General features: G+C 41.6%; 2 protein-coding genes across 6 annotated transcripts; one reads left to right on the top strand and one right to left on the bottom strand.

Annotated features, from left to right (window-relative positions):
* The first annotated feature begins 9,481 nt into the window (after positions 1 to 9,481).
* Positions 9,482 to 111,532, top strand: LOC6614172 (homeotic protein antennapedia). Of its 5 annotated transcripts, none has more exons than XM_032721237.1 (7): positions 9,482 to 10,517; positions 37,929 to 38,016; positions 97,461 to 97,711; positions 97,871 to 98,647; positions 99,012 to 99,050; positions 99,185 to 99,410; positions 109,332 to 111,532. In XM_032721237.1, the coding sequence occupies exons 4-7, from the start codon at positions 98,027 to 98,029 to the stop codon at positions 109,580 to 109,582; spliced, it is 1,137 nt and encodes a 378-aa protein (XP_032577128.1). In that variant the 5' UTR covers positions 9,482 to 10,517; positions 37,929 to 38,016; positions 97,461 to 97,711; positions 97,871 to 98,026; the 3' UTR covers positions 109,583 to 111,532. The 5 variants fall into 5 exon arrangements, with proteins under 5 accessions (XP_032577128.1, XP_032577130.1, XP_002038619.1 ...); XM_002038583.2 differs by having other exon boundaries at positions 9,483 to 10,517; positions 99,185 to 99,398; positions 109,332 to 111,530; XM_032721239.1 differs by lacking the exon at positions 99,012 to 99,050 and having other exon boundaries at positions 109,332 to 111,531.
* Positions 24,253 to 33,643, bottom strand: LOC116801467. The gene is made up of 2 exons (XM_032721241.1): positions 33,510 to 33,643; positions 24,253 to 24,876 (listed from the first exon to the last, which is right to left on the bottom strand). The coding sequence occupies exons 1-2, from the start codon at positions 33,577 to 33,579 to the stop codon at positions 24,368 to 24,370; spliced, it is 579 nt and encodes a 192-aa protein (XP_032577132.1). The 5' UTR covers positions 33,580 to 33,643; the 3' UTR covers positions 24,253 to 24,367.
* Positions 111,533 to 112,433: the final 901 nt, after the last annotated feature.

Genomic DNA, 112,433 nt, shown 5'->3' with positions numbered 1-112,433 from the left:
ACATAACGTTGTGTAAATAATGCGGATCAAGTTGAGCATTCTAAATCCGTAGATATTATGGCTATCTGTATTTCTATATACTTGCTACTCCAGGCACAGCAAACTCAAATCACAATTTCTAAGAAAATGTTCGATTCATGTTCTATTTATTTGATTTTCCTGCGAATAAGGCATTTCCTGCTGGGATTTATTTTAACTGCATCAAATGCAATTCAAATGCCCCGTCTAAACGGAATACAAAGCATTCCCTTTTAATTGAGGAACCCCAAACAGAAACTTCAGGGCTGCAATTGAGTATTTGTTCCGGGTTTTTCCAGGGGATTGGGCGAAATCAAAGTGGCAATCAGTTACAACTGCAGATTGACATCTGGCCGATTTGCATCTAGGAATACAGATAGCGAAGGAAAGGCAGGGCCAAATCCACTTGGAGAACGATTCCCGGTTGGCTCTTCAGCTCGACGCCATAAGCGATTAGGTTTTGTTGATCTCCCGGGAGGACGGGCACAACTTTTCCGTATTTCTTGGCCACTTGTTCGAGGGTGTTGTGCTATTTTCGAAATTGAGTGAAACCGATTTCCCCCAGGAAAACCACTCCCATCCATGTTTGTTTTGCCTTATCTTGCCTTGAAACTCATCGAGTCGGACTCGAAATCGAAATCAGGCAACCGAAAACCAAAACCACGCCGGAAAAGGAGCCAAACTAGAGGACCCAGACCAACCCACAATCGCTGAAACGGAGAAAATGTGGTTTCGGTTACGGTTTTTCTCTGTTCCATTCTACGTCTCACCGCCCGCTAATCCGCAGAAAACTTGTTTTCCTCGCTGCCTATTTGGGCTTTCTTGTTTTTGTGTTTTTATGAATGCGGAAAGAAAACTTTTCGTAGGCATTTCGTTGATTTGAGTTGGGAAAATCGACAAAGAAGGATACAAGTTCCAGTGCTGCCCAGGCTGTTCTTCCTCTTCTTCTTCTACCAGTGCTTCCGGCCGAGTTTGTTGTTGTTGTTTATTTTATCATTATCATTGGCAATTTCTTTTAAGTGGTGCCAATCTTTTTTCACTTGTCCTGCCCCCGGTTCGTTGGGGATTACCCAAGGCTCTCTGCCTTTTCCTCGGTCTTTGAGACTGTGTGTGCAAATTTATTGTAGTAATTTTATTCAATCGACAAATCGGAAGTGATTTTGAATTCATTATAGTGTTGTGTCGGGGGAGGATGGACGCTCACTTAAGCCTTGAAGACCAATGATCTAAGTTGCTTCCGTACTTTTTGCGTATGTATGAACATGGGACTTGGGATTGGTTAGAAAAAGGATATGCTGATTTCATTAGCGAGGGTAAATAGTCGAAAAAATATGGCATAAATATACATATGTAAGCATATATTTGACGGAACTGGAAATAAGTAAAATTTCTTGGATGCTTCTTCAGTAAATACTGGTGAGCAGCAACTAATAGATTTATATTTTAAATTTTTGTTTAGATTTTTCTAACATTTCATCACAGTCTATTATGTAGTTTTTAACTTACATTACATTTGAGTGTGACCAATTCTATTAGCTGGTATGCAGATATTGAGTAAAGCATTTTTGATATGTCCGGGACGTTTGCCACTTGGCCCAAACCGCTCAAAGGCTAAGTCGAGACCCCGATATGAGCGCAACGACCTCATAAATTACACACCCTTGAACGCACACACTCGCACATACAGGGTCAATGCAGTTCGGTTAAGTTGCAATGGCAATTTCGATGGTGGTGGTGGTGGCATTTCCCAGACACTTGCACTTTCTCCCGCCTTAATGGACAATTAACCTTGATTCCTCGTTACGACGGCTTTTCGTTCCGTTCCGTTCCATACAGTTTCCGCTACGACCGCCGTGACCTTGCATCACTAAATTCGGGCCAAAACACCCGGCCAAGGACACTGGCAAGTGCAGTTGTGATTACAATTGCCACAATTATTGCATTTTATTGGTGCCAACTGCAGCACAGCTCCTTACGCATTATTACGTACACACGACGGCAATCGGCGGTGGGGTAATTAGCCCGTCCCTGACTTTGCACCACCTGATGATTTCCAGACACTCGCATTGTACTCTTGATTTATTCTCGATCCATTGTTATTGTTGTTGGTGCGGTCTTAATGGATCACTCACTTTCGCTTTTCATGGTCGGCAGACGGCCCACTTCAAGGTCTTGATGATCTCAAGACACATTCAGAAATGCCATCCAATGAAAAATCCATAAATCCATGTTTGTATTTTGCACGAATATGTTAGTAATGGGTAAAAGGGTTCGTCTTACACCGTTGTACTATATGTATAAATATTCTGTATACTGCGAATTGAACAATAATATCCAATGTATCTACTAAGCAGTAACTTGGCCAAATTAATTGTATTCTAGCGCAATTGAGCATTTTGTCCCTAATGTTTCCGCGAAGAATGAGCAGAAGATTGAGTGCCAGCCAAGAATGAGAACTTTTCACAATGCCTGTGATAAATGGATCGCCATAATGAAAAGTGTAATGACGGGCATTTATCAAACATCGTTTGTTACCCGCAAGATGTTCGCATATGTATCTTGTATCTGTGAATCTGCAGCGGCACAATAAAAGTATGTATATGCGGTGTGTGCAAGTATTTGATAATTTTGTGCTGTATCTTGGTCATGAACATGAATCTTTTTCAACGGCAAAACACAAAAAATAAAAAAGAAAAGACGAAGAAAAAAGTCCAGCCACGTTTGAGCCTCTTCGGTGGTTGTGGCGATTTTGGGGTACTGGGGGATCATCTTCAAGTTCGCCATAAATCTTATGGTATATTGGACTTTGGGCGATATCAATGAAATTGTATCTCTTTATCCGCATTATTATAATATACGGATACGAATGCCTGGTGCTCGTTTTTTATCTGCGCCCTCCGCCCAGATACTTCCTTCACCTTGCTCTCTTCGGTTTCTATTCCTTGGCAGATACTTCACGACATTATGAGATATTATTTATATTTCGCCGCATTCTCGCCGTCTCTTCCCTGTTTAAATTCTCGCTTATGTATATTTCATTATGACTCGAATGCGGCCTGGACAATTTTCAGTTTCTGGCCTGTTTTTTTTTTTGTCTGTTGAACAAAAGAATTTCACGTGCGGGTGGCGCAAGATAGATTGTCTTGACTCTCAAATTTATGTGCGAAATATCTTTGATACAAGCTTGTGTTTTGAGCGGAGTAGTCCTTCTTGGCCGGGCGTCCTTAGCAGTTCCTTCGAGCAGAGTTCCACTGGGGTGGAAGCTGCCCCGCCCACTGACCCACTCGCCCACTCATTGTCGGGTGCAGCAACAACCACAGGGGCAACAACAATTGACGACACCCAGAATCACAAATCATATAGATAAGAGCACACAAAGGAATTTATTTGGTCATTTTTTTTGGGGCGCTTATTTTGCTTACAATTTTTTCTCAGTTTTTATACACTAGGAAATGATTTGTTTTTTTTAGAAATGTATTGCAGATGCGGCTTAAGTATTATATATTGATATTATCTTAAATTACATTTTATAAAAATGCTATTAAAATTAATAAAAAATATATATAATTGAGACTTTTAAATATAATAAATGTTCAAGATCGCACGCTTTTATAGAGCCCTTTAAATTATTTTACATAATTTAGTTATATAATATTTTTAGTATATATCCTCTTTCCTCACAGAGACTTTCCTATTCGGATTATTCACAAGTTGTCTATTGTTCTCCCACCGCCGTTGTGTCCTCCTCCATCGATATTTTCGGCTATTTTCACCCCAAAGTTATTGCGATTTAGATTCTTATTTTCCTCGGCTACTTCTTGCTCCCCAGCTATTTGTGTCGCTCTTTCGGCTTCTTGAGTCGCCTTGGGCTTGCCTGCCACGCCTTCTGGAAAACCTCAAAGGAGGCGGGGAGGGCGGTGTTCGGGGTGGGGTGGGCGGCAGTTGAGGGGTTGGGCCGATGGGGACGCACGCACCGGAAGCGCCGATAGCGCCATGTGTCGAGTGCGTGCGTGCTAGGCACCAGAAAAGAACAGAAAGGAAAAATAAAATAAAAGTTGGGGGAAAAGTGTGGGTGCTCCGGAGTGTGCATGCGTATCTGTGAGTGTGTGCATGTTAGTGGCGCCGCTGGGTGTTGCCACATCGTATTTCACCACCCCCAAACACAGCACCTCCCACCCGCTGCCCCCGTTTTTGCACCCAGCTTGTAGGCGTTCCGCCTTCTTTCATTTTAATGGCGAACACGCATTTGCTTTCGATCCCGTAGATACATAAATATATCTGCATGGCCCCTATACATATGTGTGTGTATCTAGCCGTATTTTGTCCATCTCTCTCTCTCTCTCTCCTTTGGGCCTTTGGTATTTTTCATAATCATATCATTAGATGAGCCCGAGATGGGCCTAGTTCCTTGGGTCGGTGGATTTATTTGCTGATACTATCTAAATAAATATAAATAGGAGACCAGATTAAAGTGGCAGAGTAAAGTAGAGTAACTCTTTAAATTTAATATTAAGCCCGAACTTAAGCTAAAACTATGATAAAACTACAAATAGTATTCTACATTATTCTACATTAAATTAAAAAGTTATATATTTTAATCTAAATGTTCAATAGATACTTAAAAAATGAAAAAGTATACCTATTAGTGCCGACATATGTCCATAAAGACAGTTTAATCAACATATCCTTGACGTACAAACACCACTGTGTCAAGGATCGCAAACAACACCCTCAACAATGTCAGCAATTGATGTTAGCATTAGCTTCAGCCCGCAGACAAATTATGATAAACGAGCAGTAAAATGTTGTCATATGTACACATGTCTCACCTCTGCCGACTGTCTAGAGACTCGCATTGCTGTTGGTCTGTCAATTCCGTGACTTCTGTGGACTACAGACTACAGACTGCAGAACAAGCCAACTGATGGGTGGAGCGGCAGCGGTGAAGGGGCGTAGTGTAAGCCGACTTTATTTATTGACTCACCTGATCGATTTGACTGATTATCCACTTGCATGCCAGCCAACGGAAAATGCCTTCAAAATGCTAATTCAACGACATTGACTTCTGACATAAGTAGCATTGAAAAAATTGCAGTGAGAAAGGAGCGCTTGTTTCATAGGTTCGGAATTCAATCCATCATTCTGATTATCACATTAGCAATATATGAACATTTAAATAAGTCTTTTTAAGTTAGACAGTATATTAAAATCGTATTACAATTTAATGTCGCATTAGATGCTTTTACAACTAAAGAGATAGTCCAAATAAGTCTCGATAGTTGTAATTTATATGAGTTCAGTTTAGATAAGCTACACTTTCTCATAATCTATACAGTTTCAGCTATCAATTTCAGCTTTAAAGATCCACAAGCTTACGTTCTGCTAATCTATTAACAAATATTCAACATTTTGTTAAGAACAAGTATGATTGTGATAATAGCTGATGCTTAGATAGATACATATATATCAAATAAAATGCTTTCCATTAATAGGCATATTTATAATTGAAAATATTAGGATCCATACAATATATATCTTATTACGCAGGACAAACCAAGTTTGGCTGGTAAGCTGGTTAATGTTAAAATGCAAAAAAAGGTAAACTGAAGGTTCGCTTTTGTTTTTTCTTGGCTTCGGTTTGATGGTAGAGGAAGGGTGTTGCAGGGGTATAGGTATCGGGGTAGGGAAGTGCCTCTTGGCAGATGGCAAAATCGAAGCGACATGCGAAACAATTCAAAGTTTCACGTCGTAAATTTGGCGGGCAACTTCATCGATCACTTTTGGGGACCGCTCTTGTTGTTGCCGGCACAGGTTGACTTATTTGCTGGAATTGCTGGAGGGCGAGGACCAGGAACCGGGAACAGGGCGGAGGAGGTATCGCGGAAGGTATCTGGGACCTCGTTATTGAAGTCTTCCATCCAGCTGAACGGCACGCGCGCTGTGCTCCGCCAGTTGTTGCTGAAGGGGAGTGTACCCCTTAGAAGGGTTTTTTAAAGGTGGCTTAGCACTTGGGTATTATAACTTCACAAAAAATGTTTTTATTTATAATTGATATTAACAAGTATTGAGAACTATAAATTTATTTATCTAAAGAGAAATATAAATGTTCCTTATGTTTTTTTAAATAATACAAAGTTTCTGGGTCATGTCAAGAAAAATATCAAGAAGAAAATAAAGGGTAATAGAAATTAATTTGCTTTCTCAGCGTATTTCTAAATTTATTTTTTAAATGAAAAAAAAAAAGAACGATTTTTTGTGCTCGCAAGTATATTAAAGATGACCCTTGTTTAGATGGACTGGTGTACATGGCATAGGACTACTAGGAGTCGATAGGTCCCCTTTTTTAGTTCTTGCTGCAGTTTGCTGGAGCGGAAACGCAGGCTGTGGAGCGAGTTGTCTGTGGCGGCGGCATGTGAAAATATTTCCCAAGGTGAACGCCACACACAAACACGACGCCGACCCACGGGGACGGAAAAAGGACCCAAACGCAAGGAGGCACTCGATTCCAGCTGAGACCGGGTCTGGTTTTGGGCCTGATCCTGGACCCGAATTGAATGATTTAGAGTCGCACAGTTGTCAAAGAGCAGCGATGCGTACGGGCAGCATCCATGGGACCTTTCTTTCTGTGGGGAGGGGAAGGAGCGAAAGCGGGACTGTTGCCCAACCCAATTGGAATGGGTGGTGCCGGAGTGGGGCGCCAAGTATGCTTTTAAAACCGATTCATCCGTTTTCATGATATTTATTGCCGGTACATAATTGAGTGTAAAATTTTTTGGGGGTCGGCTTAACTTTGAAATATTAAAGGTACGTCCACAAAGTAATTTTATTTATGTAAATACGTGTGGTTGATGCATTTACATTTTTATATTTAATTTATAAATATTGAATTTATAATTAAATAGTTGACATGTTTTTAAATGTTCATGAAACCGCATGCCTAATCTCAACTTTCTAGCTTTTATAGTTACCGAAATCACGATGTTCATACGGACAGTTGGATAGATGGACGGACTTGGTCAGCTCGACTCAGCTCATACTTTTCAACGAATCTAATAGACCCTTTTACTCTACGAGAACCGGGAACTATTATAAAAAATGCATTATGTTATTTTTACATTTTCCATTTCTGATTATTATTTAATAGCTTTATGCTTAAAATAAAATAGCTTTGATAAACGAAAATCGCTTTCTTATGGTTGAAAACTCACAAAAATTCAATTAAGTGATGACAACAATTTAAGGCATTTTAAATATTTTGTTTCAGTAAAAAATAAATTGAAATATTAACAAAGAACGTCATAAACCCATAAAGGAGACTCCAAGCAAGTACGACTTTTCAAAAATTGCATCAACATCCGGTAGCATTTTTGCCGCTGGCAAACTTGCAGTTCCAATTGGAATTCTCAGCACCACTGCTAGACCAAAAGAATTCTCCGTACTCAGAAAGGCAAAAATTCTCAACTGGAGCTCACTGGCAGCGCCGTCAGCAGAGCAGCCGACGACTGCGTAAATTTATGTGAGAAATGGCAATTGAAAAAAGAGCAGTGCGGCCCGCTCACGACACACATAAAGCAAAATAATGGCACATTCGTCACACTTAACGCGGCCGCATCTGGCCGTCTCGCTCGCACCCGCGTCTGGCCCTCTCGCTCGCACTCTCGCTCTCTGCCTGCGCCGCCATCCATCTTGTGCGTTGTGTGCCGCTTCTGTGTGTGTGCGGTCTCTGAGAATGCTTTATGAGTGTGCGTCTGTGGCGGACTCCTCCCTGTTTACGACGCTGGCAGCGCCGCAAGCAGAGGCAGCGGCTGCAAAAACTCGGCCAACTTGTGTTGTTGTTCTTTTGGCCGCTCCACAACAGCTGTGGGAGAGCGAGAGCGAAGGAGAGAGAGAGAGAGTGAGAGCGATGCTGAATTGTGATTGTGTGCGTGTGAGTGATGGCCCGCATGTGTGCGTGCATGTGATTTGTTGTTGCCGCGCTTCGATATAAACTCGGCCATGATGGTTTTGCCGTCGGCACGTGGATGTTTGGATGCCATACTCCCCGGTTCCAAGTATCGTATTCCGGGTTCCATATTTCACGGCGGCCATCATTCTCCCGATTATCGAATGTTAGACGATAATGAGATGTCAGAACGACTAGATATGACTTCATCGGTTATGTATGGTTGTGGTACATTTATAAAAATAATTATTTGATAAATAAATAAATTTTACCTTTTTAATCATAACATATATCATAAGATATATATCAATACCCTATAATTACATAATATTTTATTTAATGTAAGCGTTTATAAAAAGTTAAAAAAAGCAAGGCAATCGAAATTAAAAAGATTTATACTCATATAAGAACTTAATAAACATAACCGGATCAATTATGTCGTCCACAATATACAAATGGTTTACGTAATAGGCAAACAGAAACTTCGTCCTTTCCATTGCCAAACGCCTATTGCAGATTATTTTTAGTATTAAAAGAAATGAGTTTGTAAATTAATGTAAATTAAGCCTAAAGAACTAAGAAGAACTAAGAAGTCGACACAATAACTTTAGAGAACCATATTTCTACATCTTACAATTCTTTTAATTGATTTTACAAAGTTGGTGGTCTCCCACAAAAAAGGGAGAGACCGAAAGTATTTAAACTAAAGATGTATACATTTTTCACATCGTTAAATTTTTTTTAAGAAATGAGTAACAAATTGATTGACCATATAGTATAGACGATTGGTTAAATAGTTGTATGAATATAGTAATTGCTCTTCGAAATAAAAGGAAAAGGAAAATAGTAGGAAGTACTAGATAATACCCAAACAATCGATTTTTAAATAGATTCGATTTAAAATACCCTGCTAAAAAACTTAAAAAAGATCACTCAAGAGAAAGGTACTTAAAATTAAACCTTACAAAATATTTTATTTAATAAACCAAAATGAATGTAATTAGAAATTTCTTGAAAACCTAATAAAAAAGTGAAATTAAACATACCAACCAAACTCAATCTGGGAACTGAAAAAACGAAAATAACTGGATGTACCTCATGAGATCTTCTTTTGAAGACTGACTACAGTTTGCAGCTCAGCGAGCTCAGACCGGCAACTCAAGCCGGTCAACTCAAGTCAGGCCCCAATTCGCTGCTCCCACTCGCTCAGCTCTCTCAGTCACTCAAAATGGCAACGAGAGCAGAACGGTTCTTTTGCAAAATACTTTATGACCGGAGCAGAAGCAGAATCGGACCTCTGTCGCGGTCGCAGTCGCTGCCTCTGCTGGCGGCGCAGTTGCCGCCGACACTGACGCACATAAATAAAACGCTCTCTTTCGCTCACGAGTTTCTTATAAGACTTTATTTATATACTGCGCTGCCACCGCCGACTGCGCGCCGCCGCCGCCGACTGCGCTGGATTAATAAGGAGTTCTCGCTGGGATTTTCACATGTATATGCTTTGAATTGAATGCTTTATGGGTTTAGTTTGATAGGAGTCGTAAAGAAATCAACATCACACAACAAAGCACTCGAGGACCCGTCCGTGTTCCGTTGACTTAACCCACGTGCGACTGTATGTGTGTGTGTGCGAGAGGGATCCCAGCAGCATAACGGTATTCGGTGCCCCGTATTCCGTAGTCGCTATAGCGGCCAATATCTTGGGGCTGGGCTCTCGGAGCTGAACAGAACTGAACAAAACTGAACTGAACTATTCGCATTCGTATTCGTTCGCTCTCCGCCGTCGCGACCGCTCTCTTATCCCAATTGTCAGCCCGCTAAGATCATAAAGGCCGTAAAAATAATCATAACAATAATCGTAAAAAATTAGAACCGCAATCAGTCGCACACTGTCCATCGCACGGCGCAGATCGTCATAAACCCATTATTATAATAATAACCGTAATCGTAACCGTAATCGTAATTGTAATCGCAGGCGCCATCGCATAAACAGCAAACAAAAACACCGTCAGAGAAATTGAAATTGAACTTCGCGCGCGTTTCTTTTTATGATGTTCGAGTGTCTGGCAGGTGTCTGGATTCAAATTCAAATTCACCCACATATTGTGCAATACTACTAATGGATCTGGGCTGACTGTGCTGCAAATGAAGAGCTAGAGTTCAAATTTATCAAGCCAAATCCTACTACCTAAGTGTTTATCTATTCTTAAAAAAGCATCGTGCACCGAAAACTCGAATCTGTACAACAACGTTTTCTAGTCCCCCGTAAATCGAGCAATATCTACACACTAGCAACAAACAAAAGTTGAAGCTTTCAACTCAAACCGCAACAAATTCAACAGAAATAAAACGTAGACAGCCAAAACAACCCGCAAAAACAAAAAATAAAAAAAAAAAAAAACGAAATACATAAAACGGAAAAGAATAAGGAGCGGAAAAAGTTTCGATTCCACTGCGGGCAAAGTTTTTATTTTGGCGCACGTGCAAGCTACCGTTAGCTGAGAATTCGAAAAGCCAGCAGGATTGAAGGATAAGCGCACGTTATTGGATTTAAAAGGTAAGTGCCAGGGCTCGACTTTTCAATTTCCTCACCTTCTTCACTGAAATCAAAATGGTTAAGAAACTTATTCGTTTTTAGGGATATTTAATGGCCCAATTGGGATTATGTCTTTATTATTAACTATACCAAACGCTTTTTAAATATATAAAATACATTCTGAAGGTTGCATTTTCAGATTGAAAACAATTTTCAAGACTGCACAAACCAAGTCATTTACACAATGCTAAAAATTTATTATAAATATTTCTTACTACAATATTATATATATTACTTCTGACTATACAAACTATTTTAAAATTTCAATTCAATTCAAATTTAATAATAGTTCTAACGAAAAGTGAAGGAAAAATCTTTACTTTTACTTTTTATTAAAAAACACACTTTGTTAAATACTTGCATAAGTAATTGTACATGCATACAGTCAACGAATTATTCGATCTTTGAAGCAATCATTGTGCGGTTGTTTTAACTTCATTTTGTAAAAAATTGTTTGTCATAAGTACATACATTATAATACTATTAGCTGTTCATTAAACGCTTGACTAAAATATAAAGATACCTAAATAATATTAAAATATAGGTTCCATGGGTTAGAATATTAGTTTATGTATATGCCGACGGAAACTTCATACTTTTCAAAATACCTGTTTAAATAGTTGGAAGTTTAGACATTAATGACTCTGAACAAAGAATAGCACATCTGTTTCTCGATGTGCAGTGGGCAAGGTATAAGTTTTTTGCCCGAACTCAGATTCAACACTTCATAACTCAAAGGGCGTTTTTCGGAAGCTACAGCCAGGTCATCACTCATTTGGCCTGCAAACTGCAAACTGTTGACAGGCTTATTAGCCATTTGCATAAATTTGCAAAGTGGGAGGCGGGGTGGTGGGATGCTTTCAGGAATCCCGGGAGTTGAAGCTGGAAAACTGAAAACGGAGCTCCGAACTTAACTGGCCACGAGTAATGGGCTCTTTGAACTTGGAATTCGTTTTTGAATTATTGCGCATATCCTGGGCAACATAGTTTCACTTCCGAATGGTGGGAAAGGGCAGTCATTTCTCTCTCAGACACACACACGCAAACACATGCACACACACACACGCACACAGTTGCACCAACAGGACACTCACGGGTTCTCCGCATAGAAAATTTATGCGGCCATTGTTGCAGTGCATTGTCCTTGTTGTTGCTGATTTTGTTGTTGTCCTAGTTGTCTGGCCTTTGCATATTTGTCGTCCTCTCTGTCTGTCGCTCGCTACCTTTCTCTCATTCTCCATTCCCGCTCTCTCATTGCACTTGCGCCCCACAGAAGTGCGGAATTTATTCGTAATTTAATAAACATTTAAAAATCTGTTCCACAATTTGGCAAGTATCTCTGTCGATCTGTCCAAAAGGGCTTTAATGAACTTATCCTGGCTTTTACTTGCAGCCTGCTTATTGTTAACACATTTTCATTTTCAATTGCATTTTTGCTAGCTTCGATTTTTGCGCAATCAAATAGTTGGCATCAAATGAAATTATTTTCTCATAATTTATCGATTTAATCAGCTGGAAATGTTACACAGCTGACAAAATCATAAACTCCGTTCTGTTTGCCCGGCAAAAACTTTTATGATTTATGGTCGAGTGTCGGACGACAGAAAAATACACTGATGCAATTGGGAGAAATTGGGGAAAACATTCAAATTTGTATGGTAAATTCCCAATTTCATCAGATGTGGTATTTTCACTTATTCAAACACACACATTTCCCTAGAATAGTTTTATTCAAGTCCTACATATTTAGACCCATATCCATGAGCAACCACTTCCTTTTAAACGGATTCTTAATCAAGTTCACACTCATGGCAAAGCAGCAAAAAGATTTATACATCAGCACACCAATGGCGACAACTCTTTTGTAAAAACATTAATCACGACCTCTGCGATTCGGCCGAAAGCCCAAAACTAAGCAACAAAAGTAAACGAAATTGTTGTTAATAAAACAGATCCAACAAAAAGCTTCACCGAAAACAGCCGACCACAAAGAAAACTTGTTTAACTTGCCTTTGAAATTAAAATTATATTTAAGCCCCCATTGATAGATGGCGACATGAGTTGGCTAATTAATCATATGCAAGCTCAGTAAATTTAAATAAAACAAAAACCGCTCAAATAAAAACCTAAATTTCACACAATAAAGTCTCTAGACAAACAAAGGAACAGAAACGGCAAAAACAGCGTTTTTTTATTTATTTTCAAATCAAAAAATATTTTCGACTTCGTTGGCTACACAACATTTTAAGGCCCTCGAGAACTGAACTTTGATAAGCCGCCGGAAATGATGAACCTTGGGTAATTTGTTTATCGTGTTACCAATGGGACCACAAACTTGGCTTTAATTGCTTTCTCTGAAAAGTATTTTACAAGACTGTGTTTACGTTATTACTTAAATTTTACTTTTATTTAACAATTCTTCTTAAATGGGGATTGTAAAAGTTTCTTGCGACACATGTACATATATAATTAACAGAGCCAATATACTTCAAAACCAATAATATAACATAACATTATAAAAAAAAAGTAACCAACTGTTTGTTAATTCATTAAATTATTTAAAATATTTTTATATTTTTGGAATTTAAATACACTGGCTGTGAAAATTTATTCTCGAAAAAGGGAAATAGATTTAGCTGCTGAAAATCGGACAACATCGGCGTTCAAAGCCGACTAAAACTCAATCCAATTTGGTTGGGTGGCAATTTGCAGTGACTGCAATTCGTTTTGGCCATGGAAAAAAGGGAACAAATGGGAGAAAGTCTTACTATTTTATTTTTTAGCCCAAAAGCAGTCAGCGCCTCGAACTGTTTTATATATACTTGTTTTTGTAGGTTCGTGGTAGGAAAACAGGGCCGAAATCGGGGTGAGGAGCAGGGAACCGCGGAGGGTCCAGGGTCGGGGGCCAGAAACCCAGCGGGAAGCGCTCGCAGTGACATTGCGCCGAAGCGGGTGACAATGATTTATGGCCAAGAGATACGCGACAAGGAACGCAAAAACTCAAAACTCGAAAACTAAAAAACACCAATCGCACACCAAAAACGCAAAACGGCAGGAAGCGGAATGAAAACTCACGAAACTATGGGAAATTCCCGAAAAGCGAACTACCTAAACTCGCAACACCTTCCAGAAATTCGCAAAAGAATCTTATTTTTTAATGCCCAAAGTGTCCTTGAAAACGCAACAACAACTAGGAACTCACATCTCAGAAACCGAAAGTGAAAACCTGCTGATTTTTATGACCGTTTTCCTTTTTGTCACTTGTCACGAGGTCGTAAAATCGAGGATTTTCCAGCAGAAATCATACGGCCATTAGGAAGTCGAAGTCACCTGGCTCCGGGTTATGCAATCGTCATTTTGTACGGTCATAAAAATTAATATGCGTCCTTCGCTGTGGCAATTTGGTGCGCATATCTCGGCAAACGCATCTCCATAGTTCGTTTATCTGACTTTGAACTCGAGACGCTAAGCCGCTGGAGTCGCAGTACATGACTTTTGGCTTTAGCCACGTCTCGATGTCTGCAACCATTGTATCTGTGCCTTGAAGGTTACCTGTTTTTACAGTTTAGACCGGGTCGACTCGGCTTGGCTTGGCTCGGCACGGCCTTCTTCAACATCGTTCTGCTCGGCACTCTCTCAAATTATTATTTATGAGCTCGCATTGTTGTCGTCGATCTGGAATCGAACCGTCCTGCGATTCCTATATAGGCTTACCTCGCCTCTCAGCCCCGAATGCAGTTCAAGATTTTTACTTTCAGCTTGAAAACGAAATTCATAATAAATCAAATCATTTTTGTGTGCTCGAGATGCAGTTCCATGTTTGCCTTCTTGTTTGTGTGGATATAAATCAAAGCCGATTCTGCTTAGATTTCGGTGCAATGAGCCAAGGGATTAGGAGGTGCGGGAATGGCGGATGGCGGGAACAGGTTTCCACAAGTGGAAACTCATGAATTTTCCTAATTATGTAAGTACTATCGTTAACTGAATATCAGTTAATGTTGTTAAGAGTTGGTCAGCGCTTTAGCATGTTGTTATCAGTTTAAAATGAGCAAATAATAGGTTGAATAACTGAACAACTGAATATAAGAATCATACGTCTACCTACCCTTGGTGACCTCCGCTATTTATCAGGTCACCCGCAATATCCCATTTTCATTTTATGCTTTATTTTCCCTCTAGTTCAATTATGCCCACCGTGAGAATTGTTCCACCACGTGTGCACTTCCACCATAAATCACATTCACTTCCAATATTTTCACAAACACATCACAATGGAGAAAATTTTGTGATTTATCTGTGTGAAGAAGTCAATAAGTCATAAAAAATCGAAATAAATCTTGATTTTTTGAGCAGATTCCCTAGGCTGAGAACTCGGCGAGAGGCAGGGAATATAATAGAAAAGTCGGGCGGAACGTCCTGTGACCTAAGGAAGTGGGAGGGGAACATGCATACATATGTGGAAAATATTTGCATATTTCAGCTGCGGGTGGCGGCGCCGCCGGTAGTCGAAGATGTCCAAACAAATATGACAAATATGAGTTTTGGAAAATTGTGTGTGTTTCCTGCATTTTTTACCCAACAATTAGCAACGCTCCAGATTTTTCGGATTTCGCTCAAGCTGTTCTTTCGAGTCCGCTGTATTTCAATCTGCTTTCAGATCTGCATCTTGAATTTCAAACGCTTTATGCCGCACATACACGACTTATTGTTCAAAGCAGCACGAGCTGTCGGACGGAATACAGAAAAATGAGTCAAGAAAAGGCCAAGAAAAAAACGGAGAACTGCGATATGTTGTCCAAAACCTGGGCGGCAAATTCGAGTCAAACAAAGCTGGAACTCACATCTACCCATACGCGTATCTCTATTTACGAGTATGTATCTAAACTAACTAGCCATGGGCAAATGTCTGCCTCATTTTCGCACACAAAAAACTCTAAAAGCCCCGAGCAAAAAAGCCAGATAAAATACATGAAATAATTCGTTTTGTTGTTTGCTGCAAGCCGCAAAGCAAATTCGACAAACAACACGAAAATGTCACAAAAAAAAAAAAAAACGAAATATATTTAGGAAACGAATGTAGCGAAAGAGCCGAGGAAAAAACAATGTCACACATGTCAAAGTTGTCGCAAATGACACAAATGCGGTCCGGATTGCTCACTGACCCAAACCGCAACCCCGATCTCGGTCTTGCCACTTGGACCCCTGAAAAAGTCCAAGTCCAAATCCGAGTTCCACCTCAACTCCAACCCAACTCCACGTCGCCGGGTCGTCTTTTGGCGGAATCGTGTCAGCCTCGAATAACACGAATCAACTCACTGAAAGTCGCTTCGCAAAATTTCGTGGAAATTTCACAATTAAAAGGGCAGACAAACAAAAAAAAGAAACAAAACCAAATAAAACAATCTTAGAAAAGACTTAACTGGAATATCAAGCCAAACATACAGAGTTGGCTCAAAATCCGTTTGCAATATTTGTGTTCTCGTTTCGAAAAAAGTTTCAATCAAAGAAAAGATGAAAAGAAAGAATCAGAGCTTCAAAAGTGATATTATATGTACCTGAAGCATTTGTCCTTCTAATAATGTATTATACAATATTATGTATACAACATTAACAATACTTAAAGGGTAACCTAGTAGATCTAATCTATGTATTATAATTTTCAATTTAAATTTTTATTAAATTCGGGTACTTATAAGAGCTACACAATTACAATTGTGGTGTTTGTATTCCGCTAATATTCTTATCACTTGTTAAAATATTAGGCATGAAGTATTGTACGTTTATAAATAGCACAACATAGGTTGGCAGATAGTTTTCAGTGGGATAGATATTTTCGTATCTGCAGATGCATTCTGAAACCCACGGAATGATAGACGCCATGCATCCCCTTTCTGGATCTGAGTAATCGGCATCAAAAGGTGGCGGCGGCAGAAACAGCAGCCATAATCCCAATTCCATTTCGAATCCCATTCCCAAAATCCGACAGCATGCATGGCCGTCTTTCAAGGGGTGTGAGCGAGATGGAAGAGGGGTGTGAAAGAGATGAGGTATCCGCACAGCTGGTGCGTAAGAAAGGGACGGGAATGGCGGGGATGGTTGCAAACAACAAAAAATGATGCATTAACCTTTCGAAACTATTTCGGATAGCCGAAAACTAAACCTCCGGGCGGTGGTGACTTTGGGGGAAAGGAGATAGGAATGAAAAGGGAAAGAGAGGGCAAATGCGATGCCCATACAAATGCATGTGCCAAAGAAAGGAGAAGAGAACAGCAACAGAAACAAAAATTAAGACCCATTAATCATTTTGACTTATTTCTTTCCTTTTTTCTCGTCTAAAATTAATCTTGATGCCAAAGCGTTGCCTGGCAACGCGAGACCCTCACACAGATACTCTTCACCGTCGCGTGTGAGCGTGTGTGCGGGAGACGGAGAAGGCAAGTGTTTGGCGTGACAAAGACAGCGAGCATTGTTGGGCAGGGCACTCCAACCAAAATTGATCGAGACCAGATGCCCAAAAATTTGGGCACCCCAGAATCTTTCATTCCTTACTAAAGTCGCATTTTACACTGAGAAATTGCCAAGATGCAATTAAACAACTATCCTATAGCTACAAAAGTTATTCCAAATAAACTTTAATATTTCCCATAAATAATACTTTTGAATTCAAAACATAAAGTAAAGTATGTACATATGTTAATCATATTTTTTATACATGGAGTTTACTATATAGTTCTAAGTTTTTGTATTCTGTGCTAATCCGATTAGTGATTGTATTTTTTCACCTCTCCCTTCTCGACGAAAATCTCCAAATTTGCGAAAGGGAAATTAATTTAAAACAGATTAATCCGTTACGGCTGCCATTTGCACCCCACGCAGAGGAACTGGGAAACTCGGACAGAGGGGTGATTCGGAAGCCCCCACACATGCCCAAATATATTTGAATTCTGACCAAATGTCTTGCGAAACCGAAATGTCCATTGTCCTTATCATCCGTGCATATGCTGCAATTTGCCAAAGTCCCAAGTGGTCGAAATCGGTCGCCATTCGGGTGGTTGAGTGTTTGGGTGAGTGGGTGGTTTTTAAGGGGTTCTTCTGGGGCTCTGCGCCCTGTGAGTGGCATACTTAAGGGCGCGTCGTGGTCGTCGACATTCAGACAGACAGACAGACCAACCGAAAGGGAGTCCTGAGACATGGAGTGAAAACAACAGGACGGGCCATAAAACCGTTTAAATCAAACGGCAGAACAAATTGGTTTCCTTCGAGTCGAAAGCTTTATGAGGTCCTCTGGCCAAGGGTCGATACTCGGTGGATGGGATGTCTGAGCTTTAAGCAAAAGGGATGAGAAATGTTGAACGAAATTGAAGTTGATTGGCCACGGGATGGCTGGCGGAAAAATCAGGAATCGAGCTGAGATTGAGAGATTGCGAAATATTTATTGCTTACTGCAAGCTACCGATGATAGAATAAATTTAAAGTTTTTAAGCTTGCAGGAATAATATTACCTAAAATAACTTATTAAAATATATTTAATATTTGTACTGACTAAAAGATATATTCCTTTAAATCACATTGACTTGTTGCAAGCTGTGAATTATCTTGCAGAAGGTAGATAAAGTGGTTACAAATTATGTCTGTCATATATTCTTCAATACAAAATTCCCTTTTGAGGACTTAATTACGAAACTCTGGGCCTCATTTTTACCCCGAGGCTTGGTTGTATTCAGAAGTGAGCCAGCGCTTGATTAGCATGTAAATTGTCAAAGGAAGTGATAAACGGTGTGCCACAGACACACAACGACTGGCTGGCTGGCTGGCTGGCCTGTCTATAAAGTAGGGTTTCCATGAAAATCTAATAAAAATTAACCTGCACACACACACCCCAAACACCACCACCCATTTGTGACGTGACACAGAAGATGACAAATTGTTTGGACAAGCTGACTGACAGCAGCGACAGCAACGGCAACAACTTCATGTGGCAAGTGCACTGCAATTAGTCAAAGTGCCACGAACAACAACACACAAACTCGAGGCTACCATAACAAACACCACCCCACGGCCAAGACATTTTGGCTGGAGGAAGACAACAGCGAAAAATAGCGATAAAAAAGAAATAAAAATTATGAAGAATCGCATTAGACGTTTGGCGCAAAAAGCAATAAAAAAGCAAAAGCAATCTGATAAAAAAGAGTCTAATGCCAACACGTAGCACCACGTGCGATGCGCGTCAACTTGTGGCAATTATGAAGTCCGGCGCAAAGTTGCAACGCCGTCGGCATTGGCACCCAAACATCATCCCGAGAAAAACCAGGCCCAAACCATTTGCGGTCAGGTGTCCGCCTGGCCTGTCTTTGAATCAATAAGCGCGATTAGAAAGCCGCCAACCGTCAGGGCTTAAGAGCCTAGAAAAGCAAATGCTACACACAAAAAAACTCAAATATTTCTAAACTATATTAATAGTAATAAGCATAATAAATCTATTTTGATTTAATTTGAAATTGAATCAGATGCTAAGGCAATGTTTAACTTATTATCAGTAATGAAATTAGTAAGATTCTTTGTTCCCAATTCCCCATTTACTTAGAGAGTTGCATTTCATCTAACAATTTTTGCAAGTGCTTGGCCAAGAACCAGACAGGGCGCTTACCTTATCGTAGCCGCTGAATCGTCAGTGCATCCGCAATAAAAAACCGCTCGCACTTGCGCATTTCAACTAGCCAATTATGCAATTGGCGGCCGGGCTGCAATCGCAATTGGCCAAAAGTGTCGCGTCTACGCTTCGATGGCAAATTTTGATTTCACCGCATGCGTGGGTCACCAGCCGACCAAGTTGGCCAAGTTGAGTCTGGGTCTGGCCATTTGGTTAGCTGGCCACTGTCCAGAGATTATCAATGTTAATAAGGCAATAACAAATGGGTCTGGTGGGGCTGTCGGTTCTGGGAAGTAGTTCTGTGGGAAGTGTCCACTATCGGCCATCATTTAAATCATCTATGAAATGGCAAGATTTCGCGTGGATATTAGAAGGATGCCAAGAAGTCGCCGGCAGTCATTCATTTAGTTTTTATTATAGTAAGTAGAATTAGAAAAGTATATAGTTGCATATTACAAATTAATTTTGTAGCTTTCTAATGATTCATATTTTATACTACTTAGAGACAAAAATATGTTTTTTTAAAATAAAAAAAACTATCTCAAAAGAAAAGGAATATGAAGTGTTACATACTCTCAGAACCTACGAAATGCTCTCCAATCCATCAAATTGCAAAAGCGATGGGCAGGCGACAGAATTAGGCAGATAAGATAGAACTGCATGTGGCACAAGGAGGTCCGTGCAAAGGTGTTTTCAGGTGGGGACTGCGATGCGTTTCATTCAAATGAGATATGTTCTGTTCCCTCTTTCCCTCTCTTTCCATTCGGCGGTGTCGTCTCTTTCGGCGGTTTCTGGTATCTGCATCTGAGATGATTATTCGTGTGTTTTCGCTGGCTGGCGGCCATAAATCTTATAATCATAATAATTTGTTTCAATGTTAATGCCTTCAAAATATCTGAAAACTCAATAAATAACAAAACTACATGTTCGTGTGTGCTGTTAATGTCATACCATGAGATACTTCATATATCATTCCGTTGCAAAAAGCCAAAATAACCAAATAAAAAGCAAAATAATCGAAAAACGTAAGGCGAAAACCTGCCGCACAGTCGCAAAATCGCAACCAGAACGGCCAGGTAGAGGTGACTGTCGTCTTTACTTCACCAAATATACTTCACTTTTTCGAGGATTTTGTTCCGTGCCCTCGGCGTTTATACCTTTTGTGACGCAATGGGCCTGCAATGCAGACGGGCGTGGGGGATTTACTTGACTGCAGAACAAATTAATCCAAAATCAGCCAGCGACAAGCCGCGGAAATGGGAAAAGGACGTGAAAAAGTAACGAAAAAGTGAAGTGAAGCAAATCTTGGCAAAGTGTCTTCGGCTTCGGTTTCTTCTGACCGATTCTCTGGTCTTTTATTTATTTATTTTTTTTTTTTTGTGTGAGGTGCGGCTTCAGCCGGATCTGGGGACTCCGCCAATAACAACACCGACGACAAGTATCTACACACTCTCGCAGGTGTCTGATATCCGATGCTTCCAATGTTGAATAACTCAATTAATTTCTGTCACCTGATTTATCACCTTTCGACTTTGTTGCACAACAACTTTTAATTTCAATTTTATTTATTTGCATTTTTTTTGAATTTCACTACGCCACACAAAAAGAAGGATCTTGAATCTGTAGGTGGTGATCCCCAATCACAATCCCCAATCCCCAATCCCATGAGCTCAAATTGAGACATTGCATCGAACCCGTTTCCTTGGCACTTGAGAACTAAATATCTCGGCTCCTCCGGCCTTCTCCGTCCCACTTCAGATGTCTGGGGAACGTGTTATTAGCTTAGTTCTTGTAATTTGCATACATGTGTGTGCCAAAGGACGCGACGAGCCCTCAATGGCTGAGCGGCTATTAAAACATTCCGCTTAACACTTCCTGCGACACAAGACAAGCACCATGGGACAAAAAGTGTACATAAACTAGAAAATATAAAACCCGTAATTGGTTAAATTACTGCAAGCTTGGAAAATATCGGAGTTTATTTATCGTCAGTTTTGGGACTCTTAATATGTGATTTATGAAGACTCCACTGGGGAAAGTCTCGCCTCTCTAGAGCTCAGGAAATACAATATTAAATGTATAAAAACTGAAAATGGTATATCAGCAGCAAATTAAAAGCCATTTTAAGTTAGTTTGCAATAAACACGATAACATGGTTAAGTGACATTTTAATCAATAGTTTAGTTGTATGCATTTCAGAGCACGCAATAAGTTAGGTCTGGCTTTATTATAAAAGAAATTATATACAATTTAATTAAAATTCAACTGAATATCTTACATCTTATCCTTTCTTATCTTAAAGTTCTTTTAAACATGAATGTAGATAAAATATAAATGAGTGGCAAAGAGATTAAAATATAACCTTATTGTTATATCTCAAATTAAAATTGTATCTTATATTATTCTTATTCCTCAATACTTTCAATCCGTTTAATAATGTTCCCTAGCATATTATTTTATTTTCAAATATCATGGGCCAAAAACTATTTGGGTCCTATCCACTGTCGCCCAGCTTTGGCGACAACGAGTTTTACTATTTTCGTTGGCCATGTGCAGGCCGTGAAACGGCTGCGGCCAAGTGAAACAAGTTTCTCAATTAACCAGGCGCACACTCGCCTGCAACTTGATTGCCAGAGATCGCCACTTGATGCAGTGCGTCCCCATCTGCATCTTTGAATCTCGGCAGCTACATCTGCATCTGCCGGCTACATCCGTCCAATCCGTCAAGGCGTCGACGGGCGTACGCCCAGTTTTCTGATTTTCCTCCGCTCCAACGTTCCTGTTTTCTCATTTTCGATTGGCCGCGGCCTGTTGCACCGACATCGGATGTCTTGTAGGAAAAGCGGCATATTTATGGCGCGGCCATGTTATGAATACACCCAAGAGACATTTCTCTTCTTCGCACCCGGCTTAGATGCAATTCGGGAAATGGAAAGACACACGAAGATGCTGACTGAGATGGGTGCATCGCACTGAATGCCGAAACGAAAAGGAAATCTAAAAATAAGAGGAAGGTGGATTTTTTGGGTTGGGAAACGCAAACGCATGCAGCGTACGGGAAATTCTTGATCAACCATAAATCTTGGCACCAGAGCCATCCATCTATCTCGCTTGGCGCGTTCCGCGTGCAGCGCCAAAAAGTTGTTTTCTATGCTGAATCGCTTTGATCCCCCTCCCGTTTTCCGTCCCTCTTTGTTGTTTTTCTACAAAATTTAATTTTTTCGAAAATAAAACATTCTTCTTCATCGTCTGGTTCTTCTGTTGGCTGCGGGTCTCTTGTTTTTCATTAGTCGGTGAAAATGTTAAAAGAAAAACACGTATGTTTTCTTTACTTATGCCTAATGGGTTTTGATTAAAAACCGTCTTGGATATTAGCATATATTTGTTGTGATTCCAAACGGTTAATGAAAAGTAGCTAAAACCGAATATTAGTTCCTAACGAATATTCATTCAAGATACTCCCATTCACCATGTCTTCTGCGAAAAACCTTCGCTTAAAGGTCGAATATTAAGAGCTCAAGTTCGTTTCATGTTTGGGCTTATAATTAATAAATCATGTCAGCGTCAGGCGCCGAGTAGAAGAGGGAGTGGGTCTTGGGGGGTGTGGAGCTGGATCAGGAATTAAATGTGTCAAATGCAAGCACGCAGAGAGGTTGGAGCCAAGGAAAAGCAAGGAGCAGAGCCGGATCCGGAGTCAGGAGGCCCGATTCGGGCAGCTGGCAGCAGGAAATGTCAAGAGCGAAGTTAACCCAACACGAAAACAAAACGCAGTCTGAAGGCATTTTTCCTGCTTCGGTTTCATTTTCAGTGGCAGCTAGAATTTCCATTAGCTGGGTGGTTGAGTGGGCGGAGTTGCTGGGGGAGTGGCAAACTGAAGGCACGCACGCACCGCCCATCGGGAAAATCACCGGGAAAATCGCTGCCAGAGTCGAGCTTATGCGTTCCTTTTAATAAATTAAATTAAAGTCGCATGAGAATCGTCTTATTTACCTGCTGAAGTCTGGGTAAATAATGCCAAAAATGCTCCAAATATGCAAATACATAGAGAAAGGAGTGGAAGCCCTTGTGCGAGCGGGACAGACGGTGGGGCGGAGTGTTTTGGCAGAGGGAAATGATAAACGGCGTGGTAATATAAAAAATGGCAAAAACAGCGGGCAGTCAAATAAAACAAAAACCAAAAACAAACAACAAAAGTTGCTCAGAGAATGACATATATATACGGCCAACGGAATGGGTCCGAACAAAGAATATATATATATCTATATTTATATATATATATCGGACTGGCAAAAAGGCGGAAACTTTTTTCAACTTTTTTGGTCAACGCCGCGGCAGAAAATGGAAAAAATGGGCGCCGCAGAATAAAAACAAGCAAAATAAGAGGGAAAATAAAACCAACAAGCGAAGCAACATTTTCCACTTGGTAACAAATTTTCGGTCTAGATATTTTGGCTTTTGCCCTATCTCTGGCTATATCCCCACACTCCCCTCCCGTTTGACCGTTTGTATTACGCAATGTTTTCCCAAAAAAAAAACTTCTTGGAAAAAATGAGCGACACACACCCAGTGACCCTAATTTTCAGTCCTTAGAGAACCAGCAAATACCACGGCCACGGCCATAGCCATCCGAAGAACCACCCTGAACGTTGGGTCCACCCTAACGCCCCCACTCTTTGTTTTAATTTCATTTATGGCTTACGTTTTGCCTACTTTTCGGTGACTTTTCGCCCGAGTCCTGCGATTCAACTTTTGTGATTTTCGTCATTATTCAAATGGCGTCAGCCCAAAGTTGGGAACTTCATTTATATTTATTTTCTTTTGAGAATTAATTTTAGTTTACAAAGCGATGAGTTCTTGGGCTAAAACTCATAAGGCTTCCGAGATGAGATCTTTTTAAAGGATATAAATTATTTGAGGCAGGATATCATGCCATGTGTAGTCGTGTATTCGTGTATTCTTACTTCACAAGATATAAAATACAATCAATATACAATTCATATATATATACTATTATCTGCAAAATGCTATCAAATATCCAATGCGAGTTCAATGCATGAATGAGTAAATACCATGTGCTGGATGGAGTTAGAAGTTCCGCGAACAGTCCTTCTATTTGGAACCCTAACCCTCCTTGGCGGGCTTTGCATTCAAATTGTCTGTGTTAAGATTGGCTGCTTTTGGGTCCGAATGGGAATGGGGATAGTAACGAGTCAGAAAATGAGGACGAGGACGAGGACTCAGTCAACATGCGCTTCCTTCCGGCTGTTTTCCCGCCTGCTTTTTTTTGCTTCCCTCGTGGGCAAACAGAAGGCTCGTGCAAATGCCACGCGATTCGCATAGTTTGGCCAACTATGCCGAGGGTTCGAGGACACCCAGCTATATCGAAGATGTCTGCGCAGCAGTTCTGCGATATCTCATTTTTATAATTAAAACACTTGGGCCCAGGACATGTGCACTGCCCGCGGGTTGACTTCAGCAGCATTCCGTTTGGCATTCCTTGGAAGCGCCCTACCGAGGCCACAGCGCCCTCTCTTTCTGGCCCATCTGCCCGTCTCTTTCGAGGGTGATATTTATCAGCTGGCAGGCGAGTGTGTGGTCCTGCTGGCCCGTATCCTGGCCAACAATCTACGTCCATCTGATTGGGGTGGTTGAACGGAACTGCAAATGTTGCTGAGAAAGGAAAGGAATACATTTAGACTTAGTTCTACTCTTTGAGATAAAGCGCAAGTTTATAGGGAGATATTTTGATATATATTTACTAATTTTAACTTTTAAGTACAGCAATAAAAATATATAGAAAAAATAATATAACAATTTATATAACTATCAATGAGTAAGAAAAAAATATTTCAGAAAAAAGTTTAGTTTTTTGATTGTTAAAAAATGTTAATTAACACTAGATTGTTATTAATATTTGAAATGCAATAATAATGGTCGAATTTTAATTACCCATAGATTGTATTTGATTAATTGACCAACCAGAGTCATAAATTAGACAGTTCATTATTTTTGCATAAATCAATAGTTTGTTTAAAAATTATAATTAAGAAATCATTGCTTTTATCTGCCCTCGTTTCAGGTGAGTTCCGTTCCCAAGTATCTGCAACTAATGATTTGTCAAGCAATTACCAAAAATATATATATTTAAACATATATATATGAAAAACGAATGCAGGCTTAGAAGAAAAAGTTTTTGGCGACCCAACAAAAAACTGCACGTCAGAAAACTTTGCCACCAAAAATGAATTTATGAGCGCAGCTAACGGGTAAGTTTGAGCCGCCTTTGGGCCAACAGTAAAAGCAACTGGGCAGAGGCCAAAAGCCAACGGCAAACTAAGCCAAACCAACTTATTCTTAGGCCAAAGCAAACGTCAGCCGACCGACCGAGTTTATTAATTTAAAAAGGAAATTCTCGTTTAGTCACCTTTTGATTTAAGTTCGTACAATGGCAAAGTGCAGCTGAACCCAAATGGCTTAAAAGAAGAGCTTTTTAGCTTGGTTAGTAGGTTGTCCTGCCTGAAAAGGATGTATGTGTGTGTATGCGTATAACAAAATGGGGAAGTCCTTCATCTAACGGTTGAATTCAACGCCCTTGCTCTTGGTATGAACAGTAGTTCAAGACTTTGGCTAACAATATGTTAAAATAATAAATGCTGCCATTAAATTAATCATTAATGCACTGAATTATCATGAATTCATTTTGTCTAAATACCTGTAAAAATAGTTTGAAAATTAGTAACATCATTTCTAGTATTTATTTGGCTCAAGTATTGCACATTTTTTTTTAAATTTATTTGTGGCACTTAAATGTTATTTTGGCTATCAATGTTTTTAGCTTATTTAAAAACAATTAAGCAAATCTTAGGCCACTGTTGCCCTCTGTTTCCTTCCACTCGGGTGCATATATTTTCCCAAATACACCCAAGCATATATATGTTTGTATATCCCCCATTTGTTGCCCGATTCCCCCGGAAAACCCCCTCGGTTTCGTTGAAATGTTCTCGATTTTGTTGCTGGTGACGATGTCCAGAGAACAGGGAAGTGAAAAACTCTGCCGCAACGTGGAGCCCAGCCAAAGAGTTTTGTTTTGTTTTGATTTGTGTGTTGTGTTGTGTTGAGTTGCTGGTGTTTTGGTTTTGTGTTTTTTCCGTGCAACGAGTTCATTCAAACTCATTCAGTCACTCGTGCCGTTTGCTGGCTGCCACACCAGAGCCATTTAAATATGCAAAAAGTTCGCACTGAATGCAGCAGAAATGAGTCGTCCAACCCCGCAGAGCTCCCCATTTCCTCCACAATCATGCGCAAAATGCGGAGAGCTCTCAGTTTTCACCCCCCAGACGAGGGCGAGGGCGTTGGGTGGAGGCGATGGTAGTTGGGAAAAGTTGTTGCACCCCCGCAGATTGCATGCAAATTGGTTAAAGTGTGAATTTATGTGAGAAATATTGTTTGCTCTTGTTTGGCGCACATTCGCACTAACACTCGAAAGACACGACAAAATGATTTAGCTGCCTATGCAAATTGAAGTCAACTGGCTGACTGACATTTGATTCAAGCAGTTTATTATTTGCGGCCCAGTTGTGCGACGCTTTTCTCCTTTTCAAAAAGTAATTATAATTTTTAAAAATAATTAAAGCCTTTGGCGGTAGTCGTAAATCTCTCACGTTTAATATGCTTTCATATTTATGCGCTTAAAAATTCCGCATCAAATGCACATTCTCCGTCTGTGTGTGCAGTGCCATAAACACTCAATTAACGATTTTTAAAATTAATTTTTCATACATTTCTGCATTCGGCATTCTGCGCTCGGCATTTCCTCATTTTTCCACTGGCTGTTTTTTTCTGGCCACGGCCAAATTAACAGAAAATAAAACGAGAATGGAAATTTTGTGCAGTTCACTTCACGCCGCTCTGCATTTCCCGCTGCCACTGTGCAGAAAATGCGTTTAATTTATGGCCTGGTCCTGGTCCGAGGACTCGAACCTGGAGACTCCTCTCTGCGAAATGCGTGTGTCCGAAAAATTGCCGATCCCCAACTCCGATGCAATCCCGGTCCATGTTTTTTTGCAACTGGCGCCAATGCAAATGCACTGGCTGCACTCAAAAGACGGGGGGATTCTCGGCCAGAGCACTGACCTTTTTTGACATTTCCAGTGAATAAGATAAATTCATTTTCATGGCGAGCAATAGTTTCCCAAACTATTGGGATATATTTCACAAGATACTTTACTATATTGGTTCTCTAATGTAACCCTAAAAGCATTTAATCAAAATACAAAATTGTAAAAAATATATACCCTATATAGTGAGTAAGTCTTAACTACTATTACTTAACTACTGTTTGGTTACCAATAAAATAGTAAGCTGTTCAAAGTAATTTTAGAAGATGTATTGAATTATACCATGCTATGAAATACGCTTAACTTTTAAATATAATTAAATAGAATTTTATTTTTAATGTGCCCATCTATTAACACATATCCTTGAACTGCACAAACTTTTCAACACAGCCACAACAACCAACATAAACTTTACCAAATTCGGTATTTTTCCAGACGACTTTTGGAGGGGAATCCTCCCATGAATTAAAAATGCAACACAAATTGCATTTGGCACCTGGGCAACCCCTTTGTTCGCCCCTCTCCACAAAAAACAAAAGAACGGAAGTGGCAGACGAGTGAGCTAGTGAAAAGTTGTTGATAAACAAAGCTATTCCATGGGTCAAAGTGAAACACAGGAATCGAGGGGTTTGCTTGCCCGCGCAATTGAATTAGTCAGTAGAGCAAAATGCCAAGTACAGTAAGTGCAACAAAACGAGGCACAGTCAGTCCACGGACACGCTACTTCGCATCAAAGACTCCGCTTGCTGCAAGGTGTTGGCGTGTGGCCGAAAAAACAACACAAAATTGCATTTTTAATTAAGTACGGCTCACAGGTGCTAAATAGCCATGTCCCTTTTCTGACATGCAACTAACTTCCAGTCGCAGATTGTTGCTCGAGCATTTATCGAGGTGTTGCAGCCCTTGCATAAAATGGAAATAAACCAAATACGGCTGACTCGGGGGGTTAATGAATCTAATCTGAAAGTTTTCACGTATTTCGATTTTCTAAATAAAAGAAGAACTGCTTGGAGTAGTAATATGTGCTTACTTATTATTTAATTAAAGCAGTACTTTGGTATATATTTGTTTATATTCCAAAAGAGCTGGCTTTGTTTTAAGTTTTACCAACTGGCACGTACAGCACTTTCCACAAAGTGTGCAACACTTTTGCTGTATAGTCTGTCGCATATTCAGCAATTTTCCACTTCACATTGCAGACGTAAATAAAAAGATGCAACGTGTGGGGAAAAATAAATAAAAGCACTGCATTCTCAGAGCCTGGGACTTCCGAATCTCGGCTGCAAGGGGGTATACAAAATAAAGAGTAAACTACGCTGTTTGACCCCCGCTCATCCAACCCCTTTTGGGCCTGAGTGGCTCAGTCACAGGCACAGCCACACTCACATCCACCTCGTCATCCGCAGCCACAGCGTCAACATTTCGAACCCTCCCACAGCAGCTGCTGCTGCAAACACCCACTTGACAGAACCGTAGACCTGGACTTTTTATGGGGGGGTTAAAGTACCTTGTTCAATAAAATTATATATATTACCTATTGTATTTAAATAATTCTTATAAAAGTTACTTTTCATAATATATTGCTAGTTATTAAAGTAGTATAGTATATTTCTCTAAATTTGCATAGCTCAAATCAGCTGGTTGTCAAACTATTAGCCGGTATCCTCTTCTCTTCTACGCCCCTGCCTTTTTTTCGCAAACTTTTTCCTGAAAATGCCACATCTCCACCTCTCGAACTGTGGGCATAATAAATAATTGCAACGGCGGCAAACATTTCGCATTGCACTTTCTGCAACCAAAGCGAAAAAGGCAGCAACAATTGCGCGGGACAGCACCCGCTTCCACTTCCCTGCCACATTTTCGTCTGCCGGGTCCTGCCCACTTTGCCCCCGCATTTCCCACCTCGGCGACCCTCTGCACTTCGCTCTCCGCCCCCACAAATGGCCGCTGGCCAGCGCAACTGTGCAACAGAATGAAGAGATTTTTATCGGCGATTCTCACTGATTTCATGGCAAATAAATCGCTCATTTTCGCTTAATTGGAAAATTATGGCTTTTTGGGCTTATACGGAGCTCTGGTTGGTCAACGGGCGTGGGAGGGGGCAGGGGTAATCGTGGATGGCGAACCGCGTGTGTTTGATTTGCATGCATGTGAGTGGAAATGTTGCATGGTCCGCACATGCTTCAATTGAATGCTGAAAATTATATACTATTGGTGGTCGCGAGAAAATATCTCAAAAATACTGTTCTTCATTGAGCCTAAATTTGTTGATTCATTTTAATGTAATATTGAAAGGCGTTATTTTGTTTTGGCATTCCAAAGCTGTACCCACTATTCATTGAAAACGGAAATGACTTCATTCAAATGCATGATTTGAGTTGTTAATTATTAAAATTTCAAATTAAATATATAATTTTATTGTTTTATTATCCTAGCAAACCTGATTTTCAAAATGTTTAACTACAATATTTCACATTTTCACCCAATTCCATTCAAGTATGGGAAAAGTTCCAATTTAACGCGGTGTCGTCTCAGCGATGATTTATGGGCCGAAAAAAGAAGGGCGCAGGGAAAAAAGCAAAAACACAGCGACCACGCCAACGCCAGCTTGCCTCCGATCCACCCCCTCTCCTGGCACTATACCACCCCCTCCCATTCAGTTCCCCTCGCCGTCCATGGAAACGTAGCACATGTGTCGCTGGCTCGAATTTTCCACCACCGCCATTGTCTGCTCGGTATCGCTTGGGTCGCACTAAGCGACGGCAGCATCAAAATCAGGCGGCGGTATCATGGCCGCCTCCGTTATCGTTATATAACCAACCCCGCAGACGTTTTATACACACACACACACAGGAGCAAGCTGGCAGGAGCAAAAGGAAGAGGCGAATGGCTGCTGCTGATGCTGCTGCATCGCCACATGTTGTCATGCGACGGGCCAAAGGATTTGTCGACCTCTGCGGTCTCAAATTTCAATATCGCCCACGGACACGCACACAACTCCACTTGAGACCCGTTTTGTGGAAAGGATAAGGGAGCGTTGGGTGGGGAAAGGGGCAAGGGATCTTCCGGAGGATAAAACTCGTGGCGGGCAGGCTAAATGATTTCTAAGTGCGGGTTTCGCAAATCATTTGGTTCAGTGGCCTTTGGAAAAATTCAAAACAATAAATACAAATTAATAATAAATAATAATAATACATTAAATAAAAAATTTTTTAAAAATTTCATTTTCTAATTTTTACCATAATTGGTCGCCAGAAAGAATGCAACGATTTGTAGACATCGTAGTCGGATGAATATAGATGTGAGTTCGCTTCTGATGGTTCGGCTAGAGTTTTTTTATATATATTTCCTTATTCTAGAGTAAAACTGCTTTAAAACTGCCGTTACATTTCAGATGATTCATTGCACATACGATTTATTCAATTTAGGCATAATAGAATTTTATGCACTGCGGTAAAATAAGTTAGTTCTGCGTTTAACTCACTCATTTCACCCCCAATTCGCATCGCTAAACAAAGGGATTTAGCTCGCGCCCAAATCGAAGCCGAAATCCCGCCCAGTACTGTCATAATATAATAAAAATGAAGTTAACTTTTAAACAACTTGCACCTCTCAGCCAACGACCGGGATTTCCATGCTCAGATATATATATGTATCCGTGTGAGGGAGAGTCCTTTCTTGGCTTGCTTGTCTGTGTAAAGTCCGCAGTGGTCGAGTGTCTTTGTGAGCGAGTCTGCGTGCATGTGCGACTATGATTAATTACTTTTGCATACATTTACATACAAATTTGTTGCCACATTGTCTGCCTCGGCCATCGCGCTCCCCACCCCTCTTCTGGCCGTTGAGCTACCCTTTTTTCAGCCGGGGTTGGTTCTCGGGGGTTGGGGTGGCTTTCCTGCCCGCGGCAGGGTTAATTTCATATGATATTTTTCATTTTCTGCGCAACGAGAACGGAAGGAAGTTGATTTGACAAAACTTTTTTTCCCCTTTTGGTTGCACTCGTATTTTGCATACTCTGCGCTCTGATTTTATGTGTGTTGAAGCTATTTGAAGATATTTGATTGTTTTTGCTGGTAAATATGAATTTTAAAGCAAAATCTTAAATTTAAGGAGGTTTTAGTGTGAATTATTAAAAGTACTCTTTTAAGGCAATTAGTTAGATATTTTGAATATGTATTTATATTTCAACGAGAAGAATTCAACATTATATACAAATCCTCCTAATATACGATAATAAATCAAAAAAGTTCCCTGTTACACAGCATAAAAAGGGAAATATTTAAAGGGGCGCGACCAGAGGAAACCAACTAATTTCGGTAATTAAAAACTCATATAAAATGGATACCCGAAATCTCCGTCTCCACGCTGCCTTCCAAAATTAACACGATTTTTCCACTTAGCTACCCTCGAAACACACATGCACATACACATACACATATATATCCAAAAGCAGCAGGAGCTAAGCCAAAAAAAAGGGTTCAAAGCCCAAAGGGAGGACGACGCAACGATGACGCCGATGAATCCTGCGGCTTTTTCGACTTCCTTTTGCCAAGGACTGCAATCAGGCTCAGCAGCTGCCTCGCCAGTTAACCTGTCGCCCTGTCCTTTGTCTCCAACCCCCACTCGGCACCCTTTGACTCCCTTTGGCCGTTGTGTTTTATATAATAAATGAGCTAGGTGGGTTAAAGGCGTATTTCTGTCTAGTAAATTAGCAAAATACATGCAGGGACAGAGGCTCACAAACGTGAAAACGTGTTTACTGCTGCGGCTGAAACAATAGAGCAATACAGCTTTAAAATATGTGGAATCTTAAATTAAATTCGCTAAATATGCGCCTAAAAAATATATATCTCAAAGTATTAACCTGACCTGAAAAGTGACTATTCTACTTCAATGAAGCTTTTGAATATAAAGAGAGGTTTTTTAAAATTCTGGCGCTATTATCTTAGCTCGTGCTGTGTGCGTGTGTGACGCCACGCCTCCTTTTTCGGGTTGAAAATTCCCAGAGGAGTGAGGAGACTAATGGGTTGCCGTGTGCTCTGATTGAGTTCGGCACAAATTGCTACTCAACCGAAACCATCAACCGTACGAACATAGCAACCCCCCCACACACATGCATACAGAGGTACACAATCCGCCAATGTGTGTGTATACGTGTGTGTATCTGTGTGCGGTTATCCCCAGTTGTCGCCTTGTTAAGTTTAAATAATGCTTTTTGCCATTTCCTCTATGCCAAGGTCATTCAAAATTCAAACCAAGTTTGCATATTTTCCAGCTTCACCCACACACACCCATTCAGATATACATTCACACACACATACCTAGGCATTTGGGGTCGCCCTTTCGGAATTGAGTTTGAAATATTTCCAACATTGTCTGCAAATTTCTGCCGCATCATAAGTTGAACTTAAATGAACTGGCTTCATTGAGAAGCATTTTCAGCTTGTAGCCGCAACTCCACCTCTCCACCCACACAATCTCAATCACACCTACACCACTGCACCCACACCCACACAGAGAGACACCACACATACAGACAGAGGAACAGTTGTCGCACATGCAATTTATGGCAAATTCCAAGTCTCAATTGGTTCCCCAAATGACTGAGACTGAGAGAAAGAGAACCAGAAAGAGCGGCGAAAAATGTAAATGTATGCAGGGTGCAACCTACAAGTTAAATCTAAATCGAGCAGAGAGAACTTAATAGTGCGGGCGGAAGTTTGAACGAAGAACTTTAAGTACTGATATCAGGAAATTTAGTATGGATTTTGATGTCAAAAATGAACAAGTTATTGCACTTTATACGGGGACAAGCATCGAGACCTTATAGAGTATAATTATAACAATGACATACTAATATATATGCTTATATAATATAGGTATGTTAACTTTCTTTTAAATGGCATTCGAACTTTAAGGAGATCGATTTGGCCAGCTAGAATTGGACTTTCTTCCATTAGCCTTCCCTTTCAACCAGCTCTGTGGCTTTCAATCACTTGGGCAATTAATAAATCAAGATGGCTGACCTGCGATTAAACTAGTTCTACCACATAACGGCACTCTCTAAACTGAGTCACTAACCAGAAAAAAAATACTCCGAAATTGCCGCTTTTGTCTTGTGAATTTAGATTGAATCAGAAAGCGCTGACCATGAAGATGGAGTCATGTAAAGAGTTAATCACTTACCGCTGTCAGGTTGGACGGTCCTCCTGCTCCGCCGACACTTAGTCAATATTTCGCGGGCCGGGCTTTTCATCTGGACCGCTGCGGACTGGGAACTCGGGAAAGATTCGTATCGCCTCGACCGCAATGGACAGGGCAAATTCATGGCGTGGAGCGAACAACACGAATCATAGTCACATCATGCGCGCGCTAGACAGCCAAACAAGATATAGAAACACGAAAAAATATAGGAAAAAATGCCAGATACATCGTACTTGCGGTTCAGGTTCAGGGTCCGCAGGGGGGCTTTATCGTTGGCGCTACGACAACAAAAGGCGACCTTACCGACACATCGTTCATTTTAATTTGCACAATAACTCACAACCAACCAAAGCGCTAACTCGGTCTTTTTTTCGCAAAATGAAAAAATAATTACCCGCTCTGAAGAGGCAAAAAGCGAAAGAAAAAACCCAAAAACCAAAGGTTAATTTAAATTTCAAGTCACACCAGAGACCAGAAGTTGCTGCGGCACTTTGTCCCCCAATCTCCTCTCCGCCATTCCAGATAGTGTCACGAAAATGACTTACAGGTTACTTCAGCTCAGTTCTCCATCTTTCGCCTGAAATTCATCAAAATGCAAATCTCGTTGCCACAAGACCGACAGCAAAAAAAAAATAGGATAAACGCATAGGATTCACTGGCTGTTTTTGTCAAGAAAGTACATATATACATATAGCCAAAAATATATATGTAAGTACGTATGGGATCCGAGGAGTTAGTTCCACTTGCAGAACGAGATAATCTCCCCTCGAGTTGATGATTATTGTTTATTAAGTGTCGGCTCTGTCATGAAATTAAAAGGAACTTCACTTTTTATTGCCGCACGTTTTGGCTTCTCTTGTTATATATGTATATATATTTTTAATTTTCCTTGCCGTCACTGATTCTGAATCTAGTGGCGGTGTGTGGTCTACTTAATATGGATACAAATCATTTACAAGCCTTTTTGTACATCTTTTATATATTTTATTAACCAGAAATCTGTTGTCTTGCATGATGATGGTGGTTAAGTACCATGCTCAAGTTTTTGCTTTGAATTTTTATAGTGCTTCTTTGAATTTTATATATATTATTATTTGATTGCTTAACGCGGTTCGTTTCGGGGAAACATTGACAGTAGCAATAATAAATATGCAGAAAATATATTTATTAGCAATGACGTCTAAAAATTAGGATAGTAGTATTTCAGCAGATTAAAACTCAATTTAAGATTATAATACTTTCCTAATATAAATTCTACACAATCAAGACATTCCCATTATAAAGCCTGGGTCGGGAGATATGGTCAAAGACAGTAGAGGAACGTAGTGAGGAACGCGATTTTCAGGATCCACCGTACGTGGCAAAAATCGCGTGTCCTTAAGTTATCCTTAGAAAACTCAACGAGAGGAAACGTTGCCGTAGCAAATTGCGCCAATAGGTGGCGTTTTAATTTTCCACAGCTTCCACAACTTTCTGTTTTACTTTCACCCATATTATCCTTTAGCCAGGACTAGGTCCCTTACGCATTCCCAATATTATCCTTTAGTCGAGACACCAACCCGTAGTGAATGTCCTTCATCCTGAGCTTTTACCATAGTTCTGCCACCGACCGCAGGTTGGCGCCATAAGTTTTCATCCCGTTATGAAATTTGAAAAGTTTTTATCTGTTTTGACAGCGTATGAAACATTATTATCTCTCTGATTGGCAAACATTGGAACTGTTTTTCTTTGCGTGTAGTCAGTGCAAGCTCAATTCTCCGGAATTTATTTTTAGCTACTAGTGCAAAATTTGGTTTTGGTCACCGGCGACTGCGCATTCAAATGCCGCTCATTAAATGTGTCCGCGTTGTCTGCATAAATCAAACGAACGCACTCCGATTTGGGGATGGGTGGCCCACCCACGATCAGATCCAGCGATCCATCGATCGGCCGATCAATTAATTAAGTATTTCGATCACAAGCGGCGACTTAAGCGGCCAAAAACTATTTTCGCTGTTTAATTTTACGATGCTCTCGGTTCGGGGGAAGGCTTTTTACGGTTTTTTTACGACTCTCGGCCATAAATCGCAGCGAGTGCCGCTGCGGGGGCTAAATGACAAAAATATTTATGGATGTTTTCTGATGTTGGGCGTGAGCTGGTTGTCTGATCTGTCATTCACGTGTCAGTCCGCCGATCCCCCCAGATGCCCCAACCCAGCCTGGGTGGGTTGGCCCTGCTTTGTGTGACTTTCAACAATTACGCAGCGAGCGCAAAATATTTTCGCGATCAAAACAAACGGCGCAAATAGCGCAAATATTATGCATATGAATTTGGGTACAGTTACGCCTAGGTGGTCCTCCACGCCCCTCCAATGCCATAAAATGTTTTCGAATTCCAAGGGCTTATTTGCTTCACCATCGCTTTTTTCGAGAGTGCTACGTGCGGCAGAGCGTGTCCGCAGATATAATTTCAAGCAACTGGCAAAATTCCTTCGAGTCTTGGGTGCGAAATAATTGAGGAGGGAACCCCCCCGAAATTCAGCTGCGATCACTTTCTTCTTCGATGATTATTTTGATTGGAAGGGGAGCAGCAATATCATTGGCACGCTCAAGAGAAATGTGGAAATATAGTGAATATTTCGCCAAAATAATATTATGTTGAAAAAAGGTTTGCTAAAACTTCAAAATTGCATCGCATTTAAAAAGAAATTGGCTAAAAATGTATGCAGATGCAAGAGTTATTAGCATATATTTACTAGACATATTTTTAAATAACTTAAAAATTAAAGAAAAACTCTTACCAAACTGAATAACAAAGTCTAAGCTCTAGTTTTGCCTGAGTCTCGAAACCACATTTCTATCAAAATGCAATGTTTTTATCTAATCTTCGTCATCGATTCCTAAAAACGGAACCCTGGAAGCCAAAGCTCAGGTAATTCTTTTCATACTTCGCGCAATTAACAATACGCGGACTGGAAAGCCAAATCGAAGCTTGCCCATTGTTGGCACCGCAACCTTCTAAACCAGGTGCATACATGTGTCACTCCTTCTGTCGCTTTCATAAAGTCTCCCCAAATAAATATAAAAAGGAAAACACTTCGCACTTTGAGGTCTTTGAGTTTTGTACACACTGATCAAATATGTATTTAAATAATAACAATAAACCATACAATAATAATTAAAACGAAATTAAATAAATCAATATATCGACAAACTAAAATATGGTTTGAACCACATCACAGCCGCAATTCGAAGATGCTCACAATTATTAAGTGAAAAATACCAAATTTCTATTATTTTTAGTTATATCACTTGTTAGGCTATTTTATATGCAAATACACAACATTTGTTCGCAGTGCAATCAACCGCACTGAAATCACATTATTAACGCCTGCAAGGACTGAGCTGCAGTGCACAGTCTGGACCATTCCATTCAATTCACTTACCAAATTGGCAGCAGCCAAGCCAAGAAGTCGGGTGTGAAAATAATCTGTTTAACGAGGGAGTTTTACAAAAGACCCGAAGATGCCACAAAAAGAGGCAGCAGCGGCCACAAAAGAGGCAACAACAAACGAGCAACAATAATGACATTTGGCGCAAATGAATGAGAAGCGGGCTCAAACATCCGTTCCCGCTACCCTTAACCCCCTCACCCAGTCGCTTACCGCAAAAGGATATGACAGCAGCTTCGAAGTCGAGCCTGAACCTGAGCATGGGTGCCAAACTTAAGCTTTAACTGAAACTGAACCTGACAGTCTGCCACTTGGTCTTTGGCTCTTTTGGCCATGGCCAGCTTCCTTGTTTCTCTCGCTACTTGGGCTCTTTGGCTGTTAGTGATCTTTTCGCTGCCGATCGTTCCTTTTTTCCCTGCGTTCTGTATGCGGAGCGACTCGGTGACATTAAAAGGTGGGAAAATGTCAAAAGTTGGCAACGTAAGAATCTTTTGTCTTTTTGTTGCAGCTGATACCCGGAATAATTGCTGTAGGATATAAACTTACAGGGAACTAAAGTATTTATACTTGTTAAGATACACAGTGTGTAAATATGAAACATAAAGATCGAATAAAGTGATAAGCTTTACATTTAACGATTGCCATGCATCATTTTACATTTATAAATTATTAAACTAAGTTGAAGTCTAAACAAAATTATGCGAGTCCTTTGAATATAATATTTCAATAAATTGTTTTTAAGAAATTTACATGAAACTCAAGAAAAATTGGAGTACAAATAAATTTGAGTTAAGATACCAAAATAAATCTATTATTTGGAAGCTAAACGGAGTCCACGAAATTTCTCAGCCACATTTTACATGTGTGCTTCCGCTACCCGCCCACGTGTGGCGCCACTGAGCGGAGGCGATAATTTTGCTGCCAAACAATTTAAGCAACAACTTAAATAGCGTTTCTCTCTCCATTACAGTGCAATTTTGGATTAACCCAGCTGTAAATGGACAACAAAGGTGGATTACCTACATGGATAAGGACAATTTAGCAGCGCATCGCAAAAGGTAGGCCCCAAATTGAATCAATTTCGCTACACAAATGTTTAACCCGCGACACTCGCGGCGCTGGCTATTAATCCTAAGTGCTTCCCGTGATTTTATGCAAATCGAACATATCGCCGGGGAACGCAGGACAGAAGGAGGCCGCGATTCGGTGTACAAATGACAGTTGGCTGTGACACAAAACAGCGACTTAAAGAAGATGTTGAGCGCTCTGCAAGTTGCATGCCAACATCGGCAGCAACGACAATTTCCACTGGACAAAAGACGTTTTCATTTGTTCATTGATAATGCTTTAAGAACTACAGCAGCAACAACAACATGAAAGACCAACAACGACAAAGCGCAGCGAGAAGAAGAGCGAAACATGCGACAAAACAACATAATTTAAATTTTGCGCATGCATCAGGTTTTCTCTCCATCCCGCAATAAAAAAAAAAACGCGCAACATGTTGCCGCAACACGCCAAAAGACTCAGCAACACAGCACCCCTACCCAAACAAAAAAAAAAAAAACATTTTTATTTATTCCTTTTCATGGCTCGTAATCCGGTAGCTGTTGCTTTCCTGTGCCTTTGTTGTTGCTGCCTTCGATTTGCTTTGAATGAAAACGAAATTATCGCATTATTAACTATGAGGCTGGGTGCTGAGCTGGAGGAAAAGCAGTGCTTAGACCTCGCAGACTGGGCCTAACACGATGGTCTAAAAGGAGGCTGGCCCTCCCACCCCCAACTCTCCCTTTGTGGGCCCGCCCGACCGCATACTTAACAATAAAATGAATTGTTAATTCCCTTGCACCCTTGCACTTTCCGCCGATTTTTTCCCATTTCGCTGTTTGGGGGCTTAGTTTCTGGGTGGGGGGAATGCTCTTCTGCCTGCCTTCGCCGATGTAATGCTCAAGTGCCTTTCTTTTATCTGCGCCACAATCGCCAGTTGGCCGAGCTTCTAGATGGGTACGATGGGCGTGGCAGTGGATTGTGCGGCTAGAATTTGCACTTGAATATATGGGAATATCTGTGTGACGTTCAAAAATGATAAGTCGAATAAAAGCAATTAAAAAATTACCATTATTAGAGCTTAACCTTCGTAGGATATTCTTTAGTTAATTGGATATTATATAACGCTTGATTTTAAATGTTAAATTTATTAATTGCTTAAATTGTTGTATCGAACTTATTGATAATTAAACACAAATTCGTTTATAAAATAATCAAATTAATAGCTCGGTTAAACATTTATAGATCATAGCTGAAAACAGAACAGGTAAACAGAATGTTTAATAATTTTACATTTTTTAACTGCATAGTTTGCCATTTAGTCCACTGTTTGGACCAACTTCACTGGCTGGAAGTTCTTTACGCGTGCTTTAAAGCAAAACACCGAACTTGTTCTTATTTTTCGTATGTCCAACGAGCAGAGACCAAAGCAAAACCAAAGAACGAACCGACCGAACAATTGTTTGCGCGCCAATTGTCTCTGTCCCGAGGTCCCACTGTCCCATTCGACTGGGTTTGGGCTTGGGTTTGGATTTGGGTTTGGTCCCACAATGGAACAGACCCCAAGACTTTGGGACCTCGGCAAATGTCTTCTTCCACAGAATTTGAAACGGAAACATCGAACACTTTGTTTTGGTTCTTGTTTCACATTTTACTTGTTTTCCTTGGCAGTCTTTTTTGCTTGCTGATTTTGCCAGTTTACTCTATTTCTTGCTGCCTTTTTGTGAAACTCAGCATTGGCGTTTGTAAGCGCGCGCATGCGTAAGTCTCTCAGGTTGGGTCAGTCACGCAATGGGCCGCGACTCCGGGTTTTGGGATCTGGGATTTGGATTGGGACAGAACTGAACCGAACCGAACGCAGCACGTAACTGCAGCGACTTTAGTCAAAATTAACAAGCCTCAAAACACAATTTCCAGCGCATGCAAATTCGTTGTCAAAATAAAATAAAATAAGACCAGTGAAATCGAAACACAAACTGATAGCACACAGTAAGAAATAAAAGATTTTCAATGAAAATGGTTTAAATGCTGATATTACAAGATGCATGAAAATATAGTGTGATCTTGCTCACAAATTAATATACGATATATTTGGTTGTTAGTGTGAACATGCTGTTGAAATTATTGGCTCCTTATAAGTTGTGCGAATAAAACTGTAAGACGTTATTTAATGAGTATTATCTGCTGAAGTGGTAGTTATATTTTGTAATATTTTGAAAAGTCTTAATCGTACCAAGTAGGAATATTTTATTATATTGTTTTCCGTGCAAAAGGTGGAACTGGTCAAAGGGAGTTTGGAGGGGCAAATCCAGTTAAGCGATAAATGAGTTACTGACGTCCGAGCATGTGCATGTCCAGTATCAGGCTCCATTCGAGGCTCCTTCTTGGCCACTCGAGTGTCTTGCTCCAGGCCAAAAAGCAGGTGCTACATCCACGGAGAAACCTCCGACTCCCTACCCCTTCCCCAGCACCTAACTCCCTCAACCCGCAGATCCCCCCTGCTGCAACATTTCAACAGCCTTCAAAAAGCATTTCCAGACATTCTCATATGCAAATTTATGCACTAAGCGGACCACTTTTTCTAGGGGAGCGGTGAGGGGGATGAGGTGGGCGGCGATGAAGGCGGTGGGGGCGTCACCTCGGGCACACCACGTAGTCGTAGAGGAAGAAGAAGAGGCTGTGGAGCTGGAGAGCAAAAATTGATATATGCCTGGGTTATGGTAAAAATCAACTAATTGATCTGCGGCTAACATGATTTTTATCTTTTGAGAACTTAATTATTTTCTGTTTCTGTTTCGCCAGCCGTGCGAGTTGGGACTTCCAATTTGAAATCGATATGGTTGGTGGCTGGTGCTATATACATATGCACATATAACCGATATCTTAACCAACTGACAGGGGACAGAAACAGCATAAGAAACTGAGATACTGGAGCGGATGCGTAGGAATGCGAAGGTCTTCGTTATTTATCAAGTTAACTTCCAGTAAATCTAAAAAAATCTAAGCTAACAGCTTAACACTTAAACTTCTTAGAATCTATTGATATAGATATGTACATTCGACTTATTTCACCTATTGATATCTATAAATTACAATAGTTAAATCTTAAATCATTAGGGACGGGTATATTAGTCTTTGGAAGAATCTAATTAAAAGTTGGATTTCAGATGTGGTATTTTTCAAATCAAATTATTACAAAAAAATTTAATTAATTTAAATAAAATAAAAATATGGCTTTGCAGCCAATGTTTTCTTGCAGTGTTGCCAATTTAATTCGATTGTTGGCCCCAGCCCGTTACCATTGTTTGGCCAAAAGCGATTGCCTTGAAGGGGGTCAAACGTGAGAATGGGCCAAATAGACGAAAATAACCAAAGCCAAATCTAATTCTTGTCGGTTGCCTTAAATGATCGAAAGTTTTATGTTCCGTGCCACAAATACGGCAACAGAGAATTTATGTTAATATCAAAACACCCGATCAATATGCGAATCAGCCGAAGGCAGTTATCGGTATCGTTCAATTTGGCAATGGAATTAAATTCCGATAAAAAAAAAGGAAAGAAACAGTGAGGCAAAAACACAAAGGCAAGGAAACAAAGTCAAAATTTTAATTTTCGACTCTGACATTTGCTTTCTCTTCACTTACAGTGAGAGCAGCTACATTTTTATTTTTGGCGCCAAACAGCTGCCCTTAAGAGAGAAGCAGGATAATTTAAGAGAGGACTCTCTTAGCGCAGCTGTTGTCAATTCCAGTTTTTCAACACAGGGGTGGGACTTCAGTTCTGCGTTCGCCATTTGGCATCCGCCACTCGAATTCTTCACTTTGAGCTCCGCACCGCAATGGTTGAAATCGAGGATGTTTGGAAATTGCCGTCGGCAAATCATGGCCGACTCATCATCTTTCTATTGTTGTATTTGTGGTGTGCTTGTGTGCCTCTGTGCAAGTGTGATTGTGTGTGTGCCTCCCTTTTTGGGTATTTTTTGCAAATTGATTCGCGCGGCCATTACCCATTTTTTTTTTGGAATATCAATTAAATGTCTATTTCAGATTTCAAACTCATCAATTTCATAATTTGTTTTCCGCTTCGAAATCAGCTTGGATTTTACATTCTAATTCATATCATTTTCTGTTGCTCTAATACAAATACTAATATTAAACTTACCGACGGCAAAACAGAAAAAAGAATTTGTAAAAGCGAGTTTCTGAGTTTATTTCATGACCAAAGTTCCTTGTATTGATTAATTTTATAAATTGCATACGACCTTTATGATTTTAAAGAATGATAATGTTTCATAATAACTTCGCTTAATCCTTGCGTTCTGTTCATACGTATATTGTATATAAAAGTTTATTTTCTAAATTTCTTATTACTATTTAATTTAAACTAATAAATAAATATATTTTTATAGGCGTTAAAAGGAAATAACTCTATATTAACAGTATTGCTTAAAGCTACAAAAGTCAAAAAATTAATTAGTGTGGAGTAAATGTTAACTGTATTGTTGTACCTCCGTAATATATTTATGGAAATAAAGACTAAAAAGAAATTATTTATTTGCTTTCAAATTAATCAACTTGAAATTGCGTTTTTTTTTATGGAAAACTTTGCTTTTTTATTCGATTTTACATATAATATAAAACGATATTTGGCCATGCGTATTACCTCAACAAGTGCAGTATTTATGGCTATTTAAATGCTTTCCCATGGCGCACATTAATTTTTCGATTGGCATTCATTAAGCAGCCTTTCATTTGGCTTTCAATCGATTCTCACATCAATTTAATGCACAGCTATTCCCCCAATTCCCCAATATTCTTCTTGCGCGTCTTAAATTCAACTTTGGTTGGCTTTGGTTTACATAGCTCTCTTCTCGGTTCTTTTTTTTTTTTTTTTTTTGATGGAATTGGCACTTAAGTTACTCAAGTGGAAAAAAGTTTTTGTTTTTCGTTTACTCGATATAACTATAGAAAAAATAAAGGAAGGCCAAGACCAAAAACAACACACACAGATGGGGAAATTCCCTCGAACTGTCTCTTTCTTGGCGCTCTCTCCGTCTCTTTCTACGGTCTGTCAGCTGGATTTCTTCATGGGGGTTATGTATACAAATACACACATATGTATATACTCCCTGGGACTATTTTTGCCTGCAAAACTTTTGCCGTCCCTTGTTCAGTTTTTTTTTTATATGTATTTTCGCTTGCTTCTTAGTTGTATATCCAATTCAATTGAAGGCTGACAGCGGCAAAAATTTTCATTATGAAATTGGATCGTTGTCAATTTGGCTGGAAAAAAAAAAGTGGAAAAGTGGTTGCCACCCCTTGGCTTACAAGTAGAGAAAAACCGAAGGCCTCGGGTTATTATGGTTATTACTTGCTAGCCCGGAAATTTGCCGCGCGGATAGTTAGCACCTGTTAGGCCTACAACTTTTTTATGGCCGTGTTCCCTGCCTTTCTTCTGCACTTTTTCATTACCTGTTTATCGCTGCATCTTTACAAATCGCTGTTCACCTTGAAGACGGTTCGAAAGCAAAGTGAAAATGCTGCAGTGAAAAAGAGCGGATAAATAGCGAAATTCCACTGTGCAGCGCCTCCTTCCTCGCAACCAGTGTTCATAAATTAGAGTTGGCCCCCTCTTCTCATTTGTATGCTTTTGTGGGGCTTTCGGGGGATTTCCAGAGGTCTTCAGTTAGCCAGTGATGTGATAATTGCGGCTTGGCTCAGCTTGGCTTACTTTGTTCGCCATTTAATTGTTAGTAATTTGTGCTTTCGCGTTCGCCGCCTGCCACCCCCCGCTTTCCACTTAGTTTTCCCTTTTCGTTTGCCAGTCATTTATTCATTTATGCAAGCCGCGCTTTTTTCTCGTTGGGTTTTCTCTGGCGAAATTGCTCAACAAATTCTTGCTGGCACGAATTGCTGGCTACGGATGCCCTTTAATCCATTGTTATTACTGCTGCCGAGCTACTTCTCCGTGGGTTGGGGCTCTTCTATCCTTCGCTGGGTGGCAATCGCAATGAATGTTGTTATTTTGGCTTCACTTGCACCTTTACGCTTCGTAGTTTGTGTCTAAGCTTTGACGTGCACTTCCTTTTCATGTTAACAGAAGCGTGACAAGCTGAAAGAGAAGTGTATCATAAGTGCGAGGGGGAGTTCAAGCAGGAATTTAACAAAATTTGGAAAAAATGGCAGAAAGTTGAGAGAATCGAGCTTAAATAAACAACAAGTCAACGCAAAACATAATGCAGCAATTATATTTTAATTGTATAGAAGTATAAATATTGGACATTCATATAATTCAAATTAAATACAAAAGTTCGAAAATTAAGTTATCGAAAGTTATCGAACATGTTCTTAAATGATCAGGATATTGAAAGATAGAATATCTGAGCATCCACTGTACTCCAGACCAGAGCCGCCTTCCTCGGTGCGAAATTCCCCATGTCGCTGGTTCCAAGAATAAAAAGGCTTAACCCCAAAAAAAAAAATAAAAAGCAGTCGAAGGAACTGAACAAAAATTGTTACCAAGAACATTTAAAGAACCTCGGAGACCGCAAAAGAAGAACTTTGACATTTTCCTTTTTGTGATCAACGTCTGCGTTCTCTTTCACTCATCCCTAGTAAGCCGCCCCCTCTGGCAGCCCCCGCGCCCCTCCGCCCCTGTCATTGTGTTGAACGTTTTCATGTTTTTGAGCGCAAAAACTTTGTGGGATTATTTTTGTGCGACTTTTCGGGCATGTGAAGTTGACTTTTTGACTCTTTCGGTAGAATAACACGGACTTTTGTTTCATCTCCGCTTCTACGTTTTCTTCACCACTTTTATTCGTGTGTGCCTGCGACTTTATTCATAGTTTTGTGGAGCTTTTGGGCTGTCACCTTTTATTTTTCCTTTTTTTTTTTTGGCCTGGCTTTTGCATGTGTCACAAGCAATGTGAAGCTGCGACTGCGGAAATAGAAAATTGTTTTCTCGGCGGGTAACAAGTTTGACCTTCACACTCAGATGAGATGCCACGCCCACTATTAGGGCAAGACTTGAGTCACATATGTATGAATGTATGCCCCTCCCTACGTCGTATTTGTTTCTTGACGATACCACATAAATCAAAGTCGCAAAACTACAGAAACAGAAAAAGTGTCAGGCTCTTGCAAATTACTTGGAAGTTGACATCGCATCGCCGATGCCCCAAAATAATTTTTTTTTTCCAGCACATGAGAATACCCACTAGCTCATTTTCCATCTCACTCGTTCGCTACGCGGTCTCGCTCGCACGAAGCAGAGCGGCTTAGCAAAGTGAAGCAACATGTGTGGGCGTCTTTCAGTGGCGGAAAAATGAGAGATGCGTGTACAGTGGGCACTCGCTGCGACACATTTTATAGGGGATCTTGAAAACTGCAGATGCAAAGACAACATAAAAGCAAAAATTTGTAATGTATTGCTTTTATTTCTATAGCTCCTTAATGGATAATCGATTTATAAATATTATCTGTATACGATGTCCAAGAATTGGCATACTCTGCTTCTCCCACTCGCACTTTATAAATATAAATGGTACTATCGCATTTGAAGCCAGCAAAGTTTTTAAAATAATAATGCCAAAAAAAGAGCCCCAAACTTTCGTATTAATATCGAAGGCAGCAATCCAAACGCTCAGCAGCCGGAAAATTACGCTAATCAGTCGCTCCACTGGCGATTAGCTAATACAAAACGAGAGCCAACAATAAATAAATAAATCAAATTCACAACGAACAATAGCAGGAGTAAGAATACGAGGGGGGGGGGGAGTAACAGAGAAGAAGGCAAACTTTGCCAAGTGATTTGGATAAGTTCGATATTGCGTAGGCAAGTCTGTGTAAGCTGGCGGGGGAAAATCTTTGCGAGGAAATAAGAGAATGGTCAACAAATATTTTGACATTTTTCCAGCAGCAGCCATAAATCACTCAGCGACTGAGCGAGCGAGAAAGCTGACATGATTTCTATGCCCTAGACTCATAATTAGAAAATTAGTTGGAGTAAATTCAGTGGTGCGGGGATGGTAAATTGGGGGGTCATTTTAAGCTTAAAGTTTTCATAGCTGTTGGTTTAAGTTGTACATAAATACCGCTGCATACTTCTGGGTCACTGTATCTTTGGTGAGCGAGAAATGTGAATAAAGATAGAAAACTTGGGATACAATTGGATAAGATACTTTAAGATAAGATGGGATTTTTGAAATTCGAAATATATGCCAAAGATTGCTTACAAGTCCGTAGCTCCAAATATGCGTAACACCATTCATTAATTAGAATCCCATCGACCCTTGGATTTATCTTTGCATATACTCTCCCATCTCGCCACTTAATTCCGTATCTGTATCCATTCCTTCTGCGGATTGTCAAGTGCTAAGTGCTCCAGAGTGGCGAGCTGCGCGTCATAGGAGCAACTGGAGCACTTTGACAGACTATTATGCGAGAAAGGTTTCTTTCACTTTCCGCGGCCGTGCAGTCGAGTGGAGCGCAGAATCGGGGGAGTCAGGAAGCGGAGTAACGGAGCAGGGAAGTATAGGGGAATCGGGGTGTCGGGGAACCCGAGAACCGGAGAAACCAGACGTGAAAAGCGGAGTAGCGAAAGATGTTCGAGTCGCTGCGGAACTGTCATTTCCGTTTTACTTGTAAAATGAACATGGAAGTATTCGAGGCAGCCGACAAAGTGGCAGCAGTAGCTATAGCTGAAGCTACAGCCAAGGCCCTGCTCATAGCAACTGTAGCGGGCGGAACGGAGCGGAAAGGAGCAGCTGACGCTGACTTGTTATATACTAAACTGCCCGAGGGGCGGGCACTGGGAAGCGGGAAGTGGGATGGTTGCTGTGGGAAGCGGGAGTCGGGTAGTCGGGAATCGGGCGGCGGTAAGCGGAAGGATGAACGAGGCCAGACAGACAGACAGTCAGGGAAGACAGAGACGGACGGAGCGCGAGGGAGGCAGACACAATGGGGCGGACGGACAGGCGGACGGACGGACAATTGCGTTTAACGTTTTTCGCAAAAACTTTTCGCTTCGCTTTCGTTGGATATTCTGCGCTAAAGGAAATTGCAGGCGAGTCGCAGACGAAACGGAGGCAGTGTTGTTAACAATAAATTCCAAAATATAGCTAATTCAATATGTGATAAATGTTGGAAAGCAGAAATTGTATTGAAATAAAAGGTTAAGCTTACAAGAATGCAAGCAAATCTTTTTTAATTGAAACTATCCTTACTATTCAAACATGTATAATTGCAAACACGATAAAAAAAGGTGTTTAGACTCAAAACATAATTATTTAAAAATTATAAAACAACATTCAAAACCAACAGTTTATTTTATTTGTTCTATATTAAGAACCTGAATATCTGGTTATAATTCGGACGTACATATTTCGCCAAGTGGCCAGAAATGAGCCAAATCGGCAGTTCTCGAAGGAGGGGAGGCAATGGGCGCTTGCAACTTGGGGATGGGCACGAATGGAGCGGGTGGTCCGGGGCAACAACGCAACCAAGCATTTCGCACTGTTCCCGCTCCGAAGGTAACAACGCAAGAAAATGCCTGGCAACAAGACAAGCAGAACTGACGTAAAAAGATTTTTGTGTTTCCCCCGGGACGGATAACCCTCTCCAGTCACCCAGGCCCCACTTACCGGAGGGGGTGGCGTCTGGCCGGATTGAAGCCTCATCATGAAGCTTTCGCCATCGACGATAAATGCGAGTGCGATCTTTAAACGCTGTCCAAACGCCGCGAAGTCCATTACGGAAATTCGGAAGGGGAGAGCATTTCAACGCGTGCGACTTTAGATTGGAATAAGTAGCAAGTAGCAAGTGGAAAAGGAAAATTGTAATTAAATGTTAAAAATTCGAAGAAATCGGGGTTGGATTAGGACGCATGAATAGGCATCTGCCTAAAACTGGCATTTCATGAGAAACAAATATTTGGTGGGAGTAACCAAAAACATGATGCATTAAACATTAAGCAATTCAAGCGATTAGAGCTTAAAGGTATGAACTTTCATAACACCACAACCCCAATGAAAACTGAAAATTGTTACATTTTTTCACTTACAATGCAAAATTCTCTGGCTCGAGGAAAACTATTAGGTGATGATGGAAGGGAAAATTTTAATGAAAAATCTTTGGCCAGCATCAAAAGCCACTTGAAAGGACTCTCCACCACTCTCCCCTCTCTTTCTCGCTGGGCCACCTCTCTCTCTTTCGGTGACATGAATGCTGACAACGTGTCTTAGTTTGCACAAAACGAGCTCAAGAGATGCAGTCAACACACACAGCCACACGGGTTTCCTTTACCCGGACACGGACGCCTGTTGTTGACTCCTTTCTCGCAGTGTATGTGTGTGTCTGCCTTCCTGGCTTGTCATGTTGAAGGAATTTTAATTTAATTACAAGCCTTGGCTGCAGGGGAAATAAGTGCTGGAAAGCATTATAATATTATCATATTTCCAAAATAAACAGCCACATTAATAGATTAGCCTGCCAAGGATAACGAAAAATATCTTAAAAACGAGTAGCTAGAAACCAAAATTCATAAATTATGCCTCGAAATCAATCTTTAAAAGGGGATTTTACTTATCTCCTTTAACAATAATTTTCACAAGTAGATATTCTATTAAAATTGATAGCATTCGCAGTGCAGGCAAAAATTCCCTTAGGCCTTTGCTGATAATCAATAATAAAAATCAAGTCCGCATAAATCATTTCCTCCTGTCTGCTAGATGCATATCGCACTTGTCTGGGAAATTAGGAAAACTTCGGCAGTCCCCTTCCCGAAATGTGTTTTCAATTTTCATAATTTTCGGTTGAGAGAATTTCGCCGTCGGCGTTGACACCAAAATCAATATCTAGGAAAATTCCTTGCAGCCTGTTTTCCACAGGTATTTTTTCTGAGCTGAACTGCTTTGTCATATCAACAGACGGCCGCTCCTCCCCGAAAATCGTACCCCTCACTTGGGGGCGCCACACTTTGTGGCAAGGCCGCACGTTCGTGCGTTCGTGCCAAAAAATAATTTCCTACTCGCCAGACGCAGTGGCAAAGCAAGGAAAGATCGCAATGGAGAGGAGGAGACGGAGGAGGAGAGCGGAGCATCCGAGGGGCAACTTGAGCGCACTTATTGTTATCAACGGCTGAAATATGGCATTTTAATTTTATTAGCTGCCTTTACATGCAGCACACTCCCAAGCCAAATAAATGTGCAGATGATGATGGCCATGGTGACGATGACAATCTCCACACGCGACAATGGGATCGAATGAATTTTTAAGCCACTTCGGATTGCACTCAGGAAATATATTTATTTTAAGTCGATTAGGACGGACATGTGTGATATTAATAATCGTAATCCATTCTTAAAACGCGAACTAAAAATTAATACAAAGTTACATTTTCTGAAAATCGTTTACTCAAAGTAAATGATACATTTCTTTTAATTTTATGAGAACTTTTAAAATATTTAGTTGGATAAGTTGATAGATGAAGATGCTTTGATTTTGAAAAGATTTCAATTTCCTCGCATGTTCTTGGTCGTTTTCCATATAAGGGATATATAATGCCACTCGAATCCCCATTGGCTTCCATAGTACGGTTTGTTATTGTTCTGGTGGTGATTGTTTTTTTTTTTTTTGCTCTTCTTGGATGCCTCCACTTTTCGACAGCAGGAAGATTTGTGAGGATGGTGGCATTTGTAGGGGGTGTTCACAGAGAGTTCCCTATCGACTGCGCATGTTGAGAATCTCTAAGAGAATCGGGACTGGCCTAATGGGAAATGGGGAGGCTATCAAAGAGCCATAAAGTTATAGTTGCCACAGCAATGAAGTCATTTACCCAAAGTTTATTGCTAGTTGAAAATTGCTTTATTATTATGTGGCGGGCTCTCTATCTCACTCTCTTGACCCCGAAGGCCGTTCTCTTAAGTGTAATAATTTATTACGCCTTGATTTGACCCCACTTCCTAGCCCCATTGTTGTCATTTTGGGGCTTTTGTAAAGCATTTTCGAGCGCCAGCCAAAACGCTCCCGAATAAGAGGAAGCAGACGATGAAGAAGAGCAGCAAGTGCGGAAAATACAACAAATGCTTTTGTATTTGGCTCCTAAGGCGGCACCAAAACTGGAGGCATCTCTAGTTGGCAATTTCGCAGCGTCGAGTCGAGAGAGATTCGAGCGCTATAATTTTTCCGGAAGAAAAGCGATAAAGTATCTGAGTGCGATTTTCCGTCGGCAAATGAGTTTTGGCCAGTGCTCGAAATTGGCATAAACAGAGTGTCCCGTTGACTTGGCCAAATGTGCGGCTGACACGGCCAATGGATCTGAGTCCTTTCCCGCCCCCCTCCGCGTCACCTCCCCCCACCGGCCGCATCGAGCGAACATGTGCCCCATAACGCCCATAGAGCTACTGTCCACGATAATCCTCGAAAAGCGCAAGCTGCGGTCCTCGACAAAGCGGAAAAAGTATCGCAAATAACCGAACTCCAGTTCCTTCTCTTCCCCCCAACTCATCCATTTTCCGGAGGTTTCAGTTCGACGGGAAATGTCGCTCAGGCCACTCACTGCAGGTAAAATGCCGTTTGGACTTCTTTAGTTTCGTTTCTTCTATATATTGTGGGTTTATTAAAAGTTCTATAAAGTTCCGAAGCAGCTGCTCCAAAAGGCGAAAGTTTTTCCCATTCGACAAGTGTCGAAAATGCTTTGTATAAATAATTTCTGTGGCTTCGTACAGTTTGGCTTGTTTTGCCACAAATCATTGGGGTCATAGTGCATTATTTTGATGAGCTTCCAGGAGAAAGTTGTTTATGTTTGCAGTTTTTTTTTACGTGACCATGGGAACTTGAACTGTAGAATAACTACTATAGATACTTTAGGATATTATTACTCACAAGCTTGAATTTTTAATCGAAACAAAGAATATTCGCTTTAACTCCACATTTAAAGTTGAGTGCTGCATAATGCTTAAAGATAATATATCATCATGTTAAACTTTCTCTTTGTATTTTTTACTTACCATTCACTTTCCGCTTTCGCTGAGCTATTTCCAGAACTATTTTCCATTGAGCGTCTTGCACAGCTGAAATCTGTTCAATTTACCACAAATATTCCTTGGGTTGCCATATAGGAATACCTGGCCTTCGATTTCCGCTGTTTTTCCGCCCTGTCCCGATTTTCCTGCACTTCTTTTTCGTGGCGCCCCGCATGTCACCGAAAAAAAAGGAAAATGTAATGCATTTCCACCGCGGCTGCCACATTGCAAATGGAATTGAGCAATGCAACAACAATGAAATGTGTGTAACGCATGAGATGAAATGAAATGCAACACGCGCTGAGGGCAAAAAAATTGCACAAAAACGAGAATTGAAAATCAGGCGAGCGAAAAGCGAAAAAAAAGGAAGCAAAACAGCAGACCGGGAAAAAAGAATTTTAAACATGGCGCGAACATAATGTCCTGTGTCCTTGCCTGTCTTGCCTCTCTTTCCTTGCGAATTTCCCTCCGCTTGTTGTTGCTGGGAAAATCGAACATTGATTTATGGCGTGTGCGAATGTCGGGGAGGCAAAAAAAAAAGTATAAAATGTACGGATATATACGGGGGAAAAGGGGCTGACAACGATGATGCTGATGAGCTGGAATTGTTTTTGATATGTCCCGGGCAGCGCAAGAGCGAGAGGGAGAGGGAGAGGGAAGACGCAACTGAGGGAGACGGACATAAAGACAGATGCAGGTCGGTTACATGAACGAACGTACGTATACCGGAATACATGTCCGTACATTTACAGAAACGATTCTCGGGGTCCCTCATTGCCTCGATTATTATTATTATTATTTGTGACAAACGGAGGGAAGGTGTCTTCCCTCTCGCTCGATCGGATATTGCCCCTCTCTTTCGCCCGCCCGATTCCCTCATTTCGCATTCATCGATGTTGCATTTACAACAAGAGCAGCCGCAAAACAACAATAAGAGGGGGAAAATTGCAAATGCAATTCGTAACGCATAAATTTAAAAAACACAAAAATGAGACAGTGGCGTGTGGGGGGAGGGGGAGAAGGGGGTCAGCGAACGCGTGTCACATGTCGATTTTCGATTGTTCGCAAATTAATATATAAAACACAACGATGCGGTCTGGCTTTTCTGCGGTCCCTTTGCCCCTTCACAACACTGCCCGAATTTACATTTCCCCCCTCGGCGAATTTACATGTTACAATTGCGGATATTGAAAATGTATCGATTTGCTGGCCGAGTCTGAAGTTGTCATGAGCTGCAATTTTAATAACAATTTTAATTCTATAGGGAAAAGTGCATCACAAACAGAGCTGAGGCTTAACCTAAGAATGGATTAATAAATTAATACATACTTAGGACATAGCATGATATAGTATAGTTTTGCTTTAACATCATTTGCTCATATTTAATGCAAATTATTCAGTGGGCAATAGGTTGCTGCAATTTCACGATCGATAATGATCGGAGTCGCGCGTTTCAAAGATATTGCTCGCCTATCGCCAAAATTCCTAGCAAATCAACTCCATCTTCCACCAATCGATGAACAACTCCCCAAGCAGCTCCAATAGATCCCTGTCTCCGCACTAAGTCCATCTAACTAAATCTAAACTCGTTTGGGCCCGCCATTGCCGACGGCCAAACACGCGCTGGTAATTGCGGCAATTGGCGCTCATTTCTCTGTCATAAATATCTTTTTGGCCAGCTCCAGACTGGCGCAAATTATCGCATCATGCATGGAAGTCGTTCGAGAGGGGGCGGAATAAATTGTAAATCACCTTCACACCAAGACGGGCGGAAAGCCGATTTTCCAACACTGCCCCCAAGGTCAGAGAGTTTGCACTAGAAAAGCAAGCGAGCTAATAAATTACGTGTAAAACAACGTGTGAACTAACATAAATAATTTTCGCTGGTCCCGCTCTTGCACATTTCACAGTCACTCCTAGGAACAATCGATTAAGCGTAGATAAAAATCAATTTGCGGCCATAATAAATTGCTCAACTACCACTACAGGAGCATGAGCTTCTCCATGATCCAGCTCCCCACTCCGCCTGTTGCGGAAATTTAGCTTCATTTTGCCAGACTCTCAGCAGTCTCTCGACAACAAATTGGCCCGCAAGGTGAACCCAGAGCAGAAAAAAACCAACTAAGCCCAATTCTTCGAGAGGAGAGGAGCCAGGCCAAGCCAGGCCAGGCCAGGCCGAGCCAGTGAAAAATTTACAAACATTGTAATCACGGGTTAAATATCGCCAAAACCAGGGCCAGCTGCTCGCACTGCACAGCCATCTTAACCCCGAAAGTATCTTAAGTTGAGAATCTTCCACCTTCATGGAGCAGCCGCGGATTAATCACCGCGGGCAGGGCAAGCCCCAGACTCCAAGGCTCTTCGGACTCATACTCGGCCCGAATCCACAAGTCGCAAGTCGAGACTCCCACTCCCAACTCCAACTCGAACTTCATGTGCAACTGCAGCTGGAAGTCTTTGGAGTGAAGCTCAGTCCCATCCACTTGCCCAGTGCTCGCCGAGATCACGATTCACAACTTAATCCCAACCAGCTAGTTCAGCCGGTTTACGTTGCACTACGAAAAATATATTTTGCATAGGGATAAAATGCATTGAAATGGTAGTAGGTTTTAGCTGAAGATAAAATGCAGGGAAGTAATTTTCTTTCTATGAGAAAAATATTGTCATAAAGTTTGTCTTTAAAGATAAGGTAGTATTAATAATTTAATATGATAATATTAAAACGTGTGGATACAAATAAACAAAAATATAAATATTTTAATAATATATGTAGGTAGTCTGTACAAATGCTTTTAAATAAAGGATAGCAACATAACATTTGATTAATCAAATTTAAACGATTTTAGAGTTCCTAAGAAAATGTTCTTAATTTTTCCTGGTGCACTTCATCTTCCCTCCACGACGGCCAGTTCATCTAGAAAGGTGCAGCATCGTTTGTCCATTTGTTTCTGATGCTTTTGTTGCGTTTTGTATTTTGTTCATTTCACATTTTTATTTAACATCCGCAAATCGTCTGCCGCCCTCTCCTTTTTTTTGCGCTTGGAACACGCCCCCTGTTTCGCGGAGGCCAGGCAATCGGAAAGCAAAAAATTGCCCACTGATTCATCGAATGCGAAACAAAATGAATTCATTTGTGAGAGCACAGGGCCGTCGGGCAAGGAGGGGCACTGGGCTTTCTGGGGGAGGGAGCAGCAGCGGCCTTTTCTAATTGAAGTGTTTGTCTAGACCCCGGAGCGGTGAATGTTGCAAGTGATTAGCAAATGGAAGGCAGAGTGGATGGTCCGAGCCCAGCGGATGGCTTGTTAAACGATCCGAAACCGAGGATGGGTGGAGTGCAAGGATCACAGCGGAGGCCAATGATTTTTTCCACACGGGGATTGCCATTTCCACCAAGCCAATGTACATTTGAAATAGGATTTTTAGGCAATGCAGTTCCTAATTATTTATTTAATTCATACCTACATTTGAATGTCAAATATTTAATTTCCTTAAATTGAATTTGTTATTTATTTTAAAAGCTTGTTAATTGGAAATTACCCTCTCTTCAGCTATTCAAACTTAAGCACTTTTAGCACAGTTTTAAAGCTGTTTGGTTTTTAACGTTCGAAAAACGGGTGTCAGAAGTCGGAAAACCACAAAAAAAAAAACAACAGCTCGTGCACTTTTATCAGAGGGTAATAATTCATTACACACTTTTCGCCTTCTTTTTCCCACACCCTTTTCCTTGAACCATCAGCTGGCATCGGAAGTGCTGCAGTTACCGCAATCGACGACCATTTTCCCCTTGCTTTTGGGAGTGGAGAAGGGCAGGGGAAAGGGGAAACGGGATCGGTCAGTTAGCGAGGAAAACAGTTGCAAAGCTAACCGGTGAGAGGTGGAAGCCCAGTTGATAAGACATACGCACCTCGGAAAAAGGAGGAAAAATAAGGAAAAAGGATAAGCCGGGATAAGCCACTCAATTAACTAATTGTCCTCAAATGATATTCATTAGAGGAAAAGCCTCGGGCAGCGCGGACTTTGGGGGGAGGAAAACCAGCCTGACGGATAAGATTTCAGTTATCGTAGGACCAAAAAAAAAGAGGTCCAAACGGGACCATAAATCAATGTAACTGTCAACGTCAACGGCGTCAATAGTTAAGTGCGAGAGGGAGAGCACGAGTGACGGAAACCACCCCCGAGCGAGTGCCACGCCCCCAACCCCAAAGGACCAAATCCCAGGCCATGGCGGGGGAAGTTGGCATTTTGCATTACAACTAGATGATGTCAGCAAATATGAAATAGCTAGATTGTTTCAAAGTGTCAACGGACACATATACATTTATGAATATAATGTCCTTATGAGCATTTGAACTTCCTTTGGCCCAAGCCAAACAGGATATTACAAGCAGCTTGTGGGGAAATTAGATCTTCACAACTGCCTAGCGACTACGGAATCTTTTACACAATTTCCCAAGCAGCAGAAGGAATTGAAAAGTGGTAGAGGGAAGAGGAAGGAGACAGGGGGTTTGGGGGCAAGGAGATGGGTAGCCATGTATGCCAAAGGTCCCACGAGGGCATCGGTGGCGCCACTAAAATACATGTTGCACTTAATTGGAATGATTTCGTCTGTGAAATATGACTTCTCTTCGGGTGACTCGAATTTGAAAGGGGAGCACCGGTCTCTGGTTCTGGTTAACATTCCATATTTGGGGATGAATATGCTCTGTTCTAATTGGGGGTAACTAAACCTAGTCATTGTAGAACTGAGATGTTCCGAACATAAGTCGTACTAACACCATACCAAACATTCGAGATCCAATTCTTATGAGCTACAACACATTATATACACAATAAGCAGCCACTTAATTCCATATATCTACACATTATCTTTTAACCATTACATGACATCCTCTTTTTATCCACAAGTCCAGTCCATTCGTCATATCCACTCTTTATCGCCCACTCCCACCAATATGATCTCTTAGTTATGCATCTAACAAATTGAACTAATTTCCTATGCTCACCTCTTTGTCATTGCAGGTAAACACGCAACCACTTTGCAGACCGCCAAAAGAGAGGGACAGACTGAACTGCCACCGATGCCATCTCTGTCTGTTCCACCAAGTAAGGCATGGCAAGGGGGCTGGGAAAGGGGGAGCGGGTCTTCGGTCCTCAGAGGGGGATTCTGGGATGGGTAGCTGAATGGGATACATTTCAAATACCTTAAATGCGCAGGCAGCATTCCAGCAGTTGGCTATATCTGATTTCTGTCCACATTAAAATTGCAGACCTGACAATGCAACGGACAAAAGATCCGAACTGAGCCAAAGCGAACGAAGCTAAGTAACCCACAGATAGAGTGACAGGATACAGAATAATGTGGGGATCCGATGGGGATTTTGGGGAGAGGACACGAGGCTGCGGCCAATTGGCCATGTGTATTCCTAGGCGATAACACAATGGCTAAAACGCCCCAAACTGGTTGCAGCAAGAGCCAGTGAGTGGCAACAGAGATTATAAATTGAAATTGAGTTCATAAAACACGAATCAGCAAAACGTTTAACATCTTTATTCCTGCGAAACGGCACAGACACAAACCGACGGACCGACGTACCGACGTCTCCCAGGCAATCGCAATCGCATTGGCAATGGCATTGGCACTGGCACTACCATCCGCAGATGGAACTGAAACCCAGACCAAGGTGCGATTTCCTCGACTTCTTCTTCGACTGCTCCTCGAATGCAATCAAACAAGCGCTAGTCAATTGCAGCCATGTCGATTCCTTCTCCGGGCCAGCATCCAAACATCCAGCATCCAGCCTTCAGACCATCATCTCGCAGGCCGGCAGCCTGCCAAATCAGTCCGGCCAAGTCCCGAGTCCCGATTCTCGGCCAATACCAAGACCAGCAAATAGACAGACAGATGTTCGCGAGTGCGAGCAGCCAAGCTGCCAAAGTGCTGGAGGACCATCGTGCTGAGGAGATGGGCCCACCATGGGCCAGGCAGATGGAACTCTGAATGAGAGTGTTCGATGTTTGGGAAAGATGCTGGCACTTCAACTGCACATCAATAGTATTTCAATTCCAAAAAACTCGTACTTTCAGGACATTTCTTTATAACAGAAACAAGTCGATATTCATTTTTACCCAGAAAAGCACTAAACAATTCCACTGTACGAAGATTTTTTTTTGGATGCTGTGTGAGCATCTTGAATGCGGAATGTGCACGCGTTGAATTTCTTGTAGACGTGCGATAAAAATTTGCGACATTGCAACAGTTTGGCGAACGTGCGAGCGCGTCGAAGGTGATGCCGCCACGGATTCCCCTTTGGTGCGCCCCTGCTTTATTGGCAGCTCTTAGCATAAAGCCGCTACAGGGCCAAAAGCAGATGACACTGCCCGATACTCCTAATCTGCGTGAATAAAAATGTAAATGAATTGAAGATTGCCCCGGACCGCATTTATGAGCTATGACCACTTAAGGGGTCTGGTGAGGTGGTTAGGTGGAGGGGTCGGGGTACAAACGGTGGACACAAGTGACGAGTGCGATTAGGTCGGTACTATGGGTGCTTTTTTTGAATTTAATAAGCCGCGACGCGCAGGTGAACAGCGCCAAGACAGTGCACTACGTAGCTCAAATGGTCATCGAATCTCTTGGTCCTTACCAAAAACCAGTCCGATCTGATGGAGAACTCCCGGCCATCTCACATGCCTGCCCGAGTCGGGGAAACCTAACGGAGCTGAGCCGCCGAATCGGGTTAAAGGCTCACATCCAGACCCGGCACAAACATGTTTTTACTTCCCGGACGAAAGCTAAGCAAACTGAGAAAATAAAGGAGGAAAACACACAGATGGGATCAGAGGCGGCGCAAATATATTCCATCTTTAAAACATTTAAATACGGAGGCAAATGAAAACACGATTTGTGTATTAAAAATTTAGCTTGAAATAACTAAAATCCTATAATACATTGTAATGCTTTCCCGCAATCATTCCAACTGCTGTTGCCATCCATCCCCATTTTGGCACGCCCCTGCACGACCATCTAAGACTGCCATTTCATGATGGCTTCGTTCCTAAAGTGTTTGTCGATAAACCAAGGCGAAGGTGATGGGGTAGAATAAGGTGGGGAGGTGAGAGGTGTGCGATTGACCACAGCGCATATAATAAAAATTAAATCGCGCAATATAAAAACGCTCAAGTTGGAGTGGAGTGAAACGTGGGCACAGAGGGGGGAACTGAAGCGAAGACGGGCCGAAATGAAAACGTAAGCGGAAAAATCGAGTCACGAACATTGAAATATGTGTTGTCCACGGCCCCAGAGAGCTGATGAGGACGTGGATGAGGATGTGGATGCGGAGGACATGGACATGGCATCGACTGATAAATGCGTGGAAAATGCAACAGCTGCCAGAGCTGGATAAGAACGCTCCGTACCAGCAGGCAGTCGGCAGGAGTTGTGGATGTTGAAAGTGGCCGAGGAAGATTTTCCTGCACAGAGGAGGTTTACTGGCTGAGGCAGCCGCGGCTCTGTTGGTAAACAAATCATTTGAAAGGATTTTCACACACAATCCATCTTCGTTGGGCCGCTGACTGAGCCACACTGTGATCCGTCTCAATCGGTGCACTCAGAAAAAAAAGAATGAATTTTAATATAATTCAGGTCAGCTCTACAACGCAAATGGTTGATAATATATGACTAAAATATGTATTTATTTCATCGAATTCAGATTTTGAATCCGTAAAAAGCGTGTAAAGTATATTAAAGTGCATACGATGCGCACTATATTTTTCACAGTGCACCACAGTGTTCTCTTACACTCTTCTTCAATCCCTTTTGAGCGACAAGCAACCTGTTTGTTCGCCTGCACAAAGGATCAACTCCTTTTGAGGCGAAAGTGTTCTGGACAAAAGGCCAACTCGGATTAGAGGCAGTACAATAAAAGAGAAAGTTGGCATTGTCTTTTAGGATTTTCGCAAAATATCAATAGGCAAAACATTGACTGGCCGAGAGAATAGAACTTATGCAATCGCTTCGCTGCAGTTACAGTTTCACAGCGGTGCCACAGGAACAAGGACAAATGGCAAGGACACGCCTGCAGTTTTCCTGACTTTTGTCCCCGATTTCGGGCCCAGCGCAATCTTATGCAATTTCGGAACCACGCGAAGGTCAACGGAAAGGGCAAGTTATTCTGGGTTTTATGACTACCCAGCCCTAATCCTCGTCTTCTGAGATTAAGTGGTGTGGGAAGAGGCGTGTGGTCAGCTAACTGTAGCAAGGTCAATGGCTGTGTCCTCATTATTTACGAGTATATGGTCATTAACTTAATGATAATTTTAACGACCTCCTAAGTTGCGATAATTTTTGGGTCTAAACGTGTCTGGAAATTTGTAATCTACTTTTTTGTACCACCGCTTTCATTTGGCATACATATGCATACAAAATCGGAATTGTTGGGAAATTTTCAGAAGTTATTGGAAAATATGATACTTATTTCCTTGATTTCTGTTAAATAATAAATGTCAAAAAATCCATCTTCTTGTAAACTTTCTAACACTATTACCTTATCAAAATTCAAATAATTTCTTCGCTTCTATTTCAATTTTCATCAAAGAAATTCCCATCGCAAAATTCAACCTAATCTATATGTAAATTCAAGTAATTTCCCTTCTCTGAAATTAGATTAAATTCCTTTTGCCCAGGCATCCCCTGCCAATGTCCTGCGAAGTATTTTGTCAGTTTCATTCTGTTGCTGCAATTTACACAAAATTAAATTCACACTGTCCTCGAGGCGGAAAGACAACAGAACAGGAAGTGCGATTGAGAGTGGGGCGGCAGGCAATAAATGAAAAAATTCCAATGCAACATTTGAAGTTTATTGGCCATAAATAAGGGGCCAGAGACCCCCCTTCGACGCAGAGGCTCAAAGGACACTCGGACTACAAGTCGAGCGAGGACAACAAGCGACAGCGATTGACAATTTGATTAAAAACGAGTATCGAGTGGAAAAATGCATGCTGCCCGGATGCATTTACACTTTTCGCCACTCAGCATTGAAGTGAAAGTTTCGTCCTGAATTTAATTTGTGCTGCTGGAAAAAGTCCTGCGAATTACCAAGCCATTCATCCGCTCTGAGTAATTGTTGCTAATGAAAAATGGGAGTGGGCGGCGAATTTAAGTGGCTAATTTCAGTGGGGCTGACCAGGAATCAGGAATTTCCAGGAGGTGGGGCGTGGGGGACAGGAATGCCAAATGAAAATGCAGCCGCTGCACAAAATGCAAATGAATTGCGCAACTGTGGGTGGCGGTGGGTGTTGTGGGGTTGTTTCAGGACAATTGGTTTTCCATGTGTGAATGTGTGAACATGAATGCAGTTCCCCGCCGTCGTGTGTGTGAAATGCATTGCATGAGTGAAATGTCGTCGTCCGTCCCTCTGGCTCCTGTTTTACAAATTTCCCATTTATTGGCCGTGACAAAATATGATACGAAAATTAATATTATTGATTAAATAATTGAAAATGGCAGCAATAAATTATGTGCGGCCCGGCCACTCCGCCCCCTTTTGTCCTATTTCATCTGCTTTGCGCCCCTATTTTCTGACAGTTTGTTGTGCATTTTGGAATTGGCGTTGACACTTTCCGGATCGGGATTTTGCTGGTCATTCTATTTGGTATTTGAATGATTCCCAATGGATATGCAATAATTTGGTGATGGGTATTGATTTGTTGGGGCTTATGCTTGATAGGGGTGTTGAATTTGATAGATAGTAAACTGAGAACGATGAAGGAGTAGGGAAATATATTATATGTGATAATACACTAATAATGAAAAGACTTTTTAAATTAAAAGCCGGTACATAACAAGTATCTTATTTCATATGTTCTTACCAAATATGTGCCTAAAATTCCGGGATTTGCATTTTCCACACTTCCAGTTTTCATTTGGGCTTTCATTTAGAAACAATTACCACGTAAATTTTCCACCCTTACAAGGACCTGCGTTCTCCCCAGACCATTTCCCATCTCCCCATTTGCCTTTCGGTTTTAATAAAATATTTCATAATTCCCTCGACGCTTTTGCTATTGACACTTGCTGATGGCATCTCTTTCTTTGTCCGTCTCTGTCTGTGGCTCCATCTCTTTCGCTCAGAGCCCCCTGCTGTGCAGTCGAACGCGTAGGTGAAAGTTCACTGCGGCTGGTGGGGAAAAGATGCACAACAGTGTCCTCCGTTGTTCGATGTCGTTGTTGTCCACAGGACCTCAGCTTGGCATCATCAACAATGCCAGGAGCAGACGATGGTCCGGTGGGTCTGGGTGCACTCTAAAAAATAAGGAGCAATATTAATTATTCAAATCACTTGACGTATAATGTACTTCGTTGAATTGCTTTGCAGTTCCGAATATATTCAAGTATTTTTTTATTTAAGGAAAATGCATATTATTTTTAGTTCCTTGGAATCTAACCAATGAACATTTTTAAATAACCGCTTTCTATATTAACCGAAATTTCCAAAGTGCAATTTGGTTGGGGTGCTTGTGGGTTTGGTCCTCCGGCGACGGCGGCTGAATTGATTTCAGCGTTGATGGCGTTGACACAAAAAGCTTTTACGGCGCCCTCTGCGGTCGCTGCATACCGCTGGCCACCTACGGCGCATCCTGGAAGCCACCCCATTCTCCCCTTTGGTGCAGCATCCTGTTCTTGTTGCTCCGGGATGATTTACATACAAAGTGAACATGTCGTAAGGGTTTTTTTTTCTTCCGATCTCTCCTGGTGGCCAGTGTTCGTCGTATTCGAGCCATGGCGGAAATTAAAGTTGTGACACCTTTAACCAAAACCGTGGAAAATGTAAAAATGTGCGAAATCCCTTACGGATTGGCCAAGAATTCGCGATGAGTTGGATTATTTTTCTCAATTTATTCCATATTTTTTGGTATGCAAAAAAGTTTTCATTTGGAAATTGCAACCACCATTGTTGTTGTCGCTCTTTTGCGGCTACCTTTTGGCACAAAGGATGTGTCGCTGGTGCTCGTCCCCGTTCTCATCCCATCCTCATGCTCATCCTTTTCCTGTTCCTGTTACTGCTTCTGCCCTCCAGCTGCGTCAGAGAATTCGGGTTTCCTTTTTTTTGGCTGCCCTTTTCAGCTTCGAAACCATTTACGCCCCTCGACTGCGGGGTTGGTAGCGGGGGTAGGAGGCGGAGGATGGAGCAGGGGGCAGGGGGATCACACAGCATGTCTTCTCCTTGGGCAACGTCAAAAAATATCCGCCCGTGTCTGCATCGAATTCAAGCGGCGGTTTATTATTATTTTCTGAGCCCCCTCTTACTCTCTTGTCTCTTCTCCTCTTCGTTTCGTTTTCTGCCTCCGTTTTTATTAGTGCATGTATTTTTTTAAAGTGTAATGAATTCAATTAAAGTTAAAATGAAGACCACTTTTATTCTGTTAATGGTAACCATATTAATTTGAAATATTGCGAAAGTTAAAATCAGATTAGGCCAAACTGAATCTACTTTATAAAATCAAAGTAGTTTGATATAACTTAATATATATCACATTTGTAAGTTAAATGTAACAAATGTAGCTCTTTTGTCTGCATTATACCTGCAAATTGATAGCAATCAAAATAGCATAATTTTTATGACATCATAAAGATGACTTGTTAACATCTCCACAGACGATGGTGAATATCACCCTAAGTGAGCTGAACTCCTTTTAAGCATAACGCCATTGAAATCGTCATCTTAAACTGAATAGAAAGGAAAATCCCTTACCAATTCAGAACCCGTCAAGGTCATAAAGCCAGCCACAGTGAGCACTTGATAATTGCCGCACACAGGCGCAAGAAGTAAAAAAGCGTTAAATGATTTACTTAACCAGTTGGCCAGGCGAAAACCCAACAGGCATTTGGCACACATTTTATTAAGAGGCGTGTGCTGGAGAGGGAGAGGGGAAAGCGGACGAGACGGGTGCCAGAAGGAGATGGAGATACCGAGCAAAAGATAAACGTCGACAAAGCGATTTGTATCTAATTTTATGAGGTCATAAAAAGCAATCATTTCGCCATTTGCCGCACAGACCGCAGCTGGCAGTTGCCCATAAAGTGTGTGGCCCAGCCCCTGCTCCACTTCCACTGCCACATCCACATCCCCATCCACATCCACTTCATGAAAGGTTCTTAGGCGGCAGTAAAACGGATTTTATGGCCTTAGAACCGCTGCTGCGAAAGACCGAGGTTGGCTGGTTAAGTGAATTACATGGATTGGCTGCTTATTGGATTTTAATTGTTATGGCCGCGCGGGAGGTGTGGCCAGTTCAAAAGTAGAAAGCGAAAGGTTGCCCCATCCAAACCACTTCCGCCGAAGGTCCGACAAGAAGACTTTTATCTAAAAGTCCAGATAAGCGTGTCAAATAATTAATTAGCTACAATGAGAACTTCAACTAATTAGCACAGAAGACAATACTACAGATGAGGGAAAACTCTGGCTTTTTATTATTTGTTTTTCGTTTTTGGAGTGGGCGAAAAGGTCATCGCGAACGTGAAGGGAATACGAATATGCGCAGCGTTTTTTTTTATGAATTCAAAATATTATCTATATAAAAAAAGGAAAGCAAGATAGATATTTCAAGGTGCTGTGCACAGCGAGCGGAGCAGTCGAGGGTTAAGCAAGCGTTAGGGGCGCTTTTAATAATTATTAAAAATTAGTTCCATGTGTTTCCTGCAGCTGTCCATGAATGGAAATCAACTTGCCGGCCAGACCCCAAGTTGATACCTTTCCAATAATTCCCGCGTTGGAGGGGAGGAATCTCTTCAATTTGGGGCCATAAATCAATCCCGGTCCCTTTCAAAATGTCTGTGTTTATTTCGGGGGGAGCTTTTCGAGAAATCTTTATAAATATGTATTCCGATCGGGATGTCTCGTAAACATGTTGCAAAACACTTAAAATATTTGGCTTATTTCATATATTTTCTCTAAATAATAAACATCAGTTTCATTCCCGAGCGTGACACTTGCCGAGCGCTAAAACTGTCAACTTCCCGCTCTTGTCATAATTAAAACACACAATTTCGCTTAATTCCCTGCTGGCTCTTTTTGTTTAAACAAATTCTTGTCATGGTCGAGAAAACCCATTTGGCAGCCAGCGTTGATGGCTGATTTGGCACTTTGTATGTGGGATAATAAATTTGAAAAGGCTCTAGTATATTGGCTTGAAAGCGATTTCTGACAAATAATAGCGCGGGTGCGGATTATTTATGAAGACTTTATTTAAATATAATTGAGTGGCGATAGGGATACCTGCTGCAGAACAAAAGGACAGAAAAACAAAGGAAAATTGTTGCATAACAATAGTTGTCGATGTTAACACTAAAATTATACTTAAAAATATGAGAAGAGATTTAATCTAAATTTTACTCACAAGTATTAATACACTTCGAAATCAGCACTCAAATGTCCTCACACGCGTCACATCGCCCACTAAAATCTTAATTGCTGCTCAATTATAAATACCTACACATGAAAACACACAGACATTCCCGCACGCGATGCTGAACAGGAACCCAGTATCCGGATTATGAAGGAGCGGGTCCTGTAATTAGAGCAATGAGCCGGGCGACGATCGTTATCCTTGTGGGCAAACATATGGGGCACAATAAAACCCAATTTGGAGCATAATATTTCTCGACTCGGCGACTCGGGCGGCCTGCGTTGTTTGTATTTAATTACGAATATATTTTGAAATACTAGCGTGGCATACAAAATGGGCAAATGAAAAATGTTTGCACGCACATGTCATGTCAACTGCAAACGCATAAAATTTATTCAAAACACGCAAAATTCAAAAGCCAGAACAGCAACAACACGAAACACACGTTAACCAAAATATCAGTCAAATGGTTTGTTTTGGACACCAAAAAGTTGTGCGGCATCCCGAAAAGGAATAGTTCCCGACACAATTTAAGCGCCATGATATGAACAGGTCCAAAAAAATGTGGCCTCTGGCTTTGTTTAAATCGGTTGATATCAAAGAAATATATTTCTACAATTGCGATTATATATTGTTATAAAAGTTAAGCTTTGTCAGTGAGATTGGTACGATATTAAGGAGGCGATTCCTGAATTCTTAGTTTATATAAACGCCTTAAAACCAAACTTTTTCCGAATTTCTTGTTTGGAATACGGGTTTCACATAGAATTGATTTCCTTCTAACTAAATTTAAAATTTTATTTGTTGGCTTGAAAATATGTCTGCAAGTTATCATTAGACGCTCAAACAGGAAGAGGGAAAATACTCAGTCTGGGAGCCCAAAAAGGGCCGAAAAGCCACGACTCCAACTCCGACTTGAATGAAAGGTGCAATTTTTATGATTTATCGCCATTATTATTATGAAAGCCGCCGGAGCTGGAAATGAAACCACAGCCAGGGAAACCAAAGCAAAGCCACAGAGGTAAAGGCAAAAAGGTAAACTCAAAGAATTTCTTAGAGTTAAATTATTCAAAAAAGCAAAAAAAAAAAATATATATAAATAGAGGAACTTGTGTGTAGTCTCCACTGTAATTTTCAAAGACGCTGGCCAAAAGTTTTCGGCCAAAGAAACCCCGACTGAAACAAAAACAAATTAACAGGGGCGAACCAAATAGTGGAAGATGGCGGCCAGCCAGGGGAACATTAACATATGCAGCAGTTCACACGATATATATATAAGTATGTTCGAATATATCCACCCACACAGATACTCGGTCACTAACACACTCGCACTGACAGGTGCCAAGGCATTGAACATTGACTGGCATCTGCTTGGGGGAAAAACGAACAGATACGACCTGAACGAACACCTCCAGATGCGATCGATAAGTACTTATATAAGCGATTCGCCGCTTTGTACTATCATATTAACTTGCTCGCGGCCTATCGCCAATCTATCGATAATTTGTAGCGCAATTTGCGCCTCGTTGCAAGAATTTTGTTTGGTGGCGTCATCGTGTCGATAAGGCGAATTTGTGGAGCCCACCCAAAATGGATCAACTTATAACTGTAACACCACTGCATCACAATTTCAAAATTTCAGAGCGGCTCATGCTGCCAAGATATTGAAGGTACTATGGGGAACTGTGGTAAATTATCAGTGCAAAATGCATGGGCTAATACTCATCATATATAAAATTTGGAAAATACAACCATTCAGAAATAAAATTATCTTTAACAAGTTAGTATACTCTTATACCCCAATTCTATACTATTAACTTTTTTTAGCCTTGCCAATAGTATAGAATCTGTATCTGTATCCCACTGTGCAGTCCTGTCACTAGATGGATGCATGACGCACAGTTTGGGCCAAAGTCAGTTCCAGACACCAGTAAACAACAACCCATGCCTGAATCCAGTTGCAGGGGGGTGGGTGGGGAGTGGTCCAAGGAGGGGCCTTCGATATGGTAATACCTCGGTATGTGTGCGATTTTCTAACGTTCGCCGCTCACAAGAGCTGGGCCATTCCGGACAGGTTGAGACACACGCGTAAAAACTGCACAAAATTGACGGGCCAGCGGCCAGCGAGGGAAAGAGATGGCGAGGAGTGGGTGAGCGATAAAGATGGCTATAGGTTAGTGAGGGAGGGAGGTAGGGAGGGAGCTTGGTAGAGGGATTGCGCCACTAATCGCTTCAACTTCAGGCAACCCTCGACCAAGAGTCCAGACAGCCAGAACTGACCAACTGCGCGAGATCATAGACGTTTGATAGGAGGTTAAGAGGGGGGGCTTGGGTTGGAGCAGAGGGACTGCTAGGGGCTAGTGGCTAGTGGAGGGGCCATGGGTGCTAATGCACATGTGTGTGCGATGAGGAGAGATGTTGGCCCGATTGGAGCTGGAACGTCGAGCTGGGGCTGGGACTTGGCCACGTTCGACCAATTCCCGGCAATTCTGCAGTCAAAGCGTTCGCATTTTGATTGATTTTAAATGATTATGGTTGACAGTGATTTATGTGCGCTGCATGCATATATTGGGCCAACAGGAGATGGCCATGTGTCCGAGTGAAGCCCCCGTTCTGGGCATAAAACGAGTTTAACTGATTCGCACGCACACAGGAAGGACAACAACATCGATTCTGATTCGGATTCTGATATGGCTTAGATGCCTTAGAAGCGCGTCGAGGTTAGGAGACGGCCCTCTATTCAAAGCACGTTTCCTGACCTAATCTGAGCAAGAACGCCCACAAAATTACCACAAGCTGCGAACTTATCGGACCCACTGTGTATGAGAATATGCCTGGGATTTGATTATTGGTTGGTGGCGTCCGTGTCTGGTCAGCTCTTTTATTTCGGTTCGATTTCTGTCTTTTTGTGTCTTTTGGCCGCTGCCCAAATCGATCCCTTGCCTCAGTTTTAATGAATCGATTTGAACTCGAAATGGGAGCGCACACAAGGTTCCAGGAAGTTTCAGGAAGTTCCAGGCCAAATTGGATTACCATGTTGGTCATGGCCAAGGGCCAAGGGTCGCGATTTGGCGGATTGCAATTCATAAAAATTAGAAAGGAACTGTGACGCATTCTCAAAAAAATGTGTGTGGGAACATCGATTTCGAAGCAATTCATAATTTATAATAATTCTTAGCTCACAGCTATTTCTGTTTTGATTAGTGCAAATAGTTTCATCCAGTTAAAGTGTGAATATATTTTCGCATAAAAACCCTTCTAATTTGAAACTTGAAATACAATCTGATAAACCTTGGACCAGACCCAATCTTGATTATCTTGGTTCGGGACATAAGTGGAATATAGGGGGCAGCGGGCTATAACTCGTGCATTGCGTCATTTCATGTCACAATTGTGTGACAATCAAAAATCAACTCAAATCGGATCGGATCGGAGGGAAAAACTGTAACAACTTCATTCCGCAATGAGCGAGATAAATTTGACTTGTAGGTGCGTGGCTTACAAGAAAATGTCACAAACCGGTCGCCCCAACGGCAAACCCGGCTAACAATGAGGCGCAAAAAAGGCCGACAACAACGCAACAGGTTAACCAACATAGTCGCTGGCATCTTGTGCATGCGCAGATCCCAGACTTCAGACGGGGCCCAGAAAAACGTACTCCGTATATCATAAATACGCATAACTCGTGCGCAAAAACGTCAGACACAAATGGCTAAGAAAAGTCGGCAAAAACCCAGAACAGCGACCAAAACAAAAACAAAGACCCATGCGAGTGCACAGCGGCCAGAGGCGGCTGAAAGTTGCATTAAATTCATTAGCCCACAGTCCGACTTTGGCAGCAAAAGAAAGAGTCTTGGCCAGTTGCAATAACGAATGGGCTCGGATCGGAAAGAACCGCCACAATGGGTAACCAGGGGAGCAATTGCATGGAATTTGGATCAAACAATTGAGTTATAACCAGGCGTGCACTTGGAATAAATAAGCATAAAACGTGGATTGAGGGATACAGGATACTTTTAATCATATACTATTATGTTTCGCACTTACATTAAACCACCCATTTTTTTGAATACGTCTAAATCACTTTTAGAAAATTACGGAATTTTTTAAGGACATTCTTTTCTTCAAGTGTTTTCTTCGGGGACACATTCGTGCTGAATCCAGATCACCTGATGAAGATGTCGAGATCAACGATCGAGTGCGGCGAGTTCATAAATTTGTTTTATGAAGTGCCAGAGACATTTGTAACGAATGAACGAACGATCAGCGATTAAGATTGAAGGCACTTCAATTCAATTGGAGGGGTTCCCTCGAATGATCTTGGAAGGAAAGGCCTGATTAAGTGCTCAGTGCTCGATCTTAAAGCGGTTTTAGTTATTGCGCGACGAGGAAATCATTATCCGGCAACTGTTAACTTTGTCAGCAACAGATTTTCCATTTTCGGGAAAAATAATTCATTTTAGGAGAAGGGGAAATGAAAAGAAATTGAAAACTCAACAGAGAAATATATATATGTACCTCCCTTACCTTTGTCGGCGGCGCCAATCGAAAATTGTTTGCAAACATTTTTGCTTGCATTTTTTTCGCTCCTGCTTGCCAGCTTCTGTGGAGAGTTTCGGGGAGGTCCTGTGCCCCGAGTCCTGATTCCTGCGCCCAACGGATGCTGACAACAGCTACCAAAGCTGGCCAAAGGCAGTCGGCAGTCGTGTCGCCTGCCGAGTGAAAATAATCGAATTACTTTCAACAGAATAATTTCTAATTGAAAAATATTGTAACTCATGTATGGCGCGGGTTCCAGCCCTGCCAATTCTCCACCTCCAAGGAGGAAGAACTCCATCCTTGGTTTCCCACCCAAAGTTGACCATTTTCGGCGCGGACGTTTGTTTGGGATTGGAGTTGCTTGAACTGATTTTAGGCAGTGCGTTTGGCTTGGCACATTGATTCATTTCGGAGTACATTGTAAAGGGGTTGCTCTGAAAGGTTTTTGGGGGAACGGCCTTCCTGTTTTAATTTCCTTCGGTCACGTGCTAGCGTGTGACGAATCTTTAAGTGCATTTAACTTGTGCAAATTAAGAAACGTTTCTTGCGATTAAAATGCTACTTCTTAGCAATAACATCTAAACAGATCTTCGAGATCTGTTTACATGGAGATCTGCCTGCTTGGAGACTAATCAGACGAAATAGTAGCAAATTAGGTAACAGAGCTATCTATGCTACCTAGCAAATGCATATTTTATAAGTTTATTATATACCATTTACAAAAGACTAACGAACGGTTCATTTTTTCTCTTTCCAGGTACCATTCATTCATTTTTCTTGACTATTTTGGTTATGGTAAGATATTTCGATCTTGATCTCCTTGGGCTTAGCTTTATCAGATCACCCCAAAAACCGCCCAACTCAACTCCCATGGAAAGAATAACCCATTAGGCATTGTTCAACTTCAACTCATCCAAGTGTCTCTCAAGCGCAACCAATTAAAGTTTGTGTTCTTCTTGTATTCCAACTCAATTCCAAAAGAAAATAATACTCCGTGAATAAAATTTCAAACTTGCTGGAAAAGGAAATCTTTAAGGCAGACGCATTTCCATTTCCATATCCATTTTCACAACTCCAAGCTCTGCCATTTCCACTGCGTGCGCTTTCAACTTGAGTGCGTGGCGTACAATTAACATTTTCCATTTTCCGGTTTCCAGTTTGGCACCTTTCATGACTGGCGTATTTATGAATATTAAACGGGGAAGCTGGCATCTTTGGCGGCCATGTTGCCGCCGGTTCATCCATTTCGTTAGCAATCAATCTGAGAAAATCCTCCCCCTATCTGGTGCGTGGTATCTGCTATCCGGTACCCGGTATCTGGTATCTGGTAGCTGCCTTCTGGTGGATGGACAGACGCCATTCCAGATGCCACAAAATCTCTCCGACTGGCGAAGGGAGTGCGCCAGTGAGTGACAGTTCGTCAGCTCGATTTTAGACACACTTCAGCCCTCGACGCTGCCGCCATAATGACAGCACTCATCCGTCATTGTCCGTGTCCGTGCCTCCATGTTTCAGTTTCCGTTCCTGCCTTTCGGGGGTGTTTTTTTCCCGATACACACGCACTAGAAAGTGTCCAAAAATCCGGCAAAGACAAGTCAAGTCGCCCTCTCTAGTTTCGGGAAAAAATTTCCATTTCGTGTTTTGAAGCTGTTTTTTTCGCCCTCCGAAACACGTTTCTAAAATTGAAATTCTATTCTATTTTTTCCCGGTTCGTTCGGTTTGGCTCGGTTCGGTTCGGTTTCGGGTAATCATTTCATGTACAGTTTTTTGCGCCTAGATTGGAACATGTGCGTTGCCAACACCAGCAGGGAGCACAGAATCTAGAAATGGGACAGGACAAGGCAGCATGTCCAGCCCCTTCTTCGCATGTCCTTCGGCTGTTCTCTTTTTGTGTTTCCTTGCTGTCTTTGGAAAATGTCGAAATTGATATCCGTTACAATGGAAACATTTCAATTTCCACTTGATGTTTTCGGCCCTAAAACGGGGGCGTGTTCGACGGTGTTTTTCTCATTATTTTTCTATCATTTGTTTAATTTTCGGGGGAAATTATTCGGAGGGGAGTTCGTGGCCGACTCGATGACAGGTGCGGCTCGTAATTCGGCGTAATCATCTCGGTTGACTTACGTTCTCATTTTTTGAATACGGTACAAATGGTTTTTAGTTGTTGCCCTACCTTGGCAGTGAAAATTGTGCCATTAGGAGATGAATAAGTTGTTAGTTTCTTATGGTAAAATACAAATATTTAATAATGTTACTTATCGTATTACAACACTGTCCAAGTGGACAGTGGAGATCCTTAAAATAAAATTAAATCCTGTCCGAATGACCGCACTGTAGTACTTAGTAAATGTTCCTATTTCCTAACAATTCTATTAGCGTTAATTAATATTCAGCGGGTAAAGGGCGAAGCCGCAAATGTGACCAACACAAGGCCCACGCCTCCCCCTCTCGTCCTTCGGCAAACTCCCATACCATCCACCCACCCACACAGACACAGACGCAGACACCGACAGACAGGGCCTGTCAGGATTGGGCTGCCCGCTGTTCCGTTCCTGTTGCCGCTGCTCTTTCCAGCTCTTCCTGGGCCCAGTCCCCAGCTACCCAGTTCCCCACCCCCCCATACTCCCCCGCTGGCAGGACCCTTAACCCTCTGCTGGTGATGATTACAATGATGGCTTCTCCCGGCTTCCTCCTTGCTTATTTGCGAGCTTTTGTTTTGCTTTCGTTGTTTGTTGCCAGCGGCCTTTCGGTTGATAATTTTTTGTTTCGGCCGCTTCTGCTGCTTCTGTTGTTTTCGGTTTTCGGTTTGGTGTTTTGTGTTTTTTGGCTTTTGTTTCGTCATGTGTGCATTTCATTTCATTTGATTTCCTATGGCGACTGCACTGAACGAAAAGTATTAAGGCGAAAAAAAAAAAGGTATATAAGTAACACTTAAAAATAAGTAATACTTAATAATGCTTCCTTTTCCCTTTCGTAACTTCAAAGGAAATACATATTTTTTACTGAAATACCATGTAAATAAACCAACTTGTTTCTTCAGTGGAGGATAGTGACGTTGGACGCGGACGCGGCAGCGACGCCGACTGAGGCAGCGGCTGCGACAGAGGCTTGTGCGCCCATGTTTGTTCTTTTGACAGGCAGTCAACCCGTCGTCATTTCATTTGTTCAGCAGCGCGCACTCATCCATGCCCGCACCACCCCCTCCCCCAGCGCCCTGCCTCCAGGCCCACCCCCTCGAGTCGCCACCCCCTTTGGGCAGCCCTTCCCTCTACCCCCTTCTACACAACCAACAAACCGTTAGCAGAGCAAGCAGCAGCGGCAGCGGCAGCAAAACGCCGTTTCCTTTCCCTTTTCAGTTTCATTTCCCGTGCGCCCAAAGTTTCCCCCGTCCCCGGAGTTTTCCCCCTCTGCCGACGCCCCTGTTCCCGGCTACGGAGTCCGCCTGTCAGTCTAAAACGGAGAGCGAGCGTCCTTCTCGACCGACGACCGTCGACCGACGACCCGTCGCTGGGTCCGCTGTCCGGCCATTTTGATTTATGTGCGTTTCATTTCGTCGTTCAATACTCATATGCGAATGCGAGCCGGAATGTGCGATTGTATGGGTGTGCGTGTGTGTGTGTTTTCGCGTGCGAGTGTGTGTGCGGATCGGATATGGGAGTTTGGAATATCTTTTGCCAGTCAACTCGCTCTCTACTCGCTCCGCACCCCGCGCTTCGAGCCTCCTGCTACACTGGATATGGATGCGGGATTTCCACAGACAGGAGCCTATAGTTAGAAATTTAGTCTCTGATTCACTATTAAAATAAAAAAAAAAAGAAATTAAAAATGTTTTTAAAAGGATTATTAACAGGATATGTATAATGTGCTCTATATCTACACAAGTTATGAATTAAATGTCTTTAAACTTATATTAGTATTAGTATTGATATACCATGTTATATATAGTTTCGTGTCTTCATTATAGTTATCTTCATTTTATTTTATATTATTCGTCAGTATTTGCCTGCCCCTGACTGTAAGAGTGAAGATGTGTGTGTGTTTAGTTGGAGGCACTGTGGTGTGTGTGCTCCCATTAGCAGTTGCATGGGAGGCTCTAATTTCGAGTCCTGGCCCGGACTGGAAGCTGCCAGGACCACGTAACGTTTTTGATTTTCGTCTTTGTCAGCTTTTGGCCTGACATCAGTGGGTCGACGGAGGGTGTGCGGATTTTGAAGAGGGTGGCAGTGGGAGCGGACCCTTTTCCCTAAGTTGAAATTTCAATTCAACGGATTTTGCGGCGAGAATTGTTTTTGATACGTCGTTGGCCATTGTGCATGGCAGTTTCTTCTCGAATCCAGGATATGGCTAATGACGTCCCGCTGCAGAGTGGCCCTGACTGAACGGCGATGCTCTGAGAAGGGGGCAGGATGATGTGCACAATGAGGGTGTCCTTCGAGGGGGTGGGGAAGTGCATTAGGAATGGGCTGTGTAGTGGGATGCGAGTGCAATCAAGAGAATTGCCGCGCTTAATGGATGTTAAATGTGCTCGAAACAAATGCCGAAATAAATTAAATTAACGCGGGTGAAACAGGAGCGAGGAAATATTATTGAAGATAGTACTGATTTTTCTCTAATATTGAAGCTTTCTTTTTTCATGTATAACACTATAATCTACAAATGTTTTCCGTTTAAATCTTAGTGTTAATACAATAACACAAGAATATAAGAATTTATCTTCCAAGTGCTTGTCGTTTTTTAAATTGTAATCTGCGCGAACCTTTAGCCCCAGGCAGATCTAAGATTTTTAACCAACAAAAGAAAAAAAACTCGAAAACGAGAAAAGATGGATAACAACAACTGTTGCTAGTTGGTGCGTTGCAAATGCATTAAATGAAGTTATCAACTCCATCGCTCCCTCTCTGTCTGGCCTGCTCGGCATCGTGCCATCTCTGTCTGAATAAAACACAGAATTTAGATTTATGGCTTCACGCAATTAGTGCTTAAATATATGCAAAGGGATATTGAAAATCAGATATAGATTTGAATGCAGGAGAAAAACAGGACCTCGCGGCGTAATGAAGCCGTACCGCTGACTGAGGGAAAGGAGAGGGAAGTGAGGTCCTTGGCCGTCGGCGTTCACTGACCGACGACACTCTCGATGACTTCCCCGTTTCCACGCTTTTCACTTTCAATTGCGGCTCAACTTTTTACTATGTAGAAGCGGCAACAACAATTGCGCCGCCAAAAGCCATAAATCTTATTTCTCCGCTTTTTATTTATTTTTTTTTGTGTGCGTGCTCTTCTAGGGGGGATTTCCGAGAGGGGGATATTTGTATTTCATATGCATGGCGGTAATTTTTGTGATTATGTTGTTGCTGTATGTAGCCCAAAGAAAAGCAAAATTCAAGTTCAGCCTGTTCCCATAAACAAAAAATAAAAAGGGTTCCCTGGCTACTAAGCAAACACAGCTCCTCCCCCTACGTGGCTACTGAATTATTATATATTCATGGCAGCAATTATCGGCTAAAAATCAAAGCGCCAATCTAAAAACGACAAAGAATTTCTATCTGAAATTTAAATTTCCCTTGTGCGAAGCTCTCAATTATTTAGTTATTATTTATATTCCACAACTATTATTTATTTATTTACATTTTTCTTTATTGCTTTCAATGTGATTTAATTTATGCCCGTTTATAAATGCCCAGTCGCAAGTTGTTACTTCTGCCATTTGAATGTAATTATTATTTGGAATATTACTTCACTGCTCGCCGGCAACACTTTGGCCAACAAGTTGGCCAAAGCGCGGCAACAAATGTTGCTAAAGAACACAGTGCGCGGAACTTAATAATAACAATTTTGTGATCAGCCTAAGGAGCGCCACTTACCCTAAACAACAATTTTTTTATAAATAAATGATCGGAACTTCACTAAATCCAATAAATTTTTTAACATTTTCGTCGTGAATGGTGAGCTGCAAAATTATTTTTTTTAATATACAAGTTTTTATTATTTAAATTATTACTTGTTTTCTATGAAGGTTCTTAAAGTTAAAATTAAATGGTATAAAATGAGTTCAAAACTTTATAGAAAATAGAGATCGGAGGGAGAAATGGATATGCACAGCGAAACTAATCCATAAATATTTTTATCACGTACATTCAATATTCGCATACAACATTTATAAATTTTAGCGAATTAATCGTTCTTACATTAACTTATATAATTACATAAGTTTTAGAATGGTTTAAACATTGTATTGAAAAAACGTCGCATGTGGATAATATACAGTTAAGCTAGCTTAAATCACGTTCAGTGTAGCAAAACTAAACGATTCCCCGAAAAGCGCTATAAAGTACTACACGAGCTACTAGTTACCTATCCAGCACTGTTTGCGTTCTCCAGCCGGAGAGAGTGTGTGTTTGTTTGCACAAAAACAATGCCGCCATTTATCATTTTCGATGGTGGCCGTGTTGCTGCTGCTGTTGATGTTGCTCCGCAGCAGCAACATGTTGCCGGCGGCAGCCATTGGCAACATGCGATGTTTACGAGCCGGGCTCATTGTGATTCACTGGCGGTTCAGTTGTGAATGAATGGACGTGCCAAATAGACGTGCCGCCGCCGCTCGATTCGCACTTTGCTTTCGGTTTTGCCGTCGTTTCACACGTTTAGTTCCGTTCGGTTCATTCCCAGTTCTTAAATATCGGACGTAAAAATACACTCCAGCGGTCCCGCGAAGAAAAAGATAAAAAAATCTCGAAGAAATATAAAAATAAATTCCTAAAGTCGATGGTTTCTCGTTCACTTTCGCTGCCTGCTCAGGACGAGGGCCACACCAAGGGGCAAGAGTAACAAAAATAGGGAGCATAGGAACAGGAAGCAGATAATAGTGACATAAGCGACCTTTTCGCAAATATTTTGGCGCAAAATGAGCGGGCGCCAAGTGCCTCGTGGTGGAGCCGCCTGAAAATGACATGGAAAATTCGCCGAAAATCGCGCGTGTTGGCAGCATCAATCCCAAAGCACAAAATTGATTTCTATCATAATTTCTGGGTGCAACACGGACCCACAATCGAATCGAATATAGGGCTTATCTGATAGCCCGGCAGCAAAATTGAACTTTCCGGCTGCGAAGGAGACGACACCGAGATCGCCAATTTTCGTTGGGCTCCGGCGATAAGAAATCCATGCTGATAAGGACAGGAGAACGGTCTGCGGCAAATTGAATTCGATTCTGACCTGTATGAAAGCCAGCGGAGATACGGATACCTCTGGGTTTATGGGTAGAAAACGCAGAGCGTCGCGCCAACATCGAAATTATTTGCGTTTGCATCTTCTCGTCCTTTCGTTTATCGTTCTGATTGCCATCGTGGTGGCGCGGTTTCTATTAATTTTGCTTCTGTATCGTTTGCAAAATCTCAAAAGATTCAAAAAGTTCGTCATCAGCAGCCGCAACACAAAAACCAACGAGTGTAAAGCCCAGCATACAAATATCAATAAAATCATAAACATTTACCCAATCTCAATCTCAAAACATTCGCATCGTTTCCACACAAATATGTTTAGTTCGCACAAATTGTGATTGTATATATATATTTAACGGCATTAAATATAAAAGATTAAGCTGTAATTTAAGTGTAAATCTTACAAAACGTCTACGTTTTTAAAAAAGAAATTGTGATATTATATATTAATCGGGAAATTCGAAGTATCAGAACAAATCGGTGTATATAAGTGGGCGATGAACATCAATGAATATTTTAGCTGAGCAAAGTACACTCAATGAATATACATGAAAATATATTTTGGGCACCGACTTTTACACCACAATTATATATCGATAGAAAAGACACGAAAACAATCACAGAAAACTAAGGTAAATATTTGAACATCCCTTATTAGGTTTAAATTAAAAATCTCCCAAGCAAATGTAGTCTGAATTAGTTAAAATTCTGACAAATAGATTTGTTAAAACTATAGCCTCAAATCATCTTTATGAATAAGTCACTTGATTTCTCTTCGATTAAACAAATTACTCATTTAATTATGCATACCTAAAGGCTCTTGTTTTCAGACCTGCAAAAATGTTTTAATTGTCGTCATATTCCAGTTTACTCTCTCACACAATAAGCCGCAATCAATGAAATAAAATCCAGTATCCATAAAGGTTCATTTTAAATGGCCTAAAACAATGAAAACCCAATCTGTCGAAGAGATTATAGTTGATAATCAAATTAATTAGCATAAACGCGTGTCGATAATTCAATGTAATCGCAAAGCCAGAACCTGAATCAGAATAATTCCCATAGAAGCGAGCACCAGCAGTCGGATGATTAATGGCAAAAAATAATGCCACTGCGATGGAGATGGGGATGGGGGATCGTCGAATGATATTCACGGCTAGTTGCAATTTAATTAGATCATTAAAGCAGTTCATAAATCTTTCCCGGCTCGCTCGTCGTCGTTTTACAAAGCAAATTAGCACCGGGTAATCGGAAATCGCGATTCCTAATCGTGGTTCAAACGTTTCAGTGCCTCGGTAATCAAACAAGTTGTTCTCCAAACGCCAAATATACAAAATGCGACCGGGAAACTCGTGGAATTGCACCTAGTTTATGGAGGAAGAGGAACAGCGGTAGAATTAGAGCGAGAGATCCGCAGAACATATGAAATAATTAGCGCACGCAGATGCAGCGATGGCAGATAAGAAAGAGAAAGAGCGAGAGGGCGCGGACGGAGAGGGGCATGCACAGAGCAAGCGAGACGGAGAGCTGCCATTCCCCAATTTTCGACCTTATCCCCCGCAACATCGCCGCTCTCGCTCGCTCAGCTGCAATTGGCAATGGCCATAAATCATTTCTCGCTCACAATTTCGCGCATATTTTTTAGTTTTCTCTCATCTGGCATATGAATATGTTCGCCACACACACAGCCGCAAACACTGGCGTATCTGTGTAGAGTCGGGTAATAATGATGTGCCGCTGAATGGCGTCAAAGTATTCAAGTAACAATTAATTTAATTGCCAGTGCAAATAAAAAAAAAATAAAATTACAAGAATGTTTCAATGTTTCTGGCATGTAATGAGAAGCGAAAAATCCTATGGCTTGTCGAATTCGAGATCTCTATCGGGCACTGTTTGATTACACGATTACAGCATATTCTTAGACTTTTGCGGAATAATTAAAGCTGATAACTGATTTCATTAGCTTTCATTAAAAGTCGTGATTTCGAGCTAAGAAAATGTATGGAATCACAATTATGCTAACTTACTTTAAAACCTAAACGAAATGATCAAGATTAAGTTGTATGATTTTGTCGCTGAAATACAATAATTGATAGGCAAATTTTCGGGAATTAAAAAACATTATGTGCAATGATTTTGTGCCCTTTTTTTGGTGCGTTTCCCTTTATGAAATCATCAACAAATTGCATCTCGCACCACGCTCTTTATTTGTACGGCACTTTTATTGAGCAAACAATACCGAGACAGATAAAAACAATCTCTTTGTTGCTCGCGCGCATATTAATATAGTAAATATAACATGCTGTGGCAATCATTTCAACGCCTCCCGTTGCACAAAGCTCCCCCCGCCCGAAACCCAAGGCTGTGGCACACGAACAGTACTAAAAAAAATCACTGGAAAAGAGAAAAAAACTGACAACTGTTTGGCGAAACTAAACCAGGCTCACAAGCCACCAACGGTGCAAAATGGGTGGCTGAGGGGGCGGCAGGCCGACTTGTGGGACCCCGTCAGACAGCCGCTTTTTCCCTGGATTTGTTGCTGTTCTTGTTGTTGCTGTTGTCTATCGGTTTCATAAGTTCTATGAATAAATTTCCATAAATGTGTTTATTTTTTCGTTTTTTTTTTTTTTTTTCATTCTGCTCCTCGTCTGCCTGCCCCAGAGCTCCGACTACAGCTGGTTCTAGCCGTAAGTCTGATCAAAACTGAGGTGAACTGCGACTACACTGGGCGAAATCGAAAGTAAAACGAAAATATAAAGAAAGAGATATTAAGTGTCCTAATAAACCTCTTGTAAATAAATTCTATGAATATGAATATATATTTTATGAACTATTCAACACTTAAGTTCATGAACTATCATGTAACCCTTATAGATTAACGTGTTTTCTGAAGATACTCTTCAGATCTGCATTTTGTTTAAAAGTTAATTTTGTTGTGTTTAAAATCCTTTTTTTCACTGCAACGTAGCCGTAAACGTCGGATGCAACTACTGCAAAATGCAATGCAGAAAACAATTTTCAATATAAGCATCAAGTGACTAAATGTTGTTGCCGCCGTGCATGTTGCTGCTGCGCGTGTGTTGGAAGCGACAGTTTGACTGACATTTTTCTAGCATATCGTTTACATATTCGTTAGATTTTGCAGCGTGCCTCGAAGTCGCTGCAGTTGCTTGTTGTTAGTGCTGTTCAACATGCTGTTATATTGAATAACACACGCACTCCAACAACTCGAACTGGAGCCTTCAGACTGCACCAGACTACTATATGCATATACGTACATATATGTACATACATACATATGTATGTATGTAACGGAGTAGGGACCCAAGAGTCTGGGGCGGACAAGTGCAGGCTGTCAGCTAAAGTTGAGCTTGAACGGGGGGTACTTTGTTTGGGTCCCATGTGGGTGTCCTTTGTGTCCTCTCATGTGACTCCTGTCACTTGCAGTTTTCGCTGCGCGTTGTATTAAAAATTAATTTTGCCATAAACCCCACTAATTGCAGTATAATGAAGCTGTCGTTGTCATCTGTCGTCCGATAATCTCTCGCTCCCACAAAAGTATCTTCCAAATGCAGACAGATGCATGCAGTTGTCAGTTGCAGTCCGGTAGTGCAATTAGTTTCAAATTGTATGCACTACAATGTAGTTCGCATGGCTATGTGCTAATTTAAAAATAAACATATTCTACCCTGTTTATTAGGGAACAGGTACACAGAATTTATTTTTTAATATCCTAATTGAATTTGAATGAAGCCATCACTGTCACTTGTCGTTCGATAATTTTCACTGCAATAAAAATATCTGCCACATACAAATACAGTCAGAGTTGCAGTTGTCAGCTGCAGTTCGTTCGTTGCAATTAGTTTACAAATGCTATGCGCTTCGCTTTATTTTGTGATAAAATCACTTCGAGGAGCAGCACTCTTTGCATGGCTACCAATGATCAAAGGCTATGGCCAGATAATCTACGGCGCTCTCGGTGTTCATTAATATGGAATGACAAGCGATGTCGTCCAGCGATTGCCATCAATCTGGCATTAATTTCAATTTCAATTTCTGTGTTTTTTCCCCCTTTATCTGCAGCAAGCGATAGAAATGTCACAGCGCTTAATCAAAGCGCCGGCGGCAGCTTGGGAAGATCCATACCGATTTTATTCGCTATTTCTCCTCTGCTGGCCCAGATTTCAGTCGGCCAACTAGTTCCCATTGATTTCAACTCTTGGCCCACGAATAGCCATTAATTTGCCTTAATTTAAAGCTGCAGACCCGCGGATTTATCAAATGTGGGAGAGGTTGCTTGAATGAAAAGCGCTGATGAGGTGATGTGTGGTTTAAAAGGTGGTGTGGTTTTATTCACATCAATAGAATATATATAAACATCGCTTTGTGTGAATATTTATATTAACTGCAGTTTATTTAACGCACATAATTAGAAGTTTTTTGAGTTCCATGTCTAGAACAAGCTTTTATTATAAAGTTTTGCTTATGACTACCGATTATCTTTCTTATTTAAAACAAACTTCTCAAATATCTTGTACCTCTTTTTCGGTCAGCCTGCCCCTCCTTAATTTTAGATGTGTATCCCTATTATTTTTGGGTCAGTAGCAACTGTCGATTCTTCTACTCCCTGATCCCGTGCCATTTGTTGTTGCCGCGGGTGTTAGCCTTTCCATTAAGGCAACTGCCATTGTTGAGGTCTCTCTTGGCCAAGATGCAGCGGGAACAATGTGAAAGGGCAGGCAACAATGCCGCAACGGGAAAAGGGGGCTCGCGGGTATGTTGGCCACGTTAATGATGACACGCGCCCAACTAGACGCTGCCGAGGAGATCCCAAAACAAATTAACATACAAGGCCGGAAAGGAGGGGAAAAGCGAAGTGAAACCGCCAACGCAGTGGATCCACTGGCTCATGTGGCTGCTGCAGTGGCAACAGTTGTAGCTGATGCAGTTGCTGCTGCTGCCGTGGATGTTGCTGCTGCTGTTGTGTTGTCGGTACAAATAAGGCGAGTGCACAATAGTGCACCTTTGGGGAAGTGGCAGTGGCAGCTGCAGCTGCACTCTGCAGTCTGGCGGCAACAACATCGGGACACAGCTTACTGGGGATTAAGTCAATTGCACTCGAATGTCAACCAAATGCCGCAACAAGTTGCCAACGTGCAGCCAATAACTTAATTAGCCATGGAGTGGACGTAGGCTCCATGATGTGGCCGCTGCTGTTGTTGTTGCCGTTGTTTCCTTATTGTTGCGGGTAGGATGGGGTTCAGTGGGAGTGGGACAAGGCTTAAGGGGAATTATGTAATCCGGTTGAGCCCAGAATATGTATGCATTGCGGCATGTGAGAGCTCTCTGAAGCTTCTAGAACGCTGAATGGTGCAATTCATTTAAATTGTTAAGTACGGTATATTATTATACTGAATTTGGTGTTTGCGTTACTTTTCTTTAACTACAAGAAGAAACTCTTAAACTGACTTAATTTGCTTATCCCTGAACTCCCGATTTCCCTGCTCGCAGATCGCCATCTTTTGCAGGCTCTGCCCCAATTCAAGGCTTTTGTTTCGATTCGCGACACAAGCCCCAAAAAGTTAACCAAAACTCAAACATGTACAAAAAACGAGACCTGAGTGCGGCGCATAATTGTCGTTTTCCTTTGAACTGCATCGCCTGCAATTTGCTTATCGCCCGGCGATCGCGATTGCCAATAGGGAGCCCGCAGGGGGCGGTAGGGGGCATCGAAAGGGGGAGGGGCTTGGGCATTGTTGTTGCTCTGGCGCTGTCTTCTTCGCCGCCGTTCGCTGCAAGTTCGAGTACATTTCAATTAATTAACATTCAACTGCACATGCGCAGCGACATCACAAAAGCGGATACCGAAATTGCTGATTGCGCCAGATAAACTCATTTACAGCGGTTAAATGCCACCGGCGGCGGACATTGCCAACACTCACGGGCGTTTCGGGCGGGAAGTCGGGCGGTACGACCGTAGAGCGATTGAGCGGTCCACTTGGACCACAGTGGCGTCTATTGTGCATTTTCAATACATTTAGGCACTGCGAAAAGATTTGGATTGAGTTTAAGCTAGAAACTAAATAAAATTACCTCTAGTCATACCACAAAATAAATAACATTTGCCTGCATAATATTTTAATATGCTTTCCGACCATTCAGCAATTGGAGAACCGTATTAAAACTGTCTCACGAATTTACAAATACCTTGAATCGATTTAGACGCATTAAATTCACAAAATAATCCCTTGCAATAATATCAGACAATATCGAATTTTAAATTGAAGTGGAAAGAGCTTTTTTTTATAATCGTATGGAATAGAAATTCGATTTGTAGTGTGATGCTACCATTTGGGGACGCTCAGCGTTACTCAACAACACTGATCCATAATCTTAAAGCCAAATTAAAGAATATCAAAGGAACCAATAAAATCAATTCTCAGATTAAGAATTCAATTCTCCTTCTTAGTAGTTATTTTCTGAGAGTGTATGCCTTGACTGAGGCCTCTGATTGACAACGATCCGAGCGATTCGCCTGATTTCTATCGCTGCACACGTTTCTGGCTGAGGCTCTCGTTTAGTTTCTTTTCTGGCCGGCTTCTGCTGGAGCCGCTCTTCTCTGGCTGATGGCCACCGTGTCCATGTTGGCCAACTCCATGTTGGTCTTCCATGTTCGTGCTCCAAGGCTCTGGAAATTGTCATGTTGTTTTGCGGCCCGACGAACTCCGTCGCTGAGCAGAGATGCTTATCGCCACGTCACGTGGCCAGCGCGCCAACGAGAGGGGAGGAGGTGTGCGAGCGGGTAGGAGCGCACACACACTCGCAGACCCGAGTGGAGCAGAAGTGGCTGAAGTTCGGTTAGCCTGCTACCAGTTAACAGTCGCAGTTGTTTGTGGCCGCCTTGTAATCCTTTGCACAAACAGCCAACGGCGACAGGCGCCGCCAATATCCTGCACACTCACAAACAAGATATACACATAATACCCTATATACACAGATATGTGTAGTATCCACATATGACAGCAGGGAGATTATAAGGGCAACCGTGTAAAGTGTAAAATGTCTTAATGATAAACAAACAGAAAAGTTTTAACGGCAACGGTTAGGATTTCACACAGGATATCAACCCACGCGAACTGGTGGTGGGTAGAAAGGGGGTTGCGTTGAAAAACGGTTAACTGTCTGATACGTTTGCGTTACACGTGGCGTATACGTTATATTTGCCAAGTGTACGGCAACAGGGTGCGAAGATGAAATGAATAATGGAAAATTCGATAAGCTGTGATCTGCTGAGTTGTGTCTCTAAGTTCAATTTTAAATTTTATTTAAGTAGAAAGTTAAGTAGAATTTGTGTAGTTTCTTCTGATTTTGGCGAATGTTTGTCATTATATCCCGTTGCTATTTCGAACTTATTCACAATTCTTTATAGACGTGTTACAGCTCTGCCTCTTTCTCACCACCCTGCCCGCTTCCCTTGCATTTTTGGTTGGTTACATCGAAATTGCATGTTAGCACGCAAGTTAGGGGTCCGCCCCCCACTCCACCGCTCCTGTTCGCCTACCGTTGTTGCCGTTTTGCCGTTGTTGCTGCCACCGTTGTTGGTATAATGTCTTCTTATTATGCTGCGACACTGTTGCGGCCAAAACTCGTATTCCGCCCCCTTGAACGTGGCTCGTGGGTCGCTGGTTATTGGCAAATAAAATGTCTAAGCTCGCAAATTTCGTATAAAAAAGTAAAGCACATCGGGAGAATAAATAAAATATGGTTTTGTTATCAGTGGAAGGGATCGTGTATGCGGCTAATAACATGCAATTTCCACCAACAGCAACCACGAACGGCACGCATATCCATTCTACATAGTAGTACAGAATATATGCCCCTACACACACACACACTTTTCCTTGCGGGGCATTTTGACCAAAAAGGAAGCAGGTGAAAAGTAAACCATTTGCATATGAATATGACGACGACAACCAAGGCAACCCGCAGTGGTGGCAAAAGAGAGAGAGAGGCTCATACCGAGTGCGAGGGAGACTGGCACATGGGGTGCAAAATAGACGGAAAGAACAGCAGCGGCTCGTTGCAAAGGTGTTGAAAATTATTAACGGTTGGATGATGAATGCAACTACAATGTTTAATTTTTTAAGATAGAAATTATAAAAGTATCTTTTATACTCCTATATCAAATGCTTTAAGGCTGATCAGATAAGTGGTGCTCATCCGAATCCTTAACTGCTCTAATCGCTTACCAAAAATTCAAATCAAAATTCTCAAAAATTGGACCTCCCCGATCCCTTCCTGCTGCAAAAAATAAACCGAAAACTTGTTTATTTCTTTTTAAACCAACTTGCGGGGACAAAGCTAAAAGATTCAGAGAACACAGCGACACGCGGGACGGAACGCCAGACGGAGGAGGACGAACATGAATAAAATTTGCTTAAGAGTGGACAACAAGCGGAATTCGAAACGAAAGGGGCGGAGGGTGTGGCAGGGGCGGCATTTCAATTGGGATGAGATAAACAGAAAGAGACGGCGATGCCCGGAGATGGCCCGCTCGCTTAATAAAATAATACGACAGAAGGAACGACGGCGATGAGGATGCGGTTCATGATTATCAAAGACGATGATGATGGCTCCAACTCGCTGCGAGTGATTGAGTATGTGTGTGTGTGGTTTTGATTGTGTGCGTTTGCATTTGTGTGGCGCGAAGTGAATTAATGGCTTAATTGAAAAATTTGTTCTCGCCATGAGAATTTACCGTGCCTGGTTGCCGCTCAATGGAGGCAAACAATGTGACAGTCGAGTGGACAAATTGAGTCCCAGTGCCTGTATACTCAACATGGATTTACAGAATTTAAAAATGTTTCAAAACTTTTAAAAATTATAATTTATAATTCTAAGAGATTGTGCTTGTTAAGTATTTGATTTGACAAGAATTTAAGAAGCTAAAAAAATAATATTCTAGTAATAAGGCATCGATTCTTAAATAATGACTTATTTTTATTTAATAATATTAAAATATTGTCAGAGATTCAATTCACTCTGCCCGTTTCGGCATCTTCATTAAGACCAACACTTGGGCATAACAAACCAGTTTGGGCCAAAAGGATGGGAAACCTGTAGCACCTGTATCCACAGACCCAATCCAGCATCCACGTCCAAGGGGCACTAATCAATTTCATATCAATTTGTAAATTTGCAATAATTACGATAATTAGCTGCGAGTATCTGCCAAGTGCGTTGGCCTGACTGGTCCGAAGCCCAGGTTCCTCCGCCTCGATTTCCCCTTCGAATGCATTCAAAGAATGCAGCGAGGTGATAATGAGATTTTCAATTCAATAAAACACCAGGCTGGCATTCGCACTTGCCAATTTTGGTGGGGACCAACGGAGGACAGGAGTCTGTGCCTCGCATGAATATTTCATTCAATTTACACTTTTGGACCGTGGACCGCTTTTTTCCTCCTTTCCGCTGCTGGCCAACTAATTAAGTAATTTCTTCGCTCTTGTGACTTTTGCTGCCGTTGATGCTGCGGCTGCTTTGCCGCTTGCTTATTATTTTTATGGTCTTTTAATCAACACGTTGCGAATTTCGAATCGGAATTGAGTTAGGTTCTCTCCGAATGTCTGCAAGTGACTTTCCTTAATTAATGCTGGCCAATGATTTAATTGGCTGGAATCGAAGCCAATTGAGCTGGAAATTACCAAAAAATAGTTGATAATGTTTATAGGAGAATATATATAGTGTATAGGCTAGTTTTCTCTTCCATAAATCTAATATTTAATATGTTTTTTATTTCTTTTTCAGGTAAATCGTCATCGCTTTACGAAAAGATTCAATAACAGTTCATGGTAGAGTAAACTATTTTCAATCTCATTTCCTAACCCCCGAACAATGTAATTAAATGCGTTTGCAATTTCCCCGCCTGTGTTTGGAAAAGCGAAAGGAAAACTTCAATAACTGGGAAATGGGATAACTTGAGCTCTCAAAGGAAAACCACCCCACATCACACACACACACACATGCACTGAGTTACCCCATTTTGGTCGGGGTTGTTTTTCCCATTCGAACGCCATGGATGGAACAAAAAAGAATCGAGGAAAAATCCACCCGGTTTTTGTGGTGCCTGCGATTACGATGTTCTAATGCCATTTTCGTTTCTCCACCTCCAATGTTTTTTTTTTTTTGCCGTATTTGGTATTCATCCATATGGCAGCTGGTCAGGAGCAGGACCAAGTCGAAACTGGACTAACCTTATCGGCTGCGTGCCTGGCCAGTTTTAGTTTCGGTTATGGATCTGCAAAATTCCTTTCTGCACCGCAAGAAATGTTTCGGCCTGGCAAATTAATAATTTAAATGATTTTAAGTGCTGTAGATGTTTATTTTAGCATAAGTTCAAACGGATTTATAAAAAATCAATCTAAGAAGCACTTAAAATAACTAAAATGTGTTCCAGCTTCAAATTTCCGCATTTCCTAATCAATAGCCTTATTCGAATTTTTACTGCAGCACACACGCACAAACGTAAATATCTACAGCCCATTTTCGGCCTCGAATTGTGCGGAATTTTCCCATGGGGGCTACAGGAGAGAACTGAAATCTCAGCTCGTGTTATTTCTATCTGTATCCTTGTGTGGGGGCTGTTTCACCACCATATTGTATCTGCAAAGTAGTTTCAGATACTTTCGCTCCCCTACCCTTTGGCTACTTACTCTTCCTGCTAAATGTTCGCACTAAGCGATAGCCAAATTGCAGTTGAAATGCTTTTATCGATTAAACAGATTCGTGTTTGGATTTCAGGGGAGTGGGGCAAAAGGAGTGGGAGCAAAGTAGTTAGTGTTTGTCACGCCAAAGTTAAAATGCAGGAAAAACAGATTCCTGAGACAACGGCAAAGTTCAATGGAACCAACAGATAGAACAGTGTGTCGAAATCGAGTTATTGAATATATATCGAAATGAAAAATTTGAACCTTCAAATGGGTGCATTATTAAAAAAATTAATAATAATTTTTCTATAGCTTTCTAAAAATAACACAACTTCAGTTATAGATGTTTTTTGTCTGTGATGATAGCTTGTCCTACTGTTCAACAGTTTTGGAATATAAGTTGTAATAACAGCGGCGTTGTTTTCTAGCATTTAAATGGCCTTTTAATTACTTTAATGAATTTGTGAGTGCATTTTCATGAAAACTCTCTGTGCAGTTTTCGTTTATTTTGTCTTTTTTTAGCACCCTGCCACTCGGCCATTTGTAATAATTAGACTAAATGGCTGGCAGTACTGAAAAGAGGAGTGGGCGGTGACGAGGTGAGCGAAATTTTTAATGACGGCAGGGCCGTCAGCGTGGTCGTTGCGGTGCGTTCTGTTGCGTTCAGCGGTGCTTTGCGGTGTTGCTGCAACACGTGTACAGTGCGGCACATGGATATATGAGCACTCACTCACAGTTACGATTGTAATCCCCATGGACGCAGGCTCAGTCTGGTTTTTGGTTCACAAACAGCGAAAACTACTTTGCCCCAAGGTGTCGGTTGGTGGCCCGATGTCAGCCGCACATTAGGCAAAAGTTACAGCCTAACACTGAGAGAAAATAGCAGAAGTTAAAGTAATATAATTTACTTATTATTCTTACCAAACTATAAGTGATTAAGTGTAGTTGGATATTTGTAATAGCGCTTTAAAATTTCCATTTTATTTTGATAGCTTCTTAGGGCGACCCCTTGTGTCTAATATTTTCTCTGTATGCAGCAGAAAAACCACCTCCCCCTGCCACGCCCCTCGTAGGGGCGTGTTCGTGGCGGATACGGCGACATTTGCCTGGCAGCTCGTCATGTTGCCAACTAATTTCATGAAAGTTGACAGAGCCACATGTGAAATCAGGCGGTGCTGGTTTTCGGTTGAGTAGGTGGTTGCCTAAGCTAACAGTGCCCAATGGAATTGTTCGGCTTCTTTTTTCCCTTTTTGTGGCGTTGACTAAATTAACATTGACACAGCTCGTTGTTGTTGCCGCTGCCACATGTGCCTTACATTGTGGCTCGCAGGGCAAATGGAGTTTAGCTGAAAGCAAATAAAATACTCACACATTTTCCATTTCATATTTTGAGTGGCCGCGTTGAAGTTTGCGGCCAGCGCTAAATGAAAATGAATTTCACATTTCCATTTCCACTTCCACTTTTCCCTGGGCTCTATTTTGTGGCGCCATGTAATTATCATATCATGGCGAGTACGAGGACGAGTTTCCAGTCCCCCGAGGGCAATGAGTGGGGGATGTGCTCCAAAAGGGATTAACCCTGGATGAGCATTGAGCATTTTGTGGACATCCAACTACTATCTCCTTTTTGTTTTTAGTTGACTCTAAGTGGGAGCAATAGGAGTTTTAAAACTTTAATCTCCTTTTATCCTCTTAAGGCTCCATTTTTCAGAAAAATTTAAATCAATTATAAGCTCGCATTCCAATTATGAGTGTGCAAAACAAGATTTACACGAATGGGTATAAAATATGTGTGCCAGAGCCATCTATATAATTTGCTCAACTTTCGTTTGCTGTAGCATTTTGTCGCACTTTGTTTGAAATCTTCTTCCTTCCCATTTTTCCTGCCCGCCGATTTCTCAGTCAAGTTCACTTAAGCAATTTGTTGTTGCTCGGATCGCTTTTCTCGCTTTATTGTTGCTATGTGCAACTGCTGCTGTTGCAGCTGCGTTGTTGTTGCTGCCTCTGTCGCTGCCCCAAAGCATTTCACGCTCGTTGGCAGTCGGCGCCGCAGGCAAAACTGAAGCTCAAGCGGTGAGAAACAGCGATGGCAAGCTGGCTATTTTTTTTAAATAAATTTAATATATAATACAATGAATAATATATAATATATAAAAGTAAATGAAACAATTTAAGATATATTAAAATGTAACGAAGGAAATTATAGTTGCCGTGCAGCAAGTATGCATACGCATCAGAAATATTTTTAGACATTTGTACTATCACCTTAGTATCAGGGGTAATTGGAGTCCAAAGTCCTGGCATCACTGGAGATAAAATGAAGAGCCAACGAGCCGTTGCCAGACATCCCAAAACGAAGTGGAGCACTAGAGGGTGGGGATGGGAAGTGGGAAATGGGAAAATGGGCAGACAAAAGCCAAGTCAACTCAAGGCAGGCAGAAGCTATGCAGCAGAAGGTGGCGGCTACTGGGGCGGTCGCGTTTTCCATTTCGTTGAAGTGGAAAATATTTTGTAAATATTTTCGTGTATTCCTCGTTCTCGTTTTGCTGCGTTGTTTTTCTTTGATTTCGTTTTGTCCGTTGTGGCTCTGCCTCCGCAGTTGTTATTTTTGTAAAGCTGTGAGTTTATTTTCCCGCCCGCCGCCCCCCGGCAGCGGCCCCTTGTCTGTTTTGTATTTTTACAAATATTTTGTGTAATCTTTAAAGCAGACAATGATGACAGCCAGCGACGATGGCGGCATTTTGTGTCACATCCTGAAGACTTCCATGGGCGGCGGGATCGCGCTGGCGACAGGGGGGATGACAGTGGGCGGCGGGTAATGGCAAAGTATTTAAGCACGTGCACGCACAGTGGTGCTAAAGCCGGCTGTGGCAACATCATCATTGTCACCAGGCAGCCCTTTGGACTGCTTTCCGAATGGATTGCCCCAAATAAATGTGCTGAGTGATGCACTTTGTTTAATTTCGGAGTTACAACTAAAAGTATCATCCTAAAGCTACAGAGACTTGCTCTTAAAAATCATATTGATATAACTTTCACGTTCCTTTTGTAATTAAGGTTCGAATGCAAATACAATTAATTTAATACAAAAACCAGGAAGGTCTTCAAGCATTTTAAATATTTTCGAAATAATTAAAGCTTCTTCGAATACTTAGATACAGTGGTACCTCCGAAAAGCCCTTAAATCTCGCCGTTGTTTGCGATTACCCACCGTATCCAGAATCCCCGTACGCTCCGCTGCGGTATCTCTTTTGCTGAAATGGACTCATATTTCGCGACAGGCTGTTAGTCAGCAATTCAGTTGGTTCCCGGGTCCCGAAGTCACTGAGCCTGTCATGACATTCGCCACGAGTTGGGGGGTGATACGTCTTATACATATAGACTTTTTCCAGCCTTTTGTTTTAGCATTTTTGCAATGTTGCCTGCCTTGCCTGGCTGTCGAGGGTTTTCTCGTCGCCGGCTTCTGTTCTGCGGAAAATAGAACAAAAGTTTTTGTCGCTGTCACAAAAGTGTCAGGCGGCAAAGTTGAATACTGTCCCAAGGAGAGCGGGGAAAGTGCTGATGGGGAGGGGTAGTGGGTCAGAGGGAGGGAATCTCAACGATTTGAATAAGTAAATAAAGTACGAAACGGGAGCACATGGCGGCAGATGAAGATGACACTGCTAATGCGACGGCAGATAATCGAAGGAGGTTAAGACCGCAACACAGCGATATCAGAAGCCTCTTCTTTTAAAGTTGGCTTAAATGTATTAAAGGCTACAAAGTGAGTAGTTCTAGGTAGTTATAGCGTGTAGAAAAAGATTGCTTTGATAGATTGCCGATGATTGCTCGCCAAATAAACTCTACGTTTTATAGATTGCTGCGTAATTGATTAATTAAAGCTTTTTGGCCTCAATTAGGGCGGGACAATTACGTGTTGACTTTGTGACATTTCCACGCAATTGATCGAAGGGAAGTCCCTCGGTTGTGTCGCTCCCATTTTCGCCGGAAAACCAAGTCCAGATAATCTTGGACACTAACAGGCAATTAAGCAAATTACAGAGTTGCCTGCGACTTGGACTGGTCCAGACGCGGAGCACGTAGGCCAGGTTAATTGCTCTATTTTCTTTGTTGTGCCCAAGGTAGAGAGTTTGGATGTTCTGTGCGTTTTATGGCGGTTACCTGACTAGGTCCTTTTCGTGTGTTGCATCATCTGCGCCAATCCTTATGCAACCATTGCAACTTTCACCTTTGACACCCGCTGACTTTCGTGAACCCAAACCAGCGGGGTCTCCCAGGACAGGTTCTTGCTGAGGGTTTTCCCTGATAGCCTGATAGTAGTCGAGGTGAAATCGCAGAGTGAAATCGGTATTTTGCGCCTTGCTAACAACCAATTTTGGTAACCTTTTCAACTCTTTTTCCCTTGGCTGTGGTCCAACTAATTTCACTTTCCGCGCTGAAACATTATTTATTTTCGTGACGCAACCAATTTCCCTTCTTTTTTGTACGGCTAGTGGTCATAAAACGAAATTTAATTACCTTCCACTTAAATGTTTCTACGCGTGGTTGATTGCGATACCGCAGCAACATAAAAACCTTTGCAAATTGTTGACAACATTGCTGTGCTGGTTTTCTGTGTTTTTCCTTACATACAATGTATTTATTTATTTATTTCTTGTTTGCTGGGGTCAGCAGCGGCAGCTCTGGAACCAAAACTGGTCAGGAAATTATAATTTTCACACGCAACCCGGTCCAAAGGCCAGGCACTTAACAATTCAATTGTAGCACAATATATTTCAAAGCCAACAACTGCACTTAACGAGGGGCTTTGCGGTGACAAACGGAGATAGTTGGAGATTGGATCCCAAGGATCGCGTGCTTCGGGATCTGCGTGAGGAGTCAGCATCTGAGCATCCAAGCATCGAATCATCCGAGCATCCAAACATCTGAAGATCCCAGCATCCGAAGGCAATGCGCATGCGTGGCCTACGTTTTACGCATTGCGCGTTGTAATGAAGGCATTTTTGCCATCGCAAACATGAGCCCAATGTGTTGGCCATGTTTCATTTTGCCAATCAATTTCCACTAGCCTTTTTTCTCCGCCGTTTGCCTGCCAATCAACGGCAACAGATGAAGTCCAACATGGATGGATGTCAGTGGCATCGGATCTCTGAGAGCTTCGAGTGGCCAAGTGGCCAAGTGGTCCAACTGCCTCCAGTGCGTCGAGTGTGGACAGCAGCAGACAGCGGCGGTTGAGGTCCTGCGGCGTTATCGCGGCAGGAACGGTCCATCGATGGCCGTCCGCAGCGCCCGATTGATCGATGATTCGATATGATCGCAGCAATTTATGTATTTCGTGTGTGCGTGTAGATTGTCAAGTTGTTTCAGCTTTTTCTTACACAATTCGCAATTGTGACGGATAGAGAGAGAGAGTTGCCACGATCATTAGCAATGCAGTTGCGGTTTTAATTGCATCTCGCATCTCGGATCTGGGATCCAGATCCTCGCCCGATCTCTCGGCGGAATTGCAGACGGGGAGTCAACCATTGCAAATGTGTCAATTAGATTTATTATCAGCTCTTGTCATTGTCCATTTCTGTGTGTGTTTACTGTCTGGACCCCCTCCTTCCGCCACCACCCCTCCTGCTTCTTATTCCCCCGGGAGCCGCTGACTTGGGGCAGGTGCCTTCACACTGTGCCTCATGTCCATTAGTAAATGCTAAATATGCGCCAATTAAATATCCAGGAAAATGCCTTATTCTGGCACTTGGCCATGATCATGGCCAAAATTTAAATGCAACAAAAAAGGAAAACGAAGGCTGGCAGGAAAAGGAGTTGACACGGCACTGTAACAAATACGGCACATTAAATGTGTACATATTTTGAGTCTTATTCCGGGCGTATTAGAATTTTCGAACCATTTTTGTGGTTTTTAAATGTTTTTTAAATTTTTTATAACATTTAGTATTTTCTAATGGGGTGCTAACTAATTCCATTATACTTTTTCTAGTGCAGCAATTTATTTATGAACCGACGGCGAAGACGAGGAGAATCGTCAAAGCCTGACATTTTTATTATTATCTCAGGGAACCAGGAACCCAAAAACTCGACCAGCTGTCCCTTCAGCTCGTACCCCTCTCGCATAACCCCCGCCCGCTCTTCCGGGGCTCCTGCCCCTTCCCCGCCACTGGTTTCGATGACTAGCCAAGCGTTGCCCGCTGCCGCGTTGACAAGCTCAATTTCCAATCGCAATAAAACGCAGCACTCGCAGTAAGATAAATGTGAGAAAAATGCAGGCCTCGGTCCTCGGAGCCCCCTCATCGATGGCCCCTGCTCTGTGTGCCCCTTTCCAAATCCCCTTTTTCCGTATCGCCGGTTTCCTTTCCTTCCTCGACTTCTTGGTCTTGGCGTCTCTGTCTGGCCGAAGTCGCCAAATCGCGTGGGTTTATCCTCCTGCAGGCTGAGCCAGAACCTGACCATGGCCTGCAGCACAGTGGCGTCGCATTGGAGGGGTTCAAATACTTCCAAAGTTTAGCTCCAGCTTTAGTTTTAGGGTAAAAAAAGGACAATGGCTGAAATTTATCCTCAACATTTTTGTTAATTACGCCCCCCCAACAATTTTGAGCATACGCCTCTGTAAAATTTCTGTAGGGTTTTCATGCTTTTTTTTTTGCTCTGTTTTTGGTGCGCTGCTTCAAGTGCCTGAAATTTATAGTGGTAATAAAATTTTATTTGCTCTTTTAGTTGATGGGACAATAAACTCTTCTGGCATTTTTCGGCCCCTTAAAGAGCACGTGCTTTGCGGTCTTCTTCTTCAGGTGATTGCATTGAAATATATTCTATGCGAGACACGGATTGAGTACGCTTGGTTTCAAGGTCATTTGTAAGAATAAGAAATGTTTCTATAAGGAATACATTTCTCCAGAGTTTTCAGTAGATTATTTTTTAATTATTCGTGAACTATTTTCTCCCCTACTATCTTATGGCACTTGATAGTATCTTTGATTTATTCTAAAGTAATTTTTGTAAGAGCGCTTCTAATTAAATTTTCTCATCTCCAAGTGTTTCTTGTGTGATTCTCCCTAGTGGAGCAAGTATTCTTTTTAAGGCCACTGCAATGCGTTCCACCTCCCATGTTTCCAGGTCTCACCAACTTCCCCCCTTCCTCTACATTCCTGCCGCTGCGAAAACTTAGTCAAGCCAATTATTATTTAAATAAAATGCAAAGCAGCAACTCAAGCCGCCGGCAGAGGTCGGAGCAGCCGAGCAGAACGCTTCTCTCCACTTGGTTTAATTGAGAGACATCCATCCACCCGGCACACAACACCTCCTCCTTTTCCACCTGAAGATGAGACGCACTAACTGCTATAGGTTTACCGTTGCCGCTTCCTCTTGGACGCCCTTCTTCAAATGACGCCGACAACAATAGCAACCCAAGCAGCGATGGCAACAGGAACAACCAGAACGAGAACATGAACTGACAGTTGACGGGCGACGCCTTCGTCTAACTGCTGAAAATTAACAAAAAATAATGGCAGAAAAAGTATTGAAAGAAGCCAATTTTAGTTCCAGACGGGTTGATTTTAAAGTCGTTAGCTTAGTACGACCTAAAAATTGTAAGCTAACTTTACTTTTGAATACTTATTTAATATTTTTCGAATTTTTTAAAGTGTTTTCACCAAAACTCAAAACGATTTTGATCGCATTTTTTAATGTTCTCTAATTACCACAGAGATATTTAAAAGTATTCATTGAAAATAGTTCCGGAAATCCCAAAATACTTTAAACGTCTAGTTTGAGTATTCATCCCCTTAAATAGAAGTGTGCGACGGCAAAACTGTCTCAATTTCGATGGCAGTCGCAAATCAAAATGGCTGAGGCTGAAGTTGATGGCCGAAGAAAGAAGTCATTCATTTCGTTCATTTCATTTGTGTTTTCGGTTCCGGACACATTGGTTAGACAGGGACGGCGCATGCGTGGGAGTGGATGAGCGGGATGGGAAAGCGTTGATGTGCTCATTAACCGAATTCTGGGTAAAATCTCCACAGTGAGTGATGGATAACCCGTCCACTGGTCCTCCGTTTTGCCGACGGATCTACTTTTGACCCGATTTCGGTTGGGCAATCAGCTGTCGAGGTGTGTGGCTTAAAACTGGTAACGGGACTGCCCATGTGGCATGCGCATTTAGTGCATGTGTGCGTGTGAAATTGTGTCCACTGCGAGTGTGTGCGAGGCTAAGTGGGCTGGGCTTAAAACTATGGTTCCTGTCTCGGCTCAACCTGAGTGCACAAGCAATGGCATTGCACTGTGGGTCGAATGCATATGAAAATACCTTGGAGTTCCAATGATCTGATAATAATATTGATTAAATAAATTAAAAAAACATTGTGAGAGATTGTTGTTAAGCTTGATCATAGGGAAAATATATGTATATACATACAAATAATATGTGGTCAATCATATTTTCTTATAAAAACTCATAGGTATAAAGCAGGTACTTAAAGTTTTGCTACCATTTTTGTTGAGCACTCCTGTAATGCCACTAAAGAATTCCAATTTACTTTATGTACATATATGCAGTTTTATGCTTGGGATCCACTGTACCAGCTGTCAGCTTAAATTACTTGAGTGCTGACAGTTCGCTGACATTCTGCTAGATGGCGCTGCCAGACCTATAATGTACGTGGCATACTTTCAGGCTGTCAAATATGACGAAGCTTTGACAATTGTCATGTAAAAACGTTAGTTTTTGGAATTCACGTTAGGTGGCGCTGGAGTTGACTTTAATTATTCCATGAAATGTCCATTTAAATATGATGATCCTTTTTTGATTATTCACATTTTACCCACATTTCGTTGTTTCGGTGCTGCGACTAGGTAAAACTGGTTACAATTTGGGAGAGTATTTTATAAATGTTTAATTTCAAAGTTATGAACTTTGTGGGAAACTCCATCTTATTCGCTTTACGCTTGCAATTAAAGTGTAGCAAAATCAGTTACGGCAAATCAAATTTGAGCAATTTCTTCGCTTGAATAAATCACATCAGACGAACATAAATCATACACCGAGCAGGCATGTGACTCCTGCCCACTTCCCCGCAGCTGCAGCAGCGGCAAAAACAGGAAGAACAGACAAAACACACATCAGACATTATTATCATCTCGCTTGTGCTTGAGTGGGTTTCTTTGCCTACCCCAAGGCTCTGGCCACTGTTCCTGCCCCTCGCCCCACCGCTTCTACACCCACATGTCTGATATAGGCAGAGATCGGGGCAGAGTCCAGCGATTTGCCAGCATCCGTTTGGCCCTCGACGAACAGACACACAAACAAACACACATTCACAATGAGAGCACTCAACACACAACCACGAACGCACGCTTCCTTCCGCCGCTGCCATTGTCCTTTCGCGCCATTTTGCCCATCCCGAGACTCCGGCTCAATCGCCATCATTGGGAAATGTGTAATTGAAAGGGAAGCTTTTGGCTTTGGCAGCGTCGGAGGCAAGAAAATTATTTCGTTAACAAAAGGGAAATGCCAGGACAAGTGGCGGGTAGGGGAGAGCCAGGAAGCGCAGAGAATGCAGGACGAACACAATGCAAAGAGAGAGAGAGAGAGAGAGGGGGGAGGGGGACAAGGTTGAAATACTTTAAAGTTTACCATTCCGCTTATTTTATTATGCCCTTTTTTATTGTTTGGGGCCTCGTGCTTTGTACAAGTCGGGGAAGTTTCATTTCCGACAGCAAGTTACCGTTAGTTAGCTGTGGATTTTCGGCAGGGTTGTCACCATCACCACAGACTCAACTCGGAGCGAGCGGGACAGACATGTGAATATGCATGGCTTGGCAGGGAACGTGTGTCTCCGTCTCCCTCTTTCTGTCTGGATTATCGACCAACTGGAGTTGGAGCGGGCAATTTTATGATTTATGAGTTCAGAGACTCGTGATAATGAGCCAGGAAATTAAATCACTTTGACCGGAAGGATGTCAGGTCAGAAGGGGATAACACAATTGATTTCATATTCATAAATTCAATGAATGTTGTCAGCTTGTCAAGCGCGGGGAAAACGGGGGCAATCGCATGCCAGTGGAAGATCCTTGGTTTGAGGATTACAAAAATTTTCGGGGGGACATTGCAGAATGTCATCTTGGCTTGACTTTGTGAAATTTCTGCGATAAGGGCGACTGCAGGGTTCTCAGGGCTTTTAATGTTGAGCATAAATTCCTGTATAGCATTGCAACATAATAAATCGATTAATATTATTTTAAATTTTTGTTGACTTTCATCTTAACAATTCGGGTTAAGCACTGGTAATCAATATGCCGAAAGATAATCGGAAATCTTGAAAACAGAAATCACACACCCTAGAAGCTCTTCCCGCTCCCGAAGTACAGAATCTTTGGCATATTTTTAAGAACTCGTCGATGCGTACAAGAAACAATTTATTAGCGAACTCCACATGTTGCTCCCATCTTAGGAAACATGTGAAATCAGACTGCCAAAATCCCACTCAAAATTCACTATACATTAATACTTTGAGAAGAGCACACCAATAATAGCATCATATCTCGCATAAAATTCTTTACAGAGTTTCAAAATCAAAATTGAGGAATACCAACTAGAGGATAAGGCTACATAAGGATCAAAAACACCAAGTAGACGAGATTTTCTACCAAATCGAGGGAGGAGTGGCAGGTTAATTCCGTCATATTTGGCCAAGACAGCAAATAGAGGAACAGCAAAGCGAAAATCATTTTATACCTCACACAACAACTACACACTAACTAAGATTAGGCTACGCAACTGTACATTGTACTTAAGTGTTCAAAGTATATTTAGGTAAGTATGTTTCGACAAAGATGATGATCAGCGATAATTAGCCATATATCACCGCGTTTTATAACAAACACGGCAGTACGTCTAAAAATGTCGCTGATTTATTTGTCTTTTAAATATCCATTGCAATATTATTCTAATTAGTATTTTCTTATCATCCAGTTTACTTTGTATATAAGAAAAGTAGCTAAAAGCACGCGGACAGGGAGGCAGGAGCACCACAGTCACTAGCCACTAAGCAGAGTCACAGTCACGATCACGTTCACTCCAGGATCAGGACTCGGGGCGGGATCAGCAGACGCTGAGGAAGCTGCCACGATGACGATGAGTACAAACAACTGCGAGAGCATGACCTCGTACTTCACCAACTCGTACATGGGGGCGGACATGCATCATGGCCACTACCCGGGCAACGGGGTCACCGACCTGGACGCCCAGCAGATGCACCACTACAGCCAGAACGCGAATCACCAGGGCAACATGCCCTACCCGCGCTTCCCGCCCTACGACCGCATGCCCTACTACAACGGCCAGGGCATGGACCAGCAGCAGCAGCACCAGGTCTACTCCCGCCCGGACAGCCCCTCCAGCCAGGTGGGCGGGGTCATGCCCCAGGCGCAGACCAACGGTCAGTTGGGTGTTCCCCAGCAGCAACAGCAGCAGCAGCAACAGCCCTCGCAGAACCAGCAGCAACAGCAGGCGCAGCAGGCCCCGCAGCAACTGCAGCAGCAGCTGCCGCAGGTGACGCAACAGGTGACACATCCGCAGCAGCAACAACAGCAGCCCGTGGTCTACGCCAGCTGCAAGTTGCAGGCGGCCGTCGGCGGACTGGGCATGGTTCCTGAGGGAGGATCGCCTCCTCTGGTGGATCAGATGTCCGGTCACCACATGAACGCCCAGATGACGCTGCCCCATCACATGGGACATCCGCAAGCGCAGGTGAGCATGGATCTTATATGGTAGCTTTTATGGTTTGCTGAGGCTTAGACACACGGTTACCAATGGCTTTGGGAAATATTTTTTATTGGTATTGACTTGACGGGGTTATTGACATGATCCTTTGTAACCTAAAGTAATTATAGAAAATTAAGACTAGTTACTTTTTTCGCTTCCTATAACAAGAACATAAACCCAACAAGGGAAATTAAACTTTCTTTATTGAATCTTCTTATATGGTTAATTGTTGTTTATTTTTTTTTACTAATTTCACAACTTGAAATCCTTATACCACCCGCATATTTCGCAAACCACTTAACGCTTGTCCCATCTTTTTCACTGCCGCTTTTGCTGCTCGCACCTGCAGTTGGGCTATACGGACGTTGGAGTTCCCGACGTGACAGAGGTAAGATCGAGTCCACATTGCGCTTGTCACTTACTTTAACTTCCGCTAAAATCTAACCACTTCCACCGGTCGCTGGTTAATGGATATACCCCTTAAATTACGATATCACTAATCTAAAAACTTACCCATCACAGGTCCATCAGAACCATCACAACATGGGCATGTACCAGCAGCAGTCGGGAGTTCCGCCGGTGGGTGCCCCACCTCAGGGCATGATGCACCAGGGCCAGGGTCCTCCACAGATGCACCAGGGACATCCTGGCCAACACACGCCTCCTTCCCAAAACCCGAACTCGCAGTCCTCGGGGATGCCGTCTCCACTGTATCCCTGGATGCGAAGTCAGTTTGGTAAGTGTCAAGGAAAGTGATCGACAATTCCACGAAACGTATTAAGTGGAATTTTTCTTCTTCTTATCGTAGTGGGTTGAAGTAGTTAGTTCCCCTTTTAGAATTGGTCGTAGTTCCCATTAGAATCGTAACTGTGCATACAACAGCTAGAGCTGTATTACCTTAAATTAAATAATACCATAACTTTTACAGCGAACCTCGTGCAGCGAAGCAAAGCAGTGGGAAGCAGTCAAGATATACTGCTTTATATTATGTTTACTGCTTGATATTAGATCACTAAGCAAGCAGTACATGCATGCAGCTAGAGTAGATCGGGCAGACGTTAAAAATTTAAAAATGTTTTTGTTTGCAGAAAGAAGTACACTCTTCACATTTCAATTCTGTATTTAAAATTCGAGCAAATATATTTAAAGTAAAAAAACTCAAACTTAAAGTATTATGTATGTTTTTTATTTTTGAAATACTCAAAAAGTTTATTATAAAATGCAATATACATAATGAATTTTTTAACTCATTTAGTCGCTTGAAATACATAAAATTTTAGTTTTTGATATGGTATAGACAAACAAAATATTTTGCCATGTCTTAACTAATTTATTTAAATAAACTTTAAGCCCCAAAGCGACTCTAGCTTCATGCCAAACTCGTACCTTAGATATTTTGATTTTGTTTGCATTTGACTGAGAACGTTTCGTCGACGACCTTGACACGTCCGGGTAATTTCACTTTATTGCCTTGGCCAATTGCTTGACATCGTCCGTAATCCATCTGCAAAGACATTCCGGTACCTGACATTTGTTCAAATTTGCGAATTTCCCAAATCCGTGCAAATCGATGAATGCAGGCAGATGATAGACGAAAGAGGTTGCGGAAGAGGTGCTCCTTGGTTCCCGCTTGCCCAGCAGATCGCAGCACAGGAGGCGGTCTTGCCAGCTAATGCAAATTGACAATAGCTCGAAATCGTGCAAGAAAAAGGTTTGCCAAAACCCTAGGCGTAACTAATGACGGCTGGAAAATAGAGCACACTGACTGCATGTGGTTCTGCTTCAGGCTTAGAGGATGTTGCATAAGTGGGGATAAGGCTCGCCCGCCTTTCGAGCGAAAAAGGTGTAAGGTATAGAATTCCAATGGCATGTCACTTTCCTCGGAGAAAGTGAAAGCAGGCCTCAAGTGGTCGGTCCCTTTGCCTCGCCCTCCAGCTGACCTGCTCCCTGGTCATTACGCAGTCCAAGCAGCTCGAGCTCTCCCCATACCCAGCTCTCGATGCTGTTGTGGTTTTTTGTTTGTAGCCGGCTGTATTTTTTCGCCAAAGCCAGATTGAGATGTAAAGCAGAATTGATGAGCGCCATTAGTTACACGTTATGTGCAATGGATGCCATCAATTTATTAATCTCCAGAACACGCCGAGGCTCCATTCATAGCACCACTCCGCACTGGCCACTTCGTCGTCTTAATCCCCTCCCTCATCTGCGGCAGCGGTGCAAAAAATAAAAATAACGCGCCTCAAAAAATAAAGCGACGGAAGGCAGGCTCCGCGCTGACATGAAGTTTTCCCCTCTTTTTTCTTATTATATACTCTTTTCTGGACTTTTTGCTCCTTTCCTTTATTAAAACTTAAGCGGTCAGAGAGGAGGGAGCCTGGAGAACTAAAGCTGGAGTTGGCCCAAAGCTCGGTCTGCATCTCCCGCGGCGGCAACTGCGGCATTCTCACTGTGCCACAACATGATCCCGGGCTTAAGTTACGATGATTAAATGCATACGAGTTTATTTCTGCTTAGGTTTTTGCCTCGCCTGCGCTGCTCCTCCGAGCTCGCTGCATTTTGCATAGCCCAAGAAAACTCGGAGACAGTGGGACAAATTATAGAATATTGGGCAAGGGCCTCAGGCGTCTGGCGAATTGGATGAGATCAATATTGAGGGATTGGCTAGATCTGGGTTGGTTTGGGTGACAGTTAGAGTTACTTCTGGAATTTGTTTTTATTTATTTATTTTGAAAACTAATAAATACCTCTCCATTCGTAGAGCTACTACCTTTCCTTAAGGCTTTTGCCGTGTGTTACATATTTCTGGATCAATTTGGAAAACCCTTTTCTATACTGCAATATCCATTAGTTTTTAAATAAATCTCATATATATTTCGCCTTGTATCCCAACTCCACTGTAACATTATTGCAACTACTTAACGCCTGGACATTTTTCAAGCGTGCATTAGGCAACAACTAAGGCGAACAAATAAAAAGATAAAGGTGCCACAAAGGTTCCGATCGTGACTGGGCAGGGCGAGAAGAGTCTGCTCGGGGTCTTCCGATGCCAAAGAAGTATAGGGAAACGAAGCTTCGTTTCAATTAAGTTGTTACTCATGGATGGCAGTCAGCACAATGGGACCTGGAACCTCTTTGGCCCTTCAGTCGGATTTTCTGACTTAATGTTGTTTGGATATTTACCAAGTTCAGCTCGATTTCCGCCCCTTTCCTCCTTTTTATCTCGCTTCTATTTGAAAATTCGCTGGCGAGTAGGGGGGGAAATTGCATCCTTTGGATGCGGCTTGCTCTTATTGTGGTCCTCGAGTTTTGGGGTCATAAATTAAAGCGACAGTCAACAAATTTTTGCAACAAGTGTTTGCCTGGCCTCCTGTGCTTTTATTTCCACACAGAGAACAAATACCCCTTAAAGTTTATAGTTTATTCAAATATAAACAACAAAAATTCCCCTGTTTGTGGTCATTTTTAGCATGAAGATACTAAATATAATAATTACCATTATTTAAGAAAGACATTTTTGCCTGTAGAGCGAGTCCAGCAACCGTTTTAATGTAAGTCATTTAAGTGACTAGGAATGTTGCAGATTCTTCTACTCCCATTTAAATTGGTAAGAGTGCATTTATTGGCCACCTAAGGTATGGTTTTGTTGCTCTCGTGTAAATGCATTTTTTATTGCCGCTGTCAGAGCCGCTCATTGTGATTCACTCAGATTGCCTGGGAAATCTCTCGCTTACACAAAATGGAAATATTTATGCCAGCGGAGCCAAAGCTGAGCACTTTTCAATTCTGGCCAGGACGAGCGGGAAAAGTGCACTTCATTGTGCGCATTATAAGCGACAGTTTCCACTCCTCTACCCCTGAAAGTTGTCAGTGGGGTTCAAGACAATGAAAAGAACTTCTCGCTGGCCAAAAAGTTGCACGTTGTCTGTTGGAAAAACTTTTGCTCTGGCTTTGGTAAAACGTTGATCCCGGCCATCATCCGTTTGGCATTTGCCGGGATCCACGGAGCGGAGGGCGAACTTTTCCATCCTTGGACTTTGTTGTCTGTTGGCGCTGCACTTAATGTCCTGGAGAGTTTTGCTTAACTTGAGGATTTGCGCGCAAACTACTTTTCGATGGCACGAGAGCGACAGTGGGCGGTGGGCGGAGGACAACTACTTAGGCAGACGATTGGCCCGGCTTAGATGTGTCCACCCAAAGTGAAATTGTGTTAACGTATTTTCCTCTGCCATTCCTTAGGATTTACATACCCTATACCGAAGTTCCATTGAAGCTGCGGATAGCTGTATTCCTCAATCGAGTTTACAACTAATACAAAGAAATAATAGGCTTAAAAGTCTTTTAGTATTATAATTTTAAGCCTAAGATTATGTAGTTAGCTGAAAGATATCCGATTTGCTGTAAATTATTTAAAATATTAGAGCAAGCTACTGGATACCAGGTATTTCATAGTTCCAATCACTATACCATAGCTTTTTATTTTGTTTTTTGCCGCTGGCAATTTAAGCGGGCGGATCAAAAGATAATTTGCCAAGTGCGTGAAGATTTTTTCTAAATATATTCGCATACATATAGAAGAACTCACCCCTCTGACAGGGTCTGTCAAAAAATTTGAGCAACGTGAAGCACAAAAAATGACACAGGAACTTTGGGGATTTCCAGCCCACAACACACACAAACATTCTGTGGCGTTGGGTGGAAAAGTTTAATAAAGCGCAGCAAATGCGAAGAGGAAATTTCGCTTTTATTTCGGCAGAACCACCCCCCTTTCTCCACGCGCACGCCCCCGCCCCTGGCTTTGTGGCCAGCTGAGGAGCGCAAAATAATGGCAACAGCTCGCCAAAGGTCCTTGGGGGCCCAGAACTCGGAGATGGGTCAGTTTTGGACATGGGAGAGGCATTCGGGGCCTTGTGGCTCAATCGCAGCTCTGTTTTCGGATTCCATTTTTTCTTCATCTTCTGTTCTGCTCGGGGCCGCTGCTGTTTTTGTATTTTGGGATTTGGCCAACGTTTTGACAAATTACGAATATTATTCATGCAGCAATGAAGTGAGGAAGCTCTTGTCGTCCCTCGCCCACCTTTTGGGCCTCCTGCGGTCGCAATTCGGCGTTTGGATTCCTTTTAAAATGTATCTGACGGCAGAATTGGAATGCAGGAACATCCTAGCTAGTTAGGAATTATTAATTGAGGTTATGGAGGAAGGACGACAGCCTCTCGAAGTGTAAGCCCTTTGCAATTATTTCAATTAGGGATAATGACCAACTCAAGACACATACATATATGTGAACAAGGATAATAGAAAATATATACTGAATACTTACAAAACTTACAAAATGAGGGAGCACTTACAAATTTTCACAATCAAATGATATTTAAATATAATGGTATTGCCTTATATTTGTTGATTTGATGTGGTTGTGGACTCGCATTCCTTTATTTGCTTTCATCATAGTTGTGATTAACCAGGCCCACTAGCCTAATTCTTATTGAAAAACGGCTTTCTCTCCAGTTTCCGCCCCAGCATCCTGTTCTCTTGCTCCTCTCCCTCTGCCGCTGTCGACGTCGACGGCGTCAATGTCAGCCACATGTTTCTGATTCAATGGCTGCCGGCCAGCGGCCATTAGAGAAAACGGGATGGTATGATATGAGCCTGACTGAATGCCTGCTCTCTCTCGCGTTTCTCGCATAGCGTGTTTTAGTCAGCTGTCAAATATTTTGACATGGGTAGCCATGGCCACATTGAGCATCCAAAATGGGGAATGGAAGACATACACTGAAAAAAGCCTATCTTTTGTTTTCATTCTTGAATAGTCGCACCTGCTATATTTATAGAAGTAAATAAATAAGAAACGTTGTATTACGCAATATGAATATATAACATATTATTCGATACTACCTTTTATATATTAGAAAGATATTAAAATATTTTTGTACGATATTAATATATGATATCTAACGTATTTAAGCACTTATGTAAGTATTGACAGGGCTTCTAAATTAAATAAAATGAAATGATGACCATCGTTTTTTTTTAAGTGTAGCATACCGAAACGGTGGTAAGAAAGCGAAGCGGCCGAAAAAAGAATAGCCCGCAACAACAATCGGATGGCGCGCATAGTTTTCCTTTTCCCCTCCAGTTCACGTCTTGCTTTTGTTTAAGCGATAACTAAATAAAGTTTAAAGTCCCCCTACACTTTCCCTTTGAATGAATGCATTTATAAGCCCCAAGTCAACTCCTTGGCGATCCTTTCGTTTCTTCTCTTCCCTTTTTTTGGGCTTCATTTTTGTCAACTTTCGTCGATTTTTAACCCTCACAAGTGCTTAACAAGTCCCAAATTAAAAACGCTGTCGGGTCTCCTGAGATTATAACCAGATGGAAAAGGGTATCCATGGAAATTAAAAAAAGACTGCCAACAAATGATCAAATGGTCAATGGCAATATTTAATTGTTGCTCTTACCTCGAAAAATTAAAACGAAAATTCTTGAACTTAATTAAAAAAGGGAAAAAAGTGAAATAGCTGACGGGGCGGTCACAGACATCAAACCTCAGAAGGATTTTGGGATGAATATATTCCTGCTCCTTTTAGGTTAACTCCCCGAAGGTTGTGAAAAAACGTCAAGTGGAAAGTTTGCGACGGCAAAAGTACGTCAAATATGCAAAACAATCAAATTGGAGGAAAACTTTTTGGCTGGAACGGAGCACCCACTTCAATTTTCCGCCGAACCACGTCCCTTAACCCTCCTCTGCTTATTTAGCACAAAGTCATCGAATGAGTTGGCAGATTTGCACCAGAACAGCGGGAGAATGAAGTGACATCAACCAGCGGTATTCGTATTCGTCTTTTTTTTTACAAAATGCCACACACGAACACTCTTCAGCCGAATGAAAAATTTATCAACTTACGATCATAAATAATAATAATTTTCCAGCTTTGTGGCGGCGGCTTGCTTTTGCCTGTAATTTCCGCAATTAAAAAAACATTTACTCGCGTTTGATGTGAGCTTTTTTTGCTCGATGTTCCGTACTTGTTTACGTTTCGTTTTGTGTGCTGCTAAATGCATTTTTGTATTTGTTGCATGACGAGTGGTTTTTGGCCAAGAAAACTGCGAGTGCTGCGTCGACCACCCAAACGCAGTTGCGAATGGATATAGCCTTAACCTGCGGCCAAGTCATCTATTTGGAGGTCATTAGCAGTAATTCCATTCCATTTTGTCTGCGAAACGGATTTACGAATGGAAACTGTCCAGAAAATGCGTTACAATTTAAAAAACAATTACAATTAGCTATACATTAATACATATTAAATACCGAGTTCCTAGAGTCTCACTATTTTCAAGATTTTTCCCCTAGGATTTATTTTGAATTTTTTCAACTTCCTCGCACGATGGTGGCCATTGTTTTAGTTCCGCTCGGCGTAGCTTGGGTGTGATGAAAAAGCAATCGGTGCCAATATAATAATTCATTGCGGGCATTATAAAATAGAATTTTTTCAGCTATTAAATAATGTTTTTTAATTTTTTCCTGCTTCAACGAATTCCATAAAATGTTGTTAGCAATTATTTTAATGATTTCCTTTAAACGTTAACCGACACACGTACAGCCAATAGCTGCCACTAATGTAATTGTGTGTGCCCCGTTGGTGGCTGATAGGGGAAGAAAATGAAATAAAATCCATTATGGAGCCGGAGCAGTGTAATAAACGAGTAAAATGGTTAAAATGGTGGCCTAATCGCAATTTAATTACAATACGCTTTCATATCAAAAAGCATTAATGCTCCCGGTCCACTCGGTACGTCAGTCAACCACTCAGCCACTTTGGATGTATGAGCCGTCGGACAGGGGCGGGGGAGGTGGCAGGGGGTGGGGGCGTGGCAGGGGACCGGAGCGGAGAACCTCAGAGGTTTACCTTTGGCTACTTCACATATACTGCTACTCCTCATATTAATTGTTTCACCTTTATTATATTTCTGCTGTTGATACCTCCACCTCGGGTTCCATTTTCCCCCGCTCTTGGTTTCCTCTCTCAAAGCGCCATTAATGCGTTTATAATAATTTCTCAGCGCTGAATTCGAAGCTCCTGCCCAAAAAAGGGGGCCCCAAGTGATCACCACTCGCTCCAAAAGTATCTAAGGAATACGAGTATTTCATGGTTGTTCCTTACCTCTTCTTTATACATAGTTTTTTCTCCTTTTCTGAGTGATGGCAACATGAAATGTGAAAAGGCATCATTAAAAACAAATTTCTGAGAGCGCCCGCTCTTAAATTGCCAATGCACGCCCCTCCAGACATTCCCCCCGCCCCTCGAAAACTCCATTCCCTCGAGTGTATTTATTTTTCCAGCGAGATCCACGTCTTGTGTGCATAACTTGTAGGTGTTTTCATCAATTAAAATAATCATTTATTTGCAATGCACGAGGGGGGCAGGCGTACAGCTTTGTGTTGCTAATTATCAGCAAAAGCTTCTGTACGTCGAAAGGGAGTGGAAATGCAAATGGTAATGGAAATGGAAATGGTCATGTGCTGAACGTGTACCGGTCGAGAATAAGATAGTAATCAGATGGGAAGTACAGCAATGGTAATGGGCTGACGCAAAAGAAGCGTATTTGATTTGGGAAGTGAGTGATAATTGCAAGCCTTTGTAATCGATTATGATTAAGTTAAAATAAATATTTATTTTTTAGTTGCATACATACTTGCATACATACTCCACACTTGCCGATATCATACTCCCTGGTAAATCTTCCATTTTGCTATCTATCATTTGGGGTGAAAGTCCAGCCCATTTATTCCGCTCTTAATCCGCTCCTAATACTCAACTCTTTGGACTTCCCCCCGTGGATTCTTCGCAGACTGCACAAGAATGGGTGCGGATGCTGAGGGGGATGACCACGCACGCTTTTTGCCACAAATCTTTCAAGATTTTTTGCCGGCACAGCGACTCGTCTAACTGATGATGATTAAATGCGAACGCCTCGGGTTATAGACATGGCATCAGCCGTGTCATTTAAAAGAAGGTAGCTGCTCTGACCACCGCTGTGCTGGTCCCCAGTGTACATCGCCACCTCCTCCCCCTGTTCTATACGATTTGGATCCGCGCGCCTTAATGGTTGCCGCACAAAAAACAAAAAAAAAAAAAAAAAAACAGAGAAAAAATACATAAAAGAGCTTATGATGTAATGACCTCGAGCCAGAGATGGAAGACGCAAAAAATACATAAAATATTAAAATAGAAAAAATCGGTCGAGCGAGTTGAGCAAGACAAATGCTGAAGATGTTATTAAAAAATAGTTAAGACTGCCCACCTCGGGGGCTGCGTTTTTGGGGTGAAGTGGCTTCCACTGATTGCCGCTTGGCGTGGTTGGTCAAAAGCCACCGCAATGCGAATGCTGCTGTGGCCGCCTTTCAATTTCCGGCCGGGCATTTTCCAAACCCTAAAAAACAACTCAGAAAAGCCAGTCAAGAGGCGGACGGAAAAACTCCACCCGAAAATGGCTTCTCACGCTAGCAACCCATTTCAATTACCTACCTTTGCCATTGACAATTATAATATTTGCTGCTGCATATTATATTTGACATATTTTTCCCGACATTTTTACGAAGCTCTTTTTTGTCATTACCGAAATTATAATTATAGTAAGTGTCATTAGGCGCCGAACTCATTTGGTTGGTTGCTTTCGAAATGGAGCGGTATCGCGGAGGAGGGGCAGCCTTCGTAATTATGCCGAATTATTTTACAGTTATGCTCAGCTACCGTCCAAAGGGGAGAAGCTCGGGGGGCTGAAGCGGGACTCGAAGGTAAAACTGCACTTGCCTGAATCAGCGGCATGATACCTCTCTGCTTTGCGGACAAAGATAGGGACAGACGGACGGACGGACAGACCGCATTGGGGCATAATTAGTTACCTTGTCTGCTCGCCGCTTGATGTCCATGAAATCTCCGCCGAGTTTAATCCACAAGTAAAAATTTCGGGCATAAACGAACGGTGATTGCTCCAACCTAATATGAATACTTTAAGATTAAGCTATATAGGGCAAGCTATTAAGAAAAACTTTTATTGTAAGCTTTCCCATCCCCAAAATTTGTTAAATTAATTAAATTAAATAGCAAAATATTTACTTTAGAATTTTAAATAATATAACTTCAAGTGGTAAAAAATTAATAGGTATTAAGAGAACAGTACAACCCCTTAAACAGTATTTTCTGAATGTCCCTTAAACTCGTTATACCCCTAAAAAGAGTATAGCTTGAAAATTAAACCCGGAGTTCCTATCGGGATGGCCGCCAGAGAGGAGGGAGACCTCATCGGCCGCCTACCCCTCATCACAGACCTGTTGTAGGCCCTGTTTCTTCTCTTTTTTTGACAAGTACAAATATCCGAATTCGGTAAGGTTGTCTTTTAATCAGCCTCAGTTTCAGAGACGCAGCGCCCCGCTTCATGTGGTTTTGAGTTACCCATTCCCTGATCCCTCGTCCAATTCTCCGGGAGAAAAAGAACAAAAAAAACATGACAACAATAAATAAATAAGTATATATACATTTACTCCAGCTCTGGTTGTTGTATGCACTTTTTAGTGGACCTGTAGATATAGTAGAATTTGTTGTCGTTGATTTGATTTGTCATTGCATTGATTTTAATTGTGAAATTCGTTTTATTTACTTGAAACCAACAGAACGCAAACGCGGAAGGCAGACGTACACCCGGTACCAGACTCTAGAGCTAGAGAAGGAGTTTCACTTTAATCGCTACTTGACCCGTCGGCGAAGGATCGAGATCGCCCACGCCCTGTGTCTCACGGAGCGCCAGATAAAGATTTGGTTCCAGAATCGGCGCATGAAGTGGAAGAAGGAGAACAAGACGAAGGGCGAGCCGGGATCCGGAGGCGAGGGCGACGAGATAACACCACCCAACAGTCCGCAGTAGGATCGACGGAGTCTACCCAGTTAAATGAAATTTCTATCTAAATACAATTTACGTTAGTTCGGAGAGCGCAAATGAATTTACTTCGATCCCAGAGGACTATCTATTAACTATCCAATCCGTTGAACTTCGCGTGAACAAACCTAAACTAAACTAAACAAAGAGCAGAGCTGAGAACTCTACCTACAACTTAGTTAATTGTTATTATTTTCTACTTATTATTTAATTGTACACGAAAGGCAAGTGGAGAAAGCGAAATAAGATAAACGTAAAGATAGCGATTACGATAAAGATACAAGTAAAGCGTAAAACTCAAACAAAACCAACTCATGTGACCTCAGATCTAAATAAGCTATATTTAACTATAATACATATATATATACACATAAATATATGGATAACTATAAATGATACCAAGTAAAGCTAAAGGCAAGGAGTTATATATAAATAAATATATATGAAGCATATATACTGTAACATTAGATCTACGCGTCATAAGTACTGTACGATTAACTTATATATACACCCCAGCATAAACCCTAAACCTAAAACCTAAACATTAAACTAAATCAATGTTTGTAGCAATCCTAGCGCAAAAATATAAAATAAAATCCAATAAATAAAAATAAAAAACAAATGGCGTCAAAATCCATTGCATGTTGGTTCATAAAACCTATAAATTTTTCATAACTCTGAATATAATAACAGAAAACTTTGACCTAAGTGAATGTCGCACTTTTAGACAAAGAAATACCAAAACTACTAAACAATAAAAGTAAAACCTATAAACTGGCAGATGCTTAACTATAAATAGAAAGAAATCGCAAAAGATTGGCCAACTTTAAAAAAATAGATGTATATTTCTACGGCAATTCAACTTTCAAAAACTCGCAATTGGGATACTTATGCTTAACCAATTTGAGAGTTCCCCTTTTTTTGGCTTAAATACCCATTATATCTATATTTTATTTTATTTGTAATTTCTTGTGCAATTTTTAGTTCTTGCGAAAAAACAAAATTCGAATTAGGTCGAAAAGGATATAAAGTATACCGAATTACAAAAAAATATGAATTGGCAAGTGAGGAAGAAAAATAAAAATTGTTAACAGAGAAACAAAAATCATATGTATAAATAATGAATTCTAACAAAACCCCTGTAAAGTAGTAAATTGAAATGCATTATTATACGAGAATGTAGGGAATCCATTTTGAAAGAGCAACCGAACGATTTAAATATGAATATTTGCCTAACAACTATATTAATGTATGTGTACGTAACTTAAACTGATTTTCCACGCCATCTGTGGAAATCCATATACCAAAGTCAAAGGAACGAAGGAGAAAGAAACAGGAGGACGGAATGGCAAACTATAAAGTATCATATGTTTATATGTAGATATATATATTTAAACAAGCCTAATACAAAACATGTAACTTTATAGAGCGTTTCGTTTGTAAATTCCCCAGAAATCCCATTTCCCTCCCCAGCCCGATTGCCAATCCCAGGTGAAAAGACTTGTGATTTGCAATAGAACAGAATAGTCAAGAGATAAAACTTTACGAAGTCTTGGCTAAACAACATTGAGAGCAAAATTCAACTCAATCCAGATACGTAACTTTCGGCCTCATTCTGTAAGAAACTAATTATTTAAGTTTCAATTATGAAAATTATTAAGAAAAAAAACGAACAAAAAAACGTAAATATAAAAAAAGTAGAAATTCACAAGAAACAAAATTCGAAAGCGTTGATTAAAATATATATATTTGAAACAAAAAAAAAACATTAATTAAACCCAAACATTTGTGCGAAATTGGAACGAAATGTGGAAGCTAAACAATTTGTTGTAAATAAAATTTAAACTTTAGTGTAAAGAAGAGAACGGAGAATGCAGCGAAAGGGCTGCAAAGCCGAAAGCATAAAGAAAATTATAACTAAATTACAAATGAGATTTTGTTTTTATTTGTAATATTTATAATAAAAATATAGTATTTAAAAATTTATAACGAAGCGGCTATTATTAGGAAGGGTTTTTATTTCAGTGAATCCTAGTTGTCTGCAGCTTCTAAGTGCGAAGGTAAGTTTTTTAAATTTAATTACTTTGTATTGAAGTAATCATTTTCTGTATATCCAGGTATCTTTACTGCTCACTAATCGCATGAATGGAGATTTTCTAAGGCCACTGATTACGTCAGACGGTAAGCACTGAATCGATATAACAATTTCACGTGGTACATGTCACTAAACATTTGCTTTTTTCAGGCCTTCGCCGCGAACCATTTTTGAAACGATCTTATTAATCTGACATCATAATAAGCGATTAATCAAGTGGCATTAACAAAGCACTGACCAATGGCCAACCCAGACACCTGAGCCCCGGACCCAAAGACCACGATCAGCAGCTGCTCCACCCGCATAAACTCACTTCAGGTTGACTCAACCCGATCTTTGAGCCAGCCAGGAGCTCAAACAAATTGAAATTTCATTGTTGGCGTAATCGCCAGCGATTTGTAATCGCGAAATTCAGTGAATGTGCTCAAGTTTATGTCACAGAATCACATAAATAATCTAGACAGAATTTTGAGTTTGGAAAATGCCCAGCAGACATCCTTGTATGGCTGCTGGCGGAAGATATGTCAGCTTTCTCACCGAGGTGTTCGGCGCAATCAGAACGCATCCCTAGATGACATAAATAGCATCTGATTTGAACAGCTGCCAATTTGGACTCACGGATGCGATTTTGAATAAGACATTTCCATGGCCGAATCAGGGACATCGAGAGGAAGCATATTACCACAAATTTCTGCCAACTTTGAGTTCCTATTTGGTTTTCGGTCTGCTGAAGTTAATTAAAAT

Source organism: Drosophila sechellia, chromosome 3R (assembly GCF_004382195.2).
Source record: "Drosophila sechellia strain sech25 chromosome 3R, ASM438219v1, whole genome shotgun sequence".
Taxonomy (NCBI): Eukaryota; Metazoa; Arthropoda; class Insecta; order Diptera; family Drosophilidae; genus Drosophila; species Drosophila sechellia.
The sequence above is the reverse complement of the archived record's forward strand: the minus strand, read 5'-3'. Positions and strand labels throughout refer to the sequence as shown.

Coding starts and splice junctions, on each gene's coding strand:
- LOC116801467 (XM_032721241.1), bottom strand. CDS start 33,579: ATGAAAAGCCCGGCCCGCGAAATATTGACTAAGTGTCGGCGGAGCAGG. Junction 24,877..33,509: donor GACCGTCCAACCTGACAGCG/GTAAGTGATTAA, acceptor TTCCTTTCTCAG/CAACATTTGCAGTTCCGTTC.
- LOC6614172 (XM_032721237.1), top strand. CDS start 98,027: ATGACGATGAGTACAAACAACTGCGAGAGCATGACCTCGTACTTCACC. Junction 99,051..99,184: donor GAGTTCCCGACGTGACAGAG/GTAAGATCGAGT, acceptor TACCCATCACAG/GTCCATCAGAACCATCACAA. Junction 99,411..109,331: donor TCAGTTTGGTAAGTGTCAAG/GAAAGTGATCGA, acceptor TGAAACCAACAG/AACGCAAACGCGGAAGGCAG.